Source organism: Geotrypetes seraphini, chromosome 10 (assembly GCF_902459505.1).
Source record: "Geotrypetes seraphini chromosome 10, aGeoSer1.1, whole genome shotgun sequence".
NCBI lineage: Eukaryota > Metazoa > Chordata > Amphibia > Gymnophiona > Dermophiidae > Geotrypetes > Geotrypetes seraphini.
In genome coordinates, this window is record NC_047093.1 from 141,491,443 (window position 1) to 141,635,621 (window position 144,179).

General features: G+C 45.6%; 4 protein-coding genes across 5 annotated transcripts; 1 reads left to right on the plus strand and 3 right to left on the minus strand.

Annotated features, from left to right (window-relative positions):
- Positions 1-598: 598 nt before the first annotated feature.
- On the minus strand, positions 599-29,321 carry LOC117368129 (brain-specific angiogenesis inhibitor 1-associated protein 2-like). Its single transcript, XM_033961484.1, is given in 15 exon segments — positions 599-2,044; positions 2,900-2,940; positions 4,424-4,598; positions 4,958-4,998; positions 5,000-5,030; positions 6,672-6,873; positions 8,236-8,473; positions 8,643-8,858; positions 9,368-9,520; positions 11,732-11,869; positions 12,660-12,731; positions 14,845-14,906; positions 26,209-26,295; positions 26,379-26,454; positions 29,108-29,321. Coding segments are annotated over 15 exon segments (1,653 nt in total). The 5' UTR covers positions 29,156-29,321; the 3' UTR covers positions 599-1,971.
- Positions 29,322-56,697: 27,376 nt separating this feature from the next.
- LOC117368674 (toll-like receptor 13) lies at positions 56,698-71,022 on the plus strand. The gene is made up of 3 exons (XM_033962399.1): positions 56,698-56,791; positions 61,395-64,209; positions 70,230-71,022. Exons 1-3 carry the CDS (start codon positions 56,698-56,700, stop codon positions 70,393-70,395), a joined length of 3,075 nt encoding a protein of 1,024 aa, XP_033818290.1. The 3' UTR covers positions 70,396-71,022.
- Positions 71,023-83,520: 12,498 nt separating this feature from the next.
- Positions 83,521-110,410, minus strand: CYTH2 (cytohesin 2). Of its 2 annotated transcripts, XR_004540884.1 has the most exons (13): positions 110,136-110,410; positions 99,694-99,841; positions 99,356-99,422; positions 99,022-99,140; positions 98,413-98,493; positions 97,980-98,092; positions 97,708-97,856; positions 90,436-90,548; positions 89,408-89,486; positions 87,558-87,629; positions 87,254-87,408; positions 84,055-85,893; positions 83,521-84,021 (listed from the first exon to the last, which is right to left on the minus strand). XR_004540884.1 is itself a non-coding variant. In XM_033961065.1 (12 exons), the coding sequence occupies exons 1-12, from the start codon at positions 110,152-110,154 to the stop codon at positions 85,788-85,790; spliced, it is 1,218 nt and encodes a 405-aa protein (XP_033816956.1). In that variant the 5' UTR covers positions 110,155-110,410; the 3' UTR covers positions 83,521-85,787. The 2 variants fall into 2 exon arrangements, 1 of the variants encoding a protein (XP_033816956.1); XM_033961065.1 differs by having other exon boundaries at positions 83,521-85,893; positions 89,408-89,484; positions 90,437-90,548.
- Positions 110,411-126,784: 16,374 nt separating this feature from the next.
- Positions 126,785-136,490, minus strand: KCNJ14 (potassium inwardly rectifying channel subfamily J member 14). Its single transcript, XM_033961361.1, has 3 exons — positions 136,146-136,490; positions 133,204-134,064; positions 126,785-127,962 (listed from the first exon to the last, which is right to left on the minus strand). The coding sequence occupies exons 2-3, from the start codon at positions 133,939-133,941 to the stop codon at positions 127,414-127,416; spliced, it is 1,287 nt and encodes a 428-aa protein (XP_033817252.1). The 5' UTR covers positions 133,942-134,064; positions 136,146-136,490; the 3' UTR covers positions 126,785-127,413.
- Between the last annotated feature and the right edge of the window lie 7,689 nt (positions 136,491-144,179).

Genomic DNA, 144,179 nt, shown 5'->3' on the forward strand with positions numbered 1-144,179 from the left:
AGGTGTCTAGCTGTACACCCAAAGTGTCTCACATGGCCCTGGGAGAGGCATTGACGGCTCAGGGTTATAGAATTCCAGGGTTACACGACCAACTCGGGCACCAGGATTTACAGTAAGGTATAGCAGGGGCAAATCTTTGTGTCCAAAACTGAGCAAAGGAATCCTCTTTAACATAGAAACATGATGGTAGATAAAGACCAAATGGCTCAGCCAGTCTGTCCATCCACAGCATCCACTATCTCCTCCTCTCCCTATAGGCTAAGGCTCTTAACATTTGCATCTCCTCTTCCTATAGGCTAAGGCTCTTAACACCTGCATTGTGAGGTCATAGAGCATTATTGTTATAAACTAAGTCTCTACACTTGCATTGTGATGTCATAGAGCTTTATGGTTATAGAAAAATGGCCCATCTACCGTAGTTTGCCCATCCACAGTAACCATTATCTCTTTCTCTCTCCGAGAGATCCCGCGTGCTTATCCCAGGTCTTTTTGAATTCAGACACAGTCTCTGTCTTCACCACCTCTTTCGGGAGACTGTTCCATGCATCCACCACCCTTTTTGTAAAAAAAAGTATTTCCTCAGATTACTCCGGAGCCTATCACCTCTTAACTTCATCCTATGCCCTCTCATTCCAGAGCTTCCTTTCAAATGAAAGAGCCTCGACTCATGCGCATTTACATCATGTAGGTATTTAAACATCTCTATCATATCTCCCCTCTCCCGTTTTTCCTTTAAGTGCTATTTTACGCAAAATGCTCAGTCTTTTATAGAATAAGGCTTAGTGCAGATTTTTAGAATCTACACCTAAGCGTCAAATTGTGCACGCCAGTTTCTAGAATTAGAGGTCACTTTCCATCTGTCAGCTCTGTGAGCTGGTGTTGAAGGAAGGGGCTTTCAGGCTGATGTTCGGAACCCAACGCCGGTGCTAGAGGCCATTAGTGCCAGATTAGTTAATTAACCATTCCCTCCTAATGCTCAGAAATAGTGCCCATACAAAACATCTGCCCTACTGCAGGAAACCTAACACCAGCTTGGCGTTGGAGGCATTCGTCTGACCTTCGGCAAGTGGAATCAGGCACTCTCTGATTTGCCCTGTGTGCTTGTAGCCAGAGACAGGATTGGCACTGCTCCCTGCCCTTGCAGCAATCCCCATCCTCCTGTAATCCCCGCAACACCAGTTCGCTCCCGCCCCCAGCTCTGTCACCACCTGGGCATGCATGCAAAAGCTTTGCTAACTGTGCAGCTCTCGTGCGCAAGAGCCAGATAGGTTCTAAAAAATAACTTCCCAGTTTTCAGCACTAAAAGCATGCATATGATTTAGTTGTATTTTCCAGGAAAATGAGTTGATTTTTAGTAATGCTATTTCATTTTTATTGATTAGATTGATGGATGAATTTTGCGATTTATTCGGGGCGGCTTTGGGTTGGGCTTTTCTCTTTAGGAGTTCTTTTCTCTAATTCTTTTAATGTATTTTAATTGTCAACCACTTCATCTGCAGTAAAGTAAGATAATGCGAAATAAACAGAACCTGTAACTTGCATGCTGTCAGTGCTGAATATTAAGTTAGTTTTGAGCGCTATTCCCGCGGTGTTCTCCTGCGCTGTACAGAACAGCGCAGGAGTTCTGAGCACTGGCCTGTTGGTCAGGAAATGTTAGGAAAACATGCTAAGAACTGGCAGGGGGAGGGGGGTAAGAAGCACATGCCAGGTAGTGGATCAGAAATGCGAGCGGCAAAGCGCTTCCAGATGCTGGAAACAACGCAGCTCACTGCGTCCCGACTGGTAAAAAGATATGTTAATTGGTATAAACGTTCTGCGTCTCCAGATGATCCAAAAGGTAACCGGATCTTTTCCTGCTCCGCTGAGGTGCCAGAGAGTAAAGAGAGGATTAAGGCACGGAGGAAGGCTTCCCTGGATCTCACTCCGGTGCAGGGTCCTCCAGGAGAGGGGGTGGAGTTCAGGGGATGGCGGTCACTGGATCACAGGAGCGGAGCGATCGTTGGTGACGGTCCGTTTCAGCCTGACGTGAGCAAAAGGGTTGTTTCTGGGGAAAAGACAAAAGACAGGAAATCAGACAGGGTTTGGTGATGTTATGAGTTCAACAGCCATTCCCCTATCTGCTGAGGTCCAGTTACTGCACCTGTCCTTCCCCACTCGCACGCAGTGCCAAAGCCAGGAGTGGGACACCTATCCCGGCACGTGCCGTGACTCATAGTGAGATGCCACTCCTGGCACGTGATGTAGCTCAGAGCGAGATGCCAATCCCCAGCACGTGCCGTAACTCATAGTGAGATGCCACCCCGGCACGTGATGTAGCTCAGAGCGAGATGCCAATCCTGGCACGTGCTGTGACTCATTGTGAGATGCCACCCCGGCACGTGATGTCGCTCAGAGCGAGATGCCAATCCTGGCACATGCTGACTCATAGTGAGATGCCACACCCAGCACGTGATGTGGCTCAGAGCGAGATGACAATCCCGGCACGTGCCATGGCTCATAAATGCCACTAATGGCACATGCCGTGGCTCAAAGCGAGATGCCAATCCTGGCAAGTGGCCATGGCTCAATGAGATGCCACTCCTGGCATGTGCTGTAGCTCAGAGCAAGATGCCAATCCCGGCACATGCCATGGCTCCAGAGCAAGGTACCTATCGTGGCACCAGCTGTGACTGAGAGTGACATGCCTATCCTGGCCCATTCCAACCCTGGGCGTGAGACGGATGTTTCAGTGCAGCCCGGCTGGGCTTGTGGGTGGTACTAGGACAGTGACTCCTTTGCATCTCACCCTTTGGCACGTTCAGCTCACCCCCTCTCCAGTGCCCCCCCCCCCCCCAATACCTTTTCTTAATGAATGTGGCCATTAGAATTAAAGCGGAGGAGTTGGAGAGGTCCCTCTCACCTGGAAGGCGACGATGCCGGACTCCCAAACTCATTCACTAACTGGGAAGAGAGAAAAGGAATAACATCTAGAAAACTTGGCAGTGTGTTTCATAATGATTAGGGTCACCGTATAGGCCCCAGAAAAAGGAGGACGGATTGAGACATTCGGGTTTTACGTCCATTGCTTTCATCGGAAATAAAAGCCAGATGTCTCTTATCTATTCACCTTCCTGCCATTGCTGGAAGTAAAACCCGGATGCCTTGATCCGTCCTCCTTTTTCTGGATTTCACGTTTTACAGACACACACACATATGCTATCCATGGACCCAATGCTCCTCATAGCCTCAGTTACAAGCAAATAGGCAAAGGATCTCCAACTCTCAGGGATGCAAACCAATCTCCCAGTGGCATAGTAAGGGTGAGTAGTACCCCGCCCCCCCCCCCCCTGCTGTACACGCGCCCCATTCCCTTTCCCCATACCTTCTTAACTTCTCCTGCATGAGCAGCACGCCCATGTCAGTGTCGGCTCGCCTTTTGCCGTCACTTCCTGGGTGCGGGTCCCAGAAGTGACGTCAGAGAGAGCAAGATGCCAATCCCGGTACATGTTGTGGTTCAGATCAAGATGCCAATCCCGGCACATGCCATGGCTCCAGAGCAAGGTACCTATCGTGGCACCAGCTGTGACTGAGAGTGACATGCCTATCCTGGCCCATTCCGACCCTGGGCGTGAGACGGCTGTTTCAGTGCAGCCCGGCTGGGCTTGTGGGTGGTACTAGCACAGTGACTCATGCTGACGTGGGCAGAAACCTTGCACCAGGGAAGTAGAAAAAGTAAGGTACTGGGGAAGGCAAGGGGCGCGCGCAGGGGCAGAGAGGAGGAGGGGGGTGCCCTTAGGAAGACCGTGCCTGTAGCGGACTGACCCTCCCCCCCCGCCCGGACCCCCTTACTGCGCCACTGCAACCGCCCCACCTCCAAGACAAGAGAAAGGAACATTTTCTGTCAAAAAGTAAAAATTAACCCTGCAGAGTCAAACCAAAGAAAAGGTCTAAAGAAAACAGACGATAACTCAAGTGTTATATTCTCCCCAAGACCCTCCTCGGTCTAAATAAACCCCGTAACAAGCGTACCCCCATCCACACCCAGTGGCCCTCATTACACTTCCCCTCCTCTCCCTCTGCACCCACTCCCAAACCCAACACTAGTGTTTCTTGAACAGATCCTGGAGAATCCTCTTTCCCATTGCCGTGTTTAGGATAGCCACCCCACCCCCCCTTAAATTTAAGGAATTTGCATATACTGTGACTCCAGAGGATATCAATTATCTTGTGACTATTCAGTGCAAAATCCTAAAAGTCTGACCTCAGGGTCTGCCTGAACGCACTCACAGACTAGCACAGCACATGCACACATCACCCCCCCACCCCCCCCCCACAATAAACACCAACTGACGTCTTCCCCTGTGGGGTCCCCCCTCAGGTACACCTTGCATTCGCAGTGCCTGCTGTACATCCTGGACTATTGCGTCCCAGGAAGACTGCTCACCTGCGACAGGTCAGGATTGATCATGCTGAAAGGTCGTTGGCGGAAGGTACTGGTACGTGGCGAGGATGTATATCGTGCGCTGTCGTTGCAAGCTGCGTCGGATCCCACCGGGATCACTCCCACGTTCACTAGATTCCCTGTACTGCTGCTGTTCAGTTTGCTGAGCTGGAAAAAACTGATGGAAAAATTTTGATTTGAGGGAGGGTGACAGTGCAATCCAGACCCTCCTCTAAGGTTGCCAGCTCCAGATTCACCTGACAGTTTTAAATGCACTGGGGGAAATCAGAACTACAAGTCCCAGCAAGCAATGGGGGTAAACCCATAGTAACATAGTAAATGACGGCAGATAAAGTCCCAACCATACATGCTCCATAAATTAATTATTTAGTTTAAATGGTCCTTTTCCTTAGATATTTCGGGGCCAGAACTGGGTCAACCACATCAGGCGAATCTGGAGCCAGTTGGCAGCCCAACCCTCTCTTGGGGGGGGGGGGGGGGTCCATGTCTGGCAGTCCCTCGATTTTGGCTGCTTACCCTGTGTTGTGCTTGTCCGGGGGCTGGGCTGGTGGGGGGGGGGCGGGTGTAGGAAAACGGGAACCATCCTTTGCTGGAAATACAAGAAGCAGAGAAATGTCTAATCGCCCTGGAGTTCCCATTAAGAGCAAGCGTGTACGCTGGAATGTGGAGTAGACGCCTGGTTTATAGAACAGTTGCAGTTATGTTAAGTGATTGGCGCCCCCTTCCCTCACTTTCATGTCATCGTATAATTTTGTAATTATAAACAATTCGCAGTCCTTCCCCCCCCAATATTTTCAGAATGTAAGCCGCCTAGATCAGTGTTCTTCAACCACAAGTCCATGGACCAGTGACGGTCCACAGAAATTTCCTGCCGGTCCACAGGACCAGCATGTGCATCAGGCCCAAAACAGTGTTCTTCAACTGCCGGTCCACAGTGCGATCGATGCAGCGTTATCTTCGAGCCAGCTCCCTCTTCCTAACTGATTCAGTGCACAAAGCCACGGGCAGTCTGCACCTGAACCAGAAGCCTTCTCTCTGACGTTGCAACGTCAGAGGGAAAGCTTCCAGATGAGGCACGGGACGTGCAAGGTGCAATTAGTACTATTATGGGGGCGGGGTCTGGGCCACTACTTAGCCCAGTGTTCTTCAACCGCCGGTCCACGGACCGATGCCGGTCCACGGACCGATGCCGGTCCACAGAATAATTATTTTATTTCTGCCAGTCCATAGGTGTAAAAAGGTTGAAAAACACTGGCCTAGATGGTTCTGCCCTAATGTCTAACATCTGGCTCACCAATGTGGCTTTGCGCTGGTATTCTGTAATGACGAAGAGCGACTTTATTTCATTATAGTACTGACATTAAGAGCGTCCCCTAGAGGTGCTAATTTATGGAATTGTTTCCTTAAGTTCTCTTTTAGTCTACAAAATCCTGAGTGGAGTAGAACAGGTACAAGTGGATTGATTTTTTTTTCCCCCTGCATCAAAAATTACAAAGACTAGGGGATACTCGATGAAGTTACAGGGGAAATACTTTTAAAACCAATAGGAGGAAACATATTTTCACTGAAGGAATAGTTTTCCGGAACGCGTTGCTAGAGGATGTGGTAAGAGCAGTTAATTGAGCTGGTTTTTTTAAAAAAAAAAAAAAAGTTTGGACAAGTTCCTGGAGGAAAAATCCATACTCTGCTATTGAGATAAACATGGGGGAAGCAACTGCTTGCCCTGGATCGGCAGCATGGAATATTGCTACTCTTTGGGGATTCTGCATGGAATGTTGCTACTCTTTGGGGATTCCATATGGAATGCTGCTAATCTTTGGGGTTCTGGAATCTTGCTACTCTTTGAGGATCCCACATGGAATGTTGCTACTATTTGGGATTCTGGAATGTTGCTACTATTTGGGTTTCTGCCGGGTACTTCTGACCTGGATTGGCCACTGTGGAAACAGGATACTGGGCCAAGATGGACCATAGGTCTGATCCTGTATGGATGTTCTTATGTTTATGTTATGTTAGTAGTGTAATGGCACTGACTGGCACACAAGAAATGGAGGTTTGGGCGTAGGGCTCCTGTATGTACTCCTGGAGTCCAGACACTCTGCGCTGGCTTTTTCCAGACTATACTTACAGTGCTGTTTTCCATGTTATACCTCCCTGAAAGCCCATGGACCGAGGAGCGCTTCCTGCCGAAGAGACCCACCCGAATTAACAGGATGCTGCGCTCACTCACGTGCCAGTCCTTTCGTTCTCGCCATAGTGCCAGCCATCCCGAGCTTGGGGTACCAGAAGGAGAATGGTGTCGCCTTCCTGGAAGTCCAGCAGGGTGGGGTTGCTACAGGCGGTGTGCGAGAAGAGGGCCTGGACCCTGCGGCGCTCAATCCGGGGGGGCAGCACGGACAAGGGGCTGATTCGTGGCAAGGTCTTGTTCTCTACTACAGGGGAGGAGAGAGCAGTTTAGCAAAATCATTTCCAAAGAGCTACACTTCAAAACACAGAAGAGACCCCCCTTATCGTTCCCTCTGTAATCCTCCCACCTGAGCACTGTTGCACAGTGGCTAAAACTACAGCCTCAATACTCTGAGGTTGTGGGTTCAAACCTACACTGTTCCTTGTGACCCTGGACATGTCACTTAATCCCCCCATTGCCCCAGGTACATTACATAGATTGTGAGCCTGCCAAGATATACAGGTAAAATGCTTGAGTACCTGAATAAATTCATGTAAACCATTCTGAGCTCCTCTGGGAGAACAGTATAGAAAACTGAATGAATAAATAAATAAAACCAACCAACTTCCTAAATTCTAAGTATTCTTTTGTCATTGTAGCTGGAAAGAGCGTTATCTTATTTCGTTAAGTGCCAATTTGCAGAAATGAAAGTCTATGTTTTGACATTGTTTCAGATCCACATCATTCTCTTCTTGGTTGGGCTCAGAACTTTTCGGCACCCCCTCGTATTGGTGCTTAGAAGGTAGGGGAATTACAGGCTTTCTCTCCCATTTCCTACTGATCTTATGAAGGATCATTTTCAAAGTGCTTTAGCCATGTTAACTAGTCATCTAAAAATTGTCTTCTCTATAAGGTTGCCAGCTGGCTCCAGATTTGCCCAGCAGGGTTGATCCAGTTCTGGATTTACCCCATTGCATGAAGGGACTTGTAGTTCTGATTTTCCCACTTCATTAGAAAAGCAAGACTACAAGTCCCAGCATGCACTGGGGTAAACCCAGCCACTCTGGATCCATTTGGTAGCCTTACTTTAAAACCTACTGCACAGACTGCTATATCCCAAGGAAGATGGTTTGAAAATTGCACCCCACCCCCCCACCGGAAACTGGAAGAAGACATCCAGGATATGTAACACCATGCTCCCAACAACAGACTACCTGCCATTGGTTTTACAATCTTCCTTGAATAAGACTCCACAATTTGGGCTCAGAATCTCTTCCCTTCCCCTCCTTCCTCCTCTCTTGCACCTACTACACTTGCTGATATCAGCATTCCCAGTTCCCCTGTAGCTGCAATCCAACTTCATAGCAAAATATCTATGATCATATGGCCCTAAGCATTGGGCAAGGCTCTTTTACACAGCTCTCGGGATCACACTTCAAACAAAGGGCAGGTCTCCTTTACGCAGTGCTCGGAATCACACCTCAAACACAGGGCAGGCCTCTTTTACGCAGCACTCGGGATCACTTTTCAAACAGGACAGGTCTCCTCTCAGGATGGTGAAAATAGCAGAGCATTGAACGTGGGTCACAGATGGTCCAGACCCATACACTGAGAGCAGATACTGTACCTAGGGTTGCCAGCCGTGTCTCGGAGGCAGGCTTGCGAGGGATGGGCAGAGTTGAAGCGTACATATCAGTGACCTTTGTGGTGGGGAGTGCGAGGGACGCCGAGAGTGCTGGCTTTGGGGAGCACTGGATGGCTAGCGGAGATGGCTCACTGGCACCTGAAGTCCCCATATCTTGTGAGCCCCGAGGCTGGTGGGAGCCCCCATTGGAGAGCGGGCCAAGCTCTGAAATATTCACAGTCTGGGGAGAGTGAAAGCAGAGCAAGAAAAAAGAAAAATTACAATAGGGGGGTCTGACCCCCCCAACCCAACCCAAACAAGATCCGCAAATCATCACACAGAATCTGGTCTCCATGCCGCGTCCCTGTTCCTAGCAGCCCCCCCACATCGCCAATCGCTGGGAAACTTACATGGTTGAGAGCGAGGCCTCCTCCTCCCAGAAGTGGGGCGAGCTCCGGGGGGACCTCCAAGGCTTTGGTGCTGGGTATGGGGTCTGAAATGATCGTCCCAGCAGAGCTGCTGTTTGCCGTCTGTTTCACCAGATTTAGGGCCCGCTCTGGCAACTTGGTGGGCTGTGTGCAGGACTGCTCCCACGCGGGGAGTTTGACACTCAGTAGTTCCTTCACCTGGTTGAAGAACGGGAGATGCAGTTAGCCAGGAGCCTGGAAGCAGATGGTGAGTTCAGCGCCAGAGTTGGCCCCGCTGCCACTTGATAAAACAAGCATCAACCTCGAGCGGCAGTATTGTGAGGAGGAGGCACTTTGGCACATTAGATTTGGAGCAGCCTGGGATGTAAAATAGACCCACATCCAAGCTCCATCCTTCTCTGACAAGAAGGCAGTGATTGAATGTGGGCCTGTGTTGAAATGCCCTATGCCACATGTTCCCTGTGGTGCAGTTTCAGCCTGGCAGTGGCAGGCCCAGAATGGAGAACTTAAGAAGGAAGAGATACAAGACACAGTATGGGGGGGAGGAGAGGGGGAGATGCTGGTCATCTTGTGAGGTAGGGAGGGGAGATGCTGAGCATGGGAGGGGATGAAGTAGGGATAGGAAGGGGAGATCTGGATGGCAGGGGTGGGAAATAGGACCTTAATAACCCTGGCACAGAGGTAGAAGTCTCCTTTTGTGGTCTTACCTTGGCGTGGTAACTGCTGAAGTGTTTAGAGATGGCGCACTGCCGGTCCACAAGGAAGGAGTAGCGACGGCGTTCCTCCGTCAGTGCGGCCTTGTACCCGTCCGCCACAAACTGGTCCAGTTCGCACTGCATTGTGCTCATCGTCTCCACGTACTGGGGAAAGAGCAGAAGAGGATCAAAGTTGAGGAAAGCGATAGTCGCTGCCTGACTGGTTCTGCCATCACTTGCCACCATTCAGTTTTAGGTCCACAGGCTAACCCTTCCCCTTCCTTACCAGCGAGCAATATCCCAGCCCAACGTTTTTAACTCTTCTGTTTCTAATTTTGCCTCTCCTCTTGGTATTCCCACCCCTCCCCCTTTAAATTTTCTTTTTCCTTCTCCCTACGTCACTTTCTCAGATTAAACTTCCAAGCCTAGCCACCCCAACAAAACCACAAATATTACAGGGAATGAATTTTAAACTCCTTATGTACTTAAACTTCTTCACCACAGAAACTTCTCTCATGCTTTAAGTATTTCACTTTGAGATGGGTTTTTTTGGTCCCTGCAAGGCATAATCCTCCTGGATTCTGGCAGTAGGGCTGCTCATGGCTCCTGTAGTCCCAACCTCACCCAGCAGGAAGCACTGTAGGAATGATGCAGGAAGCAGAACACTGTGTAGAACAGTGGTCTCAAACTCGTGGCCCGGGGGCCACACGCGGCCCGCCAGGTACTATTTTGAGGCCCTCGGTATGTTTATCATAATCCCAAAAGTAAAATAAAACAGTTTCTTGATCAAATGTCTCTTTAGCTATAAATGACAATATTATTATTAAGACTTAGCAAAAAGGAAAGAGTTTTACCTCATGCAAAATTGTCATTTCTTTAACAAGACATTAATTATTTTTTGAGGCCCTCCAAGAACCTACAAATCCAAAATGTGGCCCTACAAAGGGACTGAGTTTGAGACCTCTGGTGTAGAAGATCCCAGTCTCTGCCAGCAGGAGGTGAGGTAGGACTAGTGCATTTCCAGCCTCTCCCGGCTGGAGACAACGTAGGTCATTCACTAAAAGCGTATTTTTAAAAAAATAATGTGGAAAGAATCAATGCAAAACATTTGGAATGCTACTTGATTTTGTTTTTTTCCTGAGGTCTTCGGCCGCGGATCTGAGCCTTGGTGTTTCCTGGCAGGAAGCAAGGTCATATTACTTCTTCCTACAGGAGCAAATTCCAGCAGGCTGAGGAAGAATTTCATTGTTCTTTGACTGTGAATGGCAGGGCAGGAAATTCTCTCTCCGTGTGTACCAGGATGAAGTTTCCAAGGATAAGGAGTTGCTGGCGAGGGCTTGGACAGAGCCTCTATCCTGGCCTTGTAAATACAGGCTCTGTTTTCTTTTCACTCACTGAGCTATTCTTCTTACAGCTCCAGGGAACCCAAAGTGTCACACTAATGTATGGAAAGATGGTATATGGGATCAAAAAGGAATCATCCACAGGAAAAGTACAATCCCATAGACTGAAGCATAGAATGTTCATACAGGGTGGTTGAGGATCTCAGAAACCAGCTTGGACATAAGTTCATGAAGCTCAAGGCCACGACTTACAAGTTCCGAGATTCAATCATTAATCCTCCAAACCTCCCCCTCCTTCTATGGTTATAAATTAATTCTTTTATTATTTCTTTCTTTAAAATGCTTCCAACAGTGGCTCCCTTCTTCTTATATTCTGTATAAATCATTATCCACCCAGCAAAGAAGCAAAATAACTTTTCTTAAATAGATGCAAAATAATCCAAAGCCCAAAGGGACCCGTTCTGCCCTATCCATAGGCTTTCTCAAGGGTTCAATAAATGACGCTGTATCTATTTTTTAGCTGTGTCTTTCCCGATTAAGGCTGGGTGCTCAACAGCTACCAAGCCTTAATTGGGAAAGACGCTTGCGAAAGCCTCAAGTTCGTGGCTGCTCACGCCGAAGATAAAAAAGTACGGGGAAGGGGCGCGCATGCAGGTGGTAGGGGGCAGGGAAGATGGTGGGAGAGGGGTGCCACCACCTCAGGCACAGCTCACCCCTGCAACGCCACTGCCTATTATATTTAGTGTGCCTTGTTAGCCACTAAGACAGGAATTAACTGGTTGGTGGCCATACCCAGCTGGTTAACTTGCACATGATAATCGGCCAGGTGGTGCCTAACCTGAGAAGCTAAATTATAGAATTGCCTTCTAAGAGCTGAACACCCTCTAGTAAATACCATGTTGACATGAGGGAAATAAAGTGTTATAACAGCAACGTTCCTGGATGGGGGAGCCCAATCTCTCTCCCTTCCCCACCCTCCGAGCCCTTCTGTGTTTCCTCAGGTTGCACGCTTAGGACTTGGGGAGTCTCTTACCTGCACCTCCTTGTCGCCATATTTCTGGGGATTCTTGCTGCTCTGCATCTTTTTCCGCAACTTCCTCAGCTCAGATTGACACTTCTCGACAGACTCATGTCTCGAGCGATGCTCCGTCTGGTATTTCTTCAGCGTTGCCTTTGGGAGGAGGTTGGGAGATATCAAAAAGGAGGAGTGGTACATCCAGATCAAGCAAAGCTAAAAAGATGGAGATTCCTCTCCCTCTCCCCCGTCACTAGCTTTGGTCACATTGGATCGGGGGCCCTTAACTCATTCTAGTAGGGGCAAAACTGCCGGTGCTTTACCCTGGCAAGGGAGGAATGAGAGAAAGGATCTTGCCAGTGTGATGACAACAGATATCCTTCTGATACCATTGTTGACTTGATTCTGATTTATAAAATAACCTCTGCAGAAACCAGGGAAGGCAGGGTTCAAATCCCATCGCAGCTCTTTCTAATCCTGTGTAAGTCGCTCAACCCTCCACTAGCTGGTGTCCATGAATGTACATCACTTCTGTAGCTTCTGGGCCTGCAGGCAATCATAAAGGAAATGGGATAAGTCACCTGGTCTCCGGAGACCCAAAGGTGTTCAATTTTAATATGCTAAGCTTAGGAATTTTACAAGGAATGTCGGGACACAGTTAATTTTTCAAGAGATTTGGGGATTTGGATTTAGCATAGGCCTATCTAGTCATTCAAGGCAAGTTGCATTCAGGTACCAGAGAGCAGTGGAGAGTTGCCCGAGATCCTAAGGAGCCACTCTGGGATCTGAACCCTGGTTCTCAGTCCACTAATAAATGGCTACTCCACTCCAACAGAAGAAGAACTCCCAAGCCAGCCAGGAGTGAAGCCTAGAACTTCTCATCTGTAGTCGGATGCATTAAACATTGTGCCACTGGCCCTAGAAAGAACGAGACTTCATTACTTACTGTCAGATATTTTATATCCAGTTCCAGTTTGTGCTCCAGCTGGGCCAAGAGCTCCGAGTGGAAGAGCTTCAGCTGTTAAACCAACAAAGAAAAGCAAAGACACATGAACCTTTTCATTGGGCCATAGATCTCTTCCTCTTCAGCTCCCCTGCTACAGCCATTCTTAAGCTGCCTCATCCTCTCCAGCACTCTCTATCCTCAGGGTCTTTTCCCCTCCAGCTATCAACAGGCCAGATACTGTCATCTTTTCTGAGCCCATATTGTCACCAGCTCTTCCTTCGTTCATATCATTCTCAACACCACCATTGTCATCATCCTTATTCTCCCAAAAGCTTGCCCAATATCATAACAAAAATCCCAATCAATAGCAGTATGATTAATCTCCCACTGATGTCCTCACTAAGAAAATCATATCCAGTGCCTCAATCACAGGCATCAATACTGTGTCCAGCATTTTATTCAACATCATCACCACCACCGTCGATCAACACGATAATCACCTCCAGTGCCATCCTTCTGTCATCAACTGTTCCACCACTAGAAATATCTGTAGTGTTCCAATGTGATGGAGTGACTGGAGTAAGCCTGAGGTTTTGTTTTTGTTTTTTTACTGCACTCTCTCATTGGGTCACATTAAGGGAGGTAAAGCTAGTCTACCTAGCCAGGAGACAGAGAGTAATTTAAAATCCTTAGAATGAGAACAAAATTGAGAGGCCCAGAACAGGGAGGAAGGGTTCTCCAGGGATTTCCTATGAAGGCCTGCAATATTGGAAGAAGGGCATGGAAGGAAACTGTCCCTCCACATACATGTGTTTAAGAGTATAAAAGACTGCCAAGGTAGGGACAGTCTTTTTCATGGGGGGTCCTGATCACTTATATCCAGGCTAAAGATAGGCCTGGGACTGTGTAAGGCCTGCATACCTGTAATTTGTCATTTATTCATTTATATCCCGCTTTATACAAAGTGGGTCACAAATACATATACAGTATAAAAATACAAAAACACTAATACAGACATTACAGGCCTAAGAACAGTAAACAAATCAATGGCCAGCGCTCATATATGCACAAAAAACCTTAGACCCCATACTTCATCTTGCAAAATACATATCGTTTCAATAATCACTTAAAATTGCACAGATTATCCATTCTCGAGGGCCAAGACAGGAAAACATACTAGTCCTAGACACCTTCAAATTCAGGCACCTGACCAATAGTATATACAGATCAGTACGCTTTACAGAGCGCAATTTCTGTAGTGGAACCTAGGGCAGAATACTAGCCATCAGACTTCTTGGCGCTAAACCATGCATGCAGAGGTAGACCATCAGTAACAGTTTATAGCATATCCGGTACTCTAGTTTCAACCAATAGAGCTTCACATAGTATTCTGTTACATGCTCAAATGGTTTGAGCAAAGCCAAATGCCAACCCAGAAGACTGTTCACTGATCCACAAGAGATTTTAACTGGAGCAATAAAGCATTTTGTCTGACAGTTTCTGTAGAGGCTCAGTGGTGCCACCGTGCCCAACATTACCACACCCAACCATGCAAAACACCAATATCGTCGTCATTTCCAGCACTCAACCGCCATTATCACCATCAAGAATACCTCCACGATTTCTATCATCTCCAACAAGCAACCACCATCACCTTCACCATCATCATCATCTTGCAAAACACCAACATCGTCATTTCCAGCACTCAACCGCCATTACCACCATCAAGAATACCTCCATGATTTCCATCATCTCCAGCATGCAACCACCATCACCTTCACCATCAACATCATCTCTAGCACCTCAACTACCAATGCTGCCTCCACCTTCACCAACAGCACCACTATCAACATTATCTCCACTGTCCAGCCATCATCATAAGCAAAATCCCAATTGTTATTTTTGTTTTCTCTAACACCCAGCTGTCGTCTCCATGTATGTCTTCTCCAATAACCCAACCATTATCACCATTGAAAGGGGACAAAAAAAAAATTGAACTGAGGAAACCGGAAGAGTAAATCTCTAAGGAAACATCATAACAGTAAGGAATAAAGATATAACTTCTCTTCGCTATTCCATTTTCTCAACCAGCCAAACATTGTTACTCTCCAGCCACTCATCACTAGCTTTGTTCCAACTCAGCATTTCTGACCATTACCACCCTATGGGATCCTCAGACACTCACCACCTCTTCCAGTTGCACCTGGACCTGCCGGTGGACCTCGGCCATCTGGAATAGAGTATCACCTGCAATGAGACAGGAGAGGGAGGCAGCAGGACAGGAAGGGGAGGGAAACGGGGCAAAGAGGAGAGATGACTATAAAAGACAATGGAATGGAAAGAAAGAAAGCTTGAAAGCAGAGACTACAGATGGGAGAAATTTAGAAGGGGAGAATCAGAGATCTTAATGAAATCAATTTACAGTGCCTTGCAAACATCTTCACACTCCTGTACATTTCTCGTATTCTGATACCTGAAAAATGTAGGAGGTTGGTTCACTTGAGCTGCACAATGTACTCTACACTTTCAACCTGAAAGAACAATTATATTCTCCAAATGTAATTAATAATCAGAAATCAAAAGGTTTTGATCGCATACACTCACTGTTACAGCAAACCCACATTAGCCTGTTTCCGGTAATTGCTTTAACGAGATCTATAATCAATTAAAGAGAGGCCACCTGTGTCCAATGACACACAGTTGAGCTGATTTAAATACTCCGGGAGGAAGAATAGAGCTGTTTCTGTTGTACGATGTGAATTTGAAGGAAAAGTCTAAACATGCGGAACACCAAGCTGCTGAAAAAACTCTGGGATAACGTTACTCAACAATATTGATTGAGGGAAGGCTAGAAGACATTTCATTATGTTTGAAAATTCCTTGGGGCAGTGTCAGATCCAGCTCTCCCAAAATGAAGGAATTGGTGAGGCCTAAGATTACTGTAAAAGAGCAACTGAGGTCTTCAGTTGAGAGTGGGTAAAATATTGACTGTTCAATGGTTTCAAGATTACCCTATAGGAGCGGTTCTTGGTCAGGTTTTCAGAATATCCACCATGAATGTGTATGACATAACTTGCCCTGGATCGGTAGCATAGAATGTTGATATTCTTATGGGATTCCACATGGAATGTTCCTACTCTTTGGGATTCCAGAATCTTGCTGTTCTTTAGAGATTCTGCTTGGGGTTCTGAAATCTTGCTACTCTTTGGGGGTTCCACATGGAATGCTGCTACTCTTTGAGATTCTGGAATGTTGCTACGTTTTTGCCAGGTAGTAGTGACTTGGATTGGCCACCGTGAGGACGGGCTACTGAGCTAGCTGGACCATTGGTCTGACCCTTTAAGGCTATTCTTATGTTCTTATTCAGCGGAGAGGTTCATGCAAATTTATCTTCTGAATAGAAGGAAGCCAGTCCTGAAGCACAACCATGTGATCTATATCACATGCATTTGGGGGAAAAGTTCTATGCTCGGATGAAAGCATACTGGGATTGCTTGATCTCAGTGCTAAATGGTTTGTGTGGGGTGAAGTAACCATGGCACATCACCCAGCTAGAACCATCCTTTGTGAAAGTGGGGGCAGAGAGGCTCGTGAAGACTGAAGGAGAAGTGGGTAGTGAAAAGGACAGACAGATCCTAGAGCAGTGGTTCTTAACCTGGGTTCGACCGAACCCCAGGGGTTCGGTGAGTCAGTCTCGCGGGTTTGGCGGAGGTCAAAACACACCTCCGACTCATATAGCGCTTCGGTCACGTTCAATCATCTATCAGTTATTCAGTGATTTTGATCAAGACTGATCGTGTACTCAGTTTCTTGATCTATCAATCTGTAACTAACGCCTTATATACATCAATCAATTCCTGATCAAAATTTGTGATTTAACTGATAGATGATTGAACGTGACCGAAGCGCTTATGATTCATGATGATACGCTCCGCTTGTCCATAATTGGCTGCAGGTGATCACGCGACATCGCTTGGCCTATCTGTGCTGCAGGGGATTTGATGCGCACAGTAGTCGAATTGTAACTGTTGTGATGGTACGTCGTGTGATACCTATCTTAATATTTTAATCCCTTACTAACTATGTCGAGCAAAATACGAAAGTGGTCGGACGAATATGTACAATATGGATTCACATGTATAACGGAACGTGATGGGAGTCAGCGTCCTAATTGCATGATTTGCAATGCCAAGTTGAGTAATTCTAGTCTAGCTCTGGCAAAACTAAGGGAATAAAGAAGGGTTCGGTGAACACGCATATGAAACTGGTGGGGTTCAGTACCTCCAACAAGGTTAAGAACCACTGTCCTAGAGGGAAACCTGTGCCAGTCTGCCAGAGACCTGGGGAGAAGATCCACCTTTCACTGGGAAAAACAACAGTGGAGTGGGTCGGCACGGAGGACATGAATGTCCCTGAGTGGGCCGGTCAGTTGCTGTAGAAGATATTTATTTCCACCAAGCGCTGAGCCTGGGGATATAAAGACTTATGCAGTCAAGACCCCAGAATCCCAATTCTGCAAACACACACACCATATGACCCCTGATAAATGGATGCACCCTTACAACTCACTTTAGCAAACATATATTCCAATTCTGATGTCGCTTTAGTAACGGCAACACAAAGTCCCTCCGTTGCAACACAAAACCCTGCTGGAAGCACACTCGAGCAAATCTAATAATGGCCAGGATTTACACAGCAACAACCCGACCTGATGTAAAGGCAGCACTGTCAATATTACCGCAGGCACTAGAACCTCAATACGCCACCTATAGGAGAAAGCAGAACTAGCTAGACTGATAGATCCCTAGAACTCTGCACTGTGGTTACACACTCATGCGCATCACATACAGAATAGGGGACCATGAATTAGAGACAGAAAAACACAAACTGAGCTGTAATCTCCAAGATGTCAGAGTCTGTCTGCAGAGAAAGACACAGAAATGCATTTCCTCCTGTACTCAGCAAAATCCAAAGAGAGTAAAGACACATTTCCCAAAGAGAAGAGAGAAAAACAGAGAATAAGAGACCACAAATTAGGAATGAGCAGACACAAACTGATCTGGAATCACTGAGATGTCAGAGTCTGTCTATAGTACAAGAGCAGAGAAAGAAAAACGCATTTCCTCCTGAACAGAGTAAAATCCAGAGAGAGAAGAGAGAAAGACAGAGAATAAGAAACCACAAATTAGGAATGAGCAGACAAAATGAGCTGGAAACCCTGAGATTCCACAGACTGTCTGTAGTGCAAGATCAGAAAAAGAGAAGGAGAAATGCCTTTCCTCCTGAACGGAGCAAAATCCAAAGAAAATGAGAGAAAATCAAAGGAGCATGAAAAACTGTTTTTCATCTTGTTGAAAGAAGAGAAACAGCAGCCAGAGCCACCGATTCTGTGATGTCCTGTCACCGGGCCAGAAATGAGACCATCTGAACTGGCACCGGAACCCGGGATCTACCCCTTTTCCTACACCGTGTCATTTTATTGATACAGTGCTTTTGTTATTACTGTATATATTTTTTTCTCAGATTTTTTTCTATTACAGTCTCATTTTGGCAACACACTCACTCAGATCATCAGGCCAGGAAAGTTCCATGAATCGGAATGTATGGGGGGGAGGGGGAGGTGAGAGGACAAGGCAAAAATAAAGAGGGAAGAGAAGGGGAGAAGGCAATTTTGGCCTCCGCATCTCAAAAAAAGATATAGCAGAATTAGAAAAAGATACAGAGAAGGACAAAAATGATAAAAGGGATGGGATGACTTCCCTATGAGGAAAAGTTAAAGCTGCTAGGGCTCTTCAGCTTGGAGAAGAGACGGCTTAGGGGTGACAAGGTCATGCATCTCGGCAGAGGAAATCCATGCAGAACATACTCCTTGAATAGAGAAACGCTAGCTAGGACCTCAGAGGAACGGGACTTGGGGGTAATCATCAGTGCAGACATGAAGGCTGCCAAACAAGTAGAGAAGGCCTCATCCAAGGCAAGGCAAATGATGGGATGTATCAATAGAAGCTTCGTCAGCCGTAAACCTGAAGTCATAATACCACTTTACAGAACCATGGTGAGACCTCATCTGGAGTACTGTGTGCAATTCTGGAGGCCACATTACCGGAAAGATGTGCTTCGAGCTGAGTCAGTCCAGAGGATGGCCACTAGGATGATCTCGGGGCTCAAGGGTCTCTCATACGAAGAAAGACTGGGCAAACTGCAGCTCTATATCCTTGAGGAGCGCAGGGAAAGGGGTGACATGACTGAGACATTTAAGTACGTCACGGGTCATGTCGAGGTGGAAAACGATATATTCTTTCCCAAGGGACCCTCGGTCACAAGGGGGCACCCGCTCAAACTCAGAGGAGGAAAATTTAGTGGTGACACCAGGAAGTATTTCTTCACAGAAAGGGTGGTAGATCACTGGAACAGACTTCCTGTGCAGGTGATCAAGGCCACCAGCGTGCTCGACTTTAAGAATAAATGGGATATCCACGTGGGATCCCTACGAGGGTCGAGTTAAGGAACTAGGTCATTAGCATTCAGACTCAATGGGGTGGGTCAATAGAGTGGGCAGACTTGATGGGATGTGGCCCTTTTCTGCCGTCATCTTTCTATGTTTCTATGTTTCTATACGACAGAGGTCTATAAAATTCTCAAAAATCCGCGTAATAAAATGCGGCCGTTGTGAGAGTGAATTTAAAAAAGCGAGGCATTCCCCCAAAATCTCGCATGCAAATAATGTTGACGGACAGTGGGAGATATTCGCCGGACAGCGGGGGAGATTTGCTCAATTTGCATGCGTCAAGTCACTGACTGGCACTTGCGCAGAATATACAAGAAAAGAAGCGTGGATGTGTGCATGTTACTGGAAAGCAACGCAATGCAATCAACACGGGCATTATTTGAGCACTGGACAAGTGGGAGGGGAGAAACTACTTCGATTTTTATCAATCGCACATAAAACATGCCCTGCCGTTCTCTAAAAAAAAACTAATAATTCAGGTAAATCTTGTAATAGGTTTTATGTAAAATTTATTAATCATGAACCACAGCCAGAAACACACAGGATAAGGGTATCGTACACGCACTGAAGAAGAAAAGTTGTCCTTTAACAAGCGCGCATGAAACATGCCTGTCTTCCCCCTAAACTCAAAAGAAGAGAGATTTTACTACCCTCTAATTCAGTGGTCTCAAACTCAAGGCCCGCCAGGTCCTATTTTGAGGCCCTCGGTATATTTATCATAATCACAAAAGTAAAATAAAACCGTTTTGATCATATGTCTCTTTACCTATAAATTACAATATTATTATTAAGACTTAGCCAAAAGGAAAGATTTATAAACTACTAGCTGATGCCCCGGCGTTGCACGGGTATTTAATTATAGCAATAACACTGTAAATGGATTCAAATAAAGATACTTTATAGTGGTGAATGAAATTATTTTTTTACAGCTTAATAAAAAGTACAATATTCAAATTATAATGTGAAATATTTGACAAAATGAATACAATACAACTAACGCAAAACGTGATTATAAACAACATTTTTAGTTTCACCTCCAGGAGCAAGAACATATAAATTGTTGGGTGAACCCACCCTTGAGCAAGCAACATAGAGTTGTGGGCCGAGAGACCCCCAGAACATATCACCCCAGGTAGTGAGGGATCTGCATACCAAGTTTCGTTCAAATCGGTCAAGCCGTTTTTGAATTACTGTGAGAATGGCAGCTTTTTACATTTTTTCCATTGACATGAATGGGTGAAATCTGATTTTCTGTTTGTAGCTCCGCCCACGTGTGCAGGTGGGCCGCGAGACCCCCAGAACATATCACCCCAGGTAGTGAGGGATCTGCATACCAAGTTTCGTTCAAATCGGTCAAGCCGTTTTTGAATTACTGTGAGAATGGCAGCTTTTTACATTTTTTCCATTGACATGAATGGGTGAAATCTGATTTTCTGTTTGTAGCTCCGCCCACGTGTGCAGGTGGGCCGCGAGACCCCCAGAACATATCACCCCAGGTAGTGAGGGATCTGCATACCAAGTTTCGTTCAAATCGGGCAAGCCGTTTTTGAATTACTGTGAGAATGGCAGCTTTTTACATTTTTTCCATTGACATGAATGGGTGAAATCTGATTTTCTGTTTGTAGCTCCGCCCACGTGTGCAGGTGGGCCGTGAGACCCCCAGAACATATCACCCCAGGTAGTGAGGGATCTGCATACCAAGTTTCGTTCAAATCGGTCAAGCCGTTTTTGAATTACTGTGAGAATGGCAGCTTTTTACATTTTTTCCATTGACATGAATGGGTGAAATCTGATTTTATGTTTGTAGCTCCGCCCACGTGTGCAGGTGGGCCGCGAGACCCCCAGAACATATCACCCCAGGTAGTGAGGGATCTGCATACCAAGTTTCGTTCAAATCGGTCAAGCCGTTTTTTAATAACTGTGAGAATGGCAGCTTTTTACATTTTTTCCATTGACATGAATGGGTGAAATCTGATTTTCTGTTTGTAGCTCCGCCCACGTGTGCAGGTGGGCCGCGAGACCCCCAGAACATATCATCTCAGGTAGTGAGGGATCTGCATACCAAGTTTCGTTCAAATCGGTCAAGCCGTTTTTGCGTGATCGCGGCACATACACACACACATACATACATACATACATACCTCCGATTTTATATATATAGAAACATAAAGAGTTTTAACTCGTGCAAAATTGTCATATCTTTAATAAGAAGAAATTAAGTATTCTTTCTGCGGCCCTCCAAGTACCTACAAATCCAAAATGTGGCCCTGCAAAGGGTTTGAGTTTGAGACCACTGCTCTAATTATAAAATATATAGATACAGTACACATTTTTTTTTCTATAGCCACAGTCAAAACACATGTGCTGGCACTGTAACGGCACCCACGGACCAGTCGCTGCATTTTGTCGCCAAAAGCTGGCGCCGCTCTTCAAAAATGTGTCAGCAATTTTTAAGAATCCACCGGAGGGCTAATTTCAATGTTAAATAACACATTTGCATGCCATTGTCGGAGACTGCTTGACACCTCGCTAAAGACAGAGATAACCCGTTTTGATAAGCCGCCACTAAAATACGTGCAGGCAAAACTGTCGGAAAACAGTTTAGTGACCGCGTTAAAGTTTTGAGAATCTTGCCCAGAGTGGAAAGGGTAGATGTGAATCGCTTGTTCATTCCTTCCAAAAATACTAGGACTAGGGGACATGCAATTAACCTACTAAACAAACCAGAGAAAATATTTCTTCGCACAACGTATAATGAAACTTTGGAATTCATTGCCAGAGAATGTGGTAAAATCAGTTAGCTTAGCAGGGTTTCAAAAAAGGATTGGATATTTTCCTAAAAGAGAACTCCGTAAGCCATTATTAAGCCGGAGTTGGGAAAATCCACTGCTAAATCTGTTGTACTGGTTTGGGATCTTGCCAGGTACTTGTGACCTGAGTTGGCCACTGTTGAAAACAGGATACTGGGCTGGATGGACATTAGGTCTGTCCTAGTAAGTCAAATCCTGTGTTCTTATGAGGAGGAGCTCTGGAAGAGGCAGAGATAAGAGGGAAGAGAATGAGGCAAAGGGGGAGGAGGTGCTGTGGCTTTCAGCCCAGAGACAGGAAGCTCTGAGTGATGGTGAGCAGGAGACTATGTGAGAGGAATACAGAGAGGCCGGAGCAGGACAGGGAAAGGAGGTGGTCTCTATGGCAGCACCCAGGTTCAAATCACTGGTCCCTGGGATGCAGCCTCCTTGTTTCCACCCTACCCCCAGACACCACTGAATTCAGAATAGAGCATATCTGCTTCCTCAGTTTTCTAGTTCCTGCGGACCAGCAATTCTGGACGACAATGGTGGTGGAGGGGAGGGGAATGTAAGGAAATCAGCTCACATTTCCTTTGGGGAATGGATGGGAAGGGAGGGCAGGCACCCTGCTGCTGTTGAAATCTCAGGGGCATATTTTGTTTTCTCTTCTAGCTAGATCATCCATGAGAACTCCTAGGACATGGGTTCAAACTCTCCTCCTTCTGTTAACAGCCCTGGGCCTGAGTTCTAATCCCTGACTCTTTCACTGGCTCTGCCGCGGACTCTCTATGTGTGGAACCCTGGAGTAAAAGTGAAGTTACTTCTATGTAACGGGGGATCTCTGTGGACAGCAGGATCAGTCAGCCACACACTGAGCCTGCTGTCCACAGAGAGCCCCATTACAGGTAAGTAACTTCAGTTTCTAATCTTTGGCTCTGTCGCTGACTCTGTATGCATGAAACCCTGGAGTGAATCACCTTTATCTCAATTCTAATTCCTGGATCTGTGGGGGAGGGGGGGGGTTTGAGTCATTTTAATTCCCTGTCCCTAAACTCTAATCCTCAGCTCTGTTGCTGAGTGTGGGTAATTTCCCTAGTCTGCCCCTGACTTTCTCTGTGTGACTCCCAAACGCTCTCCATGCTGGATAATAACACTGTCTTCTCTTCAAACCCTCTCATAAGAATTGCCATACTGCGACAGACCAAAAGGTCCTCAAGTCCAGTATCCTGTTTCCAACAGTGGCCAACCCAGGTCCCAATGCCAGGCAGAAGCCCAGAGTAAAAACATTCCAGAGCTGAGATTGTGATGTCATAATGCCTCATTCCACCATTGCCTAAGAGCCAACCTCATAAATTATGTCACGATGGCTTGATTGCTCACCATAAGAATTGCCATACTGGGACAGACCAAAGGTCCATCCAGCCCAGTATCCTGATCAACAGTGGCCAACCCACGTCCCAAGTACCAGGCCGAAACCCAAAGAGTAGCAACATTCCAGAGCTGAGATTGTGATGTCATAATGCCTCATTCCACCAATGCCTAAGAGCCAACCTCATCATACTTGTCTCACATATGAACATAAGAGCTGCTAAACTGGGACAGACTAAAGGTCCATGAAGCCCAGTATCCTGTTTCCAACAGTGGCCAAGCCAGGTCCCAAGTACCTAGCTAGATCACACAGACTGGGAATCACGACTGCGCTCATCACCAGAAAATCTGACTAGAATGTGAACCACACAAGTTAATGATTGGTGATGTGTTCATACCAAGTGAGATTAAATCAACTGGATAATTTTTTTCAAACACTATAAACTAAAAACACAAAAGATATGGAAGGAAAACCTCAGAACCAGGGATTTACCTACCAGTGAGCGAACCCAGCAAAATGCCCAGGGCTACCTGCAGCTGAACCCTCCCTTCCTCATGCCGAGGTCCGGCACCTCCACCCATGCTCAGCTACTGACCCCCGTCCGTTAAAAGCTGCCTCTCTGGCTGGTGAGGCCTTTCCTCTGCTGCATCCTGTGCGCTGATGCAATTTCCTATGGGCGGGACATGGCAGAAGAAAGGTTCCGTCGGCTGGAGAGGCGACCTTTAGCGGTCTAATGATGCTGCTGTTGTGGAGGACCCGGTGGGTGGGGTGGGAGTGCCGAATCTAGCGGGAGGGCACCTCTCAGTCCTTCCACCCAGTCCCAGCTACGCCACTGCTCAGAACCAAGTGCTAAAACTTTAAAATTCTCACAGGTGGCATCTCATAGGCATAAAAACCTTCCATTTAACGAAGTAACAGAGTAAATGACGGCAGATCATAATAACTTTATTTTTATATACCGCCAAAGGTCCTTCCAGCCTGATTCATTATCAGAGCAATGCTGAACCAACAATCCAGTACATTATTACATTTTACTTGCTAAGTTCCACTATAAGGTGTCTTCCCCTCCCCCACTGTGATATACATTATATTACATTACTGACTTCTATTCTGCCCGTACCTTGCAGTTCTGGGCGGATTACAAAAGAGACATCTGGACATTTCCAGGAGAATTACAAGAAGATTGGTGAATTACAGTTGAGGGAATTACACGGAGGGGACTCCAGGGTTAGAGTTAGGACATCTGGATAAATTTTTTGAATAGTTGGGTTTTGATTTCTTTACGAAAAGATTTGAAGTCGTTTGTTGTTATCAGCAGGTTGGAGATGGTATGGTCCAGTTAAAAGACCCGTATTCAGACAGTACAATAAATCCAGCCTTGCCATTTTCAGGGCTCAGCCTGGCCCTACTTCCCAGCTACCAGGGCTGCCATGAAAATCTACTCTAGCTCACCCTGATCTGTCTTGCCATATTCGGGGCCCAGATGTAGATGTCTGCCTGGCATTGGCTGCGGTCTGCCCCGTATACGGCAAGAAAGATTGGGACAGGCTGAAGTAAATTTTGACAGCAATTCTTGGCGCTTAAGTTTCAAATCCAAGCATTTTTTAATTTTTTTTTTTATATCATTTTTTATTAAAGAGTCAACAAGAGAAACAAGCAAGGTAAAAATAGCCAAACAAAGGCATCCAGAGAAGTAGTCTTTCTCCACAAGCATTTTAATTTATCTTCAAACTTTGTCAATACATTTCTCAGGAGCAGTTAATTGCAAACGGTCTTTCCGACGGTGACCAACATTTTGGCTAGAAAAGCTGCTTCAGTGCATCCAGGAACAATAGATTTGTCTCGGTAGTCACGATCAAGCTTTTCAGCTCCAACGGATTGTGAACGTGCTGCCAGGCCCTGCACCCCAGAAGTGGCCGCGCATCAGCCTACGTCACTCTTATTTGGAAGTAAAGCACTGTATAATCATAACATAAAACCCACTTCTATACCGCAAATACCACTTAGTTCTATGCGGTTCATGAAAGATTTAAAAAAAAAAAAAAAAAAAATACAGATGAATACAGCAACAAGTATCTAACTTCCAAAAGATTCTATAAAGAATTGCGTTTTTAAAGCACGTCAAAACTGTTGGTAGGAGTTTGAAGATGTAAATACATAATTCAGGTCCTTAGCCCGTAAATAAAGCTGCTTGAAAAGACAACAGATGCTCCTGGAATTTTTTTAATTTACATCCCTTTGCAAAAGGGAAAGAGAATAGCGCAGGAGATTTCCTAGAATGTTTGGAGTTGGTGATGATAAAAGATTCCATAAGCTATTCTGGAATAAGAACTGTCAATGCCTTAAAACAAATACAGCCAAACTTAAACTTCATCCCCAAAATGTGGTCCTTATATATAACAAAAGACAGATAAAAGAAAGCAGAACTGCACCCTCACCTCCCTCTCTCTTCATCCTAAAGAGGGACTTGGATACCTTAAGGGGGCCGTATTACCCAATGAAAGAAGGCCTGATCTCCGAGCTAGGGTTTTCAAATCCTGACCCTCCAACCTCCAAGTGCCCTAAAAACATTTCTTTTCCAGAGTTGGAAGAGTGTTGGGGAGTTGGAGGAACTCAGGGTCTGTGAGCAAACAGTATGGGACTTGATATACTGCCTTTTCTGTGGTTGCAATCCAAATCTTTTATGTATGTTAGACAGGTACTTATTTTGTACCTAGGCCAAAGGAGTGTTACGTGACTTGGCCAGAGTCACAAGGAGTGGCTTAGGATTGAACCTGCAACCTCAGGGTGCTGAGGCCACTGGGCCACACCTCCAGAGGGGTTCGTAAGTGTCACGCCCAAGCCTCCATGTTAATCAAGCCATGTTGGGTATCAGTAACCTACCCAGCTCCTTGGACCCCTGGCTATCGCTGGCCAGTTCTCCAAGCTTCACCAAGGCGTCAAAGTAACCTTTTGCTGCTACGGTGACCCCTGTAAGAGAGACCAGGCATCAGCATAACCCAGGAACCCGCCAGGGTAAGAGAAAGCTTGGAAGCAGGAGGAGTTTACATTACCTGACAGGGCTTTCTGGTAGTGCTTCCCCATGGTGACGAAGCTTTTCAGACTGGGGTTGAACTGGTCCAGGATGACCTAGAAGAGAGAAGGAAGAGAGCGGGTTGCTGAGAAGGAGGTGGCACCACGCTCTATCCATGATCCAAGGCGCACAAGAGATAATCTGTCTTCCACATAGGGAGCTATCCCTCACCCCAGCATCCACTTAATCCTGCCCGAGCATATGATTAAATTGAGAGGGAGAACATGTAAAGTTCTGTTGGGTCCCCAAGGTTTGAATGCTCTCTCACTCCTAGTCACCTGTGCTCCCCTATGTCGATTGGGGATGAACATAAGAATTGCCATCCTGTTTCCAATAGTGGCCCCAAGCACCAGGCAGAAACCCAAAGAGTAGCACTATTCCAGAGCTGGGAGTGTGATGTCATAAAGCCTCATTCCACCAATGCCTAAGAGCCATTCTCATCAGTGATGTCACAATGGCTCGATTGTCTTAGACTTGGCTCACATAAGAACATAAGAATTGCCATACTGGGACAGACCGAAGGTCCAGGTCCGAAGTACCTAGCTAGATCCCAAGGAGTACAACAGTGGTTTACTTACTTTGTGCCTGGGGCAAGTGACTTGCCCAGAGTGACAAGGAGCAGCAGGGGGAAATGGAGCTGGTTTCCCACGTTCTCAGGCTGCTGCATTTAACCACTAAGGCTACTCCTGCTCCAGAGAGGGATGTATCATGGTGTCCATCTCTGGACATACAGAGGCACCTACAGATAAACCTATGTGTTTATGTAACACACATCCCACTCTAACTATATAAGATCACGGTGGATGCGTAGAAACCTCTCCCCAACCACTCAGTGGCTTTTTGGCCTATGCTCCTTTGCATTTATTAAGGGGCCCTGTCCCAGAGTGCTTTGTAAGAGTCCCCCAAGCTCCTTATTGCAGAGATAGACAGGAGTAGGTTGTCCTTCATGGGAATGAGGTGGAAAAGCACTGTACAGGATTGTAAGGGATGAGAGCTTCATGGAAGGTGTCTGTACTTTCTTGGTGGAAATCATTCTTTTTCCGGTTGGTATTAAAAGCACTGAGAGCTCAGGGTTAACACAGTGTCACAAATGAAGCAGTCACTGTCTCTCTTCCTGGGCCGTGCATTCCATTCAGAAATAACATGTAGGGTCAGATACAACCTTGAAGTCCAACCCCTCCCCCCCCCCATTTCTGTCTTTGGGGAAAATGTCCAGTTTAAAAATAAAACCCAGAAACAAATGTTCCGAAGAACATTTCCCAGGTTCTGGTGCCTGTCCAGAATCTCCTTTTTCTGGCCTGGTAAAAGGACAATATATAAGAGCATAAGAGTTGCCATACTGGGACAGACCAAAGGCCAGTATCCTGTTTCCAACAGTGGCCAAGATCCCAAAGAGTAAAACAGATTTTATGCAGGAAAAAGCATCCGGAGTCCATCTTAATAACGGCTTATGGACTTTTCTTTTAGGCAGATAAAGATCCGAATGGTCCGTCCAGTAGCCAACCCTTTTTTTTAAACCCTGCTAAGCTAACTGCTTTCACCACATTCTCTGGCAACGAATTTCAGAGTTTAATTACACGCTGAATGAAGAAATATTTTTTCCAGTTTGTTTGTTTTCATTTTAAATCTACTACTTAGTAGCTTCATCGCATGATTCCTAGTCCTAGTATTTTTGGAAAGAGTAAACAAGAGATTCCTGTCTACTTGTTCCATTTCACTCAGTTTTTTTTTATAGACCTCTATCACAGAGGAGTGGCCTGGTGGTAGATCTGCTGCCTGGCTGTGGGATCAATTCCAGCCCTGCACCTTGTGACCCTGGGCATTGCCCCAGATACAAAATAAGTACCTGTATTATATGTAAATGCTTTGAATGTGTAACCACAAAAAGACAGTAAATAAGTCCCATCCACTTTCCCTCCCCTGAGCTGTCTCTTCTCCACTTTAGCCTTTTCTCATAGGGAAGTCATCCCATCCCTTTTATAATTTTTGTGGCCCTTCTCTGTGCCTTTTCTAATCCCATAGCTGTATCTTTTTTTGCAATACGGGCAACAAGAATTGTACACCATGGAGCGATACAAGGGCATTCTGTGGCTGTAGCTGCTAGTTCTTTATTTGGGAAGTTTTTTGGTTTTGGTTTTGGTTTTTCTCTTCTCTTTGGGAACTACGTCTCTGATCTCTTTGGATTTTTGCTCAGTACAGGAGCAAATGCATTTCTGCTTCTCTTTCTCTGCAAACAGGTTCTGACATCTCAGGGTTTCCAGCTCAGTTTGTGTCTGCAGCATTTCTGTTTCTAATTTGTGGTCCTTTTATTCGGAATCTGTTCTCTCTTTGGATTTTGTTCAGTACAAGAGGAAATGCATTTCCCCTTCCCTTTCTCCCACTGCAAGGCAGACTTGACATTTCACCGTTTCTAGCCCAGTGGGTTTTTTTTTTTTTGGGGGGGGGGGGAGGGGTGTTACTGTTACAGGTTTTTGTGTTACTTTCACTGGTGCCTTTCTCTCTTTCCCTGTTTTATTGGGGGTGGGGAAAAGGATATTAGTCTTACAAAAGGCAGATAAATAAAGGGGAAAGCAAGACCTGGGGAGAAGCAGATACAGGGTGAAGGCCAGAGGAGAATGGAAAGAGAAAAAAGAACAAGGAGGAGGAGAGGGGAGGGAGACAGGAAGAGAGAAGGGGGGAGGAGAGGAGGTTTGGGGATGCCTTACTTACCCGGTACACATTCTCGGTCAGCCGGTTCACCTCCTCTGATCTGGTCATCTTGGCCCCTCCAGTCTTTGCAGGGGACCCTGAGGGTAAGCAGAAGGCAGCCAGGGTTGGGGGTGGGGACGTGCAGGGAAGAAAAGAGGGGAGACCCCCCGGGCTCGTCTCTGAGGCTGGGCACAGGACCAGTGTCAAAAGGAAAGTGCAGGGAGCGAGAGGGGAGGGAGGAGGGGGTTTGCAGACAGGCAAACAAAAGTTTTTTTTTTTTTAATTGCATTTTTTTTTTTTTTTTTCTGTCTTTGGCCTGGGTGTGATAACTTCCATCCAATCGCAGCAGCCTCGCCTCCTCCCCTCTCCCAAAAGGATCTGCATGGAAAGGAGGGGCCTAAGGGAAAAGGACCATTTCCAGACTAGAAGAGATGGCTGCGCTGCACAGGGCAGGGCGCATCCTCCTCTCTCCTGGAAAGACAAGGGGAGTAGGCACATCTGGGGCTCTTTCACATCTGGTGGAAAGTGTGCCCACAAATCCCAGTCCTCAAGGTAAGCCTCAGGATGGGATTTATTATTCCAATTCTTTAAAAAAGTGCCGGAAAGCTTACAAAATACTAAGGGTCATCATGCACTGGGCATCTTCCCTGTAGACACCAAGTCTAAATGACCTTCTGAAGGTCACACAACATGGGTGAGGGCACAGTGATGGAGAAAGGGACACTTGAAAAAGGATCAGAGAGAAAGCGACCCAGGCAAATCAGAGGCAGGCAGCATAGAAGCACCATTATTTTACAGCAAAACCGCTGCTCCTTGTGACCTTGAGCAATTCACTTAACCCTCCAGTGCCTCAGGTACAAAATTAAATTGTGAGCCTGTCAAGGACAGGGAAATATCCAGTGTACCTGAATGTAACTCACCTTGAGCGACTATTGGAAAAGATGTGAGATAAATCCAAATTATTGGGCCGCAGGACTGCACAGTTCCTTTTGTTGCTGGCAGCCAGGGAAATGGATCCGTCCCAGCTACAGGACAGTTCTCAGGACCACACGCTGGAGTGCCGCAGGCGTGTGCATGGAAGATTAGTAGTTAGCCTGAGGCTATGGCAGAGAGAGGGAGGGCACCAAAACCCACTGAGGTGGACAAGTGGGCAGGAACCTTCTGTCCCATGTCTTCAACTGTGACCCAGGCCTGGTGCTGCTCCCATTGCATGTCTGGAGCTCTAGTTCTCATTTTCTTGTAAACGTATGGACTAGGAGCAACATTGGGCCTTATTTAAGTAGTGATCCATGAAAGGATAAAAGTGAACAGCACCAGGAACCAATCTACCAAATGCACCTCACTCCTGCCCTGCAGCACCCTCTGCTTTTCCAGTACTGAGACTCTCAAACACAGCTCTCCCAGTGCACCTCATTCCTGCCCTGAAGCACCCTCTGCTATACCAGTACCGAGACCCTCACACACAGCTCTGCCAATGCACCTCATTCCTGCCCTAAAGCATCCTTTGGTATTCCAGTACTGAGACCCTCACATACAGCTCTGCCAATGCACCTCACTCCTGCCCTGCATCACCTCTGCTATTCCAGTACTGAGACTCCCACACACAGCTCTGCCGATGCACCTCACTCCTGCCCTGCAGCACCCCCTGCTCTTCCAATACTGAGACCCTGACACACAGCTCTGTCAATGCATCTCACTCCTGCCTTGAAGCACTCTTTGGTATTCCAATACTGAGACCCTCACACACAGCTCTGTCAATGCACCTCATTCCTACCCTGCAGCACTCTCTGCTATTCAAGTACTGAGACCCTCACACACAGCTCTGTCAATGCATCTCACTCCTGCCCTGCACCACCTCTGCTATTCCAGTATTGAGACCCCCACACATAGCTCTGCCAATGCACCTCACTCCTGCCCTGCAGCACCCCCTGCTCTTCCAGTACTGAGACCCTGACACACAGCTCTGCCAATGCACCTCACTCCTGCCCTAAAGCACCATTTGGTATTCCAATACTGAGACCCTCACACACAGCTCTGTCAATTCACCTCATTCCTACCCTGCAGCACGCTCTGCTATTCAAGTACTGAGACCCTCACACACAGCTCTGCCAATGCACCTCACTCCTGCCCTGCAGCACCCCCTGCTCTTCCAGTACTGAGACCCTGACACACAACTCTTCCAATGCACCTCACTCCTGCCCTAAAGCACCCTTTGGTATTCCATTACTGAGACCCTCACACACAGCTCTGTCAATGCACCTCACTCCTGCCCTGCAGCACCCCCTGCTCTTCCAGTACTGAGACCCTGACACACAACTCTGCCAATGCACATCACTCCTGCCCTGCAGCACCCCTTGGTATTCCTTTCCTCTGATCTCATCTGGGGGGGGGGGGGGGGGTGACAGGTAGCTCCATGTGACCTGGAGCAGGCTGAACCATTCATGGGTTCATGCTCTCAAATGCAGAAAGATATCGATTAGGGTTTCTTCTGCAAAACATCAGAAAAATGCTTAGAAATAAACGCTCTGGTCTTTATTGTAGATGAGCAATGTTGCTGGGTACTATTGTATGAAAAACTATATAAACCTGTGATTTGTAGTTTCTGATGTTCTGTCACCACCTGCTGGATTCTTGCTGTGCATGCACCCCTCTCCTCTCAGTTCCACACAGTACTTTGGGTTCAGAGAGGACCGATATTTCGGGCCGGTGTAGGGAGTTACAGTGGGTGATCTGAGTTCCAAGCAAAATTGGCCGAGGAGAGGCCATTTGGTTTTATTTTATGAGCTTGCTGATGAATGTTATAAGTTAAATTACTCATGTTGTGTGTTTATAATGTGTTATTGAGTAAATTGTATTGTTTTATTTTATGAGTGTGATGTTGTAACCTGCATAGATATTGGATATGCAGGATATAAATGTGTAAAAAAATATAGAAATAGGGTTCTAGCAGTCAGGGTAAGAAAGCCGCTGAGACCAGTGAGGTCTAATCCCAGGCTCTGTTATTTATTTATTTATTTAAAAACTTGTACCATGCCTTACCCAATAGGAAGAGGAAATGCAAATGTTAAGCATCTTAGCCAATAGGAGATAGTGGAATGCTCAGAGTCTGGATGGACAGATTGGATGGGCCGTTTGGCCTTTATCTGCCATCAAGTTTCTATGTTTTACTCTTCATAATTAGCACAAATCTTTCATTTTAAAAAGCCTCTACAAACAGAGTCGTCTTCAACACCTTTTTTAAATTTCTGACTATCAGAAATTACTCTAAGGACAAGTGATCCTGTCGGGTTGTTCCACCAAGATTTTAAATCAGGCCCGCCCAGATCGACCCATCCCCACCCCCATTATACCCCAGCTCCACCTCCCACTGCTTGATTGTTGGGCAGGAAGGCATCCGCGCATGTGCGGATGTGACGTGATTTCTTTTCAAAACCTGGACAAAATACCAGGTTTTCAAAAAACATCCGGCCCTCCGGACATGTCCGGGGAAATCTGGATGTTTGGAAAACCTAACCAAGACACCCCTGCCACCAAAATTACATAAGAACATAAGAACATAAGCAGTGCCTCCGCCGGGTCAGACCATAGGTCCATCCTGCCCAGCAGTCCGCTCCCGCGGCGGCCCAAACAGGTCACGACCTGTCTGAATCACCAGAAGGGGCTCCCTTGCCACCTTGGTTTCTCATTGAAGTCCTATCTTCCCATCGAAGTCCTAACCCTCCGGTCTTGCACATGCACGACCTGATTGGGTTTCTATACTTATTACCTGGTTAGCTTTCTATACTTGTGTTACATCCCAGCACCTCTCTCAGTATCCCACGATCCCTTTATCCCTCAGGAATCCGTCCAATCCCTGTTTGAATCCCTGTACCGTACTCTGCCTGATCACTTCCTCCGGTAGCGCATTCCAAGTGTCCACGACCCTTTGGGTGAAAAAAAACTTCCTTGCGTTTGTTTTGAACCTATCTCCCTTCAGTTTCTCCGAATGCCCCCCTCAGAAGAACTTATTCTAACATAATGTACTGCAGTTAATTCCTCACTCACTCGTCACAGTGTCCCCCCTCTGATCTCAGATGATGATTTGGTTAGTGTATTTTCAGCGCCTGGCTCAAATACCAGGGGACACTTTAATGTACAGCTTTAAAAACCAACACAAGGCCTTTATAATCAATCCTGTATTTCACTGGCAGCCAGTGAAGCTGTCACAACAAGGGTGTCACCTGATCAAACTTGCTTCGGCCACCAATTAACCGTGTGTTAGTGACTGAGACAAAATTTTCTGCTTTAGCTCACCTTGTTCTCCTGTGTCTCTGGATTTAATTCCAGCATCTCTAGAGCAGAGCAAAATACCAGAAGTGCAGAGAGTCGCTGAGTAAAGCCAGAACTAGTTCAGTCCATCTTGAACAAACTGGGCTTATTTTGCCACTACGTAAGCTGTCTGTTAAGATGCTTTAATGTGTATTGTACAGACATTGTAAGTAGCATAATTAGATTGGTCTACCCCACTGCAAGCTGAGATTTGTAGTAGAGAAAGACACAGGGATAACTCAATTTCCCCATCCCTGTCCCATTCCTTAACCGCACAAGCCTCAAACACTTAAGATTTTAAAGTGTTTGAGGCTTGTGCAAATGAGGACGGAGTTTGCAGGAATGAGGCAGGGACAGGTAAAGAACCCACTGGGATGGGAAAATAAGTTCCCGTGGGGACGGGGAAAAATTTGTCCCCATGTCATTCAATAATTTGTAGGTCTGATTTCCCCATTGCATTCCATAAGCAAAGGAAAACTACAAGTCCCAACATGCAATGGGGTAAACCCAGGACTGGATCAACACTATAGGGTGGACCTGGACAATGTTATAAAGTATCCTCATTCTGTTAGGCTTCAATTTGGGCATGCACGTGATAGAATACTAGCCCTTAGACATGGGATTTTTACAGTTAGAGCTGGATTCATTGAGGGGCAGCCAAATTTGAGCGTCAAGAAAATCGGCGCTCAGTGCTAGTCTATGAGGAGCATTCTGGAATGAGCCCTCTCTCTAGTATAGTATAGTGTTCTTCATTGCAAGGCTCGGGGTGCCAGTGGCAGCCCCTCAGCATTATTTTTGCTCTTTTTTCTGGTACTCCCTCTCTCTCTCTATTTAAGTTCATAACAGAAAGGGGGAAGTGGGTGATAAGAAGAGCCACATGCTTGAAGGACAAGGCTCCCCCCCCCCCTTCCATAACCTGCCCAGTTGAAGGGTTCATAAGAACATAAGAAATGCCTTCACCGAATCAGACCTTTGCTCCATCCAGTCCGGTGACCCGCACACGCGGAGGCCAATCTAGGTGTTCCCTAATGAAGATCTTGTTTTCCCGTATTCCTCAATGTGATTTGCAAGGAGGTATTCATCCAACTTGCATTTGAATCCCATAATGGAGGTTTCCATCATTACCTCCTCCGGGAGAGCATTCCAAGGGTCCACCACTCGCTGTGTAAAACAGAACTTTCTGACATTTGTCCTGGGCCTGTCGCCCCCTCAATTTCAGTCTATGACCTCTCGTCCTAGTCACATTTGACAACGTCAAAAATGATGCTTCTTGCTCTATTTTGTCAAAACCTTTTAGTATTTTAAAAGTCTCTATCATATCCCCTCTCAGTCCTTCTCTTCTCAAGGGTGAACAAGCTTAGTTTTCCGAGGCGTTCTTTGTAGCTCAAATTCTCGATACCTTTTACTAGCTTTGTGGCTCACCTCTGCACCCTCTCCAGCAGGGTTATATCCTTCTTTAGGTAAGGAGACCAGTGTTGGACACAGTACTCCAGGTGTGGTCATACCATTGCTCTGTAAAGCCGCATTATGACGTCCGCCAATCTACTCGTAATACCCTTCTTTATCATGCCTAACATCCTGTTCGCTTTCTTTGCCGCCGCTGCGCATTGCGTCGATGGCTTCAGGGTCCTGTCTATCAGTACCCCCAGGTCCCTTTTTTGTTCGCCCTTGCCCAGTGTCACACCTAACATTTTATAATCATGTTCCTTGTTTTTCGTACCCAGATGCATCATTTTGCATTTGTCTATATTAAACTTCATCTGCCACTTTTCCGCCCATTTCTCTAGCTGGTTCGGATCTCTCTGGAGTTCTTCAATGTCCTTTTGTGATCCAACTGATCGACATAGTTTCGTGTCATCTGCGAACTTGATTATATTGCTCGTCGTTTCCTCCTCTAGGTCATTTATGAATATGTTGAATAATATTGGTCCGAGAACCGAGCCCTGGGGCACACCGCTTGTCACCTTTTCCCAGTCCGAGAACTTCCCATTTATGCCTACCCTCTGCAATCTGTTCTCCAGCCAATTTCCTATCCATCCTAGTATATCCCCTTCAATCCCATGGCTTTGTAGTTTCTTCAGAAGCCTAGCGTGTGGAACCTTAATTTGTAGGTCTGATTTTCCCATTGCATTCCAAAGTATATTATATCCACCGGGTCACCGCTATCGATTTGTTTGTTCACCTTTTCAAAAAATTGAAGTAAATTCGTCAGACATGACTTCTCCTTCCTGAAGCCGTGTTGACTAGCTCTCATCAAGTCGTGATTCTCCAGGTGTTGCACTATGCTATCCTTGATTAATGCTTCCACCATCTTCCCAGGAACCGACGTAAGACTCACAGGTCTATAGTTGCCCAGTTCTCCTCTTGATCCTTTTTTGAAGATTGGAATGACATTTGCTATCTTCCAGCCATCTGGTATTTCTCCGGTTTTAATTGACAAGTTAGCTAGGGTTTGTAAAAGCTCTCCGATTTCTAACTTAAGTTCCTTTAGCACTCTCAGGTGAATTCCATCCGGTCCAGGGGACTTGTCACTTCTTAGTCTATCGATCTGATAGTATATCATGTCCAAGTCCACATCCACTGTGATGAGGCTATCCTCAATTTCTCCCTTTGATACTTTCCCTGGTTCGGGCATTGATGCAATGTCCTCCTCGGTAAAGACAGATGCGAAGAATGAATTTAGCCTATCTGCAATCCGTTTGTCATCCTTGATGCACCCTTTTATTCCTTGGTCATCGAGAGGGCCCACTGCCTCCTTTGCTGGTTTTTTCCCTTTTAGTATAAACTTTTTTTATTCACCAACATGAAAGATATACACAGAGTAGAGAGAACACAATTATTTTCTCAGTACAATGCCACAATACAGAGTAACATGGTAACACCCAACTAGAAATCTCAGATATCAGCGAGAGTCCAGGCCTGTACTCTTATAGCCTGGAGCCCTCCAAATCCCTACTAGTCACAACCCCCCAACCGCTCCATCCCAACCCCCCCCCACCCCCAAAACCCCACCCTCAACCCACTGGCAAAACAGGAGCAACTGGCTTCCGCAAGCGATTGACCACCTGGCTCTTTATCACAGGGGGCAGAGTATCCAAATAAGAAGCCCAGACAGACAGAAAAAGCTTGCTCCGAGATCCAGAGAACCGAGCGGACAGGGACTCCCAGACCATTAAAAGATGCAATTTATTGCGCCAATACCAGATGGTGGGCGGGGAGTCCTGAAGCCAATGAGTAAGAATACATTTCATTCCCACAATATATCCCTTACGAATGAGCTGGCTATCCCCTGCAGAAAGGCCGCCTAAATAGCCCTCCGCCAAAAAAATAGTCCCTTCCACCGATGAGGGGAGCCGATAACCTACCAAAGATTCCAAATAACAGCGGACCTCCATCCAAAAGGCAGAAATTGAAGTACACAGCCACACCCCATGTGCCAAAGAATTATCAACCCGGTGACATTTCAGACAAAGAGCCGTAGGGGCACATCCGAAATAAAAGGCCCGCTGCTGAGAGACATATCCCCGATGTAAAACCCGAAAGTGACATTCCCGGAGCTCGGCGCTCTGCACCACCCGAGGTATCCGGCGCACCAGAGGAGCCAAGGACGCCACCCGCGGGCGACATCCCAGGTCCCGGGCCCAAGATGCCAAAAGCCGCTTATAATCCCGCCGAGGCTGCAGAGCCACCAATCTGCGATGATATTGAGAGATAGAGAGCCAATCCCACTGAGCATCAAAGAAAAAGTCGCGTACAGTGATAGCAAAAGACTGGGTCAATGAGTCCCTGGGCAAGGAGGCTGCATAATGGGAGAGCTGCATATAAGCAAACCGATCCGCCGCCCCCAAAGACCAGGACGCCTGGAGAGTCAAAAAGGGAACAACGCTACCATCCATCTGTAGAAACTGCTCCAAAGTTCGGAGTCCCTTCCTCGCCCACCGTTTGAAAACAACATTGTCCTGACCCGGACTGAAGGCCGCATTGCCCACTATGGGCAGCAGAACAGAACTAAAAGGCGAGTGACCCCACATCCGCGAAACACATCTCCAAGCCCGACGAAGCGGCTCCACCAAGCAGCTACGGGCCCCCGGCCCCAATCGCACCTTCCCGTCCCACTGTAACAGATAAGGCAGAGCCCACGGAAAAAAATAATCAACCTCCAACTCCCGATCAGTATGCTGAGAGCCAAGAAAAAGCCAATCCCGGACATGCCGAAGCAAGCATGCCAAATTATATAAACGAATCGAGGGAAGACCCAATCCTCCCTGTGCCCAGGACCCCTGAAGGAAAGAACGATGCATTTTACCTTTCTTACCCCCCCAGCAAAATGAAATCACCAGTCTCTGAAGACCCAAGATATCTTTTTCCAAAAGAAAGAATGGAAGCGTTTGCAGGACAAATAACCATTTCGGGAAGATAATCATGCGAAAAAGATGAACACGGCCCATCAAGGAAAGCGGGAGATTCAACCAGCGCCGTAAAAGCCCCTTAGTTCCCTGCAACAAATGATCAACATTCAAACGGTAAAGCGCGGAGACATCCATAGACAACAAAATACCAAGGTATCGAAAAGAGGATCCCGCCCAGCGTAACGGAAAGTCCGGCCCCCATTCCACCCGCAAAGATTCCGGAGACGCCATAGCCTCCGACTTCTGCTTATTTAAACGGAAACCAGAAAAATCCCCATATTCACGAAAACATTCCAAAAGAGCAGGGAGGGAGGCCCGAGGATCCGTCAAATAAACCAAGAGGTCATCGGCAAAAGCCGCCAGTTTAAAATGATGAGCCCCCACGACCATTCCCATAATGTCCGGGTTACCCTGCACATCCCGAATGAGAGGATCCAGAGTCAGGACAAACAACAAAGGGGAAAGGGGGCATCCCTGGCGAGTACCCCTACAAATTGGAAAAGGATCCGAAAGGGTATCATTGGCCCACACACGGGCCACCGGGTTTTCATAAAGAGTCCGCACCGCCTGAATGAACCAGGGGCCGAGACCGTACACTCGCAGGACCTCAAACATAAAGCCCCAATCTACCTGGTCAAAGGCCTTCTCGGCGTCAAAGCTGATCATCAAAGAAGGCACCTGATCCTGTGCAGTCCGCTCCAAAGCCGCCAATATACGGCGGACATTTTTAGCAATCGCACGGCCCTTCACAAAACCCACTTGCTGATCAGAAATAAGACTCGGGAGTACCAAGGCAAGACGGGTGGCCAAAACTTTAGCAAAAAGCTTAGCCTCAAAATTCAATAAGGAGATCGGTCTGTACGACTCGGGTCTTGTCGAATCCTTCCCAGGTTTCAACAGAACAATAATCTGTGCCACATTCAAGTGGCGAGGGAGCTCCCCCAGGCCGACCGCCTCGTTAAACACCGAAGCCAACAAAGGCGCCACCTCAGCTCGCAATATCTTATAAAACTCGCTACGCAGCCCATCCGGGCCAGGAGACTTACCCAAAGCGCTAGCCTGGATCTCCCGCTCAATCTCCCCTGCAGTAACCTCCGCCTCCAACTGCTCCCGAGAGGAAGCTGAAAGAGTCGGGAGATCCCGACCAGCCAAATATACCTCCCCATCTAGCAGAGGGTCAGAGGGAGCAGCATACAAGTTCTCAAAGAAATCCCGCAACTCCCTGTTGATGTCTCCATCAGTATGCACTATCTCCGAGGTCCGCGTCTGCAGAGAAGCAATACGCGAACTACCCCGCTGCTGCCGAACTAGCTTTGCAAGAAACGTACTACTCTTATTCGCAAAGCGATAAAGATGATACCTATAATGCTCCATAGACCGACGAGCGTGTTGGTGTAACAGAGAGTTAAGCGAACACTGAGCCTCCAGCAATCTAGCCCTATCCGGGAGTGCCCGAGTGGTGCCGTAGCGTCGACGGAGAGAAGAAACCAGTCTCTCCAGCCGAAGCAGCTCTCGCATGCGCGCTTTCCTCTGAAAACTAGCATAGGAAATAATCTCACCCCGAAGGACCGCCTTTGCCGTCTCCCAAGCCAACGAAGGAGTACCAAAATGAGCTGCATTGGTATCCTGAAAAGAGCGCCACCGGGCTACCAGATGTTCGTGAAATTTACTATCACGATAAAGGTGGCAAGGAAAGCGCCAACCCCGAGGGGTCCCCGGCGTCCGAGATAGCTGCCATACCAACGCCACCCAAGCATGGTCCGATACCTCAATGGGCCCCAGCGTAGACTCTAGGATCTCTGCAAACACAGAGCGGGAACAGAGAATATAGTCTATACGAGATAAGGAAGCATGGGCCCGAGAAACGTGAGTGAAATCCTTCTCCAAGGGATGCAAGACCCTCCAGGCGTCCACCAAGTCAAGAGAAGCACAAAGAATCTCAATTCCAGTAGCAGATTTCCGAGATTCCCTCCCCACCCCCGACGATCTATCCCAAAGAGGATCCGCCACCTCATTGAAATCCCCCCCCACCAACAGAGGAACATCTCCATAGACCGACAAAAGATCTGCTAAATGATGAAAAAAACCCACGCCCGGGCTATTGGGAGCATAAAGGTTGCAGAGAATGTAAGGTTTAGAGTTCAAACTAACCGAGGCTATCACATACCTACCCTCCGGGTCCCTAAGGACAGTCAGTACCTCCAAATGAAGATGTTTACCCACCAAAATAGCCACTCCAGCCCTCTTACCCAACGCCGGGGAATCCAGGACATCCCCCACCCACCAGGTTCGCAATTTGGCATGCTCCGCAGCTGTCAAATGCGTCTCCTGCAAAAAGGCCACGTCCGCCCGGCTCCTCCGCAGCTGTCGAAGCACCTTCTGTCGCTTTATTGGGGAATGAATGCCCCCCACATTCCAAGATAATAACTTAAGGGACATAAAAATGAAACAAAAATACCCAACAAGGAATCAAAAAATTCAAAAGCCTAGGAAGAGGCGTCCCAGCAAGCCCCCCTCCTAAGGCCACAGTCCTGCGGAAGCCAGTGCCTGCGGTCACCATGTAACAAGAACAACAACCCTCCCCACCCCACCCTCCCCTCCCCCCCAACACCAACCCACCCCCACCCACCACCCACCCCAACCCAACCCCCAAACCCAACCAGACCAATCCTACCCCACTAAACTCCTCCCATCCCATCCACCCCAACCCTTCTGGTCCCCACAGGAACCCAATCACTACAGACGCCCCCTCCACAGAAACCCCCCCCAAAATAGCGAAGAGAACTGGACAAACCCCCAAGAGCAACCTTGCAGAATTAGAACCCATCTCCCAATCTCAAGACAGCCTCATATAATGCCTCAGTGTCCCAGGAAGGGCCCCCGACCCAAAGGAACCTAATCCCAGCCCTATCCACCCCCTAATATCCCTTGAGAATGAAAACCAAGAACCCCAAAACTCATACTCAACAGGAACCCCAAAACCCCCACTCAAACTCTCCTCCCCCCCTCCGCACCCATCGCATCAGACACGCCGCCAACCACTCGTCCCATGCACGCCCCTCACCCCAATCAACAAGCTCAACAACACCCGCTCCAAAACAGGAATCCAGGCCACCGTCCTCCCAACACAGCCTGGGCCGCGCAGGGGTAGAGAGAGGCCCCGGCCACCCGTAATAAACAAGAAAGCCCCACACATCCAAGGGCCTGAAGACCGCTGAAAGTCAAAAGCACAGAAGCTGAGCAGCGCCCCAGTCAAAGACCGAAGTCCAACCAAGGTCCCAGCCAAATCCAAGAAGGAGTCCCAAGTTATAGTCGAGCCAGGTGAATGAGGAGCTCCGAAGAGAGAAATCCAGCAATAGTCCAGGGACACCGTGGCATCTGGAAGCACAAAATCCGAGCGACGCCACCATCAAAGGCATAGCCGCACAGGGCCATCCAAGGACCTGACAAAGATCCAAGAAGAAGACTAGAGTTGCACCAATTCCAGAAGAAAGAGCGTCTCTGAAGACCGGCAGCCATCAAGCCGGACCAGCAGTAGAGGAGATCACACCAGCGGCACTAGTAGAAGGCAGGTCCACATTCCACGCATCCAACATGCTCTGCGCCTCCGCTACGGTAGAACAAAACTGAGTAGTGCCATTGTGATGGACCCTCAACCTCGCCGGGTAGAGGAGGGCGAAGCGAACATGGCGAGCCGCCAGCGTAGAGCACACCGGAGCAAATGCCCGCCGTTGCTGAGCCACTTTCGTAGAATAGTCCTGAAAACAGAGCACCCTGCCGTTTTGATAGGTGAGAACGCGCTCGCCCCGAGCCGCCTGAAGAATAGACTGTTTGTGAGCATAGTTCAAGATCTTTGCTATTACCACCCGTGGCCGGGCCTGATGAGCTGAACTGAGACCCAGGCGATGCGCCCTCTCGATACGAAGCGGGCCGAGATCCGCAGGAAAGGTAACAGAGGCAGCTAACCAAGCTTCCAGCGTGCCTCTCAAGTCCCGCTCCGCCACAGCCTCTGGAAATCCGATAAAACGCAAATTGGACCGGCGTGATCTATTTTCCAGGTCCTCAATACGATCCTCGAGAGCAGAAATAAGGCGCTGCTGGGTTGTCTGGACATCCTCCACGTGCTGCAGGCTATCCTCCACATCGCTCACCCGCTGTCGGAACGCCGCCGTCTCCTGGCCCATAGCATCCAGCGACGCCTGGACCACCGCCAGCTTGTGATCCAACGGCAGGAGCTTTTGTTCCAACACGAGCTCCATCGCCGCCGTAACTCCGGCCGTGATTTCAGCTATCCAAGCCGGACCCCCCGTAACTGCGCCAGGACTCGGCGGCGCCGCCATCTTGAGTTCCCCTTGCTTGCCGCGGTCCTTTTCTCTACGGGCCGACTTCAGCGACATACCACCGCAGAAGCGGCCCGAGACTCACTCACAGAGTCCGGAGGGGGGGAGATATCGGAGGGTCCGGTCCAAAGGCTCAAGAGCCGTAGAATGCCCAAAAGGGGAGGGGAAGCTGCGTAGGGCCGCGGGAGAGAGAGACACAAACTAACGTCCGCCTCGCTGCACAACTTCACGGATCCAAGACTGCTCAATGGATAGGTGATTAAAGTCTGTGATCCTAGCTCTCAGTGACCAAGCACGATCTCTCTCAGCAGTACAGAGAAATCCTTACCAGCGAGTCCAACCCCAGTGCAGCACCCCTCTCCACGTGGCTCCTGGTATTTTCGTTTCAGTAAAGCTGGATGTGTTCGTGGAGCTTGTTATTGCCAGAGTTCTAACAGCTGCATAAGCTGGACTGGATTATTGGGCTCATGCTGGTGTGCAGTGACTTATTTTAATTTTTTAATGCTTTCAGCATCAGCCTTGCATTGTGCTGCAGCACTTAACGTAAGTCATTTGGTTTCATTCAGTCGTTCCCCTCGGTTCAGGGACGGACATGCTGCCTTACAGCCAGTCGCAGACAGGATTCCCTAGCTGTTCCAGGGCACGGCAGCGCCGCCATCTTGACCTCCCCCTGCTTACCGCGGTCCGTTGCTTTGCGGGCCGATTTCGGCTACACGCCCCGACGAAATCGGCCCGAAACTCGCCCACCGCGTCCGGAGGAGGGGAGGTATCGGAGGGTCCGGGCCGGCGCCTCAACATCCGAAGAGTGCCCGAAGGGGGAGGGGAATCTGCGGAGGGCCGCGGGAGAGACACAGACTAGCGTCTGTCCCGCAGCATGGCGTCACGTGATTTTCCTTCCCTTTTATGTATCTAAAAAAAAAAGGCTTGAAGTTTTTGGCTTCTTGCGCTATCTTTTCCTCATAGGCCTTTTTGGCGTCTCTTACCACCTTGTGACACTTCTTCTGGTCGACCTTGTGACTGTTCCAGGCCTCCGTTGTTCGTTCGCGTTTCCATTTTTTGGACTAGGCCCAACGAATGTTATGTCAGCAAGCTGTCGTGCTGGTGCTGTTGCAGAGGAGGGTAAGAAGGAAGGGAACACCTTGGAGGGAGGATGGGGAAATGCTGAAGAAAGACATGACTGTGCCTCCCCCTCCCCCTAAATTGTGCCACTCTGGGCAGATGCTTAGTCCACCTGGTGGTCAACTGAAAAGTGGGAGATTGAAAGCTGGTGGGTGGATGGTGACAAGAGGGAGACTGAGGGTTAAAACTTAGTTATGAATGGCAAAGCGAGAAACAGATGGCGAAAAGAAGACATGGAAAGGAGAGACTGATGGAAGAGAAGGAGACAAGAAGAGAAAGAAGACTGATGAAAGAATGTAGGAAAAGTCTGACAAAAAAAAAGTGTAAAAGAAACTGGAACTGAAAGGGTTATAAAAATAAAATGCCAAGACAGCGAAATAAGAAAGATAAATTCTCTTGAATGTGTCAGCTGTGGGAAATGTACCTCTTTTCTATTTTTGTATTTTAAAGAGCAGAGAAGGAAATACCGTACACTTTGGTTTCTGCTTTCTGGGGTGTTTGATTACTTTTGTGTTCTATATGTGTTGCAGAGGTGACTAATGCTACTGATGTGTAGGAATCTGTCATTTACCTGAGGCCTGGTGTAATATTTATGGGGCTGCCTCTCCTAGATAGTCTTGTAGCAGTTTGAGTTCTGATAAGGCTGTTAAGGCATGGGAAGTTTGCTTTGTAGGTTCTGAGTGTCTTTTGCAGGGTCTTGCATTATGTTGCAAAGTATCTGGCCGTGGAAGAAGCGTGTTCCTGAGGTTGTATCACAATCGGAATATTTTTTGTAAGAGGAATTGTTGGGTAGGAGTATGCCTTTCATTCATATGGGTTCCTAAAGAATTTTCTGTGCACAGATCACTCGATATGCACATGAAAAGATTTTTATAAGGTGCACATTGAGAATGTGTTGACTCCCCCCCCCCCAAAAAAAAAAACAACCCAAAACCCAAAAACAATGAGAAAAGGCACAAAGGTCTAGAAACATCTGCAAACCAACCATTTTTTTGGCTGTGCATATGCCAATTCCTGGGGAATACGGAGGATGTGTTACAAAGGTGGAGGTTTTTATTGAGATCCTGTCCAATCCTGTAGAGGAGTGTTTCTCAACTCGGGACCTAGAGTACCCCCTTGCCAGTCATGAATATGCATAAAAGAAATTTGCATGTAATGGAGGAAGTGAATGCAAATCAAGTTTATGCGTAATCATTGTGGATATCCTGAAATCCTGGACTTAGTTGAGAAACCCCTGCTGTAGAGAATCCATTCTAGACCTCACTGTCCCATTAAAAAAATTGTTGATTAAAACTATTAATTATAAGGGCAGTTTTATTGGGAAGGGTTAGACAGAGAAGGCCCTGGTTACAAAATCAAAACTTATTGGAATATGTTTTTTAAATAAGATGACAGCAAACACAAGTCCCAAAAAGCACGGTTAGCAAGATCTTACATAATCGCTTGAACTTTCACCCTTAAAAGCTGCAATCGGTGCAGAAGTTACAACCTTCAGACAATGCAACGCGACAATGACCAGGGGTTCCTCAAATGGCCCCCGAGATCACCGGACATTACTGCTTGTGACTTTTTCCTTTGGGGGTACGTACCTCCGCTACCTGCAACTATGTATGATCTGCAGGAATGCATCATTGAAGCTAAAAATGCAATCCCGCCGGATAGGCTTCGGAGAATCTGATCCAAGCTCGATTATCACATCGATGTTTGCGGAGTAACAAGTGGGGCGCACATCGAGTGTATGTAATCAACAGATACCATATCAAACTTTATGAGTTGATGAAACTGTAGCCTCAAAGGTGAAAGAATATTCCAATAAATTTTGGTTTTGTAACCATTTAAAATCAAGGAATGTTTTTGTGGGCACTCTGTAGAACTAATTTAAATGCAGGTGAGGAGTAGCCTTGATGTGCCAAAATGTTGCATTGACTTGCCCTCCCCTCCCCCCCCACACACATATTTCTGTCTATAGATGCCACTGGGCAGCTCCTTCTCAGACACACTTCCAAGTGGAGTCCCTCGAGGCTCTCCACTTTCCCCGTGCTATTTAATCTTTACCTAGACTCTTTGGGAAATAGGTTAGCCTCTCTTAACATCAAATTTTATAGTTATGCGGATAACATAACTATTGTCATCCCAATTTCTTCTTTATCATTGCACTCGTATGATATTCAGCATTATACATGGTCTATTTTTGCCTATAGTCAGTCCCTCTAACATGGAATTCTCTTTGGTCTATTGTTTCAAGGAATTCTCAGAAGTACAAACTTTCATCTCCTTCAGTGAAAGGGATAAAACCTGGTGGTAATATCTCTTGCTCCTTTTCGTATAGGTTTACAATGATTTGGAATGAAATTCCCAGTAATATTAGAACTCGTTTCTCTCTCCAGGTTTTTCGTAAATCGATGAAAACAAGGCTATTTCAACAGTTTGTGGGAAATGGTACTAAGGAGTGTTAATTTGTCTTTTGCTTAGTAATTCATGTTAGTTAAACTGATTTCCCTGTTTGTTGAAGTCTTCTGTAAACCGCATTGAGCCCCTACTTCAGGAGATGATACGGCATATAAATCTAAGGCTTAGATTACATTTGAAACTTTACAATCACCAACAATGATAATCCAGATATTAGAAAGAATCATGGACGAGAGAATTCAAACTGAAACTTAACACAGAAAAATTAAAATTTTCCTGGCCTCACCACTAGAAAAATATGAGGAGGATACATTATATTGGGAGTGTGTGGTGCAGTGGTTAGAGCTAGCGAAGTTACTTACCTGTAATGGGAGTTCTCCGTGGACAGCAGGATAAGTCAGCCACACTTTTGGTGATGTCATCTACATCCCCAATTTGGACTTGCTCTCCCAGAGCTCAGGTGAGGCTTTTGGGAGCCTCATCTGAGCATGTGCAGGTAGCCCTATATATACCTGTGCTGACCCTCACTAATCCAGTTTAGTTCATCCGCCCTTCCCAACGGTCGGATCACAAAAACGCTCTCCAAAAAAAAAAAAAAAAAAGAAAAACCAGAAGAAGAAAGAACAAGAAGAAGAATGCCTGAGACTGAAAAAAAACACAGCAAAACCGGGTTTTAAGAAGTGCCCGAAATGCAAGAGGAAAATGAACTCCACGGACCCCCACGAGGTGTGTGTCCGATGCCTGGGCGAAACTCACCTCATGACTGCCTGCCCCCTGTGCCTGAAAATGTCTCCGAGGGCCCGCAGAAACCGATTGCAGACACTGAGGAACCCGGGGGAAGACCAAAGAAAAAAAGAAACAGCAACTGCCAGAGCACCAGCACACCCAACGCTGGCACGAGCCTCCCCGGGGCCCCAAAATGCAGCCGCGACAAGCCCAGCTTACCTTTTGCCGCGGGAGGAACAGAGAGCTACAACCTTAGCACCCTGAGGTTATAGGTTCAAATCCCTCATTGCTCCTTGTGACCCTGGGCAAGTTTCTCAATCCCCTCATTGCCCCAGGTACACTAGATAGAGTTTGAGCCCACCAGGACAGATAGAGAAATATTTATCCCATTATCCCTGTTATTAAGTTTGAATGGGTCTAGTTATCCCAATTTCCTTGTTATTAAAGGGATTGAAACACAACTTCTTTTTTAAATGGGTTGTATTTGTTACAAGACATTGTATGGTCTAATACCAAGCTATCTTGTGGACCACTTTAATTTTGCAGAAAGAAAACCAACTTTGTGCAAACTTCATTTATTTTTTATTTCCAACAGTAAAGGGATGAATTTATTAAGTGCTTTTTAAATAGAACTTTTGCTTATCAGGCCGGGTTCTGGGGCAAGAAGAGCAATTTGATAACAAGTTCTAGTTCGTACCATATTTCTAGAAGGATGTTGAAAACTCACTTATTTGATAAATTTTATAAATAAGTTTATAATTCCTTGTGCATTTGTTAACTGCATAGATCTGAGAAGTGTTGCGGTATATAAACGGCCAGTTATGCTGATTGTGGGCCTGCCAGGCTCTAGCCCTGGCTCTTTCCCTCTTGCAACAGAGCCTGGAAGGGCGGGGAGAAAACAGGTTCCTCTTTGCTCTTAGAGGAAATGCGCTGACTTTTATTCTGAGCATGGCACTCCCTCCCTGCGATTTGAGGAACCTAGAAGAGCCTAAAAGCCTGGCAGAGCAGGGCAAGGCAGGGGTGTAGAGCTCCACTGGCCGAAGGTAAGAGGGCAGCTCATGTGAGAGCATCACGCGTGGACCACAAATCATTTTATTTTGCCAACCATTTTGAAAATTAATCTCCTTGCAATTTTAGCATTGTTTTTAGTTATTGTTAACCGAGTCGAGCTTCCTCTGGTTGATGACCCGGTATATAAAGCTACGTTTTAGTTTAGTTTAGAGCTGGCAGGCGAGGAAAGGGTTAATCATGCAGGATGCCTTCTGCACAGTTCGGAAAAACAAGACCTGTCATTTTATGCATTAAGATGCATTAACCACCTTTTCTGAAGGGATTTGCCCAAGGTGCTGTATAACAGTTGTCACATATGCACGCCAAAGTTGCACATGGTGTTGCATATGCACTTATGTACTGTCCTGCAGTGCTCATAGATTCTATAGGCACTGGAGTGTTTATAGATGCAAGAGGTGCTTGAGTGTACGGTTAGTGAAGCACCGGAATGTGTGACGCGGGAATGTGCAGGCCAGGGGCGTCCAACCTCAGACCTCGCCAGGTGGGGTTTTCAGGATTTCCCAAATGAATATGCATGGGGTCTATTTGCATACAATGGAAGCAATGCGTGCAAATAGATCTCATGCAAATTCATTGGGGAAATCCTGAAAACCTGACTGGATTGCGGCCCTCGAGGACTGGTATAAACAGTGTGGGCACTGGAGTACATATTGATAGTAGAAAGTATAAATACTATAGGTACTGGAGGATGTATTGATACTGGGGGTTATACAGTAGAATGTACAGATAGTGTGTATTGCTATTGGATATAGATACTATAGGTACCGGAGAGTGTGTTAGAGTTTATTTTGATACTATAGGTACAGGATTATAGTGTGGGTAGTGGAATGTGTGTTGTTAGTGGAATATATAAATACTATAGGTACTGGATCATATAGATAGTGTGGGGATTAAAATATATATTGATTACAGAATGCATAGCTGCTTTAGATAGAGTATATATTGATGATAGAATATATAGATGTTATAGGTACAGGAATGTGTATTGTTAGTGGAAATTATAGATATTACAGGTACATGAGTGTATAAGAACATCAGAATAGCCCTACTGGGTCAAACTAGTGGTCCATCTAGCCTAGCATCCTTCCAACGGTGGCCAGTTAGGGTCACAAGTACCTGGCAGAAATCCAAATAGTAGCTAATTTCATGCTACCGATCCAGAGCAAGCAGTGGCTTCACCCATGTCTGTCTCAATAGCAGACTATGGACTTTTCCTCCAGGAACTTGTCCAAACCTTTTTTAAGACTAGCTACATTAACTGCTGTTACCACATCCTTTGGCAATGCGTTCCAGGGATTAACTATTCTCTGAGTGAAAAAATATTTCTTCCTATTGGTTTTAAAAGTATTCCTATGTAACTTCAATGCAATGCGGACACTGGACTGTGTATTAATAGAGAGATGTATATATGTTATAGGTGCCTGAGAATATAGAGCACTGTAGTGTGTATTGATATTGGAATGTATAGGTGCAATAGGTATAAGAGTGTGCAGATTATATGGGCACTGGCATGTGTATTTACAATAGAATGTATAGATGTTATATGTAGAGAAGTGTATGCTGATAACAGAATGTATAGATGCTATACTTAAAGAAGTGTTTATTGATAGTGGAATTTATAGATGCTACAGATAGAGGAGTATATAGATAGTATGGGCATTGGTGTGTGTATTGATAATAGGTATAGATGCTATAGGTACCTGTATGTATTGATAATGCATAGCTGCTTTAGGTGACTCATGTGGAGCACACTTCAAACGAACCTGACACGGGACATGTTTCAGCAAATTTGCCAAAACACGGCCTGTGTCAGGTTCCTTTGAAGTGTTTTCCACATGAGTTACCTATCAAAGGTTTTTGCTAGCTTGGTTACCTTGGCCATCTCTGCTCATTTTTGGCTTATTGACTTTGTGTGGAGTTTGTCCTTCTTTGCTCTTCTTCTTCGTTAGCTGCTATAGGTACCTGAGCATACAGATAGTGTAGGTATTTGGTAATGGAATGCATAGGTACTACAGGGACAGGAGCATATACATAGCACAGCATAACATAGTCGAACTATTGTGCAGGCATACGCTATCAGGAAGAGAGTGCATCCTCTTTGCGAACAGTGGACAGACTTTATAAAGAGAGCAAACTCAGCAGCTTTGGTCCTGTGACGACAGAATGGCCAAATGACAACCAACACGTTTCAAGTTTTATTAAAATTTGATTCAATCGCTTATCATAAGTTACTAAGCGAGTTACAAAAAATTAAAACGGGTGTCATAAATTAAAAACTCATAAACATACATACAGGACATGACGATAAACAGACTAACTTGAACCAAAAAGGAAGGGGGCTAGATAGTACATTCTTTATAGGAAAGAAGACATTTATGAAAAAATGAAATGGAAGGGTTCGAAACGAGAGCCTGGAGAATGGAACAGAAGGAGCTTTATTGTACTGATGACCAATTAGAAACTGAAGGTGTCCTTGAATAAGAAGCTTTTCAGATTGCTTTAAACCTGTCTAGGTTTTGTTCCTCTCTTATGTGTATCAGAAACGATACAAACTCAGAGCGAAACTTCTGGCTGTCCAGCCATGATACGCAGACCTCAACAGCCTCTTCCTCAGCAAAACATCTGTTCAGCAAATTTCCCTTTCCTTCTGCTCCTCCAATTCTCCCAGTCTTCCAATCTCATCTCTGCTCTTTCCTTTAACGTACCTGGAAAAGTCTCATCATCGCTCTTTTCCTCATTATTGATCTTCTCGTGCATCCGTGCTTTGGCTACCCCCCGCTTCTTTCCTCATCGCTGTCAGGTTACCAGAGATTCCTCCCTGTGCTCTGCTTTCTGCAAATAAGGTTCAACATGGATAAGTGCAAGGTGATGCATGTCGGTAACAAAAATCATATGCACGAATACAGGATGTCCGGTGCTGTTCTCGAAGAGAGCCCCCAGGAAAGAGACTTGGGAGTACTTGTAGGCAAGTCAATGAAGCCATCCGCGCAATTTGCGGCATCGGCAAAAAGGACAAACAGAATGCTAGGAATGATTAAGAAGGGGATCACAAACAGATCGGAGACGGTTATCATGCCGCTGTACCGGGCCATGGTGCGTCCCCACCTGGAATACTGCGTCCAACACAGATCGCTGTACATGAAAAAGGACATAGTACTACTCGAAAGGGTCCAGAAAAGAGCGACAAAAATGGTTAAGGGACCAGAGGAGTTGCCGTACAATGAGAGCCTAGAGAAACTGGGCCTCTTCTTCCTTGAAAAGAGGAGACTGAGAGGGGACATGATCAAAACATTCAAGATGATGAAAGGAATAGACTTAGTAGATTAAGACTAGTTGTTCACCCTCTCCAAGATGGAGAGAACGAGAGGGCACTCTCTAAAGTTAAAAGGGGATAGATTCCCAGAGAGTGGTAGAAATCTGGAACGCTCTTCCGGAGGCTGTTATAGGGGAAAGCACCCTCCAGGGATTCAAGACAAGGTTAGACAAGTTCCTGCTGAACCAGAATGTATGCAGGTAAGGCTAGACTAAAATAGGGCACTGGTCTTTGACTGAAGGGCCGCCGCGTGAGCGGACTGCTGGGCACGATGGACCACTGGTCTGACCCAGCAGCGGCAATATTTATATTCTTATCTTTCACCACATTGTCGGAGGAATCAGATTGGTTTCCTTTTCCCATTCATGCACATAGATTTGCTGTTCTGTTTTCTTTTAACTTCACCTACTGTTCTTCCACTTCACCCACCTCCTCCCACTCCGACAACTTATGTTCCTCTTTTACCAAAGACTAATCTAATCTTTGATTTTATATACTGATTCATCCCTACAAAAGGGCTAGACTTGATTAACAAAATATTAATGAAACTAGTCTTTAAGCCCGTTACATTAATGGGTGCTAGAATAGATGTGTGTGTCTGTCTTTCTCTCTCTCTCCTTGGCCGCTTTCTGTCTGTTTGTCTTTGTTTCTTTCTGTCTCTCTCTTTCCTCGGCTGTCCACCACCACCTCTTGCCTGCTCCCCCTGTCCAGCAGTAGTCCTTCTCCCTTTCTTTTATCTCCCCTTTGTCCAGCAGCACCCCTTTCCTGCTCCCCCTGTCCAGCAGCAGCCCTTCTCCCTTTGTTTTACCTCCCCCCTGTCTAGTAGTACCTCTTCCCTGCTCCCCCTGTCCAGCAGCATCCCGTTTGGCCCATCAGCACAAACCTCATGTCCATCTCTCCCTCTCTTACTTCCTCTGTCCATATCTCTCCCTCCCCCTTCTGTCCCCTCCCTGAATCTCTCTCCCTCTCCCCATCTTGCCTCCTCCACATCCATTTCTCCCTTCCCCCCGCTTACCTCACTCTGTAACGCACCCCTATCGGCATCTACTCCTCCCCCTCCTCCCTCCCGCCTGCTCATCCGCCCGCCGTGTTTAACTTCAAAGAAAAGCGCTGCACCGCGCTGTTGCTGGCCTCGGCGTCTCCTGTCCACTGCGGCCCGCCCTAGCGAAAACAGAAAGTTGTCAGAGGGCGGGCCGCAGTGGAGAGAAGAAAGTGAGGCCAGCGGCAGCACGGCGCAGTGCTTTTCTAAGAAGCTAAAAGTGGCGGGTAGGTGAGCATGCGAGAGGGAGGAGGGTGAGAAGTAGATGCCGGCAGGGGCGTCTGTGCCCCCTCTTGTTCCGATGCAACAGTTTCTCTGGCGGTGAGTGAGGCGGGAGGGGGAAGTCGCTGGCGTGTTCCCTGCCTCCGTGTTCGAAAATAGAATTCGGCACGGAGGGACACATCATGCAGTTAGGGAACACGCTGTCCTAAGTGCGCTTAAGGTTTTATTATAGAGGATATACAAGAAATTAGAGCAGAAACTGTAACTTTTATGCCCAAAAATTTTTTATCTTTTATGGTCGATTATATGGGGAAGAGTCATTAGTAAATTTCTGAAATAAGTATGTCTTAAATGCTTTACGAAAAATGGGTAAATGAGAGCGAACTCTAACTATAGAAGGAAGGTCATTCCAAATTTTTATGAATAAAAATGAAAATAATTGACAGAAATTGGCCAAAGTTGTTATTCTCTTAACAGTGGGAAAGCCAAGTTTAAGGGCTTTTACTAAGCTGCGGTAGCGTTTTTAGCGCGTGCTGCAGATTAGTGCGTGCTAACCCGCCGCGTTACACGAAAAAACTAACCACTGGTCTGACCCAGCAGCGGCAATATTTATATTCTTATCTTACATATATTTGAACATACTAATTCATGTAGGAAAAGGCCTCAGAGTTAGGGAGTACTACGCTTATAGACTCATCGACATTCTTTGCCAGCGTAGATGTAGTCAGTATACATACTCCATCCTTCAATCACTGGACAAAAAGAATTAGAAGTACAACATGAATAGTAAAAATACATTAAGCAGGTTTTTGGCCAGTGATTGAAGGATGGAGTATGTATACTGACTACATCTACGTTGGCAAAGAATGTCGATGAGTCTATAAGCATAGTACTCCCTAATCCTGAGGCCTTTTCCTGCATGAATTAGTATGTTCAAATATATGACTAAATAGCAGGTCCAATAAGAATGGTTAACAGTTTATTGAATATTGACCTTTTCATATGAGTGGATTACTGACATCTGTTGTATATTAGTTATCTATACCAGTCAGTTAAAGATTTCTTAAATTTTGGCCCCATAGATAGACAACCTTGTGTCTACCAGTGCCTTAGGCCATAGCCGGGGCTCTGATTCACTAACAGGGGCATCGTTCAGTCCCCCAGAAAGAACTCCTCCTCCACCACATATCACTGTTGGTCTGGATCCCAAGAATGGTTCTAGTTCTCAACCTGAGGTATTATCGGAACAACTGATATCTTCCTCATTAGTTTATGGGGAGATGCCTAAAGCCATATCCTTTCAGGAGGAGGCTTTAGTTGTACGAGAAACCTGGGATGAGCCACAGGAAGTTTCCCTTAAAGATATATGGTTGATTAATTCTAGAGTGGAGGGGTTATTAATGTCAGCGGTGACTCAAAATGTAAAATTTTCAAAGGAAGTAGTAAATAAGTTGGAAAATGTTGATTCATAAGAAATGCCTTCCCCGGATCAGACCTAGGTCCATCTAGTCCGGCGTTCCGCACACGCGGAGGCCCAGTTAGGTACTCCTTTATGGAGACCCGGATTTCCCGTATCCCCCAATATGATTAGCAAGAAGGTATGCATCCAACTTGCGTTTGAAACCCAGAACAGTAGTCTCCATCACAACCTCCTCCGGGAGAGCATTCCAAGTGCCCACCACTCGTTGTACGAAACAGAACTTTCCGACGTTAGTCCTGAACCAAATTTGAAGATTATGGAAAAACATATTATAACAACAGAGCCTCATGTAACTACATTGCAAGCAGTATCTTCATCAGCTGTTAAAGATTCTCATATTACCCATATGAAATTTGAGAAGATGGAAAACATTCTAAGAGCAAAAAACCTGCGTCTGGTCAATTTCCCCAAAACCCATTTATTGACCCCCCAAAAAAATTTTGATTCGGAAATACTTTAAGGGAGTTTTGGGGTTAGCCGACGCAGAGACATTGCCCTTAATAAATCTATATTATATTCCACAGAAAAAGAAAAGTCCTGTAGAATTAGGTGTAGACCAGTTGGAGCAGATAGAATTTGATCTAACTGGTTTCCTGGAAGATTCACAGGATACAATCCAAACTAGGTCTACCTTATTGATGACCTGTGCAAGAGAGATAGATAAATCCTTAATCATGAAAGCTTATTTTCAGAATAAGCTTACTAAGTTGTGTGGAGATAATGTGTTGATTTTTCCAGATGTGGCCCAAGCTACACAATTAAGAAGAAAAGCATTTTTAGCTCTGAAATCAAGGGTATTGGCTTTGGGAGCCTCATTTTATTTAAAATTTCCATGTAAATGCCTTGTGAAATTTAAAGAATGTGAATATATATATTAGGGCTGTATTCAGTTGGAACAGTTTTTACAACTTTATGAAACTAGTAAGGTCCTCACTTGAACTTAATTATAATTTGGAGTTTAAACCTAATATGCACCATAAATAGTTGATCTTTGATCTTGATTATATTTGACTGTATTGATTAGTATCAGGATATATTCTCCCGTTATGTGGACTAGAGGAGATTGTGATTCTATATATAAGTAGATTTTTATATTTTTGTAAATGTTCCTTTCTTATTATTATTTGTATAAACGATAATGATTAAATTGATAAATAAAAATAAAAAAATAATTTAAAAAAAGGCTGAAATTCCATTAAACTTCTGTCAACACCACTGTCCTGTTTCCATGCAAAAAGTCTAGTCAAATACAATTCTAGGCAGTACAGTTTTCAAGCCTTCAGAGTCACCTTTAATAGTAAGAGATGTGGGTAACTGGTGGACTGTCCAGGTGAGCGACAGGGCACCTCCCTAGAAATGTTATCGCACTTGGAGAAGTGGGACGGCTTCCAAGGAAACGTCTAGCGGCTGTAAATCCAGGAAAGACGAAGGTGTTGATCAACGGAAGGGTGAGGGGATGGATGTGTATCAGGGTCTCTACTCTCCAATCCCTACCTATAAACACTGATTTTGTTGCAGGAGGCATATAAATCTGGTTCAGAGTTCTCCGTGGACAAGCAGTATAAGTCAGCCCCTCTTTTGGTGATGTCATCTACGTTCCCAATTCAGAATTGCTCTCCCAGAGCTCAGGTGAGGCTTTAGGAGCCTCATCTGAGCATGTGCAGGTAGCCCTATATATACCTGTGCTGTCCCTCACTAATCCAGTTTAGTTCATCCGCCCTTCCCAAACGGACGGATCACAGCTCTCCGTTCAAAAAAAAACAAAACCAAGAACAAAAAACCCAGAAAGAAAAGAAGAAGAATGGCAGAAAAAAAAACCCAAAAAAAATGAAAAGCCTGCAGGAAAACCGGATTTCAAGAAGTGCCCGGACTGCAAACGAAAAATGAGCTCCTTGGACCCCCATGAGGTGTGTGCCCATTGCCTAGGAGAAGCACACCTCATGGCAGCCTGCCCTCAGTGCCTAAAAATATCTCAGAGGGCTAGAAGAAATCGGCTCCAAAAGCTGCACACCATGGGGGAAGACCAGCGAAGGAAGAAAAAAACAAAAAACAACAACAACAAAAAAAATGCAGTCAAAAAGCAGCCCCTGCTTACCTGCTGCCTCAGGAAGCCCAGCAAAAACAGAGTAGACTGCTCCTGAAACTTTCCAACTACAGGATAGCTCCCCGACGGCTGCTCCATGGCCTAGGGTAGAGCATAGAAGTACAGGCAGTGGCAAAAACGGCCGAGGGTCTCCTATCCCCTCCGCTGGCCATCCCAGCTACACCAACTCGGGACTGCTCCGATTTCAAATCGAAGCCATGCTGCAATCGAAGCCATGCTGCCTGCAGCCCCGAGATTCAAACTGCCTCGATCTCATCCCAGGATGATATCAGTGCACTGGGCCCTGCCCCCTTAAAGGCACAGACACAGCAAAAGGCAAGCCTAGATACAGACAGTGCCTTTGCAAGCATGGAAAAGAACTCTGCACACCTAAAGGGACAGGACAATGTGCCTCACAGGAGCCAACACACCAGAACTTGCAAGGAGGGAACATGAAGGAGACAGAACATCTTCCTCCCCCTCCTCTTCATCATCAGCAGCAGCAGCCTCACCAAGACGGTGGAGGCGCAGAAGGTCGAAAGATCGTGGGACCAGGAGCAGGGGCAGACCCCATCAGCCGGCTGACCACCCACGTGAATCGGTCGCAGATCCCAACATCCAGCCACGCCAACTGACCACTCCTACCGCTCATGGACAATTGTTCGACTTTTTCAACAGATTCATCGCACAGCAACTCTCCGGGCAAAGGGCGCAGAGCAAAAGCTCAGCACCGAATGCAGAGCAGACACTGCAACCACCGGCAACATGGAGGCAGGGAGCAGAGATAGCCGCATCACACTCTCCAGCCACAGACGGCTATGCTTCCAAACGCAGTGGGCGCTACCAGCAAAGCTATGCTTCAACACTGGGCAGCCCACACACATCAACAACCCAAGACACCCCAGACACAGAGCCCGCGTCTGGGACAACACAGTCTGACATGCCGGCGGAGGACCTCACTTATCCAAAGTTCCTCCAGAAGGTAGCTTCCAAGCTGGCACTCACCCCAGTACAGGAGCTAGATGCGACAGAAGAAGACTGCTGAAATACCTAAAGGTGCAAAAGGCCATAGCCGCACTACCAGCTCACAGAATGCTACTAGATTGCCAGGACCAGATCTGGAAAACCCCACGGTCAGGCCTGGCCGTGTCCAGGAGGCTAGACCAAAAAATACCAGATCAGCGAGGTATTGGGTTTTGACAAACCACAGCTCCCTCACCAGTCCACCATAGTAGAAAGTGCCCTTAAGAAAGCTAAGAGCAACCGCCTGCAGGCCAACGACCCTCCGGGCAAAGAACACAGGACCCTGGACGCTACCGCCAAAAAAGGTCCACCATGGCTCCATACTGAATGCCAAAATTGACTCTCACCTGTTCCACCTTACCCTGTACAATGATGCCCTCCGGAGGAAAATAGAGGAAACCCCGAGGGAAAAGCCTGCATAGTCCCCATATTACAGGATATGGAGGAATGCGGAAAACACATGATAAAAGCGACTTTTGATGCATTTGAAACATCTGCCCGCACGGCCGGAGTGGCCATAGCATCCAGACACCTGGCATGGCTGCAGGCATTGGGCCTATGCGAGGACACCCATGAGCGTATCGTTGATGCACCCTGCTCAGGGGAGAACTTATTCGGAGACAAAATCACGGAAACAGTGGACACAATGAAAGCCAATTGCACAACTCTCCAAACCCTCTCCTCGGATGGCTTTGTAAAAAACCCCGGCATCAAGGCGGCTTAGCACCAACCACTATCGCCGACAAAATAACACCGTAAGGTGCTTCGACAACCAGACAAGAGGGCCGTCCCACAGACAGAAAGCACAACCCTGCAGCGCCCCTTACCAGCAAAGGCAGCGCCAGAGGGAGGGAAAACAGCAGAAGCCAGCTACTTCCACTACCGCTTTTGACTCATCAACAAGGCCCTCCACCCCTGTTGGGGGCCGCCTCTCCGCTTTCAACAAAGCCTGGGAGAAGATAACAACAGAAAAATGGGTGCTACAAATCATAAAAAAGGAATACCGCATCAGATTCCACACATACCCGCCAGCAACCCACCAAAGAACTCATCCTCAGAGAAATCAAAGCTCTCCTTCAAGCAAGAGCAATAGAACCAGTACCCAAGTCACAGCACAACCAAAGGTTCTACTCCCACTATTTTCTCATCCCCAAAAAGACAGGCGGGTTCAGACCCATCCTAGACCTTCGAGGCCTAAACAAGTATGTAACCAAGGAGAAATTTCGTATGCACTCCTTAGGAACAATCCTACCACTAATTCAAAAGGACGATTGGCTGGCTTCACTGGACCTCCAAGATGCGTATTCACACATCCCTATGCACTCCTCCCAAAGAATGTTTCTGCGGTTCAGGACCCAAACCCAGTACTTCCAATACAGGGTCCTGCCCCTTTGGACTCTCCTCTGCACCGAGAGTCTTCACAAAATGTGTCATGGTAGCAGCGGCACACCTCCGCAAGAGCGCCATATGCGTGTTCCCTTACCTGGACGACTGGCTGCTGGTGGGTCCATCAGCCTGGAAAACGACAACAGCAGTCAATACAACGATGTCACTCCTGCAATCCCAGGGGTAAACACCAAAAAATCCATGCTACAACCAGCATAATCAATAGAATTCATTGGGGCAAGGATCTGCACGCCCCTGAATGCAGCTTTTCTGCCCCACTCAAGGGAACAAGCAATACAAAAACTGGTTCAGCAAATATCAGAGACACACACATTCACAGCAAGCACAATACTACGCCTCCTGGGCCATCAAGCAGCCTCCATGCATGTTGTTCCACACGCCAAACTCCACATGCGACCCCTTCAGTGGTTCCTCAGAAAGAATTGGAGCCAACACACACAGCCTCTGTCTCAGAGTCTCAATAGATCAGAAAGTTCGCAACAACCTCAAGTGGTGGACACAACAACAGAATTTGTACATGGGCAAGCTTTTCCAGCAGCCACAATACCAACTGACACTCATCACAGATGCCTCAAAACAGGGGTGGGGAGCCCACCTCCCCCATCTGAGAACCCCTGGTCACCTTCCGAGGCCAAACAACACATCAACCCGCTAGAACTCAGGGCAATTGGGAATGCCCTACAAGCCTTTGCTCCCTGGATCTCCAACAAGACCTTACTGATCCAGACAGACAATCAGGTGGCAATGCTCTTTATCAACAAGCAGGGAGGCACGGGCTCACTCACCCTCTGCAGGGAAGCCCAAAAAATCTGGACATTTGCTTTATCAACCAATACTCTCATCCATGCCACCTACCTCCCGAGCCTGAACAACGCCCTGGTGGACAGCCTCAGCAGAAAGCTAGACCCCCACGAATGGTCCCTCCATCCGGAGGTAGCCCAGGATCTCTTCCACAAATGGGGCCTCCCAACAAGGGACCTCCTCGCTGCAGAGGACAACAAGAAGTGCCCTCAATTCTGCTCCAAAAGACCAGCACAATACAGTCAAACCAGGGACGCTTTCTCCATACATTGGGGGGAACGCCTGCTCTATGCTTTTCCCCCCCCATACCACTCATCCACAGAGTGCTACAGAAGATCAGGCAGGAGGCAGCCACAGTGATCATTGCGCCCTACTGGCCGAGGTTCCCCTGCCTATACCAGATGTCAGCACAGCCGCCAATCAGCCTACCGCTGCGACCGGACCTCATCACCCAGGACCAGGGACAAACTCTGCATCCCAGATTGAAAGCACTAACACTGACAGCATGGATGTTGAAAAGCTAATCCTGGACCTTTCCACATGTCAACTGGGGTGACCGAGGTACTGCGAGCAGCCAGACGCTCGGCAACTAGGAAATCATACAGGCTCAAGTGGAAAAGATTCCACATATGATGTGTCTTGAAAGGAGAAGATCCACTCACCTGCCAGGTCTCAGTAGTATTCCAATACTTACTTGACTTATCCACAGCAGGCCTGAAAACATCCTCCATAAGAGTCCACTTGAGCGCTATATCAGCGTTCAGCAACCGCATGGAGGACAGGACCCTAGCCACACACCCACTAGTGTCCAAATTCATGAAAGGGCTTATAAACCTGCACCCCCCGCCCACTGCCAGCGTGAGATCTGGGCATCATCCTCCGCAGGGTAACAGCGCACCCCTTCGAGCCATTGGAGGATGCGCCAATCAAATTCATCACCTGGAAAGTAGTCTTGCTCATTACCATCACATCAGCAAGGCGTATCAGCGAGCTACAGGCCCTGGTGACATACCCACCAGACACACAGATCCTTCATGATCACGCAGTGCTGAGAACTCATCCAAAGTTCCTATCTAAGGTAGTCTCATCTTTCCATGTAAACCAATTGATAGTGCTCCCCTCCTTCTGCCCGGGACCACATACCAATAGCACAGAACAACTCCTACACACCTTGGACTGCACCCGTGCACTTCGCCTATACATTCAACGAACGCAACCCTGGCGAAAGGCAGTACAACTATTCATCTCCTTTGACCCCAACAAGCCAGGAACACCAGTGGGGAAACGCACTATATCCAACTGGATTTCAAACTGCACTGCCTCCCGTTTCGAGCAGGAGGGAGTGTCCCTCGAGGGAAAGACCACCGCACACCAACTAAGAGCCATGGCCGCAACATTGGCAAACCTCAGCAACACGCCACTTCAGGACATTTGCAGAGCAGCCACATGGTCTACCCCACACACCCTCACCAGACACTATTGCCTGGATTGCCCGAAAACAGACCTCCAATGACTTTGGTCTCAACATACTACGAATGGTGACCAAAACAGACACAACAAATACCTGGATTAGATGAACAGGACTATCTGATCTGTCTGAATCAGACAGAAGAGATTGTTAGACAGCTTATATTCTGCTATGTTGGCACAATTTGCACAATAAAAAAAAAAAAGTTGGTGATATATATTTGTTATAATCGCTATCTGTTATTGAGATACATACTCTACCATGTTGGTAGATTAAAAAAAAAAAAAAAAAAGAAAGGGAGTGTTGGTCCAATTCTAAGGACCAACATAAAGTTCCTATTGTTTACAACGCATAACCTCTGACTGGTCTCAGTACCTGGGGCTTTGTCTCTGTCCCTCACCTGACATTTATACAGCCTCACCCTACCGCAGCGAGGTAGCGGGGACGCAGAGAGGACTATCCCCGACGGAGACCCCGTCCTCTTACATCCTCCGCACCCCGCAGCTGGAGAGTCACCAAAAGTGGGGCTGACTTATACTGCTTGTCCAATGAGAAAGCAAAGTTACTTACCTGTAACGGGAGTTCTCTGTGGACAGCAGGATAAGTCAGCCACACTGACCCTCCCTCCTCCCCTATGGGTGACACTGCAATAAGACTCAAGCTAGGGAAATCACTGGATTAGTGAGGGACAGCACAGGTATGTATAGGGCTACCTGCACATGCTCAGATGAGGCTCCTAAAGCCTCACCTGAGCATTGGGAGAGCAATTCCGAATTGGGAACGTAGATGACATCACCAAAAGTGTGGCTGACTTATCTTGCTGTCCACGGAGAACTCCCGTTACAGGTAAGTAACTTTGCTTTCTCCTCCCACCCCCCTCCCCGACACCTTCTAGAAAACAAGGCAAATGTATTTTTAAATTAGATCAGTCTGTCACCTTTCCCTGGGCTCTGGGTCTCATCTTCTACTCCAGGTGTGGCATGTAAAGAAAAAAGATTCCTGTTTCGTTCTCTGTCTGGAAGTTTTTATTCTAAGATCTCTCGTACTTGACAGAACTGTGTTTGAGTGTCTATTCTTCCTCTCGTTGCAGTCACCTACCACAAGGATAAGGCTCAGTGGATGTTAGAAGTCTCACTTCCAGTCATCCATGGAGTGAATCGGGACCTGGTGCTTTTACAACAACAAAAAAAAAAGGCAGAGGGTGGCATGAAGGGTTCTCACACATGGTGCCACCGTCTTACCTCCTGGAGTTTCCTGTTGGCCCTGTGGGTCCCACTCCTGGACTGCTATGGGTATTCTAAGTGTCTCCTTGCAGATAAAAACCCAAATTATGCTGACTGTGTGGGAAATGAGATTGCCAACTTGACAACGGCCATTCAGAACCTTCCAAACAGGACTCAGTGGCTGAATGCATCCCAGAATATGGTAATCATTCTAGAGGCTGGGACCTTCGCCCACCTCCCAGGCTTGCAGGAGCTAAGGCTCAGTAGGAACCGGATTGAGAATCTAGAAGATGGGACGTTCAGAGGCCTGGGCAACCTCAGTTTTTTGGACCTTAGCTTCAACCAACTCTCCTATCTGGCCCCATCAGCCCTTATAGAGCTCCAGGTCCTGCATGTCCTGGATGTCAGCGGCAACAACCTTGCCCATCTCCAGGTGTGGCCTTGGAGGTCATTTCTGTGGCTGTGGAAAGTGGGCCTGTCCCTCAATGCCCTTACAGATTTTGGAGTGGTGGCCCGGGCCTTTCAGGGCTTGCCCTCGCTCCGTGATCTGGATCTAAGCACCAACAGGATCTCCCATTTGTGCTCCAAGGAAAATCCAGTTTCCCTACCAGCCCTTCAGCATTTAAACCTGCGAGGTAATGTCCTGTCTGTGCTGGACTTGACTTACTGCTCCCTACCTGGCCTGCAGTCTTTAAACCTCACTAGGAATGACATGTCAGAAGTGAACGTCAGCTCTTTCCTGAGCACACCCAGCCTGATGGAGGTGATCTTTGATGAAAATACATTGAACATCTCCCAGCTCCTAGGTAGTCCTCTTTCCAATCTTACTGCCCTCCACTGGTCCAGCATGAGGCCTGCCCTGCATCAGGATTCCTTCATGGTCTGCCAGGTTTTTCAAACTATGCCAAGACTGACATTGCTGGACATCAAACACTCCAAGCTTTCAGGCCCTCACTTGGAAGTCATTGGCAACTGCACCAACTTGACTACCCTTTACCTCTCCACCAGCCCCATAGTAAGGCTGAAACAGAAGGAGCTCCAGCCCTTCAGATCCCTGAAAACCCTCTTCTTGAACAAATGTAAATTGAAAGAACTTCGCAACAGCACATGGGCCACCCTAGTTTTCTTACGCACCTTGATTCTTGAACGAAATCAGCTTGCCAGACTGGAGGATCGCCTCTTCCAGCCCTTGAAAAACCTACACTATCTCGATCTCTCAAAGAACTACCTGACCTTCCTTAATCATTTGGCCTTCTACGGCCAGCAGAATCTACGCTACCTGAGATTCAAGGGATGTAAGATTACCACCCTGACCAGGGATACCTTCCATTATATTAGGCGACTTGAACTTTTAGATGTAGAGGACAACAGCTTATCCTTCATAAAGGCCTACACTTTTTCCAAACTGAAGTGCCTGAAGACACTCCTGCTATCTGGTAACAGAATCTTGACCATCCAGAAGAATGGCTTCCAGGGCCTCTCCTCCCTCTATCACCTCACTCTTTCCAGAAACAGCATCTATAAGTTATCCCAAGATACCTTCCAACCTTTGAAATCTCTCTTCTCACTGGACTTGAGCAAAAACCAGTTGATGACTTATAACAAGTTTCAGTCTCCCAACCCTTTCCTCCACCTCAAGTTCCTGAGGGAACTAGATCTGAGCTCTCAGATGCAGACAGATCCACGGAATGCCCCCAGCAGATTGTTTGAGGGTTTGAAGAAACTCAAGAAACTTCATTTGAATAATAATCCCAGCATTTTCTTCCACAATCTCTCCTTTGATCCCCTCACCACGCTCTCGGAACTGGACATCTCCAACATCTACACCAAGAGAGAAGGTTCCCTGCATTTTGGGCCGGAGATGTTTAAGGGCCTTGGTCAGCTCAGATGTCTCAATCTAGACAACAGTGAGGTGAAAGATCCCCCAGAAGACACTTTTGTCCATCTAACCTCCTTGGAGACCCTGTCTCTGAGATACAATGGGCTCAGAAATATCAGTAAGAACTTGATGAAAAACCTATTTTCTCTGAATTACTTTGATATCTACTTGAATCCTCTTCTCTGCTCCTGTGAGAACTACTGGTTCCAGAACTGGTCCATCTTTAATCAGCAGGTTCAAATCCCCTTACTAGGTACCTACAACTGTTTTGGTCCTGGGGTGACAGATATCAACTTCACGGAGCTGGACATGACTTTCTGTGTCTTTGATATTGGTTTACCCCTCTTTATCAGCACATTCCTGCTCACCACATTGACCTTGGTCACATCACTGTTGGCCTCCAAACTGAGGTGGACACTGAGGTTTGGTTACTATATGCTGCGTGCCTGGTGGTGGGGGAAACCTCAGCGAGAGAACAAGGTCTACCAGTATGACGCCTTCGTGTCCTGCTGCTCAGAGGATGAGAACTGGGTAGTGGAGAAACTCCTACCACATCTGGAAAAGCAAAGCCCACGTAGGTACAAGCTCTGCTTCAGCCACAGGGATTTTATACCGGGCCACATCTACATTGACAATGTTCAGAACGCCATCGCCAACAGCCGCAAGACCCTGTGCATTGTCAGTAATAGGTATCTAATGAGCGAATGGTGCCAGATGGAGGTGGAGCTGGCCAGTTCCAGAATCTTCTACCAGCAGGATGATGTCCTCATTGTGGTGTTCCTAGAAGAAATCCCCAACTATAGGTGAGTTCAGTCTGAGGGGAAGGACGTGATAGTGACCTGTCAACCCCTATCTTATTTTTTCTTTTCATCAAGCCTATGGGGTTTCTTTACTGGAGGATCAGCAAAGGGGGAAGGGGAGGCTGTGGAGTACAGATTTATGATTTTTTTTTTTTGGGGGGGGGGCGGGAGATATTTTGTTTTATTTTAGTTTTAAGATGGGAGGCATGTCTTTCTTAGGGTTACCAGATGTCCGGGAAAAACTTGGACATGTCCTATTTTTAGAGGACTGTCCAGGTGCCTAGAAGGATTTCCAACACTCAGCAGTTTTCTGGGTTTTGGAAGGCCCTGAGCTCAGTGCCGTATCTGGAGGGCCTCTGCCTGTGCGTGGATGTCGATGTTCTCGCATTTGCAAAGGCTTTTCAGATGCGGCCTGGAGTTCAGGGAGGGAGACACGAGGTTCATGTGGAGCAGGGCTGCCCAATTCCAGTCCTCGAAATTACTGGCAGGCCAGGTTTTCAGGCTATCCACAATGAATATGCATGAGAGAGATTTGCCTGCACTGCCTTCTTGGTATGCAAATCTCTCTCATGCATGTTCATTGTGGATATCCTGAAAACCTGGCTTGCCAGTAGATCTCGAGGACTGAAATTGGGCAGCCCTGGTGTGGAGGATGGAGTTGGGGGCAAAGCGGTGTGGGGCCACATCTCCTTTTTTTTTTAAAGAGGAAATCTGGTATCCCTAGTCTTTTATGGGGCTGTCCTGTTGCAGAGTGGAGTTCTTTTCAGGTTTTAATTCTTTTATATTTGTTAACTGTAAACTCCTGTGTTTGCCGTGGCACTTTGGTGGCATATTAAGACTAATAGAAACATGACGGCAGATAAAGGCCAAATGGCCCATCCAGTCTGCCCATCCACAGTAACCATTATCTCTTTCTCTCTCTGAGAGATCCCACTTGCCTATCCCAGGCCCTCTTGAATTCAGACACAGCCTCTGTGTCCACCACCTCTTCCGAGAGACTGTTCCACGCATCTACCACCCTTTCCCTAAAAAAGCATTTCCTCAGATTACTCCGGAACCTATCACCTCTTAGCTTCATCCTATGCCCTCTCATTGCAGAGTTTCCTTTCAAATGAAAGAGACTCGACCCATGCACATTTATATTACGTAGGTATAATAATAATAATAATAACAGCTTATATACCGCAATACCATGAAGTTCTATGAGGTTTACAAAGATTAAGCAAAGGTACAAATTGATTGACTTTAAGAGGGGAGGAAGAAAGAGGGTTAATAGGACAGGAAATAGGACAGGTATTTAAACGTCTCTATCATAACTCCCCTCTCCCGCCTTTCCTCCAAAGTATACAGATTGAGATCTTTAAGTCTGTCCCCATACACCTTATCACGAAGACCACACACCATTTTAGTAGCCTTCCTCTGGACCGACTCCATCCTTTTTATATCTTTTTGGAGGTTCAGAATTGTACACAATATTCTAAATGAAGTCTCACAGAGGCATCAATATCTCCTTTTTCCTACTGGCCATACCTCCCCCTATGCAACCTAGCAGCCTTCTAGAATTTTGTTTCTGCAAATTGGCACTTAACAAAATAAGATAACGCTCTTTTCAGCTACAGTGGCAAAATAATGCTCAGAATTTAGGAAACTGAGAACTTTTCAGCACCCCCTCCTGTGGATGTCTCGAGGCATTGACATCTCCTACCCTGAAGTCTCCCTTCATGCTCTCTTTATACCTTGCTATCTCAGATGCATGCCTGTCTTCATCTGTCCAGGACATAGTCGCATTTGGGCATCTCCAGGTAGAAGAAAAAAACAAACCAGATTTGCGGTGGCGATAACACAACAACAGCCCTGCTCCCTACGTCCCATCACAGTCACTTAGGAGTAGAAGCGGTGAAAAGACTTTTTAAAAGCCACAAATGGAACTCTCCCCTTGGATAGAATTAGAGACAGCAGTTTACCTAGGGAAGTCCATTCTTTTGCAATGAACTCAACAGCGTTTTAAATCTGAAATGACAGGGGGGGGGAGGTGTGTGTGTGGGGGGGGCAGCAGTCAGTTTTATTCCTGGATATTAAATGCTGGGCCATGTCCTGGCTTTGAGTGCCTGGTTTTATATGCTCGACTAAAACTTATGCAGTTAAGTGCAATAATCAGGATCAAACCACATAAGACGAACCACATAAAGACAGGACTGTGTTTTATGTGGTTAAATTCTCAATATTGGCACTTAACCACAGCTCTTGCTTGTGGACTGCTCACAAAATGGACAGCTAAGTCTGTAGTCGTCAGCAATTATATTCAGCCGCACTGAGGGCCTGATTCTGTAAAGAACGCCTAACTTGTAAGTGCCACTCTGAGTGATTATCAATCAACCGCTAGGCGTCCTTTATACAAGGGCAAATCAAAAATTAAAGGCAATTGTTAAATTACACTATAACGGGAATAGAGCTAGCGAAAAGTGTAGTTACTTACCTGTAACGTAGGTTCTCCGTGGACAGCAGGATAGAGCTAGCGAAATGCAATATATGTACTCTTATATTGCCTGTTGGCTAGTTCATCCACGCACAGTGCAGCGCTCGGCCTTTAGTTGTGTGGCAGCCACGCGGTCAGAAACATGGACGCTTCATTGTAAGATTGATCATCGAAGAACAACATGCAGAAGGGCGCTTTCTTTGGGCAGAGGGAGTAAAACTTATGGAAATTCACAGTTGGATATTGACTCAGTGCAGACATAGCACCATGAATCAATGAAAGGTTTATGAGTGGGTAAAAAGGTTTAAAGCGGGAAGAAAAGGTGTAACCGGCGATGGTCGTTCTGGTCGCACAAACATCTGTCCATGTTACAAATTACCTGAGTTTCCTTCAAAGCCCTCCTCAACCCATTCTAAACTGGGTGTACTGATAGATAGGACCCTGAAACCGTCAGCACAATGTGCGGCGGCGGCAAAGAAAGCAAATAGAATGTTGGGCATGATAAAGAAGGGAATCACGAGTAGATTGGAGAGGGTCATAATGCCACTTTATAGAGCAATGGTCAGATCCCACTTGGAATACTGCGTCCAACATTGGTCTCCCAACCTAAAGAAGGATATGAAACTGCTGGAGAGGGTACAGAGACGAGCAACGAAGCTAGTAAAAGGTATGGAGAAACTGGAATACGAGGATCAACTTAAGAGACTGGGATTGTTCTCCCTTGAGAAAAGGAGACTGCGAGGGGATATGATCGACACCTTCAAAATACTGAAAGGAATCGACAAAATAGAGCAGAAAAAATTATTTACATTGTCCAATTTGACACGGACAAGAGGACACGGAATGAAGCTAAGGGGGAACAAGTTCAGGACAAATATCAGGAAGTTCTGCTTCACGCAGAGAGTGGTGGACACCTGGAATGCTCTCCCAGAGGAGGTTATTGCGGAATCGACCGTCCTAGGATGTAAAAGCAAACTAGATGCACAGCTCCTTACGAGAGGCAGAGAGGGATATGGGTGACTAAAAATTACGCCAGGTGTACATCTGGCAGGGCCTCCGCATGTGAGGATCGCCGGACTTGATGGACCGAAAGTCTGATCCGGAGATGGCGCTTCTTATGGGTCTATTACTATATACCTGACATAGACCGTACAAGTCTTCCTGGTACTGGCTATAATTCATTTTGTTCTATTCATTTTTCTAATTTGAAATCCTTTGTGTTCATCACACCTGGCTATGGAAACAAGGTGGGAGGGATTCCATTCTATTCTATTTGTTACACTTTTATGCCACGTTCGAACCTAAAAAAAACCCCAAGTCTCAAAGTGGTTTACAACTTAATTAAGAAACACGACCCTCTGATGGTAATCTCATGGTACTACCACCAGGGATCTGCCTTTCATATAAAGAACAATTCTATGTATTATTAAATGCTACTGTATATGCTAAGGACCTGGCCTGTCTGTTAAATGAATATCTGACAATATTAGTATATTAATTTTCTCTAATTAGAAAATGAATGGTAAAAATTAAGGAACTAAGGCTGATATTGGACAGACTATCCTGCAAACAACGGGATGATTGGATAGACTGGAGTGAGTTTGGATGGCAACTTCAGCATTTGGAACCTAGGACAATACCAGGTGGACCTTAGTCTATGACCCAGAAATATCAAAGAAGAGACAAGTTAATTTAATCATGTATTTTTAATGAGTATAACTAATGGGCAGACTGGATGGACTGTTCAGATCTTTATCTGCCATCATTTACTATGTTACTATATGCAACAAAATAAGCTTGTGAGTGCATATGAATAAAGATGTCAGGTGCAAACAGGCTTTCCTGGATATATGTGAAAGCGTGAGCTGTGCTTTCCTTAGGAATAAAATGGACCCTACATCAGATATCATTAGTAAGTGGGCCCCTAAATGTGTACGGGTGGAGAGGAAAGATGTGACAGACATTCAAAGCTATAAGGAACACACAAGAGACTAAAATGTTTCAGAGGAAAGAGTGGCCAAGAAGTTCCCAAATACTTCTCTGTGGAAAGGGTGATGGGTGCATGGTGCACCCTGCTAGATGAAAAAGCCACAGAAGAACTTAAGAAAAGCTGAGCTAAGCACAGAAGAGCTGTAGCTGCAAAGAAGTGAGAGGAAAGCCAGAGATGAACTGGGGCCTATCACATTACACTAAATTAGGGTTACTAGACAGGCTTTAGGGTTGGTAGCTGCTGTCTTTAGTTCTGTATCTTCTTTGACACCTCCTTTTTCATTGCCAGAGAATGTGGTGAAATCAGTTAGCTTAGCAGGGTTTTAAAAAAAAAGGCTTGGATAATTTCCTAAAAGAGAAATTCTTGGGCCATTATTGAGATGGCTTGGGGAAATCCTCTGCTTATTCCTTTTTACTCCTTGGGATCTAACTAGGTACTTGGTTGGGACCTGGGTTGGCCGCTGTTGGAAACAGGATACTGGGCTTGATGGATCTTCGGTCTATCCCAGTACGGCAGCTCTTATGTGAGCAAGTATTGAGACATCACTGATGAGGTTGGCCTTTAGGCATTGGTGGAATGAGGCATTATGACATCACAATCTCAGCTCTGGAATAAGAACATAAGAATTGCCGCTGCTGGGTCAGACCGTCGTGCCCAGCAGTCCGCTCACGCGACGGCCCTTAGGTCAAAAACCAGTGCCCTAACTGAGACTCGCCTTACCTGCATACGTTATGGTTCAGCAGGAACTTGTCTACAAAGAACGCCTCGTAAAACTAGGATTGTTCACCCTCGAGAAGAGAAGGCTGCGACGGGATATGATAGAGACTTTCAAAATACTAAAAGGTTTTGACATAATAGAACAAGAAGCATCAATATTGACGTTGTCAAATGAGACTCGGACGAGAGGCCATAGACTGAAATGGAGGGGCGACAAGCCCAGAAAGTTCTGTTTTACACAGCGAGGGGTGGACGCTTGGAATGCTCTCCCGGAGGAGGTGGTGACGGAAACCTCCATCGTGGGATTCAAGTGCAAGTTGGACGCACACCTGCTTGCAAATCACATTGAGGGATAGGGGAAAACAGGGTCTTCATCAGGGAACACCTAGGACGTAAACAGGGAACACCTGGATTGGCCTCCGCGTGGGCGGGTCACCGGACTGGATGGACCAACGGTCTGATTCGGTGGAGGCATTTCTTATGTCTAGCTTTGTCTTGTTTTCCCCCTATAACAGCCTACTCTTTGAGTTTCTGCCTGGTATTTGAGATCTGGGTTACTAGGCTTGATGAACCTTCGGTCTGTCCCAGTATGTTCTCCGTCACACTTCATTAACTTTTTATCAAGAAGCTCTGGCTACTGCACGTGGATAACTTTATAATTGATTTATTTATATATTTTTAGGTATTCAGTCATTTGTCCCTACCTGACCCAGTGGGTTCACAATTTATCTAATGTAATAAAAGTTTTGCTTGCTTTTATTTCTCCTTGGATCTTTCTGCACGCCTCCCTACCCCTTACTGAGATTTCTGACTGCATCGTTTTGCCCCCTCTTTTCTCAGGCTCTCTGCGTACCACCGGCTGAGGAAACTCATGCGAAAGAACACGTACCTGAGCTGGCCTGAGGAACCTGCCGGGCAACCTCTTTTCTGGGAGAAGCTCAAGAACCTCCTGGACATGGCACAGAGTAAGGAAGACATCGCACAGCTGTGCATCACCAGAGCCTGATGTCATCTCAAAGGGCAGTGGGTGAAGCTTCCCCTGCTGTTCCCCATGCTCCATCCATCTCATGTCTTGCATTACCTCTTTCTGAACTGTATCTGCCCCTTGGAGTGCGGCAGCTGGGAAACATTTGGGGTTTTCAGCCATTTTCTCAGTACATGAACAAACACAAAATGCAGTACTGTTTTCTTCATTGTTGCTTATGTTTAACGACATGGGATTTGACACTGAGAGTTCCCATGGCGTTCCAAGTGACAGCCCATACCCAGTGACGCTTACATAGGGTTACCATAGGGCTCCAGGGAAGGGAGGACAGATTGAGACATCCGGGTTTTTTTAACCGTTGAAAGCAACGGAAGCAAAACATAACATAAAAAGTTTATTTCTATAACGCAACACCATTAAATTCTAAGCCATTTGCAAAATAAAATAAAAACTGTAAGTTCTCAGTCTTACATAACAGAGATAAAGAAAGTTTTACTCTAGGAATGTTGTCTAAAGTTAGACGTTAGAAAGCTAAGCATCAGGCACAAATTCTGTAAGGGCGTGTGGATGTCCAGTCTGTTCTAGAACGTATGTATGATCCTGCCTTGTCCATGCACCCCTTGCAGTTGCACCCCATAGAAATGGTGACGGGACTAACAACGGCGCGCCGACAACTGAGAGCAGACAACTGAGCGCAAGGTTGACGGCGTGCCAAAGAAAAGCACTATTTTAAAGAGCTCCGACGGGGGTGTGTGTGGGGGAGGAACCCCCCCCTTTACTTAACAGAGTAAAGCTGGCGTTGTGGGGGGTCCCCCACATTATACTTAAAACTGAACTTTTTCCCTAAAAAACAGGCAAAAAGTTCGGTTTCAAGGATAATGAGGGGGGTTACAACCCCCCAAACCCCCCACAACGCTAGCGCGATGTCTGTTAAGTAAAATAGGGGGGGTTCCCCACCAACACCCCCCCGTCGGAACCCTTTAAAATAGTGCTTTTCTTCGGCGCGCCGTCAACCTTGCGCTCAGTTGTCGGCGTGCCGTTGTCTCGCGCGATTTTGTCTATGAACCCATAGAAATTAGGGTCATAAGTCAGTTACATGCGTAAGCAAAAAAACTGCTATTAACAAGCACTACTTGGCAGCAATTCATATTTATAGCCAATTAAATTAAGTGTGCAGGCCCTTCATAGAATTAGGAGGTGCAAATCCTGCCCAACATACAGTTAAGTGCTCTTGACACTAGAGAATGACATCGGGACACATTTTTTCCTGTCCCCCGAAGGAGCTCAATTTTCCCATCCCGTCCCCATGAGTTTTGTCGCTGTCCCATTCCCTTAACTGCACAAGCCTCGAACCGTTTTGATTTTAAAGTGCTTGAGGCTTGTGCAGATGAGGACAGAGACAGGAAAAGCACTCACTGGGATGGGAAAATGAGTTCCCGTGGGGATGGGGGAAAAATTTGTCCCGGTGTCATTCCCTACTTGACACGCACCCTAGATCGGTGTTACTCAACTCGGTGCTGGAGTACCCCTTTGCCATTCAGGTTTTCAGAATATCTACAATGAATATGCACGAAAGACATTTGCATCTAATTGGGTGTGTATGTAAATCAAGCTAATGCATATTCATTGTGAATATCCTGAAAACTTGATTGGCAAGGGAGGTACTCCAGAACCAAGTTGAGAAACACTGCCCTAGCCCAGGGTAACTCAATTCTGGTCCTCAACGTCCACAGGCAGGCCTGGTTTTCAGGATATCCATGAGAGAGATTTGCAAGCACTTCCTCCAAGGTATGCAAATCTCTCTCATGCATGGTCATTGTAGATATTCTGAAAATCTGGCAAGTGGACCTAAAGGACCTGAGTAGTTCTGCCCTAGACCAGTATTTCCCAAGTCAGTCCTAGAGTACCCCCCTTGCCAGTCAGGTTTTCAGGATATCCACAATGAATATACGTAAGAAAGATTTGCATACCAAGGAGGCACTGAATGCAATCTGATGGAGACATAAGAACATAAAAATAGCCTTATTGAGTCAGACCAATGGGTCCATCAAGCCCAGTAGCCCTATCTCACGGTGGCCAATCCAGGTCCTTAATACCTGGCCAAAACCCAAGGAATAATTCAAGCTCTGGAATGAAGGGGAAAAGGTAGAGACCCAAGAGTAACCTAAGGAAATATTTCATAACACAATGGCCTCTCAGTGGAGGTGATATGAGGACTGAATTCAAGGAAACATGGTAGAAGCAAAGATGATGTCTGAGGGAGAGGAAGGATGGAGAAATTAGGTTCTTACATGCTAATTTTCTTTCTGTTAGCTTGTAGACTGGTATAGGTATAGGCTTTACGATTGGGTTATATGCCTCATTATTACCAGCAGGTGGACACTGAGCACAAACTTGTAAATCAGGCTAGAATCCACCCAGCAACTCAGTCTGCCGCATAGCCAAGCAGAACCTAGGAAACACTTCAATTGAAAACAGTATAACACACTCCGAACAGTGGAAAAAAACAACAAATACTTATAAACTACTGTTGGAACATGTGTAGAACTTAATCCTAGTATAGAAAACATCCACACAGTTCACCAGCTAAGCCAGCTGAGCCATAGCCGCTGTTCTTACTTCTCCCCGGCCCTAGAAAAAGTCTAGAATCTGCAGAAAAAAAACAAAATATGCACGTGAGCAAAACAAAAACCCGCAATCACCACACAAAGACAGACAGGGTGGGGGACTATACCAGTCTCCAAGCTAAAAGAAAGAAAATTAGCAGGTAAGAACCTAATTTCTCCTTCTGTGTCACTTGGTAGAATGGGAATGGGATGTACCAAAGCAGTACCCATTAAGGGTGGAACCCCTGAAGGGCCGACACCAAAACACGTTCACTGAATACCACGTCCCGACGTGCTTGAACATCCACATGGTAGTGTCATACAAATGAATGCAGAGAAGACCAAACTGCAGCCTTGTAAATATCCACTGGAGGCACCAGAGAAGATTCAGCCCAAGAAGCTGCCTGACCCCTAGTGGAATGATCCTTAAGAAATTCTGGAACAGGCTTCTTCTTCAGAAGATAAGCAGAAGCAATAATCTCCTTGATCCAGCGCGCAATAGTAGCATTGGAAGCGCCATCCCCCTTACGAGGACCCGTGAGAAAGACAAAGAGATGATCTGAGTTCCTGATCTCCTGGGTCCTCTGCACATAAGAGCGAAGGACCTGACTGACATCCAACTTGCGCAGCTGTCTCTGCTCGGAAGAGCCCTCCTGGCTACCCAACACCGGGAGGACCACTGCCTGATTGACATGAAAAGGAAAAACTACCTTTGGCAGAATGGAAGGAACAGGCCTCAAGACAACCCGCTCCCTAGAAAACTTCCAAAATGGGAACCCTACAAGAGAAAGCCTGCAGCTCAGAATAACATCTAGCTGAAGTAATAGCCACCAAGAAAACCACTTTAAGAGTAAGGTCCTTCAAAGAGCAGTCACCCAATGGTTCAAAAGGAGGGCGCACTAGAACTGACAGAATCAGATTCAGATCCCAAGATGGAACAGAGGGGCATACGGGAGGCTTGAGCACTTGGCCGCCCGCAAGAAGCAAATTCAAATCAGGAATGGCTGTCAAACGCTGACCTTTCACTAACCCACAAAAGGCTGACAAGGCCGCAAGCTGAACCCGGAGAGAAAAAGCCAGTCCCTTATCCAGGCCATCCTGCAAGAACTTTAAGATGTTAGGCAGGGAAGCGCAAAAAGAGACCACTCCATGCACATCACACCACTCCTCAAATAAACGCCAAAACCTCACATAAGCCCGAGAGGTGAAAAGCCTCCAGGACCCCAAGAGAGTTGAGATCACTTTATCTGAATACCCCTTCTTACCTAGGTGACCCCTTTCAAGAGCTAAGACGTAAGACAAGAGGGACCCGGATCGAACATTGGAATGGGACCCAGAAGCAGAGGAAGAGGATCCACCACCAGATGCCTCACCAGATCCACGTACCACGGTTATCGAGGCCAATCCGGAGCCACCAGAACCAGTTTTTAAACTAGGAAGAAAGGGAAAGCCAACAGTCGACCAAGAGTCAATGGTTCGGGAAATGGTATACCCAGAGGATACCATGCAGGAAGATAGCGGAAAGACTCACCGGATCATAGGCAAGACAGAAATCCTGACGGATCGAAAGGGACACAAGAGGGAAGGAAATGCAAGAAAGTAACAGGCCGCAAATTCAACTGTATGTATACGAACGCAAGGAACCTAAGGAATAAGATGGGGTAATTGGAAGCTATAGCACAAAAAGATAACCTTGACATCATCGGCATCACGGAAACGTCTGGGACATTGTGCTACCAGGTTACAAGCTATACTGCATAGACAGAGTAGGTCAAAAACCCTAACCCTATACATCAAAGAGGGAATTGAGTCTACCGGAGAGAACACGCCAGAAATGAAAAATAAGGTAGAGTCTCTATGGGCCAAAATTCCGAAAATAAATGGAATGGAAACGAAGATCGGCATCTACTACTGACCCCCAGGGCAGTCCGAAGAAACTGATGGAGAAATGACGGATGAGATTAAATGCAACTGCAAGGGAGGCAATGCAGTTATCATAGGCGACTTCAATTATCAGGGGATAGATGGGAACCTAGGCACCTCCGGCTCCAGTAGGGAGACCAAGTTCCTGGATGCTGTAGGCGATTGCTTCCTGGAACAACTCGTCAAGGAAAATATGAGAGGAAATGCAATTCTGGACTTAATTCTAAATGGACTATGAGGACTGGCACAAAGCGTAGAAGTAGAAGGGACACTGGGAAGCAGTGATCACAATATGATCCGCTTCAACCTGGACACAGGGGCAAAACATCGATCCAGAACAACGACCATGGCACTGAATTTCCGAAAAGGAAATTATGAAGCGATGAGATTCATGGTTGGGAAAAAGATTAAGAAGAGGATAAGCACTGTAAAATCGCTAGAGCAAGCATGGTCCCTTTTTAAGGACACAGTCACCAAAGCGCAAAATCTATATATACCGCGTATCAACAAGAGATCCAAGAGGAAAAAGAACAATGAACCGGCGTGGCTCACTGTAGCAGTAAAGGATGTGATCAGTGACAAGAAGACTTCGTTTAAGGAATGGAAAAGGTCAAAAACAGACGAAAACTGGAAAAAGCACAAACATCAAAGCAGGTGCCATAAGGCGGTAAGAGGGGCCAAAAGAGATTACAACGAAAAAATAGCCAAGAAGACAAGAAACTTCAAGCCGTTTTTTTTATATATTAAGGGGAAATGACCCGCGAAGGAAGTGGTGGGGTCGTTGGGGATGACCATGGAATAAAGAGAGTGCTACAGGAGGACAAAGCCATCGCCGACAAACTGAACATATTTTTTGCGTCTGTATTTACCGAAGAGGATATGCACAACATACCGGAAGCCGACAGGCTATACGCAGGAAACGAAGATAGGAAACTTACAGGGTTGACAGTCATCTGGTAGAGGTATGCAGGCAGATAGGCTTAAAATCAATAAATCCCCAGGACCGGATGGCATCCATCCGAGGGTAATCAAGGAACTGAAAGGGGCTATAGCTGAACTGCTCCAACTAATAGCCAATCTGTTGATCAAAACGGGAATGATTCTGGAAGATGGGAAAGTGGTGAATGTTATGCCGATCTTCAAGAAAGGTTCGAGAGGAGAACTGGGAAACTACAGATGGGTGAATCTGACCTAGGTACCGGGAAAGATGGTAGAGGCTCTGATAAAGGACCGCATCACTGATCACTTAGATGGACAATCTGATGAGGACCAGCCAGCACTTCAGCAAACAAAGATCTTGCTTGATGAACTTGCTGCACTTCTTCGAGGGAGTAAACAGGTAGATAGACAAGGGTGACCCGGTCGACATTGTATATCTGGATTTTCAGAAGGCGTTCGACATAGTCCCGCATGAATGACTACTTCAAAAAATTGCAAGCCATGGAATGGAGGGTGAAATACTCACGTGGATTAAAAACTGGTCGGCGGATAGGAAACAGAGAGTGGGGGGTAAATGAACAATACTCGGACTGGGTTCAGTGCTTGTACCCGTGCTCTTCAACCTATTTATAAACGACCTGGAAATTGGTACGACGAGCGAGGTGATTAAATTTGCAGACGATACAAAGTTATTCAGAGTAGTGAGAACACAGGATTGCTGAAAGAAACGTGACGGTTGGATGAGGAAATACAATAAAAAGGCAGTTTAAAAAAAATAATAATTTATATTTTATTGGGAAAAAGAACAGAGAAATACAAGTACTGCACAAAAAATCCCCAGTTGTAACATATCTCTTTGATACAATGCTTTCGTGGCATTCGCGTCTGGAGCACAATGAGCACTTTTTCCCTTGTGAAGTGCTCATTGCTCCATACACGACCTAGCTAGAAATAAAGTACCAGTTAGATGAAAAATACAGTAAAAAACAGTAAATAGACAGGGAAGCAACCCTGCAGACCAGCACTACCTCAAGATTTTTTTTTTACAGAACAGACTCCACAGGCTCTCAAAGCAATATGCCTTCCTTGATTTAGGGGGCAAGGCTTACTGCTGAAGCTCCTCTAAAAAAATGTGGGGAGGTGGAGGAAGTGAGGTGAGGGACCCCACTCAAGACCCGCTGGGTTTGACACCCGCGAGGTTGGACGGACCCCCAAACAGGGCCCACCCAAGCTCTGTCCGGCCAAAAATGGGGACTAGCAGACTCATGGGTAATAATAATAATAATAACTTTATTCTTCTATACCGCCACAATCTTGCGACTTCTAGGCAGTTTACAATCAAGAGTGCTGGACATTCAGCGAAATACAATAAGTAGATATTCAGAGGAAATACAGAGATCAGAGACCTCAGGAGACAATAGTATAGAAATACAATTTGCTGAGCGAAAATGTAATATGTACATTTTAGTAGGTAATGTCCGACAGGACCTGTTGGGGATAAATAGCAACGTAAAGTTACGATAAGATGAAGATAACAGATTATATTTATAACAGTGCTGTAAGTTCAGGTGGAATAGGGAGGGGGGAGGGAGAGGGGGAGCGGGTCATTTGTTTAGGTAATTCTGGAACAGGTATGTTTTTAGGCGTTTTCTGAATTCCCCGTATGTAGTGGGCGAAAGCAGTTGGTCTAGGTCTTTGCCCCATAGGACTGTTTGGTGAGAGAGAAGGTGTTCGTGGTGTTTTTTCATTTTGCAGCCTCTAACTGGAGGGGAAATGAGTTTTGGGTGTGTGTTTCTCTTGAGTTTGTTATTAGAAAATGCGAAAAGGTCCGTTATGTACTTGGGGGTCAGCAGAGGCAGGCAAATTTAAACCTTACTCGGGCTTCCGTTGGTAGTCAGTGCAGCTGCCGATAGTAGGGTGTCACGTGGTCGAATTTCTTCAGCCCGGGTACACCTGCTGGAGACTGAAGTAGACGGATAGGAATAGGGGGAAGGTATCCTTTATGTACTATTCTACAGTTTGTTTCAGTCTCCACCTGCTGGTCATGATGAGGTATATAACCCACTCGTAAAGATTAACCTCTACTGGTCTGGAGAGTGCTAAAGAAATATAAACTATAACAGTATAAAACCGCTAAACAGAGCCCCCTTTGTTCACACCAAACTACATATGGCTTTCATTGCATCTGAAACTTTCCCAATCTATGATGTTTCATAGCAGTTAACTTAGTCATGCAATATACATAATCCAATTTACATATAACTTGCTCCTTGGAAGGAGTATTCTCCTGACGCCATACTTCAGCCAATGCCAAGCGCACTGCAGTCACCAAAGAAGCAATGAGGGAAGAAAACTTAGATGGCACTCCCTGTGGAGTCATATTCAAGAGCGCACAACCCACCTCTTTAACAATTAATACCCACATATATCTGACATAAGGGAGAATACCATATCCCAAAAAGGACATACTTTAGGGCACGACCACCATATAAGAGCAAACGTCCCTTGTGCTTCACAATTTCACCAACAAAGATCAGATATGTTGGAATTAATCCTGTGGAGCCTCTCAGGTGTGTAATACCACCGATATAAAACTTTATAACCATTTTCCACCATATTGGTAGCAATTGAGACCCTAAGTAAAGCATGCAATATGGACTTCCATTGCTGCAGGGTAAGCTGGCGCTGCAACAAGGTTTCCCAATATGGAAAGTAGTGCCCCGGTGGTTGGTCGTGTTGCACTAATAAAAAATAGAGTCTGGAAATGCACCCCCTCCCGCTAAAGGCTTCCCAAGCTTTCTCCCAAGCAGTGTTATCTATAAGAAGGTCCGGCAGTGCCTTCCTACGCAGAAAGTCCACCATCTGATTATATTGAAAGACCTCTGACACCGTAAGGCCATACTCCTCCATAAGTAGGAGGCCCGAAGCAATTTACCATCGACCAGTAAAAAGGCAGTTTTAAAGGGAAATAAGCCCTTTAGACAGGCACACCTCAGGATTTTGCCTTTTTATTTTTTATAGAACAGACTCCACGGCTCTCAAAGCTGGAGGGCTGACCAACCAGGGGGCCAGGCCGCCGGCTGAGGCACCTCTACAAAATATGGGGAGGTGGAGCAAAGTGGGGGGGGGAGGGACCCAGCACGAGACCCGCCAGGTTTAACACCCCCAAGGTTAGACGGATCCCCAAACAGGACCTGTCCAAGCTCTATCCGGCACAAAAGAGGAACCCAGAAGTCCAAAAAAATTTTTCAACAGTACTAAGAAGGGAGCCAATCTAGTCTTACCCACCTGGTATGGAGACTGAGACAGACTGAGTTGCTTGGCAGATTCTAGCCTGATATACAAATTTATTTGAATGGATCGATTCCTTAAGTGCTGGTAAATTCCCATCAGAGGATGGAAACATAATCATTACTCCAATAATTAAAAATACTAAAGAATCTATATTAATGCCATCTAACTATAGACCAATAGCATCGATCCCCTTCTTTGTAAAAATCATGGAAAGTTTGGTCCACATTCAATTGATTAAACATCTCTAGAACAATACTCATTACGTCATACCTCACAATCAGGATTTAGATCCCTTTATAGTAAGGTTAGAGGGATAGGATTAGAGGTAATTTGTAAAATTAGTCAGAGACCACTGTTCAGGCAGTGGGCCTGATGGGTCGCTGCGAGAGCAGACCGCTGGGCGAGATGGACCTCTGGTCTGCCTCAGCGGAGGCAACTTCTTATGTTCTTAGTACTGAAACGGTAATAGCTGCATTATTGGACCATCTAAAAAGTTTACTAAGCAAGGGTAGTAATGCACTGGTGCTCCAATTTGATCTCAGTAGTGCCTTCGATCTTGTAGACCACTAATCTGTTGATTTGCTTGGATGCATTAGGTATCCAAGGAAATGTATATTCATGGTTTAAAGGATTTTTAGAAACTAGACTATACTAAGTCAGGTTTAAGACTCAGCTCTCCTCGATTTGGAGAAACCCATGTCTCCTCTTTCACCTACATTGTTTAATGTTTACCTTTCATCGTTAGGATCGTGTTTGAGTAGTTTGGATATTGTAATGTTTAGCTACACCGACGACATCACTATCGTAATACCCTTTAACTCAATTCTATCTCAGATCACTACTAAAATTGAAACCATAATGAAACAGATGTCTATTTGGATGCAGCAATTTAAACTTAAACTCAATCCTGACAAAACTAAATTTTTCGTGGCGTCTATTAGTAAAACTCTTCCTGAATCCTCCATTAGTATAAATTCAACTACATATACAATTCATTCAACGATTAAAATATTAGGAGTTGTTTTAGATCAGCATCTCACCATGAAGACTCCATGAAGATGCAGTAGTACGTAAGTTATTTCACCTTATGGAGTTACAAACAATTAAATCCTATTTTGAATTTGCTGCTTGTACAATCACTATTACTGAGTCTTCTTGATTACTGCAACATGGTCTATTTGACAATCCTATATAATAAAAAGCTAGCCGCGCATGCACACTCCTATCGGTGTGCTTCCGTGATCAGTAGGTCTGTGGCCGCAGGAGTGCGCATGCGCGAATCCCCCAGCACTTACCTACACTCGCCGGAAGGACTGGACCCCAGCGCTGGATATCTTGCTCTCCTGTCGGCTCCTCTCACGAGCCGCACCAGCGTCGGAGAAGGCTTCCGATGCTGGCGGGGATCGAGAGGAGCCGCGGAGACACCTCAAGGGGCGAGAAGGGAAGCGCAGAAAAAAAAATCCAGCTGCTACTTTCTTCGCGGATGTCGCTTCCCCCCTCCCGGTGCACCCCTCCCCGGCGCACTCGAACCCCCGTTGACCCTCCCATCCAACCCTCCCACCGCTGAGTCCGGCAATGAGAGGTTCCCTCAACAGGAAGTGTCAGGTTCAATTCAAATGCTACCGGCAGGTTAGGAGGGGCGGAGCAGGCTCGCACACCCGGCGGGGACAGGGCAGGAACGAGACTCCCTGCAGGAGCCGGCCTAATGGCTGGAGTTCACCGCTGAGTCCGGTGAGGAGTGCTTCCCTCAACAGGAACCGTCGGGTCCAATTCAAATACTCCCGGCAGGTCGGGAGGGGGCGGAGCAGGCTCGCACGCCCGGCAGGGACAGGGCAGGAACTAGACTCCCTGCAGGAGCCAGCCCGATGGCTGGAGATTGCTGGACTGGACAGGGGGAGCAGGTAAGGGGGTGCTGCAGTACAGGAGGAGCAGGGAAAAAGTGTTGCTGGACAGGGGGGAGGTAACAGGAAGGGAGGCCTACTGCTGAACTTGGGGAGCATGGAAGAGGTGCTGTTAGACGGGGGAGAAGATAACAGGAAGGGAGACCTACTGCTGGATAGGGAAAGCAGGGAAGAGTTGCTGCTAAACAAGGGGGGGAGAGAGGTAAAAGGAAGGGAGAAGACTTACTGCTGGACAGGGGGAGAATGAATGGGTGCTGCTGGACAGGGGGAGACTTAAAAAGAAGGAAGAAGGGCTCCTCCTGCACAGGGGGAACAGGGAAGGGGTGCTGCTGGTCAGGGGGGAGGTAAAAGGAATGGAGAAGGGCTACTGCTGGACAGCGGGAGCAGGCAAGGGGTGGTGGTGGACAGCCAAGGAAAGAGACAGAAAGTGGCCAAGGAGAGAAAAAGAAAGACAGACAGACACACACATATTCTAGCACCCGTTAATGTAACGGGCTTAAAGACTAGTCACTAATAAAGCATTAGGGAGACTGATTCTAATACAGAACACAGCGGTCAGGCTGATCTACAGCCTGAAGAAATATGACTATGTCACATTCTATTACAGTGAATTACATTGGCTTCCTATGGAAGCTCGGGTGCTGTTTAAGCTGGGTTGTTTTTACTACAAAGTACTGTATGGATCAGCTTCCTCCTTATTTGGTCAATAGATTATCCTAAGCTTCATATAAACACAGCAGAAAAACTCATCCTTTGTTTAATTTTTCTTCTGTCCAAGGCTGTAGAAGTAGAAAATTTCTTGATCATACACTAGTGTACCAAGCAGCCTCTCACGACAAAGAATTTCGAGCATTATTGCTCACAGCTTATTCTTATAAAGATAGATGATTGAAAACACCTACAAGGGAGCATTCCCCGATTTGTGATTTTCTGAGTACAGATAAAGACCAAACGGCCTCTCCAGTCTGTCCATCAAACTATTAATCTCTACTATTCTGTATCGCTTGGTAGACTGGTATAGATAGTCATTACGAATGGGTTATATGCCTCATTACTACCAGCAGGTGGAGACTGAGCACAAACATTACATTACATTGTGCTTGTTAACTGCATAACCACAAGTTCATCGTGGTTTACAAATGACTATTAACGATAAGCATAGTACAAATGAATTAATTAATCAGATACTTGGAAAATAGATAAGTCTTCAGGGATGTTCTAAAACAGTGGTTCCCAACCCTGTCCTGGGGGACCACCAGGCCAGTCGTGTTTTCAGGATAACCCTAATGAATATGCATGAGAGCGATCTGCATATAATGGCAGTGCCAGGCATGCAAATCTGCTCCATGCATATTCATTAGGGCTATCCTGAAAACCCGACTGGCCTAGTGGTCCGCCAGGACAGGGTTGGGAACCACTGTTTTAGAACATCCCTGAAGACTTATCTATTTTCCAAGTATCTGATTAATTAATTCATTTGTACTATGCTTATCGTTAATAGCTTGGGCTCCCTCTTGCCCCTATGCTGTGTGTGGGGGGGGTGATGTATCGCAGCAGGAGAGATGCTTAATCTCCCCTATCACGATGCCATCACTCCTCTACCTGAACTGCTGTGACCCGTGGCAGGAGAGATAGGGCATCTCTCCTGCCGCGGGTCACAGCAGTTTGGGTAGAGGAGTGATGGCATCGCGGTAGGGTAGATGAGGCATCTCTCCTGCCGCGATCATTGCTGTAGGGGGTAGGCAGATTGCTGGGGCCGCTGAGCTGATCGTAGCAGCCACGATCAGCTCAGCGGCTCCTTTTTCGGCACTTACACCTGTTTTGACTTTGTCTAAGTCAAAACTTATAAGTGCCGACTAGGCAACCTGCCTAAGGTTTTGGTTATACCTGCTGCACGCCTAGGTGTAGGTCAGCCTACCTCCCGCTCACCGCCCGCCCTTTCCCCTCCTCTAAACACGCCTCTTTTCTCTCTGTGCGTTTAGTGGCAGGGGAATGGCCTAAGCTGGTTTTAGATACGTCTAAAACCAGCTTTGATTAAGGGTTCTTGGACGATTAGGCTTTTTGATCGTCCAAGTAGTCATTTAGGCCACTTTTTAGACTTTTTTTTTTTATTATGAACCCCTTAGTGTTTATATCCTTTACCCAGTAGTTTAGTTGGTCTTTATCTGTGTCATTTTCCCCATTTCTATGCACAGAGGATCTCTGCAGGAGAGGAAGGAATTGTAGAGACTGGTAGTTGGTGTAGATGGACAGACTGCATGGTCTGTATTTTGCCAGTTTTCTTTGTTCTATTACAAAATAAAGATAGCCATGAGACCAGACTCCCTGAAAGTGGTAAAGATCAAGAGGTTGACTTGATGATTTTTAGAAAGAACACATTTGTTCCACAGCTCATCATTGAGTACTGCAAATTCTCTTCTCATTTATGAAAAAGGCTCCTGTGTGAGGTCTGTAATTCAGCAAATGAAGAGTCTGCTCTTTGCTTCTACATCAGTTCATATTTATTAAAGTAGGTATATGTTAGTTTTAAATAATGACAAAAAATAAACAATAATTATAATGCAATCTAATGACACAGGTTGTCACCATGTGTCCTAGACAAAGGAACAACACTTCCCTCCTTTGGCACTGGTGTTTGTCCTCAACTGAAATTCCCAGTTCTTGGGAGCAGGTCAAGCTGAAGAGGGGGAATGAAAAGGATTTAGTACAGAAGGCTCCTTCCCTCGCCAAACTCTGGAATATTACAAAAGGGAATCCTGCCCTCTTTTGCTCAGACTACACAGATACTACTATAGAAAACTTTGACAAGCAGCAGACTTCCCACCGCCCTCAGCCCTATACAAACATTTGATTTTGTGCATCCGAGCCCCGTTTCTCATTATTGTACATACAGCATAAAAACCTATGCCATGCAGTTGTATTGCTATTGTCCAGTGTTGACACTTTTGTATTAACTTGTGGTTATAGCTAGCCTCTTAGCAAACCTGGGGTAAATAGGTTGTCCCACACCCCAGAACCTGTTTCATCCTTTCCTACATTTCATGAGTGCTTCCTTCTTAAAGACATGGCAGCAGCTGTTATTCAGACACTTTTCCAAGTAGGAACATCTCTGACCTTCAAAAGCCCTGCTGTCTATTTCTGGATAATACCCTTGACTATTCTGGCAGCCCATCTTGGGGATGAGAAGGATCTAGTGACGATACTCAATCTGCTAACCACATAACTACCCAGATAAGACAGAAAAAATGCTTTCCTAACTTTATCTGATTATTGGTACCCAGCCCAGTGGTGCCTGCCAGCCACGCCCTACCCAGAATCACTGTTTATAAAACTCCTGCCTGCTCTTATCCCTAAGATTACTGGTAGTAGAGCAGCATTTGCATATACCATTGCTAGTTTGATGCCACTGGTACACATGCCCTATGTCACTGGTCACAGCCAGTGTTGCACTCATTTCTATCCTAAAAAATGCTCCTCTTTATGGGGCAAATAGGGAAAGAAATATGTTGAGAGGTGTAAAGAAGAAGACAGGAGAATTCTTTTCTATGTTTCAGCCTGAATCTCCAGTTCTTACCAACTCCCTCTATGGACTAAGTCACTTTTTCTTCCTCTGTGTCAGTTGATCCTGTTGTAATTTTCAGTGTATTATAAATAAAAGCTTATGTAGGTGTGGGAGGGGTTGTTTCTAGCTGGGTATCACAGGACACATGGTCTCTCTTATATCTCTGACTTGTGAGTAAAAGCCCTCACATGAGCTAAGAGCACCTCATCAGGGTGGCTGTAGTTCTGATGCACACCCTAAAACAGCTTGAGGGGCAGTTTAGTATTTCTCTCAGCTTCTGCTACATGTTTTGTTGTGCAAGATACCGACAGGGCGCACCCTGCCTCCTGCTGCCTGAAGCAATTAGACTTCCGTACTTGCTGCATTAATAAAAGCTTGGTAGTGTCAAGAGTTGGGTTTCCGCTGCACTAGTGGGGAGAAAGGGTGGACCTGCGAAAGAGATGGGACCATTTCCCCCGTCATTTTGACTTTGTACAAGAGCGCCTGCGTGGAGAGAGGGGGATATGGAAACAAAGCCACCTGTTAATTTCTCTGCTCCTGTCTCCCTTTGGTAACTTCCTGCTAACCTGACAATGCCTTTCCTCTCTCTCAAAGCGTGGTAGTCACAGTACAGTGTCTGTGTTAAGCTTCTCTCTCTACCTTTCAGTCAGGTAGCAGAGAGGAGCTCCACTGGCCCTCTCTGAGCTGAGCCCCGAGATAAACTAGCAAGCAGTCTGAGTCGGAGGGGGGGGAGGGGGTTGACTTGGCTGTCACCAATAAACCACCCTTCAGGTAAAGGGCTTTTTGCCTTAAGGTGCAGTTACAAAGAAACTAAAATACAAAGAAACTAAAATACAAAAAGTGATTTGTTGAAATAAAACCCCAAAACACATTGAACAGATATTGAAAATTGAATGCAGAAACAGAAGTTGTTGGAAAGGGAAGGGCAGCATTGTCCGGTACAATGAACAAGCGTGAAGAGCTTGGTATCAGTCATGCACAGGGATGTGACAGTTAAGGCCTAGGCTTCACTTAGAGCCACACAGCAGTAGTGATGTGATCTCTCCCTCCACAGGCCAGTGGTCTTCTCGGGGAAGGTAAGAGTACAAAATTAAAGGTGCAGGTTAATACCCCTACTTTCCCCACAGGGGTTCTTCCAAGTTGTTCTGTCCTGGCTTCCTGCAGTTGTCTCCAGTCCTGCCATCAGGTTCACACCTGCTCTTGTGTCTCCTGCTGTTCCAGCTTCTTTTTCACTGATATTCTCTTCTTCCGAGCAGCTAGCATCTCATAGAAGGGGTCCACGCTCACAGCAGCCCTGCAGAATAGCAAACAGACAGAGTTAACCTGGACTAGAGGATCCCGATTCTTCTTGCCCCTGTGGCTAGTGAGTTAAGGATTTGTTTTAGCAGTAGGATGTGTGTGCTTCCCAAACTAGGCCTGGTTTTAAGATAACTGCAATGCATCTGGATTCTAACAAAGCCAGTATACGCACATGCACTGTGGTATCATGAAAATCCTAGTGGTGCCAGCTGTCTCTTCTCTGGGCTGGAAGCAAGCTTAAAAAACTTCTCTAACCTCGGCCATTTTTTCCATACTGTGTATCAAATTATTGTTGTTTTTCAGTAGAATACTCTGGTTTGTGAACAGTTGTGAAGGACCAAGGCCAGAGCGCACTGTTCTTTTTGAGATTAGTTTCCAAGTTTGTTCAAAAGTGTATGCTATCCAGACAAAATTTTTTAATGGGTAGGATATAGAGAGAAGGGGAAAAAGAGCCGAGGTAGATAGAGAAGTCTTTATTGGTGGTAAAACCGACGTTTGAGCCATCATGCTGTGGCTTCCTTCAGGGTATGCTGGGAGGGCTGCAGTTTGTCTTTATATATAGTAGGTCCACTGACACTGATTTGAGAACAGGGAGGTCCGTTGGTCATGAATTTGAATTTTGGTGGGAAAGTCTGTGATTCCTGTTCTCAATCAGGTCAGCCAACCCCATCGACCACAAGAGGGCATACGCTTAAAATCAGGGGCGGGAAATTTCATAACAACACCAGGAAGTATTTCTTCACTGAACGAGTGGTTGACCATTGGAATGGGCTCCCAGTGCCAGTGATCGAGGCCAGCCAGCGTGCAAGATTTCAAGAAAAAGTGTGATGCCCAAGTCAGATCTCTGCGAGGGTAGTGAAAAGTGATGCCATCAGAGTGTGACCCCTAGGTGGCTGGTTAGGAGGAGGGTTAATAGAGTGGGCAGACTTGATGGGCTATAGCCCTTCTCTGCCGTCATTTTCTATGTTTCTATGTTATATATAAAGACAAACTGCAGAACTCACTGCATACCCTAAAGAAGGCTACAGCATGATCGCTGAAACGTTGGTTCTACTTACCTGGACAACGCCAGCTGCAGAAGACTAAGAGAACAGATAAGTCTTTACTTTTTCGTCAGATTTCCTGGAGGTGAGGAGAGTGGGTAGCATTTTGTATGGGTTTTGGGTTGGGATGGATGGGCTGGAAAGCTGACTGGTATAGCTATGGTATATATCTAACATACAAGAAGTCTATTTGCTATGGCTCTTGGTGAGGAAGAGGAGGAGATCAAACATTACCAAACGAGAGAAGTAGAATGCACAGTAACAAATCAAAATGCTTCAACACCCCACCACCATCACATCAGCCCTCCTTACTTGATTGACTTTATCCACTCATCTTTTTCCTCTTGCGTGGGCGCCGAGATACGATACACGTTGTGGTTTCCTTCTACCACGCGTCCATCTGCCTCCGTCTTACAAGCTTTGATCAGCTGTCCCTTATTATTGGGGATGTATAGCTCAAAGCAGTTCTGAAAGATAGAAGCAAGCCTAATCTTTATTTACATACATCTGAAGATGGTAGGAAGAAGAGGAGAGGAGGACCCTAACTGAGCTCCCTCCCTCCCCACCACCACTAAGAAATTAGAAACGAAGAGGGAAGGTAGGCGAGAATCCTTACAGGTTTCCGGGGATCCTCTACTTCCCGAATACTGAGGTTCTCCAAGGGGATGATTCCTCTAGGCTCTTTGTCCTACAGAGAGATTGACAAAGGAGAAACAGGTTAACATTAAAAGAAGAGGATCTGAGCCTGGCAAATGGGACTACAGACACACACACAAACCCACACACTCATCTGGGGCCTCATAGCTGCTGCCTAAGGCACAGCCCTTCCGTGCTGCTCACTATTTTATAAACTCCTTATCATATTTCCACCATACTTAGATAACTATTTAATTCATCAATACGTACACTTCGCTCTCTACAGCAAAACCTCTTAGTGATTCCATCGATTAGGCAAATTGTGTACTCAAATATTAGAGATCGTTCTTTTCCAGTCACCGGCCCCCAACTCTGGAATGCCCTTCCAAATTACATTTGAACAAAGCACAATCTTGGGAACGTTTTAAAACATTACTAAAAACCTTCCTATTTATAGATGCATTTAACCAATGATTCGTAAAATGAGCTAAAGAGTTTTACAAAGACTAGTGTGAAACAAGGAGCACAAAATCAGCTTTTAACCCTTCATCTTTTGACTTTCTTGCCTTTACTATTGATATTGTAGCTCTACCTTTATCTATATTATCTTATCTATTAATTTTATATGTAAACCGCATAGATGTTCATCCATTCCGGTATATCAAGTGTTTAAATAAACTTGGAAACTTCCCTTCAACCGTCTATTCTTCAAGCTGAAAAACCTCAACATATTTAGCCTTTCCTTTATCATTTTGGTCACACTTCTCTGTACCTTTTCTAATTCCGTTATATGTTTGAGATGTACACAATTACTCAAGGGGCAGTGACACCATGAAGCGATACTCAAGGGGCAGTATGATATTCTCCGCTTTATTCTCCAGTCCTTCCCAAATAACTCCCGTTTGCTTTCTTGGCCTCTAGCACGTACTGAGCTGAGAATTCACAACAGTAACACCTACATCCTTTTCCTGGGGGGACATCCAGAATTGTTTGGCATTTCCACTCACCCAGTCATGCCAGGTCCTCCTGCAATTTCTCAGACTGTGTGCATTTTAAAAACTTTCAATAATTTTGTGCCATCTGCAAACTTGATCATTTCACTTATTTCCTTTTCTAGATCATTTATAAATATGTTAAGATCCCTGAGCACCAAATTTTATAAGAGAAATTACATTCCTGGATAAATTTAAAAGTAACTTGAAGGCCTTTCTTTTTAAAGATGCATTTGGTGTATAATAGTCCTTCTAAGGACGGTAATGGAAATCTGTTCCTTGCCATATTTTAATCATGTTAGCTTATCTTACATTATTCTAGACTATTTTTTTTGGTCCCCTTCCTTTTGTTAGTCCTTTTCCTCCTCTTTATACAAATTGTATTTCTGCCCTTCTCCATCCTGTATTGATAAGTTAATGTTTGTCAGTGCGTTTGATTGTTTGTAGCATTATTTGTAATTTGTTTTGTATGTAATTTGTATGTTCTTTTCATACTTTGTTTTTATATTATGTAAAACCGCTTTGAATTTTAATAAGGGTATATCAAATTTTTAAATAAACCTGATATTCACCTTTCTCCACAAAGAGAGACCATTTAATGTCACTGTTTCTTATCTTTAAATCGGTTCCTAATTTAGACAAAGACCCGACACCTAACCTAAGACATTTTAAATTCCAGAGCGTGTCTCATGAGGGACCTTTATCAAAACACCTTCTGAAAATCCAAACACGTTTATATCAACCCAGAAAGCTAACTCACACCTTCAAAAAATTCTAATAGATTATTTCTGCATAAATCCAGCCTCACTCATAAACCTCCCCCTTGCCAGAAACTCACTGTTGTGTATTCAAAATAATAAAGGCAGTTGTCAGTCAGGATGAACCAGCGTCTTTTCCAGGTCTTCACACGTCCACCTGCCGGGGAAAGAGAAAAAACAAACAAACAACGGGAGTAAGGGAGGCAGATGGAGGAGCATGAGTCCCTTCCTCACCAGGACACAGCAGAGGGCCAGGTCACGTGCACCTCTGGAGAGGGGAAAGCTGTTTCAGTGTGGAGAGAGAGGAGGAGGAGGAAATTTGGATGGACAGCAACAAACCCAAGAAAAGTCAACATCTGGATGGCTCATGACAAATCTTACAATTGTATATATATATATATATATATATATATATATATATATATATATTTTTTTTTTTTTTTTTTTAAATCTGTACCCCTTCCATTGCACAACTACCTCCGACTGCTGGGCAGCTCAGTGGTCCAGCAGAGGAATCGGCTAGCCTTTTGGAAATTTGATGGCGCATAAACAAAGTACTGGGGAAAGCGTGAGGGTGAAGGACAAGGCGCTACCTACCTCCTTGGGGAGTTTATTTTGAGCAGACGGGAGAGCGGGTGTCGTCAGCAGTGAAGCACGGGGTTTGGGGGTGGGGAGAGAGGAGCAGGGCAGAGTCAGAGACAGAGGAATAAGGGAAGAGGGGAGACAGGGGACAGAGAGAGAAAGAGAAGGAAACCGAGTTATATTAAAGTAAGCTGGAAAAACACAAGACACACAAAATACGTAGCAGGGTAGAGGAGGTAGTGGCTGTACCTCTCACGAGTCCCCTCTCTCATACAGTATGTTCCGCAATCCCCCCACCCCTCTTTTTAAAATGACCCTAAACATCTCCTAACTGTACCCAGCCCCTAACATCAGCCCACACATTGGTGCATCTAATACCTTTCCTGTGCCAGGTGGGCAAGGGATGCGGACGGCTCTTTGTCAAAGCAGGGAAAATTTGGGGATCCCTTTCCCACCCTCTTCAATTAGATGCACTCAGAAACGTGCTGTGGCTGAAAGTTTTGACAGGGGGTAGCTGTGGTGCTTACCTAGTTTCAGCAGCCAGCCCTCACGGTCAGGATTGAAGAAGGTGTGGGTCAGGTCGTTGCCGTCATCCTCGGGGATCTTGAAGGGCTCGTTCCGGATGCTGTCATAAAGATTCTAGGAGCAAAGCAGGTACTGGTGAGGGCAGCCAAGCCTTCTCACCTACCTACTGCGCGCAGCTGGTTCACTATGCTGTTACCTCCCTCTCACCCTCTCTCTGCCAATACGCAACTTTCCTTTTCTACATGCATGCGCCTCCGTCAAAATCTCCAACACAAGACAGAGCTAAACACTAGCACATTTCTATCTAATTAAGTACAACTCTGGCTTCTCCAGACTTGAAGATAGTAACTACAACTCAGTCGCATAGTGAGGGGGGGGGGGGAGGGCAGACTGTCCTGGGCATCGTCTTCATGTAGGGCGTCAGCACCTGCAGCTCTCCTTCTCTCCATGTACCTATTTAATTATTCGCCGGTGCAAACATAACTTCACTTCACATAACTTTAAGATCTATTTCTCAATATAATCATTCCATCTTTAAAAATAATTGGTACACGTCGTACCTCAATCTTTTCTGTGACAGCCCCTATGATTTGGAACACTCTTCCTTTACACTTAAAAATGGAAAAAAACTTACAAAAAAATTTAAAAGCAATTTAAAGTGCTTTCTTTTTAAAGATGCTTTTAACTGATCAACTGTGTTTTAGTAATTAATTTAATCTTGTTTCTTACATTTATTTTCCCAATTCCCTTTTGTGTTTACCTTAAATGTTTCTCACATTTTCTATACCGATTGTATTTCTCCCCCTCTTCCTATTCGTGTCCAGGGGCTTTTCGGTCCTTTTTACCCAGTACGTATTTGTTGTCAGTCATGTAGTTTTTATTATAATTCAATTAATAATAGATGTGTCATTACAGTAATGTAAGTTTTATTTGTTAAATTTTTGTCTAAATGTTAATTTTAAATTTTGTACAACGCTTTGTAGTTTCGAAAAAGCGTTCAATCAAAAATCTGAATAAACATAAACATAACGTCAGAAGAATGTCGAGGCTGGCGCAAGCAGTAAATTTAGTTATTTTAAAAATGTATATACCGCATGCAACTATGCAGTTTCCATATCACATACATAAAATCTTTCTCTATAATTATCACATACAACAGACATGTCTAAACAATGGAGAAATTAGGTTCTTACCTGCTAATTTACTTTCTTTTAGCTTCTCCAGACCAGTAGAGGTTAACCTTACGAATGGGTATATATCTAATCATGACCAGCAGGTGGAGACTGAAAACAAAACTTTGGGACAGTATATCCTAGCCCCTCCTCTCTATTTCCCTCAGTCTGCCGAATAGCCAAGCAGAACCAAGAACTGGAAAACAACAGAGAGAAAAAACAATACTCCGAAAGGAGTAACAAATAACATACCCAAAATGCTGTTGGAAAATGCAGAGGAGAAATTCCCGAAGGAAGAATGTCCCCACAGCTCGCCAGCTAAGCCAGCCGAGCCACAGCCGCTGTTCTTCAATTCTCCCCGGCCCTAGAAAAATACTAGAACCCGCAGCAAAAACCAAAAACTGCCCGCGCAACAGCCCCAACAACAACAACAACAGACAGGGTGGGGACCTCTACTGGTCTGGAGAAGCTAAAAGAAAGTAAATTAGCAGGTAAGAACCTAATTTCTCCTTCTTTAGCACTCTCCAGACCAGTAGAGGTTAACCTTACGAATGGGACGTACCAAAGCAGTCCCTCTCACGGGCGGGACCCCCGAAGGGCCGATACCAATACACGCTCACCGAACACCGCGTCCCGACGCGCCTGCACATCAACCCGATAATGACGAACAAAGGAATGCAAGGAAGACCAAACCGCAGCCTTACAAATATCCACTGGAGGCACGAGCGACGACTCAGCCCAAGAAGCCGCCTGACCCCGAGTGGAATGAGCCTTGAGAAACTCCGGAACAGGCTGCTGTTTCAGAAGATAAGCGGAAGCAATCGTCTCCTTGATCCAGCGCGCAATAGTAGCCTTAGAAGCGCCAGCTCCCCGACGAGGACCCGCCAGGAGGACAAAGAGATGATCGGACTTCCGGAATTCCTGGGTCCGCTGCACATAAGAGCGAAGGACCCGACCGACATCCAACTTGCGCAGCTGCCGTTGCTCAGAAGAGCCCTCCCGACCACCCAAGACCGGGAGAACCACCGATTGATTGACATGAAAAGGAGAAACAACCTTCGGCAGAAAGGAAGGAACAGGCCGCAAGACGACCCGCTCCCTAGAAAACTCCAAGAAGGGAGCCCTACAAGAGAAACCCTGCAGCTCAGAAACACGCCTAGCAGAAGTAATGGCCACCAAAAAGACCGCCTTCAAAGTAAGGTCCTTCAAAGAACAGACGTCCAAGGGCTCGAAAGGCGGACGCACCAAAACAGAGAGAACCAGATTAAGATCCCAAGAGGGAACCGAGGGCCGTAGGGGAGGCCTAAGCAACTTGGCCGCCCGCAAAAACCGAATCACATCAGGAAGAGCCGATAAACGCTGACCTGACACCAACCCTCGAAAAGCCGACAGGGCCGCAAGATGAACCCGGAGAGAAGACCAAGCCAGGCCTCTATCCAGGCCATCCTGCAAGAACTCCAGAATGTTAGGCAGAGAAGCGCGAAAAGAGGTCACTCCCCGCGCCCGACACCAATCCTCAAAGAGACGCCAAACCCGCACATAAGCCCGAGAGGTAGAAAGCCTCCGGGACCCCAACAGTGTAGAGATCACCTTGTCTGAATATCCCTTCTTGCTAAGGCGACCCCTTTCAAGAGCCACGCCATAAGACAGAAGGGAGACGGGTCGAACATGGGAATGGGACCCTGCATCAGAAGGTCGTCCGAGAGAGGCAGAGGAAGAGGATCCGCTACCAGGTGCCTCACCAGATCCGCATACCACGGACGGCGAGGCCAATCCGGCGCCACCAGCACCACCAAACCCGGATGGTGAACAATGCGAAGAAGCACTCTGCCCACCAGCGGCCAAGGAGGGAACACATACAACAGCCCCTCCGTTGGCCACTGCTGGACCAGAGCATCCAGACCCTCGGCCAGACCGTCCCTGCGACGACTGAAGAAGCGGGGCACTTTGGCGTTGCCACCCGTGGCCATCAGGTCCATCAGGGGCTGCCCCCAAGCCTGCACTATCAACTGAAACGCCTCGGCGCCGAGACACCACTCTCCTGGATCTAGGAAGTGACGACTGAGGAAGTCTGCCTGAACATTTTCTACTCCGGCTATATGAGAGGCCGAGAGGTCCAGCAGATGGGATTCCGCCCAAACCATGAGCAGAGCCGCCTCCTGCGCCACCTGAGTGCTCTTGGTGCCCCCCTGACGATTGACATAAGCCACCGCCGTGGCATTGTCCGACAGCACTCTGACCGACTTGCCCATCAACAGGGAGTGGAAAGCCAACAGCGCCAGACGGACCGCTCTGGTCTCCAACACGTTGATCGACCAGGCGGCCTCCTCCGCGGACCAGGTGCCCTGAGCCGAGTGACCCAAACACTGAGCCCCCCAACCCAAGAGACTCGCATCCGTCAGGAGCACCGTCCACTGCGGGAGATCCAGACCCACCCCCTGAACAAGGTGAGGGGTCTGGAGCCACCAACGCAGACTGCAGCGCGCCAAGCCTCGCAGGGGAACCGGAACATCCATCCCGTGCCTCTGGGGAGACCACCTCCGGAGCAGAGCATACTGGAGAGGACGCATGTGGGCCCGCGCCCACCTCACCACGTCCAGGGACGCCGCCATCGACCCCAAGACCTGGAGGAAATCTCGCGCCCGAGGACACCGGGACGCCAAAAGCAGGCGAATCTGAGATTGCAATTTGCTCACCCGGCCCTCTGGGAGGAAGACCTTCCCCAAGGAGGTGTCGAACAGCACCCCTAGGTACTCCAGACGCTGAGCCGGGACCAACCGACTCTTGGAAAGGTTGACCACCCAGCCCAGCGACCGGAGAAACTCCACCACCCGAGCAGTAACCCGGGAGCTTTCCTGCAACGACTTTGCCCGAATTAACCAGTCGTCCAGGTAGGGGTGTACCAGGATGCCCTCCGACCGCAAGGCTGCCGCGACGACCACCATCACCTTGGTGAACGTCCGAGGAGCCGTGGCCAGCCCAAAGGGAAGCGCACAGAACTGAAAGTGCCGACCCAAGATCGCAAAGCGCAGGAAACGCTGATGAGAGGCCCGAATGGGAACATGCAAGTAGGCCTCCGTCAGATCGAGAGAAGTGAGAAACTCCCCCGGCTGAACCGCCAGAATGACCGACCGCAGAGTTTCCATACGGAAAGAGGGAATCTTGAGAGCCCTGTTGACCCCTTTTAAATCGAGGATGGGCCGAAAGGTCCCCTCCTTTTTGGGCACCACAAAGTAAATGGAGTACCTGCCCGTGCCCCACTCCGGAGGGGGCACCGGAACAACTGCCCTGAGATCTAGCAAGCGCTGAAGGGTCTGGCGAAAAGCCTGCGTCTTCCCCGGAGTCTGACACGGAGAAGCGAGGAAAAAATCCGGCAGAGAGCGGGCGAACTCCAGGGCATAACCGTCCCGCACCACCTCCAGGACCCACCGATCGGACGTGATCTCGGCCCATTTGGGGAAAAATTCGCGCAGCTGAGCCCCCACCGGAACCAAAGGGGGCACCGGCAAGGCGTCATTGTGCAGGACGGGAAGCGGGGGAACCGGCGGAGGGATTCCCTGCCCCCCGACGGGCCCCCCGAAAGGGCTGCATGCGCTGGAAGAACCGACCCCGGGAAAATCCCGGAGACTGGAAAGAAGCAGCCCCACGCCCAGGGCGATACTTGCGAAAATCCCGCAAACGCCCCCTGGCCGCACCCCCCCGAGACGCCGGGCGGGCACGGTCCTCCGGCAGACGGGGAACTTTCGAGTCCGACAGAGTCTGAATCAACTTATCCAAGTCCTCTCCAAACAAAAACGACCCCCGAAAGGGAAATTTAGTAAGCTTAGCTTTGGACGCAGCATCCGCCGCCCAAGCGCGCAGCCACAACACACGCCTTGCGGCCACGCCAAAAGCCATAGACTTAGCCGATATCCGCAGCAAGTCATATAGAGCATATGAGAGGAATGAGGCCGCCATCTCAATCTTCGCAACCTCCTGATCCACCAGAGACCAGTCGTCAGACTCTCGATCCAAGACCCGCTCCGCCCACCGAAAAACGGCGCGAGCGAACAGTCCCCCACAAATAGCCGCCTGGACCCCAAAGGCAGAGACCTGAAAATTTTGCTTAAGGATGCTCTCCAATTTGCGCTCCTCAGGGTCCCGCAAGGCAGAACCGCCCTCAACAGGCACGGTATGCCGCTTGGAAATTGCCGAGACCACCGCATCCACGACTGGCGAAGCTAACGTAGCCCGATCCCCTTCAGGAATGGGATACAGGCGAGCCATGCTGCGCGCCAGCCGAAACGGCGTCTCCGGCGTTTTCCACTGCTCCAGAATAATATCCCGAATATCCTGATGCATAGGAAAAGAGCGGGAAACGGAACGGATCCCCCGTAACAGGGGGTCCCCCACACGCGGAGTCTCCGGCGGCGCGTCCTCAAAACGCAAAACCGAAGAAACCTGTTGAATAAGGTCAGGCAGCTCATCTTTCTGAAAAAGGCGCACCACGGACGCCTCGTCACTGGAGAACGGGAAATCCGACAACCCGCCGCCAGCTTCCGTCCCCTCCAGAGAGTCCTGGAACTCCTCAGAAGGGTCCAGGTCCTCCTCCAGACCGACCCGTTCCTCCGACCACAAATTCTCGTCCCACGACACCCGCGGACGCTTGGACAAGGGAGGCGGCGGAGGGGACGTCACGCCAGACGAAAGAGGCAAAGCCGCAGGGAGCGCGGAGGAAAACCCACCCCCCGAAACCCCCTGGGCGCAACCGGGACCCCCAGCCGCCTGAAAATAGGCTCTGCATAAAGAAAAGAAAAATTCAGGAGAAAAAACCCCCCGAGGGTCCCAAGGGACTCCCTGCCACAGCAGGGGACCCAGCAGAACCTTGCCCCTGCATAGTCAAAACAGGGGGAAGGTCACCTGAGGTGGAAGACAAAATGGAGGGGCCAGACAGAGAAGATGGCGGTTTTCCCGCCAAAAAAGCTCCCTCCATAGCCTGAAGCGGCTGAGAGACCTGAATAGTCTCAGCCGCTAAAGCAGGCAAGCCGGCATCAGCTGTCAAAAAATCAGCTGAGAGGGAATCCTTCGGGGAATCCCTCCGTGGGCGGTTGTGGAAGACCGGGCTTCCCCACTGCTCCAAGCCGACTCGCGAGGCACCATCGGCGGGGAGCTCTGGGCGCCTGCAGCCGCTGCCGACGGAGCTCCACCACCTCACCGACCCAAACCGCCGAGTTCAGGCCGGCCGCGAGTGCCTCGCGGCTGGACTAAAATTGTGTCCTACTCCCCCGGAGAAGGGCACAATTGCTCCATACGCGACCTAGCTATAAAAAAGTGCTGGTTACATGAAAAAATACAGTAAAATACAGTTTTCTTAAAGGGAAACAACCCTTCAGACCAGCACTACCTCAGGATTTTTTTTTTTTTTTTTACAGAACAGACTCCACAGGCTCTCGAAGCAATATGCCTTGCTTGACTTAGGGGGCAAGGCTTACTGCTGAGGCTCCTCTAAAAAAATGTGGGGAGGTGGAGGAAGTGGGGGGAGGGACCCCGCTCGTGACCCGCCGGGTTTGACACCCCCGAGGTCGGACGAACCCCCAAACAGAGTCCGTCCAAGCTCCGTCCGGCTAAAAACAGGGACAATAAACCCCCTAAACAAATTCCAACAGCCCTACCAAGGGAGATGGGTACAGATCACTCAACACCTGCTGGAGACTGAAAGAAGACTGAGGGAAATAGAGAGGAGGGGCTAGGATATACTGTCCCAAAGTTTTGTTTTCAGTCTCCACCTGCTGGTCATGATTAGATATATACCCATTCGTAAGGTTAACCTCTACTGGTCTGGAGAGTGCTAAAGAAATCATTAATCATCCCTGTTATATAAACAGGGATAGAGCGCAAATTCAATCAATTCAGAAATACAAGCAAGCTTTAACTCATACATTGCTGTCAAAAAAATTCTAAAAGGGGACAAACATTTCAAGAGGTATGCAGGAGGCTTGGGGCACTCAAGTGAGGGGAGGGGGCACATGGCACACTGATGACAGGCGCCACCGCCTCAGGTACCAACCTCCCTCGCTACAACTTTGCCAGCAGAGAAAGAGATCCTGGCCATCCACACTTACTCGCAGCAGCTCTTCTGGTAGGTCCCCTCCGTCATTGATACCGCGGTTCATGGAGATAAAGCGCTCCACCCCGGGCTTATCTCGCACATTGGGGTTGTGCAGGCTGGTGTTCAACATGATGACGGCAAAGGACAGGACATAGCAGGTGTCTGACAGAGGGATAAAAGGGTGTACATGTTAGGGCATTGCACACACGTGCTTGCCCGACTGCGAGTGGACCCTGCGGCCCTCAGGTACTGAGTTCTTTCATTCAAAAGGCAGAGAAGATATACCTGTAGACTGAAACACCCCTGGGTTACACAGGCAGTATCTCTGCGCAAAAGCCTCCATCATCCGGTCAATTTTTTGGGCCTCACCAGGCAGGCGGAAACTCCACAAGAACTGCCTGTGGAAAAAAAAGAGCAGAATGCTTGAGGGAGAACGCAGAGCAAAGGAAGCAAACTCTCTTCATAAAAAGCAAATTATCCCCTCTTCTACATGTGAGGCAACTACAAGCCATCCTTTTACTACAAAGAGAATTCTTTTAAACATGTGCTGAAGAGACAGGATGGCTTTATACAGGAAATAAGAACAAGAAGTGGTTATAATAATCACTCCTGGGCCCTCTGTGGTGCGACACATTACCCAATTGCTTCCTCCCTCCCTCCCTTTCAAGTATGTTGACGGCAGTAGAGAAACATCCCCTGTAACCCTCCCTCTACTCACCGCAGGGCTTGCACCAAGTTCAGGTCTGTGAATTCGTGCAGGTCCACAAAGGCATGCAGGACAGCAATGTTAAAGTCTTCCCTGTAAGAGAACACAGGATCCATTTGCAAAGGGTCAGAGGAGGAAAAGCAGCACAAGAGTATCAAGATTCCAGGAGGCTGCAGCCGAAATCTGATGTGTGTATGTAGAGGCAGCGGTAGCCGCTGTCCTGCTTCTGACAGAGAGCATTGCGCTGGAGGGGCAGAGAGAGAAGCAGGTGTACCCGGTGTTTCCCTTCTATGGTCTTTGCTGTCTGCTTCTCAATAACATCTTCCCATCTGCTTCCCAATAAAAAGATGCAGCCTGCATCCGCCCAATCCTTTGTTCTGACTTGTCTCTCTGCCCCCACTCCTTTACGGAGAACAGGCACCATAGAATTAAAACTGCTTATCAATATCAGCTTTACCATCTTTATATCGTACAGTGGGTGGAAAACGATCAAGGAGGAATGATGAAAACAGGACTGCCACTTAACTTGCTGGACCGCCACTACTATGGATTTGGGAGATCGGGTCAAGAATTAGTTAGGTGCGAGAACTCCTCCTCTGATTCAAATTCGCTTCTCCTCACCTCTCTCCCAGGTAATCCCCGATGGCTGTCTTGTTCAGTCCTTCACCTTTGTAGAGAAAGCGAGCAATCTCCTCCGGTGTGTATCTCACCAGTTCATTCTCCACCAAGTATAGGATCCCCTGCCAGAAAAAGAACAAACCGATGCAGGTCAGAAATGGAGAAGGGATGGTGCCCATTCAGCACTGTTTTTAGAAGACTCCAGAGAGAGTGGGAGGCTCATTCTCCCACTGCACTACCAAGATGCCACTGAAGGGGAGTGAAGGATATGCTTTGCTCCACTGGCTACTGGGGTACTGGCATGAATATATCACATGGATGTGTGATTTAGCCCTACCTTCTTCGGATCCATGTTGAATTTTTTCCTCCCCATGCCAATCTTCCGGTTTCTCTGCAAAGTTTTGCTATGGGTAGGAGAATAAAAGAAAAAGTTTAAAAAAACAAAGAGAGAAGTTAGATCTTACCTGATAATTTTCTTTCCTTTGTAGCCTCACCAACCTCCAACTCTGAAGCTTCCCAGATTCCTTTCTAATCTCCTGCCACAATGGAAGCGTACATGAGACCACAGAAGAAAGAGATCTGCATGTTAAGCCTTCCTGCCTATTCCTCCACTTGCTCCACCACAACACAGTTTGTGTTACTGGCTTGTGTTCTGCACCCCTCCCCCTATCTCACCTGCCCTCGTTAGCTTCCAGCCCTTCCACTTCGCTCATGGCATCGCTCAGCTCATCCCGGAGCCTCTGGATCTCCACCAGCAGCTCCTGCTTCCTGCGCCGAATGTTCTCCAGTTCAATGCGCTCCTCTGGGGTGAGGTCTGCGGGGACTGGAAAACAAGGAGTAGACAAGAGTTACAAATCCTCAGCCAGGATTTATAATGATGACACATAGTAAGCAAGGATCCTTTGTCTCTTTGGGCAGAAAAGCGGCCACATCAGTCTGGATGTGCAAGCTTAACAAGCAGCAGCTACGTTATAGACCATTGTTTTTCAATGCAACGTCCAGCCATTCTGGCTTTTTTCAGCTATGCTCTGCCTTTCTACCCAAGCTCGTAACAGAAAGGGGGACGTGGATGGGAGGAAGGGCCATATGCTTGAAGGACAAGGCATTTCTCAATGGCCAAAGAAAATGTATTTGGAAATACCTGCTCCTTGAGGATACACCCACTAAGTTTGAAGGCGGGCTGGTTAGCAATGTTGTGGCCCTCACATGGGAGGATATTTAATGACCCTTCTTCAGCTCGTTTGGATCCAAGTGGCCCTGATTTAAAAATTAGTTGGCGACTGCCAGGTGTGACAAGATGGTGGCAGTGTGAGAATCGCTACGGAGCAATGAGAAGATCTGATGATCACAGGCACCTTCCACTGAAACGTTTTACCTTGCTTTGCTTTTCTGATGCCGCATTCAAAGCAGAAGGGAGTGATAAGGACCGTACCTTCGCCAGCCCTTTCTTCAACATCCATCCAGCAAACCGTCGACCGCTTCTTTGCAGCTCTACCGATGGGTACTCAAGCTACCGGAGGAAGTGACCCAGCTTTGGGTGAAGGTGGTGGAGACCTCTTCCCCTTTCGGGGTTCAAAATATCTTTATCCCCTCTGGTTCAATCTAACCCCGTGTGTCCAGCCTCTGCTGGGGCTCAGTTGCAGGAGAGCTATGATCCCAGAAGGGAATCAATGGTGTTTCCTGGCGAGGGTGCTGAGCCAGCAATGGCAGGGCAGCTGAAGAAACCAACAGAGAGAGAAGGAATTAACCCCGCTCCCACGGAGGCTCCTTAGGAGACATTTGGTTACTCCTACAATGGCTGGAGACTGCAATGGCCAAAACTACTGAGGATGTAACAGATATTAACTCTAAGATTGACACTCTTACTAAAACTGTCGACTCAGTAAAAATGGATTTCTTAAACCAAACCAAACAGATGCAGGATGATATACAGCAGCTGCAACTGTTTAAAATAGCAACAATCAAAGATAATTCCTTGATACATAGAAAATAAGAACAAACTGAAAATCATAATAGGAGATTAAATCTTCGCATTTTGAATTTCCCAATTTCACCTGGAACTCCGCCTATAGATTTTTTCAAAAGATATCTAATTGAGAATTTGGAAATTTCCCCTGACAATATTCCTCCTTTAAACAAGATTTATTACCTACCTCAAAGAGAAACGGAGAAAAATAATGGACGAGAGAAACAGATTGATTTTGGTAATGTTACTGCTTTTTTGAACAAACTTTGAATTCAGACACTGAAAGAGCTACGCTTCTAACATCTTTTGTTTTTGAGCAAGATCTAAATATGATTTTAAGATTATTCTTTTAAGAATTCTCAAAAACTATTTGGAGAGCAACGGATTTGGATTTATCCAGATGTTTCAAAAGTTACTCAAGAGCGAAGGAAAGATTTCCTTTCCCTATGTCAAGAAACTCTTAAATTGGGGCTACGTTTCTATTAGCTTATCCCTGTAAATGTCTGGTGAGGTATTTGGGAATTAAGTACATATTTTTTTCTCCAGACCACTTGAAGGAATTCCTAAACGTCAAAAAGATCCATTAAGAACTGATTAAGAATGGATTACAATTAGATGGTAGCTGTGCCACACTAAGCTTTTTCCTTTGAATTTATTTTTAAATTAATGTCTCCAATATTATTTGATTATCACACCCCCTATATTGTGGTCTAAGGAGGGGATAACTTTGTATTTGCATAAGTTTTGTATAATTGGTAAAAATTGTTTCTTTCTCTGTATTGCATGGAACAAGATTATTCTTGTGAATTGAAGTGAAGATTCAATAAAGAAATAAAGTTTAAAAAAAAAAAATAAATTAGTTGGCGACATTATCTAGCGGAGGCAATTTGCCAAAGCTCCCCCCTTAGCAGATTCAAATTTGTTAGTTCCAGCTTCTAGACACCCTGCTGGTGTGGAGTGAGTTCAGATTGTAAGGCAGCAATGTGGCTGCATTCCCCTACTATCTACAGAGAACTCCCACTACAGGTAAGCAACTTTACTTTCTCCACAGACAAGTGGGGCCGCTAGTTGGCGATTCTCTAGCTGTGGATCAACACAGGTGTTTCAGCTGTTGTCGATAGTTGACCCACAAAAGGGTGGAGATGATGAGAAGTTAGCAGGCAAAGAGACTTGCAAAGCACCATTTGGCCATAAGTAATATTTGCCAAGTTGGAGACCAGACAGTAATGCTCAGTAAACGTGTGAAGGGATAACCACACAGCAGCAGTGATGCAGTGGGATTATAAGAACATAAGAATTGCTGCTGTGGGTCAGACCAGTGGTCCATCGTGCCCAGCAGTCCACTCACGCGGCGGCCCTTAGGTCAAAGACCAGTGCCCTGAGACTAGCTTTACCTGCGTATGTTCTGGTTCAGCAGGAACTTGTCTTACTTTGTCTTGAATCCCTGGAGGGTGTTTTCCCCTATAACAGCCTCCATAAGAGCATTCCAGTTTTCTACCACTCTCTGGGTGAAGAACTTCCTTACGTTTGTCCGGAATCTATCCCCTTTTAACTTTAGAGAGTGCCCTCTCATTCTCTCTACCTTGGAGAGGGTGAACAACCTGTCTTTATCTACTAAGTCTAGTCCCTTCGTTATCTTGAATATTTCGATCATGTCCTCTCTCAGATAAAAATGGCTTGCTAGGAGGCTGGTGAGTCAGGGCTGCTGACGTTGAAGGTGACAACAAGTTACAACCCCCTACGACAACCTCTGTCACTCAGAGGTAGAAAAGCAAGCTTGCTTTCAGAGTATGGAGGGCCTTCTTCTGCTTGTGAAGAGTGTGGTTTTGGGAAGAAGGCCAGGAGGACAATCAGCTGATTCAGGTGGATGGTGGAGATGACCTTCGGAAGAAGTTTTAGGTAGATGCAAAGCAACACCTTCCTGTAAAGAAACTGCGTATTTAATCTGGTTACAAATTTATTTTGACACCTCATGCTATACTCAGGCCATACATAATACTAAGGGCTCCTTTTACTAAAGTGCGCTAGCGGTTTTAGCACGTGCTACATTGCCCCACGTGCTAACGCCTCCATAGAGCTAGCGTTAGTATTTTTTAAGTAGCACGGAGGTTAGCGCGCGCTAAAAATGCTAGCGCACCTTAGTAAAAGGAGCCCTAAGTTACCTTCAGCAAATGATTTAGCTCAGCATTTTGATTTAAAGATTAAAAATTTAAGAAATAATTGCTTGATAAATGATACTTATGAATACCAAATACTTAATATGCAAGGAAATGCAATACAAGTGGATATGATTTGGAGCTTCTTTCAAGATCCAGAATGGAGTAATTATAACAAATTATATAATAAGTATGTTAAATCATATTGTATTCTGGATTCTTGTCCACTGGAAGTTACGAAAGCAGCTCCTTTAGATTTTAAATTAAATTTGCTGAACAACTTGACTGACAATTTAAAAAATGGAAAATCGCAAAGAATCTCTAGCATTAATAACTAATTATAGACCAGTAGCATCCATTCCATTTTTTGTAAAAATTATGGAAGGGTTGGTCCATTTTCAATTAATGTTTAAGTTTAAGTTTATTAGGATTTTATATACCGCCTATCAAGGTTTTCTAAGCGGTTTTACAATCAGGTACTCAAGCATTTTCCCTATCTGTCCCGGTGGGCTCACAATCTATCTAACGTACCTGGGACTATGGAGGATTAAGTGACTTGCCCAGGGTCACAAGGAGCAGCGCAGGGTTTGAACCCACAACCCCAGGGTGCTAAGGCTGTAGCTTCAACCACCGCGCCTTTAACATGAATCTCAATCTGGTTTTAGACCTTTGTTTAGCACTGAGACAGTAATTGCAGCTATTTTGGACAATTTACTTTTTTTGTTCAGTAAGGGCCTTAATGCCTTGATCATGCAATTTGATACGAGCTCTGCATTTTATTTAGCAGACCACAGGAAATTGTTACAATGTTTGGATACTATTGGCATCAGAGGAGAGGCGTTAGATTGGTTTCGAGGTTTTCTTAATGTCTCGTATCTATCAAGTTCGTTTTAATTATGATCATTCCAACACTTGGAGTAATCCATCAGGTGTTCCGCAAGGCTCACCGTTATCTCCACTGCTCTTTAATGTCTATATGTCATTGTTAGGTGCACAATTGTACCAGTTGGGGATAAAATTATTTAGTTACGCAGATGATTTTACAATCATTATTCCATTTACTACCTCCCTTTCTGAAATTATTCCTAAAGCAACAGAAGTATTGGTTTTGATGGAGCAATGGATGATTGAGTTCAAACTGAAGCTTAATTCGGAAAAAACGAAATTCTTTGTTGCTTCTCCTCATCCGTTTGATACGAAAACAACATCATTGTGTATCAATAAATTGAACTATCCCATTCAATCTATTATTAAGGTTCTAGATATTATACTGGATCAGGGTTTGACAATGAAGGATCAAGTGGACTCTGGTCAGAAAGGGTTTCTTCACTCTTTGGAAGCTCCGGTCTATTAGGGCATATTTTGATGCTTCCTCATGTAGAGTTTTGGTGCAATCTCTCATATTGAGCCAACTTGACTACTGCAATATTGCCTATTCAGCAATTTCTCAGAAAGCAGTTTCTCAGAAAAACATGCAACGACTGCAAATAGTACAAAATGCAGCAGTCAGGTTGATTTTTGGGCTGAAGAAATATGATCATGTAACATCTTCTTATCGAGTGCTGCACTAGCTGCCAATGGAGGCGCGTGTGACAGCTTTGAGACTCATCTACTCATTGAAAAAACATGACCACATCACTGAAGCCTTCATCAACTCACATTGGCTTCCAATCCAAGAAAGAATCCAATTCAAATTCTACTGCATATTATTTAAAACCCTACACGGAGACAGCCCATCATACCTGAACAATCGCCTCATCCAAGCACCCACTACCAGACACAGAAAAACGCACTCCCCATTCATACCCCCCCCAATCAAGGAAGTAAAAAGAACAAAACTACACGACGGCCTCCTAGCCACTCAAGCCGCAAGGCTGGACAACCAGATCTCCAACCTTCTGATGACCACCCCAGACTATAGGACGTTCAGAAAAGAAATAAAAACCACACTTTTCAAGAAATTCCTGAAGCAGCAATAACACCACGACCTCTTAGTAACTCTAAAACTGACATTTGATCTACCCATTACTGCACTAATAATAACAAAAGAATCTCCACTCTGACCACCTATTAACTCTCTTACAAACCACCTCACCCTCAACAACCCGCTAAATGTTTATAAGATCTACAACTTACCTCTCTAGCTAATCATTGTAACTCTGTTTTTTTAAATTAACCTTTTGTAATCCGCCTTGAACCGCAAGGTAATGGCGGAATAGAAATCCCTAATGTAATGTAATGTAATGTAATGTTTTGTTTGGTTTAGCTCCTAAAAATTTAACTGAGCTTTTCTCTTTTGCAACCAATAAACATAAGAGAAGCTCACATTTGCACTTTGTTTCCCCACCTGTTAGAGGATGTAAACTTAAAAAAACATCACCAACATCTTTTCTCATATTAGGTAGCAACATGGGGCAAGGATTTAGAACAACTGCTTCTGCTTACTGATATTTACGGGGGATTTAGAAAACATCTAAAAACATATTTGTTCTCGAAATATTTAGGTAGCCGATTTGTAGGAATTTTATTATGCATTACTCAGATTTTTAGGATATTAGCTCTTTTTACTTATTATATTCTTTTTTAACTATTGTAAACCGCATCGAACTTTACAGTTTTGCGGTATATAAATTATTATTATTAGCCAAGGTAAGTCATTACAGCCTGCAGTTTGCTGATGCGTCTAGCCAACATGATGGCTTAACAGAAACACTGTTTTCTAAGTGAGATGCTTGAGAAGATGAGGCCGTGAGGCTCAAAAAAATGACTGCATGAGAGAGGCGAGGATAAGTTCACAAGCTGGTAGCAATTAGTGCAGTGAAGAGCAGACCTACATTAATCCACTCATGAAACATGTAATAAAGAAATGGACTAAAAAAGATTTGCTTAATTTCCTAAAAGAGAAGTCCATAGGCCATTATTGAGATAGATTTGGGGAAATCCACTGCTTATTCCTAGAATAAGCAACATAAAATCTGTTTTACTCCTTGGGATCTAGTTAGGTACTTGGGACCTGGGTTGGCCACTGTTGGAAACAGGATGCTGGGCTTGATGGTCCTTCGGTCTGACCCAGTATGGCAATTCTTATGTTCTTAGAGGGCCCTGCTGTCAACTAAGTCACAGTAAGCAGCGATGGCAGCCAAGTGGAGGCGGACAGGTTTGAAAACTCGACTCAAAGTCCCAGGAGATGTCAATGTCCAGGGAAGGGATAAGAGAATGGATCAAGATCCCCAGAGTCTGCTTATTTGTTGAAGCGGGTCTATTTGAAACCATAGGAGGAATGTGTAGAGGGCTTGCAAGCTGACAGGATGATAGCTTGATTTAGAGCTAGTGTGAATTGGCTTACATAGCTCCATTCAAGCGCCACACAGTAGGGAGAGGGTATGCAGGCTGATGAAAAAAAGTCGTGCTGTTGGGAAGGGTTGGCGAGGAGGGCAGGCTGATCTGCTTACATGGATAGAAGGAGCAGGCCAGAGCTATCTGGGCTATCTACGTGCTACAAGGATGAGCTGGGTCTTGTCCTGTCGAGGAATGCCTTTCATGATCAGAGTGAAGGCATATTGGAAGCTGTTGTGCCAAGGAAAAGTGAAGGCCTCAAAATGAATACCTGCATGCATCTAGCCAGATGGAACAGAAGCAGTAGCATTTTGCATTGTCTGCTGTAGCAAAAATTTGATGTTGGTAGATCCAGGTGTACGAGACCTCCAAGTCAAGAGACTATTTGTGCAGGTCATTTCCAGCCAAGGTTTGTGAGCTGATTCTGCTCTCTGGGGAGATAGGAGGCTTGTATCGTGACTGAAATGGCTACTGTCATAAGAACATAAGAATAGCCTTAATGGATCAGACCAGTGATCATCTAGCCCAATATCCCGTCTTCATGGAGGCCAATCCAGGTCACAAGTACCTGGAAAAACCCAACTAGTAGCAGTATTCCATGCTACCGATCCTGGGCAAAATGTGTGTCTCAACAGCAGTTTATGGACTTTTCCTCCAGGAACTTGTCCAAACCATTTTTAAAACCAGCTACATTACCTACTCTTACCACATCCTCTGGCAACACATTCTAGAATTTAACTATTCTTTAAGTGACAAAATATTTCCTCCTATTTAAAAGTATTACTAAACTAAACTAAACCTTAGGTTTGTATACCACACCATTTCCGCAAGCGCAGAGCTCGGCACGGTTTACAGAGGTTGCGAGGAAAGGAACTACAAAGAAGGGATATAGGAGAGGGACTGAGAAGATAGAGAGGGACAGGGTGCTAGAGAACGGGAGGAGATTAGATTTTTGAAAAGAGCCAAGTTTTCAAGTGTTTGCGGAAGGATTGGAAGGAGCTAGAATTTCTGAGCGGGGATGAGAGGTTGTTCCAGAGTTCTGTGGTTCTAAAAGGGAGGGATGTTCCAAGTTTTCCTGCGTGGGATATACCTTTTATAGATGGGAAAGAGTTTCAATTTTTGGGAGGATCTAGTAGAGAGCGGGTTTGAGGAATTCCAAAGGAGTGGGATAACGGGAGGAAAGACGCCATGTAGAATCTTGAAGGCTGTGCAGGCACATTTATAGGGGACTCTGGAGTATACTGGGAGCCAGTGAAGCTTGGAGAGGAGTGGGGAGACGTGGTCGAACTTTCCTTTTGCGAAAATAAGCTTGGCCTCGGCGTTCTGAATTAGCTGGTCTATGGAGGTTTTTCTTAGTTAGGCTTATATAGATGGAGTTGCAGTAGTCCAGTCTAGATACAGAGTGCTTCCCTGCAGAATCCCGCTTGCTGACACGGCTATCTGGTTGTCAGTTTGGGGGTGAATGTTCAAAGGATGAGTAAAATTGCCCTTATCTCCAAGAGAATGATATGGAGGTGAGCTTCATGGGCCAACCAGGGGCTTTGTGTTTTGAGGTCAAGGAAGTGAACTTCCCAGCCCGAAGCGGAAGTGTCAATCATTAGGATGAGTTGGGGAGGTACTCAAAAAGTGGTTAGAGTCCAAGCACCATCACAGAAGTGTTCATTTGATGTTGAGTGGTTGAGAGCTCTGTGTCCAATGAGTTTGAGGTGCCTCTGGAGTCTGGTGCTGGAAATGGAAGATGGTCTCAGCTGAAGCTGTATAGACTCCCTGGAGATGCAGAGATCGAGGCTGCCCTGTCTCAGGGAAGAAAGGCCTGTGCCAATCTGATGTAAAGCACAGCCCCAAAGAAGGGGTAAAGACTTTTGGACCTCCAAGTTGGATTTGGAGTTGGTGAGGAAGCCAAGCCGCTGCAGGAGTTCTGTGGTAGCGTGGACAGTATACAGAACTTTGGCTTTGGTTGAGGCAGTGATGAGCCAGTTATTGAAATAAGAATAAATGAAAGGACCTCGTTTCTGTAGATGAGCGACCACTGCTGCAAAGCACTTGGTAAACAGCCTGAAGGCAATGAAGGAACTGTGTAATGGAAACGGCACTGGAGGAAACTGAAACAACGGAATGGCCAGTGCTATGGGCGGATGGGAAAGTGAACGTACACATCCCTCAGATCTAATAAAGCCAACCAGGCATCTGTGGGGTTGAGAATCAGATCGTGACAAAGAGTTCATTCTGAACTTCTCTCTCTTAATGAAGCTGTTGAGGTCAGAGATTTTCAGACTTCTTGAAAAATGGAGTAAAATTCCTGTCCCTGTTGCTCTGGTGGAACCTCTTCAACCACTTTGTTCCAAAGAAGGGAGTCCAGTTCTGCCTGAAGGAGGTCATAAGGGATGTATGGTGGCCCCTGCGGGGGATGCTTGGATGGGTGTTGAGAGAGGAGTCCAGTTCTGCCTGAAGGAGGACAAGGAGGTGATAAGGTAGGGGTGTCAAAGTCCCTCCTTGAGGGCCGCAATCCAGTTGGGTTTTCAGAATTTCCCCAATGAATATGCATGAGCTCTATTAGCATACAATGAAAGCAGTGCATGTAAATAGATCTCATGCATATTCACTGGGCAAATCCTGAAAACCTGACTGGATTGCAGCCCTCGAGGAGGGACTTTGACACCCCTGTGATAAGGGATATATGGTGGCCCCTGCGGGGGATGCTTGGTTGGGTGTCGAGAGAAGTTTGGTTTGTATTTCCTGGTCATGATGAAGACAACCCACTGGTATCAACAGCCGCAACCCCAGGTCTCTGTATATATGGTACAACCCCAATTACTTCTATAGGTGGCATAATTCCCTCTACCCTCCAGTCTTTCAGTTTCCCCCATCTCTTCTATAGATGGTATAATCCTGCCCTAAAGATTTTGTACAGATGGTACAGCTCCAATCATTTCTAAAGGCAGTATAATCCCTTTTACCCCTAGCCTTGTTTAAAAGCAGATTGAAAACCCACCTTTTTTGATCTAGCCTTCAGCCCATAACCCTACTCCCCACTGCCCTCCAAACCAGCCAACGTCCATGACATCCTTTTTGTCTGCCTCTTGGAAACTTGGGACTGTCACTATCGTGACTCTCCACACCGCTGTGTACATCTGGTAGCGCTACAGAAATAATAGTACTGTAGTTAGTAGTAGTTTTTGTACACATGGTGCAGACCCCTCCCCCTGTCTCTTTTATAGCTGGTATAATCCTGCCCCTAAGCTTTTGAACAGATGGAACAGCCCCAATCACTTCTAAAGGTAGTATAATCCCATCAACCCCCAATCTTTCTGAAGATGGTACAGCTCCCCCCCCCCCTCTGTTCTATATGTGGTACAATCCTGCCTCAATCACTTTTACAGGCGTTATAAGTCCCTCTTCCCCTCAGTTTTTGCAGATAGTACAGCCCCTCTTTCCCCCAGTCACTCCTATAGATGGTACAATCCTTGTCCCCCCAGGTCTTTGTACTGATGGTTTAAACTTTAGCCCCTCTTTCACTCCCCCTGTATAGATGGCAGAACACACTCCCCAGCCCCTATTAGAGATAGTACGATCCCCCCTCCCTCAGCTCTTTGTGCGATGGTTCAACCCCACCCCCTCTCATTGACAGAAGCTTCTTACCCCCACCCCCTCCCCCTTACCATACATGGTATCTTCCATGGCCGCGAGCCCGGGGTGCGGTTCCAGAATCTTTCGCCGCCACGCAGCGCGACGCTTTATAACCAAACGACGCCCGCACGAGCCGTTCGGAAGCCCCCTTAGCCTCCGTTTAGCAATCACCGCACGCGGGAGGAGTAAATGGGGGCGGGCCGGCGCGAGCCCGGCTCTCGCGGCGGCGTCACGGCCCGCGTGCGCACCCTCCTAAGCTCTAGACGGAGAGCGGGACTCCAGCCAATCGGGGCTGGGTGGGGGGGGGGGCGAGGTCCCTGTCTGTTTTCGCTATCCCGCAGCCAATCAGAGACGAAGACGGCGGGCGGGAGACCTAGTTGAGAGAATGGAAAACGGGGAGACAATGGGGCAGAGAAGAACCAATCACGGATAAGCACAGAAAATGGTAGCCAATGAGGGAGAAGAAGAGGCGGGTCGGAGAGAGGGAACGGGTAATAAGTTAGCTGAGAGGAGGGGGAGGGGGTTATTGCTTCTTTGGCGGGCGTGTGGGAGGGTAGGTGGTATCTAGAGGGGAATAGTTGTCTAAGCTTTAGGCCTTTAGAGCAGTTTCTCAACGGGGTCCTGTGGTACCCCCCTTGCCAGTTTTCAGAATCTCCATAATGTATATGCATGAAAGAAATTTGCATATAATGAAGGCACTTTAGACAAATCTATGCATCTTAATTTGTGGATCACTCATGTTAAAAGGTTTCTATAAGAGGCTAAGAGCTAATTATGCTGTTTATCGGAAGTAGACCCACTCCCACCCCTTATGCTGCCCAACACATAATAGTCCACCTTCCCCTTCCCAATTCCAACCGATGTTAACTCCCTGTTTCAGCACTGTCTTGAACTGAAAGGTATGATGGGATATAAATAAAGCTATTATTATTATTGATAAGCCAGAAGAATGAGATGGCTTTAGATCCACTGTCTAACCTTAACAGGGCTACGCTTGTTTAAAGCAGGTTTAATTAATGGGGCATACAATAACTATTCAAAGAAATTTTGCCTCTCAATAACCTGATGCTTTTCAGTAGAGTGCACAGACTTGGGTCTCCAGAAGTTTTTAGTTCTAGCAATGAAAACCACCACTTAGAATAAGATACCATTATATTAGAAGTCCCAAAAGTGACTATGGGTAATAGAAATACAAAACCCTCTCCACACTACCAACGAAAAAGAAAGGATTATAAGAATTTAAAATGGGTCACATGTAAACACAACATTACCCTCAGAGGAGGAATACTTGCCAATAGAATACATTTATTTATTTAATTCATTTTTATCCCGTTCTCCCCGAGCTCAGAACAGATTACTGGTTAACATACATATACAGTTAATGTATTACAATTTGCTGTAGTTACAGTACAAGTTTTTGCAATACAGGTTTTTATCCTAATGACACACATACTGGGGATTTAATACCAACATACAGATTACTATTTGCCATAGTTACAGTGGAAGATTTTCAATACAAGTTTTTATCCTAACATGACATATACTGAGGATCTAGTACCAATATACATTTAGAACTAAAGAATAGCCTTGCTGGGTCAGATCAAAGGTCCATCTAGCCCAGTATCTCATCTTCACAGAGACCAATCCAATCACAAGTACCTGGCAAAGAAACAAATAGTAGCAACATTCCAGAACCCCAAAGAGTAACATGGTTCTGGAATCCCACATAATAGCAACATTCCACGGGGAATCCCCAAAGAGTAGCAACATTCCATGCTACCGACCCAAGGCAAGCAGTGGTTTCCTCCATGTCTGTCTCGATAGCAGACTATGGACTTTTCCTCTAGTAACTTGTCCTAACCTTGGTAACCATCAGCCGTAGGCTGGGGAGTTAGGTGAAGAGATAAATATGTTAATTTAATTTTAATTTAATTCTTATATACCGCTAATAACCGTGAGGTTTCTAAGCAGTTTACAAAAATGATGCATTAAAAAGATACAATAGATAAAAATAAATAAGATAGGTACTTGGAAATTTCCCTAACTGTCCCAAAGGCTCACAATCTAACTAAAGTACCTGAAGAAACAATTAATGAAAAGTAAAGATAAAAATATAAAGAGAGAGGTAGAGATAGAGATAAATATGAATATTCCAACAAGTAATGTATAAATAACTTTTACATCTTACAACTGAAAATATTCTAACATCAGCAAAATATCAGGATACAATTACGAAGAGGGAATTTTTAGCAGACAGGGAATGTGGATACCTAGTGTGAGGAAGAAATTCAGGGTAAGGTATGGAAGTTATGTTCGTGAGAGAGTGTCTGGCTAGGACAAGAATTTCTTAAACAAAGTGGTCTTTAGTTTTTTCCGGAAGATGCTGTAGGTCAACCTAGCGGTATCGATGAGATAGCCTAGCCATGATTGCTGTCTACCAGCTTGAAAGTTCTGTCTAGGAAGGTTCAATATCTGCAGCCAACGATTTTCGGGTATGCAAACAGGTTGTTGTTTCTGGTAGATCTAATGGGGGAATAGAATTCCAAATGAGGTAGGAGATAATTAGGGGCCATTCCCCAGATTAATTTATAGCAAAAACAGGAGAACTTGAATAGAATTCTTTCTTCGATTGGTAACCAGGGTAGCCGTTTGTAAAAGGGACTAACGTGATCACTTTTCTTTAGTCCGAATATTAAGCGGACGGCCGTGTTTTGAATTATTCGCAGTTTTCTTACGATTTTTTTAGGTATCCCCAAGTAGATGATGTTACAATAGTCCAGGGTTAATGCACGATTAGTCTGTAATAAGACCTTGATTTTCAGTGATCTGATACTAGATACTAGGTTGGTAGTTCCAAGTTTATTTAAAATTTATTATACCGCCCACTCGAGCCTTCTAGGCGGTGTACAAAAATGCCATAAAAATATGCCAATTAAAATACAATATAATAAAAACAAACCTAGGGAAAAGACAATTTTAAGAACAAAGATGAACGGGAACGAAAGGGAAGAAGGGATTGGAACTACAATTAATAGAAAGAAAGAGAACACTTAAGGAAAAGAACAAGAGGAAGGGGAACTGTAAGTAGAAATCTTTCTTAAATCTAAGTCGTCCTTAAAAGGACAGTTTAAGTTTCAAAGGCGTCAAGAAAAAGAAATGTCTTTAGCTTCACCTTAAAATTGATAAGTGTTGTATTTTCATGCAAGTACCGGTAGTTAGGGATACTGTTCCAGAGAAAAGCGGCGTTAACGGAAAAAATTGTAGTCCTCATTGTACTAATATGTTTCAAAGAGGGAACAGTGAGAAGATTATGAGCAGAAGATCGTAGGGTCCTAGTTTGATTATAGAGGATAAGTAAATTATTAATGAATTCTGGCTGGCTATTTTCTTTAGTTTTAAAGGGTAGTAATAGTATAGCATTCATAACAGAAACATGGATTCCTGATAACTCCCCAGTCTTAGTTAACCTCTGCCCATAAGGATACAAAGTGATTCATTGCCCTAGAAAGACTGAGAGGCAGGGGTCTACTCATATATAAATCATTTCTTTTCTTAACATTATTATAGTTAGCAATAATGAGCAGGGTTTAGAATATTTGATCTCCAGTATGAAGAGTCCAGAAGGGGAAAAAGATTTAGGAATGCTATTAATGACCTCCTGGTAATTGGAACAAAGTAGAGGATAGACTATTCAATCTGATTTCTCATTATTCCACAACAGACAGAAGACCAAAGTGCTTTGATTTGGGGACTCTAACTCGCTACCAAGTACAGATTTGGTACTGTCCACCAGTGAGATCCTCAAAACTGGGAAAACCTTCAAAAATACTAGGCATTACCCTTGACTGCCACATTTTTTGCATAAGAACATAAGCAATGCCTCCGCTGGGTCAGACCTGAGGTCCATCATGCCCAGCAGTCCGCTCACACAGCGGCCCAAAAGGTCCAGGACCTGTGCAGTAATCCTCTATTTATACCCCTCTATCCCCTTTTCCAGCAGGAAATTGTCCAATCCTTTCTTAAACCCCTGTACTGTACTCTGCATCTGTATTTACCGAAGAGGATATACACAACATACCGGAAGCCGACAGGCTATACACAGGAAACAAAGATGGGAAACTGACAGGGTTGACAGTCAGTCTAGAAGAGGTATGCAGGCAGATTGATAGGCTTAAAAATGATAAATCCCCGGGACTGGATGGCATCCATCCGAGGGTAATCAAGGAACTGAAAGGGGCCATAGCTGAACTGCTTCAACTAACAGCCAATCTGTCAATCAAATCAGGAAGGATTCCGGAAGCCTGGAAAGTGGTGAATGTTATGCCGATCTTCAAGAAAGGTTCGAGGGGAGATCTAGGAAACTAGAGACCGGTGAGTCTGACCTCGGTACTGGGAAAGATGGTAGAGGTGCTGATAAAGTACCGCATCATTGATCACCTTGACAGACACAATCTGATGAGGACCAGCCAGCACAGCTTCAGCAATGGAAGATCTTGCTTGACGAACTTGCTGCACTTCTTCGAGGGAGTAAAGAGGCAGATAGACAAGGGTGACTGGGTCGACATTGTATATCTGGATTTTCAGAAGGCGTTCGACAAGGTCCCACATGAACGACTACTTCGAAAAATTGCGAGCCATGGAATCGAGGGTGAAATACTCATGTTGATTAAAAACTAGCTGGCAGATAGGAAACAGAGAGTGGGGATAAATGGACAATACTCGGACTGGAAAAGCGTCACAAGTGGAATACTGCAGGGTTCGATGCTTGGACCCGTGCTCTTCAACATATTTATAAATGACCTGGAAATTGGTATGACGAGTGAAGTGAATAAATTTTCAGACGATACAAAGTTATTCAAAGTAGTGAAGACACAGGAGGATTGCAAACACCTGCAATGTAAGAACATAAGAACATAAGCAGTGCCTCCGCCGGGTCAGACCATAGGTCCATCCTGTGATATAAACACGCTTGAGAAATGGGCTGCGACATGGCAAATGAGGTTTAACGTGGATAAGTGTAAGGTGATGCATGTCGGTAACAAAAATCTTATACACGAATACAGGATGTCCGGTGCAGTACTTGGAGAGACCCCTCGGGAAAGAGACTTTGGAGTACTGGTCGACAAGTCAATGAAGCTGTCCGCGCAATGTGCAGCGGCGGCAAAAAGGGCAAATAATGCTAGGTATGATTAAGAAGAGGATCACGAACAGATTTGAGAAGGTTATCATGCCGCTGCACCGGGCCATGGTATGCCCTCACCTGAAATACTGCATCCAGCACTGGTCGCCGTATATGAAGAAGGACAAAGTACTACTCGAAAGGGTCCAGAGAAGAGCGACTAAAATGGTTAAGGTGCTGGAGGAGTTGCCGTATAGTGAGCGATTAGAGAAACTGGGCCTCTTCTCCCTTGAAAAGAGGAGACTGAGAGGGGATATGATTGAAACATTCAAGATAATGAAGGGAAAAGACTTAGTGGATAAAGACAGGTTGTTCACCCTCTCCAAGCTAGAGAGAACGAGAGGGCACTCTCTAAAGTTAAAAGGGGATAGATTCCATACAAACGTAAGGAAGTGGTAGAAAACTGGAACGCTCTTCTGGAGGCTGTTTTAGGGGAAAACACCCTCCAGGGATTCAATTCAAGGGCATGGGTCTTTGACCTAAGGGCCGCCGTGTGAATGGACTGGTGGGCACGAAGGAACACTGGTTTGACCCAGCAGCAGCAATTCTTATGTTCTTAACTAACCTTTGAAGATCAGATCAACTCCCTGATGAAAAAATTATTTTTCAGACTAAGGCAACTAAGAATAATACGATCACTTTTAAGCCAGGCTAATTTTAGAATTGTAGCACAGGCTCTGTTGTTCCCATAACCTAGACCAGGGGTAGGCAATTCCAGTCCTCGAGAGCCGGAGCCAGGTCAGGTTTTCAGGATTTCCACAATAAATATGCATGAGATAGATTTGCATCTCAAGGAGGCAGTGCATGCAAATCCATCTCATACATATTCATTGTGGATATCCTGAAAACCTGACCTGGCTCCGGCTCTCAAGGACCGGAATTGCTTGCCCCTGACCGAGGCCATTGTAATTCCTTGTACTACGGCATCACTGAAAAGGATTGCAACTACTCCAGAATACCATGGCCAAATTAATTTTCAGAGTAGGCAAATTCGAGAGGGCTAGCCCACTGTTGGGAGACTTGCACTGGCTATCAATGAATAAAGGATTCTTTTCAAGATCGTCTGCATGATCTATAAAGCGATGTATGGTAAAAAATAAATTTGTCGGACTAGTATCGGACATCAAAATTATTAATTCCTTCTATAACACAAGAAAGATGCAGTGTCTTAAGCTGTCCTTTCCCTCCCCTCATCAGGTTCCATGAAAAAACTATTCAAGACCACCTTCAAATCTCAGAGTCTCAGATTCTGGAATAGACTATCCCTATACTTACGTCAGGTCCCCTCCTATTACAGTTTCAGGAGAATGTCAAAAACTTATCTTTTCTCCTTATAATGACTGATCGCTATCCAATATGCTCTCTAGAATTTAATAATGTAATAATAACTGATCCCAAATCTTATTGTAAGCCGCAATGATTCCTTGTTGAAAATTGTTGGATATAAGAAACTATATGGTATGATATGATATGGTATCCTGAAAACCTTACTGGAAAGGGAGTACTCTAGGACCGAGTTGAGAAACACTGCTTTAGAGCTACCAAGAATGGGTAGCATGGTGATCCAAGATGACCGCAGGCTTGTTTAGCTGAGCAACATGTCTTGGCAGTTTGTTAGTTTCTGCTAAAGAACTTTCATGGTAGAGAGAAAGTTTCTTTTTTCCATACCTGACATGCTTAAGAGACGTGGCCGGAGCACCGCTGCTGCCTGACGATGCACCGGAGCAGTCCCCATGGGCACAATAGAAGACCTATGGCAGATGCAAAATGTTCCAGTCATATTGGTGAGCAGCCCGCAGGAAGCACCACGATTGGGCGGGACCGCTGTAGTCTTCCATGGGCCAGATACAACCCTTAGCCCCAACGTTTGAGCTCCACCCCCGCAGCCCCAGACAACGAGCTCTCCAAGGAGTGAGGAAACCCTGGAGATAGGGTCATTTCCGTCCCCTGAGGCAAGTCTACTAGTGTCGGAAAGCTCAGAAGGAGGGGCACTCCATCGGGAGAGCCCAGCCAAGGAACCGGAAGCGGTTCCATCTGCGAGTGTGGGAAATTTCCAGCCAGAAGAGAGGAAAGAGGTTCTTCATATGGTGAAAAGTAAAATGTGTCTCTTTAGCTATAAATTACAATATTATGATTAAGACTTAGCCAAAAGGAGAGATTTATAAACTATAAAGAGTTTTACCTCATGCAAAATTGTCATTTCTTTAATAAGACATTAACTATTTTTTCTGAGGCCCTCCAAGTACCAACAAATCCAAAATGTGGCCCCGCAAAGGGTTGGAGTTGGAGACCACTGCTCTAGAGGCACTTTGGGATTTGGTGGCTAACTTTGGTAAAGCCATAAATCTCCACTTTCAGTATATAGAAGGGAAACCGATTGAACATACAAGGGAACTGAAAGAAGTAAAAACGGAATTGACTGATTCTAAATCCAGTATCCAGAAAGTTGAACAGAATTTAACTTCCTTCAAACAGATCCAAGAGACGAGATAATTAAAGACAGCGTTAATCTTAGGAGGAAAGTTGAAATGTTGGAGAATACAGCACAAAGTAATAACCTAAGATTAATGAATTTCCCTCGAGTCACTTTGGTGACTCCAAGGGAAATGATTAAAAGATTTTTTCAGGAAATCTTGGGAATCTCAGATAAACCTTTACCTCCATTTTCTCAAGTGTATTATTTGCCTTCTGGTAATCAAGATCAACAGCAAAGGTCTAGTAATCAAGAAGCAATGGATGTCTCAGCGTTACTTGAGACATCAGACAAAGAAACTGCAACCCCAGCAACATTCTAAACTAAACTAAACTAAACCTTAAGTTTATATACCGCATCATCTCCACGGATGTGGAGCTCGGCACGGTTTACAAGAACTTAAAATATAGGAAGAGAAGGAAAAAAGGTTTACAAGAACTTATATATAGAAGAGAAGAGTATCTGTAGTAGAGAATGACACGGTGACAAAATTCATCACCGTCCCCGCGGGACGGGAAACCATCTTCATGTCATTCTTTAAGGAGAGAGGGAAGAATCAGAGTATGAATGGCCACAACCACTGACCCGCAAGCTTTGCTTTGAAGAATGCTGGTGTAGAAGGATTGAGGTTGAAATAGACACTAGAAAATGACACGGGATTATTTCCCGCGGTTATCCGCAGGGGTGGGGACGGTGATGAATTTTGTCACCGTGTCATTCTCTAATCTGTAGCTCTTCAACCAGAATAGGCATGGATTTTGAGCCTAAGAATAAGCAGAAAGAATTTCTTGGATATAGGATACAGATGTTTCCCGATATATCATGTGAGAAGCAGAAGCGTAGGTGTGAATTTCTCTTACTTAAGCCAGGAGTGTTAGCTTTGGGGGCCACTTTTTACTTGTGACATCCATGCAAGTGCATTGTCTATCACCAGATGAACAAGTATGTATTTTTTGAACCGTTTCAATTAACTACCTTCTTGTCTGTTTCCCGGTTGGATAAAGAAAAATCTTAAGCTGATTAGATAGTTACCGTATACATTTTGCTCTGTTTCAAGCAGTGACTCTTCAGGCTATTTTCTTATTTTTTCGCTAATTGTTTAAATCTGGGATCCAATTTGGGGACTTGAGTAAAATTAAGCCTGTGTGATTTGTATTTCTTATTATTTAATTGTTAACAGCCAATTTTATTGGATTGTGCTAGAATGTTCTAGGCTTAATTTCTTTCTGTACAAGTTAAATGCTTGATAATTGAAAATTGTTCTTAGACTTTACATTCCACCGGAACGTGCAGCCCGGATGGGGATTACTGCGTCGCATTCTTGCCCGAAATGCAATCAGGCTCACGCATCTTTGAGTCACATGTTTTGGGCCTGCCCCGCAATCCAACAGTTTTGGAGACATCTTGGCCTATATACCACATCGCTTTGGGGAAGGCGATGGCTTCCGCAACCGAGGGCGTTATTTGGATTTTATAATATAGCCTCGCCCAAACCCAGGGGAATGTCAGCATTTATCTCCAGATCCCTTTAGATGGGGAAAAAAGCCATCCTCACCAACTGGCTCTCCCGTGATCCCCCGTCATATGCACAATGGAGATCCCTAATGATAGTGCACGCAACACTGGAGAGACGCAAGGTGGGAGACTTGACTCTTGGCCCGGGTCGCAGATTTTGTCAGGTGTGGGAGCACTTCTGGCAGGACCTCACACCGCGTGCTCGCAGTAGACTTTTGAATCTTTAAGATTTTATTCCCACTCTCAGCTGTTGGACAGGCCATGGATTCTTGGGGAGGGGAGGGGAGGGGGGAGATGGGAGGGGAACTGATTATATTGTTGAAAATGTTATTTCCTGACTGGTACTACTGTTTGTATTTGCTTTTTACTGCTGGAATAATAAAAATCATTTAAACATAAATGCTTGATAATTATGTTAAAACTTATAAATTAAAAAAAAAGAAAAAAAGAATGGGTAGTATGAGCTCAGTGCCCCTTCCCAGAGATCTGACAGAGTCTTGGGTTCAGATACATCACTGGCAATTCAGTTGTTATTTGTTATTTTATATACAGTACCTGCTATCATTGGAGGTTGTCTAAGTGGTTTATATTCAGGGCCTCAAGCATTTGTCCCTATCTGTCCCCGTGGGCTCACTATCTAACGTGCCTGGAGCGATGGAGGATTAAGGGTCTCATAATCAAAACTTTAACATGTCTAAAATCCCACCCAAGTTGGCACTTGGACGACCTAAAAGACAGGTCGTCCAAGTGCCGATAAACTGACTTGCTGGACGTGTTGAGGGACTTTTTATGCCTCTGAATGCTGCTGTGCACCCAGAGCTGAAAGGGACAGGATGTTGGCTGACCTAGACTTAGTCATCCTGCAGGGATAATCGAATGTTTTACTAGACATACTGGGTAGAAACTTAAACGTTGTGAGGTTGATGTAAAAACAGGTATAAATGCCAAAAAAGGTATCCAAAGTGACCAGATAACCACTGCAGTCAAAGTAAAGACCCACATACACTCCCCCATCCCCCCTCACATCCCCACAAAGATCAGAATAAAAAAGTACATACCTATCTTCAGAACATCAGCACCTGGTATAGAAAAGCCTAGTAGAGCTGCACACAGGTGTCTTGAATACCCCGAGGCTGGGCTAGTGAACCATAGAGAGGAAGACCCAGGCACATAAGCCATTCTAACCACTACATTTATGGTGGAATATGTGCGCCCAGCCCACCAAAAAAACCCCAAACCCTACTGTACTGCCAAATAGGTACCATCTGCAGCCATAAGGGCTATATGGGTTGTAGACAGGTGGGTATAGTGTGTTTTGGGGGGGCTCACCATAACCTATAAGGGAGTTCTGGTGAGATGTTTATCTGGCACCCTTTTCGTCAAGTTCACAGCAGTGCCCTGTAAGGTGCCCCACTGCTCTCTTGCCACGTCTGGGTGGCCAATCCATTACAAGATTGGCCCCTCCCATGCCCAAATGGTCTTGTTCTGGGCGTATGGGACTTGGATGAAATTTTGGTCGAAAACACGGTATAAAAACAGACATCCTGGCAGTCTGGACGAATAATAGCCTGGATGTTCAGATAGACGATTTTCGGGAAAAAAAAAATATTCTAGATGTATTTTTCAAAAATGAGCATTTTCCCACTGCCAACTCTGGGCGTCTAGCATCATCCACCCAAATCGGACTTAGATATATGGCTTGGATTATGCCCCTCCACATAACTTACCCAGGGTTCAATTTGAGCATCTTGTTAAATTAACACCATTTTTAATACACATATGACTCATATGGTGAGACTATATGCAAGATATTTGGAAACACTATGGAGGCTCTATGACAGTGTCTCAAACCATGTGCCACAGCAGAGTGGTATGCTCTGAAGAAATTCCGGGTGTGCCATGAGAGATTCCAGAATTTTACTTTATTTATAAAAATTCCCTTCATAAGTATGCACTAGAATAGATGACATGTACATCGTGTACGCAATAATCTGTCAATGCTATGAGCGTCTGTGTGTGTAAGGATACAACCGCCTAGACAAACATCAGTCTTTGACGCGATTGGTCCTTGAAAACTAACAGCGAGTAATTTTAGTTTTATTTTTTATGCGATAGTTATCCTAACTTGAGCAACAAAAACAATCAAGTTTTTGTTACCGTTTAGATCTTCTTATCTTTGTGAACTTGGATTTTCAGTTCTGACAGAAATTTTTTTAAAAAAGAGAATGACTGCAGATGGTGGATGATGAAATGCATGTTTGCTTGTTGACTATCGAGCTGTGTTTTGAGTTAATCTGCACTCAAGAAAAAAAAAAAGCACGGAGCATTGTTTATTTCTGTTTCAAGTTCTTAGTTCTGCTTGGCTATTCGGCAGACTGATAGGAATAGGGGAAAGTACCTCTTATGTACTATTCCACAGTTTTGTTTCAGTCTCCACCTGCTGGTCATGATGAGATATATACCCACTTGTAAGATTTCCTATACCGGTCTGGAGAAGCTAAAAGAAAGTAAATTAGCAGGTAAGAACCTAATTTCTCCTTTGCTTGACTATCGAGCTGTATTTTGAGTTAATTTGCACTCAAGAAAAAAAAAAAGCACATTGATTAGCGATTCTATCAACTTTAGTTTCAAAGTTGTTACAATTACCCATACATAGCTTAATGAACTTTAATTAAATAACTCTCAAATTTAATTTTTTGTTGGTTTTGCAATTTTATAATTTCAATTATAATGTACCGTAAAAAACATTTGCTCCGTTTAGTGTGCCGGAGCTTAAAAAGTTTGAGAGACACTGCTCTGTCAGATCATGCCATCTCTGAGGGCAGCTTAGTTAGCATAAAAACAAATCGAGTTACCAATGGTGTTCCTCAAGGTTCGGTTCTTGGACCTGCTCTTTTTAACATTTTTGTAAGCAATATTGCTGAAGGGCTGTCGGGCAAGATTTGTCTCTTTGCAGATGATACCAAAATCTGCAATAGAGTTGACAACCTAATGATGTGAATAACATGAGGAAGAACCTAGCGAAGCTTTAAGAATGGTCTGAAATTTGGCAGCTAAGATTTAATTCTAAGAAATGCAGAGCTGCTTATAATATTGGGGGAAGGGTTCCTTTATTAGGTTAACAGCGGAGTGTAGTGTGTGGTGAGGTGCACTGGCAGAGCTGTTTGTGTATTGGAAGGGGGATGAAGTTATTTTATTTATTTAGGTATTTATATACCACCTGTCAGGGTTCTCTAAGTGGTTTACAATCAAACATTTTTCCCTGTCTGTCCCAGTTGGCTCACAATCTATGTAATGTACCTGGGGCAATGGGGGGGGGGGAATAAAGTGGCTTTCCCAGGGTCACAAGGAGCAGCGCGGTGTTTGAACCCACCACCTCAGGGTGCTAAGGCTGTAGCTCTAACCACTAGTCCTCTCCTTCCTCAAAGTTTATACTGGGCTAGAAGGGGTGCTTTTAAGGTGACATAGTTCCTCTTCAGTGGTTCTGTCATTGGTTTGTCCTTTCTTCCGTTTGTTGCCGAGGGGATTTGATTTATGTACAATGTGTACCCTGGATGGAAGAGAGTGAAACCATTCACCTGTCAGCACCCACTTGGCATGAGAAATGCCAGGAGTGAGCATGATGTTGAGGATTTGTCAGGAAACACTTCGCCTTTGGGAATTTGGTGTCTTGTGTACTCCCCTTTCACCCTTGATCTGCCTATTTATAGACCCTCCTCACCATGATAACACCTTGGGAGCTCTTGCCGACCACTCATGTTTTTGATTGGCGCTGGCAGATGAGGCCACTTTCCAATTGATCTCAAGGGCCATAGTGGGTGCTGGATGGTGGCCAGGTGTCGTGCTCCCTAAGTGTCTGTTGAAATGTTTTCACACCCCAGGGACTGTGTTGCGATGACCTGGGTGCCCTTCTGAACACTCAGTCTAAATTATCCCTTGGCCTCTTCCCACTCTTGATGCTCTAGTATCCTTCCATGGTTGTAATCTTAACATACCCTACTTGGACCTCCAGACTTTATCCCTTCACCCATCATCATTCCTGTTACATGGTGGATATAGGCCTGTGTTGGATTGTTTTCTCAGAAGTTGACTGTCATGCACCATCATTTTTTTTCTCACCTGGTTTGCCAGAGTGGCTTGCGTTCATAGGCCTCCTTGCCTTAAGGGTTCTTGGCTTGACTTTGAGTCTCACAGGGCTCTGAACTACCCATATTCTTAGGGTCCTCACTGGGACTCCTACGGTTAATTCCTCACTCTTTGCTGTTTTTTACCCTAATTGTGAAGGCCTTTATACTAGTTTAGGGGAGTCAATTGCAGTTCCATACTATGCTGAAAACGTTTAGAGAATTGGTTAGGTTTAAAGAATGCCACAGACTCCAGTTTTGTCTCAGTTCACATCTCATCTCCTCCATGTGCTTTGCAGATTAATAAAATGTTGTTTTCTAGGTTTGTTGGTGTCTACTCCCTGTAGGCAAGTGATCTAACAGTGCTTCGTTGTATAACTTTTACCCTCTCAGTGTCACTTTTGGCTGGACAAACACATATTCAGCGCCCGGAAAGTTTCCCCATTTTATCCTGCCTGCACTTAATCTACCTCTTTCCCTCATGTGGTTCAGAGGACAGTGAATATTGTGTAGAATAGATACAAGGATGAGATTTGTTTTTAAAATCTTCCCGTTCCTACCCCTCTCCATAAAAAAAGATTTATAACAGCTGGAAAGGCAAAATTTCCAACGTTCCTTGCCACCTCATCTGCAGTACGCCTGTGTCCATTTTTGTTTCTACCTCTTCTTTCACTGTCCGTCTCTTCCCGGCTGTGGCTGCTGCTGGTTCACAGTATAGCATTTCTCAGAGAAATGCAGAACCTGTGGCCATATAAGGTCTACACAACCCACCCAGCTACCTATATGCTCTCTTAGAGGTCTTCCTCTGTATGGAATCTTCTACCTCCCTAAATTGCATTGGTGTCTGTCATCGATGGTTCTGTTCTGCCACTGTTGAGCTCTTAGATCCTCTGTTGACCGTCTGGTCCAGGTGTTCTTCCCCCCCCCCCCCCTTCAGCTCTTCGTGAGGATCAAGTTTCTGACTTTCCTTCTCAGTCTCTGTCTCTTTATTGCATTTTATGGTGGAGAAATGATGCATCCACACTCCTTGATCCTTCAGCTTCCTGTCACACCCTCATTGCCTTGAGGTGGTTGTTCTATGGAAAATGTTCCCTTTAGGTATCATATTAAAATTTCTCTGTATGTGGATTTCAGTGCCCGGCTCTGTCACTGACTCTCCGTGTGAGTCTGGAATGAGTCATTTTATCTCCCTGTTCCCAGTTGTGTTGGTAACACTTATTATCTTAATTTAAGGGATTAAATAAGGTATCTGAATAAATCCAGCTCCTGATATCCAAGGAGGGGGGGGATCATTCTTTAGTTTCTATTTCAACCTCAGTCCTTTCACACCAGCATTCTTCAGGGTAAGGCTTGAGGGTCAGTGGCTGTTGCCCATTCGTACTCTGACTCTTCCCTTTCTCCTTAAAGAATGACACAGCCTGTGGTTAATCGCAGGGATAGGGATGCAGACAAATTCTGTCCCCATGTCATTCTGTATGGGAGGGCTCAGTGTCAACTACCAATTGTCTGGCTCCCCTTTACACAGGATGTAACATTACAGTACTACTAATCATTTCTATAGTGCTACTAGACATACGTAACGCTGTACATCAAAACACAGAAGAGACAGTCCCTGCTCAAAAGAGCTTACATTTTAGTCAAGACAGGCAAACTGGACAAAAAGGCGCACCCTATATATAACACCAGATGTCACTACACACACTATACCCAAAACTACATTCACGCATCCTCTGTTACCCTAGCGAGACTCATTTTACTATGGTTAAGTCTATCAAATCACCTATAGACTTTCCATAGAGGAAAGTAGAAACGCACCATTGTGTCACTCTGCCAGTGTGCATTTTTCAACGTGTTTTTTTTGTTTTCATTGTGGCTGACAACATTTTTTTCTTTAATAATTGACAATTTTTGTGTTTTTTTTAACATTTAAATTCAGCCGATTTTTAATTAGATTTTTATTAATTTTATATGTCCACCACTCAACGCACAGATTTCTTTTACTTTTGGTGGCAATTACTCGTACCTTTGTTTTCGTCCAAACCAACTTGCCTTCCTTTTAGTGAGGAAGCAGTTACTTACATGTAGCAGGTGTTATCCGAGGGTAGCAGGCGGATATTCTCACATGTGGGTGACACCACCCACGGAGCCCGAACGTGTACTACTGTCACTCCAAAAATCTCGATAAGTAATAATAGCAGTAGTGTGTAACCTCATGATCATGTCACTCCCTTTCTGATTAAATCTCATTGGCTCCCTATCAATCATCGTATTACTTATAAAATCTTATTACTAACATTCAAAACTCTTGATACTAATGAGCCTCAATTCATAAATAAAGTACTTATTCCATTTAGTACCTCACGTTCTCTTTGATCAACCAATCATAAACTCTTAACGATTCCCTCCTTAAAAATTTTTGGAACCCGCCGACAAGATATGTTCTCTGTATCAGCGCCGCAACTCTGGAATTCATTACCTTTACAGTTAAGAGATGAAAATAACTTAAACGATTTTAAAAAATAATTTAAAATGCTTCTTATTTAAGGATGCTTTCAACTTATAAATTATTTTTGAGCTCTTCCTCTTTCCCTTTCTTCTTTTTTTCCACGCTTTTTCCCTAATTCTTCCTTTTTTATGTTTATATCTTTCTCATCATTGTATAAATTTATTAGCCCATCATATATACTTATTATGTAAATCCTCCTTTTTAAAAAAAAAAATTGTATTCATTGTATAAATTGCTAGTTTTATAATATCTTATATGTTATTTCTTATTTTAATACTATGTTTAATTATATGTTACTTTTATATATTGTAATTCGCTTAGAAACAATTTTAATTAAGCAATTAATCAAATATAAATAAAACTTGAAATTTGGGATAGGGGAGTCTAACAGTGTCCTGCCAGAGATAACCAGAATATAATACATATCCTTTTAACTCAACCAACAAAGAGTTAATGAAAGGGAGATAAGAGGAGATGGTAGGGGGGGGGGGAGAAAAGGTGAGCTACTTGTTAGATCAGGGCATCCTAACTGTATTTCCTTATGACCCTGGGGAAGGTCACTCTATCTCTCTGTGCTTCAGCTCTAATCCCCTGCTTTGTCCCCCTGCTCTGACCTTGGGGTGAATCAGGTTTTTCTTCATTCCTGGCCCCTCCTCTGATTCACTCATGACCTTTCCTCATCTCTTGATAACTGTTTAATTGAGAGTCTGATACCTATGTTTGCCATTGAGTCAGTTAGACTGGGGAGAGGGTCGGGGCAAGATGCATTTCTACAAACCTTTGAGGGTCAAGAAAAAGATTAAAAGCTAGGGGAGGGACTGAATGTCATGACTTTATATCCACAGAGTGACTTCCAAAATAATCATCTTTAATTTCTTTTTAAATCATTCAAACCTAGCAGATCATTTTCTGGAATACAGTTCAAGTTTCAGCTTCAACAAGAAAAAAAGACTTCAAAATCTAATTGGCGCATAATAAGCCAGTGCCAGAAGGAAGGTATTACCCTATAAGAAGCACTTCTCTATGTTGCAAGGCTGCTGGCCCCCAAATCTTCAGGCTGCAACTGATGCTGTATGCTTGGCTGCTGATGAGACCTTGCCAAGCTCACCCAAGCAAGGAAAGGAAATGGGGACTTGTATACTGCCTTTTTGTGGCTTTGGCATTTCAAAGCTGACATTCAAAGCGGTGGGTACTGGAAGATTAAGTGACTTGCCCAGGGTCACAAGGAGTAGCACCAGGATTTGATCTCACAACCTCCGGGTACATAGGTAGCAGCTTTACCAGTGAGCCACATCTTTCATTGGCGAGCCTGGGGAGAGAGAAAGAGAACTCCTCTGTGGACTTAATTTATTCCATGTATTAAAATGAAGGTATGGAATATGAGAATAGAAGAGAAAAAAATGCTAGATGAGTAGTTAAGTTTTCTAAGTCTCCAGAGGTAGGGATTGGGGTCAGGGCAAAGTCCATACCTAAACTGAAAGTCCAATGGCCAGCTGACAATGTGGTGCTTCTGTCATGTCAAGAGTGTCACCTTTAAAGGGTTGACAAGCCTTGCTGGAGAGGTGCCTGTCACCAGGACCAGTGGCTCTTTGCCTTTCTCCATTTGGCAACAGTCAACGGCCATTTCATTTTCATAACAGAAGGAACTGTGGGCTTCCAGGGTGCACTTATGTGCTACGAGCTCCTTGGCACTACAGGTGGGCATGCTGGGCACCTCATAGGTCCGATGAAAATGACGGTAGTCCACCTCATAGTGGTCGAACTTCTCAAAGAGCATGGGCTCGAAGCGGTGGCCCCAGAGGATCTCGCAGGGCAGGTAGGAGCTCCGGCATTGAGTGGTCATGGCTGTGGCCTCCACCATCCCCTCCAAGATCACCACCAGCTCGAAGCCCGCAGTCTCCAGCTCAGCCCGGCCGATTTCGTACAAGGGGCTTTCCTCGTCAATCTCATGGACGATGGTGATGGGGGACACTAAAAATATCCGGTCTGTTCCACAGTCAAAGCCTACGTTAATGTCTGTGTGATCCAAGGGAATATACTCCCCCTCCGGGGTGACCCGTGGCTGAAAGAGAAGGAAAATATAAAAAAGGAATCAATAAACTTAGCCTTTGGCTTCAGCTTGTAAAATCTGATAATGATGTCTCAAGATTGAAGATACTCATTAACTTGACACGTTGGGGGTCCTTTTACAAAAGCGTGCTAATGGATTTAGCACACTCTAAATTCTAAGATGCCCATTTTATTCCTAGGAGGGGCCTTAGCATTTAGCATGTGCCCATCAAGAATGACACAGAAATTAGCATCAAGCAATTGAAAGAAGCCATGGAAAACAGGGAAGCATGGTGAGGACTGGCCTGCAGAGTATCCAAGGGTGGGTAGCTTTCATTCACCGATACTAGTGTGCTGTGCGGGCATATTCAGCAGTATAGGGAAAGAGTGCACGTTTTTTCTGAAAAAAGTCACACTGGTTTGAAACAGTCCACGCATTTAATGACATTGTCCCCCAAATAAAAAGATCAAAGAACAAGAGGGCATTCGGAAAAGTTGGAAGGAGACAGATTCAAAACGAATGCTAGGAAGTTTTTCTTTACCCAGCGTGTGGCGGACACCTGGAATGCGCTTCCAGAGGACGTAATAGGACAGAGGACGGTACTGGAGTTCAAGAAAGGATTGGACAATTTCCTGCTGGTAAAAGGAATAGAGGGGTATAGATAGGGGGCTACTGCACAGGTCCTGGACCTGTTGGGCCGCCGCATGAGCGGACTGCTGGGCACGATGGACCTCGGGTCTGACCCAGTGGAGGCATTGCTTATGTTCTTATGTTAGGGCTTCTTTTTATTTGAGGGGGTACTCAGTACTGACACCTTTTCCATTGCTTGATTGAAATGACCCATGGTCCTCAACTATTAATAAAAAGAAATCAGATTCTGCACACCCAGAGCTACCTCATGGATTCTGTGGCTGGTTGCAGGGGACCTGGCTACAGCGGGGTGGGCCCCTCAGTGATCACCCCATCCCTAAAGAATGGCCTGGTATTTTGAGTACCAGCACCTTTTTTGCTAGAAAAAAAATACGCCAATGAAGACTAACCAGAAACAGAAGGAAAATGCTGCAAACAACACAGGAAAGAAAATGAAAATTTTGTGGCTGCCCTTCCTTAGCTGTTAGAATATTTAAGAACAAAAGATGTTGCGTGATGGGCCACACCCATGGTCCACCAAGCCCAGAATCCTGTGTCTTGATAGCGGTCAATGCAGAATACAAGTTTTCTTCAGGATCCCTGCATGCAAATGACTTATGTCCCTTATTCCATACACTTTGCACCTAAATTCTACGGCACACAACTCCTACGGTGGGGTGTGGATGTGGGAAGGGTAGGGTTACCAGATTTTCTGATGAAGAAACCCGGACACATGGCCCCGCACCATTCTGCCCCAGCCCTGCCCTGTTACTCTCCTGGCCCCACCCCTCTCCAAAGCCTTGTCTTTCTTCTCCGACCTCCGGGCCATGTGATATCATCCGCGCATGCTCAGAGTCCCTCCAGGTGCAGCCGGAGGTCGGGGCTTTCCAAAACCCGGACAAACTACCGGTTTTTGGGAAAGTCCATCCGGGCACCCAGACAGTCCTCTAAAAAGAGTTCATGTCTGGGTTTTCCTGGATGTCTGGTAATCCTAGGTTAGGGCTTGAGCGGGTCAGGAACATGCCTTGTAATTAGGCTCAAAATTATAAAATACTGTTATTTATGCACCTCATTGCTGGTACTCGGGCCCAAATTCTATAAGAGTTGCCTAAAGTTAAGTGCCTAGATCAGTAGGCACCTACAATTTAAGCACCTAAGTGAATTAGTAAATTGGCCCAAAAAGCTTCAGTTATGAGCTTTAATAAACTCAGAGTTGTAAAAAGAATTCTTCGTTGCTAGGTGCCTAAGTTGATAGATGCAGTTCTTTAAAGGGTAATAATAATAATCTCTTATAAAAAAAATGCTAAGCGCGCATGCGCTCTCTCACCGCCGTGTTGCCTGATCTGTAGTTCCGTGGCCGGCAGAGTGCGCATGCGGGCTTGCCGGCTCCAGCCAGACAAAGTTCATTTTTTAGTTCAAAGCCTCCACTGCGGCTCCTCTATTGAACCTCACCAGAGTCGGAGAAGAGGGACTAAAAAATGAACTTCGTCTGGCCAGGCATCTGGGATCTGCAATGCGATGGTGCGGGCGCACGGAAGGCAGACATTGTGTGAGCAGGGCAGGATGACCGACTCCTGAAATAGGCAGCTGCACACTGGCCACTTCAACGCTTCCTCCTTGGCTGCTCAACGAAAAGCGACAAAATAATGAACAAGCAAACAGACCCACGCGGAGGGAGGATAGACCTGTGAGGATGGTGGACCAGGTGTGAGTGTGTGGAGGGTCCATCAGGGTAAAGGGCTGGGGACGGGCAGCCTGCCAAAGATTCAGTGCAGTGGCCACGGAGGGGGTTGGGTTTGAATTGGTGCAGGCTCTGGTGTTGAGGTGTTTTGGCAGAGCAGGGAAGAGGGACAGGGGGAGCAGGGAAGAGGTGCTACTGGGCCGGGGGAGCAATGAAGAGGGACAGGGGGAGCAGGGAAGGAGTGCTGCTGGACAGGAAAGTGGAGTGGGGAGGAAAATGCTGCTGGTGAGAAAAGGGGGAAAAGGGGACTCGGGCTGAAAGGGAACAAATGGGAGAAGGGGGCTGGGGGTAAAAATGGGTTTGGAGATGGGGCTGAAAATAGGGGACATGTGAGGGAAGGAGGCTTTACTAGCACCCGTTAATGTAATGGGCTAAAACACTAGTAATAATAATAATAACAGTTTATATACCGCAGTACCGTGAAGTTCTATGTGGTTTACAAAAGAATAAAGGAAGGTACAAATTGATTGAACTTAAAAGAGGTGAAAGCAAGTGATTGATAGGTCAAGAGAACCGTTATTGAGGAGAAAGAGATGTATGGGTCAGCTGTCTAGGTACTTCAGGAACAGATGTGTTTTTAGGCGCTTCCTGAATTCCTCATAAGTAGTGGGCGAAAGCATTTGTTCTAGATCTTTACCCCCTAATGCTGCCTGATGTGAGAGAAGGTGTTCATGGTGTTTTTTCAGTTTACATCCTCTAACTGGGGGGGGGAAACGAAGTTCGAATATGAGCTTCTCTTATGTTAGTTGGCTGAGAAAGAGAAAAGGTCGGTTATGTATTTAGGGCCTAGTCCGTATAGTACTTTAAAGCAGAGGCAGGCGAACTTAAACTTTACGCGTGCGTCCATCGGTAGCCAGTGCAGCTGCCGGTAGTAAGGGGTCACGCGATCAAATTTCTGTAGCCCGAAGATTAGTCTGACCGCTGCATTTTGCATTCATTGTAAACGTCGCCGATTCTTTTGGGAGATTGCTAAATAGACGCCTGTTACCAAGGAGGGGTTGATTGGAGGTGTTCTCTAAATTTAGGCTCCTCTAGTTGAGGTAAACCCTACATTGGAGGGGCCTGAGATGTACGTGCCTACGGTGCCTACCTGGACTTCTGATTCTGTAACTGGCTTCTTTTTTTTTTTAAATTCTTTATTCATTTTTTCATCAATCAACAAGTTTACAATTTTATACAATATATTATACACAATCACTTGTATATTCTTAACCATAAATCTTACAAAATTATAGAATATCCCACCCCCATCCCCTCCCAATTCCATAAATCAATCATTACCATATTGTATCTTTTTCATTATATATTCATTCCTTCTTGTAAAGATGTCTAATCATTTGAATATGTCATTAATGGCCCCCATATCTTTTTAAAATTATTATAGTTCCCATTCTGTAATGCAAGAGCTTTCTCCATTCTATATATATAACACACTGTATTCCACCAAAACGTAAAATTCAAACTTGTATAATCTTTCCAGTTCCTAGTTATGTGCTGAATGGCAACTGCTGTTAATATTAATAATAATTTATTATTGGACACTGAAATTTGACTTTTATATCTCATTGAAGTGCCAAATAAAATTGTATCATAGGACAGGGCAACATGATTTTCTAATAACAAATTAATTTGGGGCCAAATTGACTTCCAGAATGCATTTATGCAAGGACAGAAAAAAATTAAATGATCTAAAGTCCCTGTTTCTTGATTACAATGCCAACATCTATTAGACCTAGAATTATCTACTTTCTGTAAACGAACTGGGGTCCAAAACACTCTATGCAACAAAAACAACCATGTTTGTCTCATAGATGCCGACATTGTCGATTTTATTCTCCAAGACCAAATTCGTGGCCATTGAGATGCCGAAATTTGGTGCTTAATCTCAATGCTCCAAATATCCCTCAACCCAGTTTTCTTTTTTTTATTCAAATATTCACTTAGTAATTTATACCACTCTGTAACTGGCTTCTAACGCACGATTGGCAAATACCTAGGCACTACTGCATGAGGCGCTGTTTACAGAATCTGGCCCTTAACCTCTAGCATTTACCCCCAGCGTTTGAACTGGCGTAGAGTGACAATGCGGGCCTAGGATAATATTCTGTAAAGGCAGTTCTGTGCGGAATGACTGTGTTAGAATTTCCACTTAACCCCCAAGCGTTTGGCGCCCAACTTTGGCCGGCCTGTCTTGAATTTACCACTAAGTTCATTAGTGTATCTTAAACTATTGATAATAGGGTGGTTAGTGGAAGTAAAACTGATTTTAGAAACGTGATGGCAGATAAAGATCAAATGGCCTATCCAGTCTGTCCCCCTCCGCAGCATCTCCTCCTTTCCCTAAGAGATTTTAACATGTACTATTCAACTTAGCACGCTTTACTTCATTGGTTAAGGTTTGTAAGCTAGAAAAATGTTAATAAAATCTTTTTTAAAAATCAATTTAGCAGGCTCTAAAAATTACCTGTTAAAATAACTATCTCCCCTTTTTACTAAACCGTGATAGCGGTTATTAGCGCAGGAAGCCACGCTGAATGCTCCTAGTTGCTCCCAACGCTTATAAAGTTCCTATGAGCGTCAGGAGCAGCACGGAGTATTCAGCGCAGCTCCCTGCACTAATAACCACTATCGCGGTTTAGTAAAAGGGAGGGGGATGTGAAATTAATTGGGGAAAAACCCTGAAAATTGGGAAAAATTTATGAACTCCCCCCCCCAAAAAAAACCCCCCAAAACCAAACTACATTTTTCTTCTATGAATCCTAGCCACCAGGCCATGATTTCCTGAGCTCTTAGGGGTAATAAAAAAAAAGGCACTAGAAAGTCTTGCTGGAAGAACACAGGAGTGGTCATAGGTTTTGTGAGGGCTGAGGAATAATTGTTACCTGTAGCAGTTGTGCTCGAACGTGTGCCTCTACCAGGTGGCTCTTCCTCAGATTTCCCACTCGCCACATGAGACAGAGCTTTCCATCGCGCATGGTAATCACAGCATTCTCACTGAAGACCAGTGTCTCATTGCGCTTCTTAGGCTTGGCGATCTTGACCATGATGGCACCGATGATGAAGGCATCGATGATACAGCCGATGATGCACTGGAGCACCACGGTGAGCACAGCCAGCGGGCATTCCTCTGTCACGCTCCGGAAGCCATAGCCAATGGAGGTCTGCGTCTCTAGTGAAAAGAGGAAGGCTGCCATGAAACTGGTGATCTGGAAGAAGCAGGGGGAGGGGAGGGCATCATCTGAAGTGCCCTCTGGGGCAGGAGCTAGATCTCCGTGCAAGGAAGCAATCAGCCAGAAAACAAAACCAAAGACCAGCCAGGAAACCACAAAGGAGAGGAAGAAGAGGAGAAACATCCACCGCCAACGGATGTCCACACAGGTGGTGAAGAGGTCAGTCAAGTATCGCTGACTCTTCTCACTCAGATTTACATAATGGACGTTGCAGTGGCCATCCTTCTGGACAAAGCGGTTGCGCCTGCGGCCAGGCTTGATGTGAGCTTTGCCGTTGTGGTAGGCGGGTGGCCATGGCCCCAGCCTCAGCTTAGGTTCTTCCTCTTCCTTCAAGGAGTTGGGGATCTCGGTGACACTGCCGAGACGACAGATGGTGCGTGCCACATCCATTGAAAAGATGGTGGGATTGTCAAGTGTCGTATTGAGGTGGAAGGAGGCCAGACGATTTCAGGCTGAGAGTCCTGCTGGTAGATTATAAGCTACAGGGTGCCATGGGACTTGGCTCTTAGGATCCTAAAGGAGAGAGAGGTCACTAAAGTATGTCTGAACACAAACATAACAATTACACCTCTCTATAATACTCTTGTAACCTCATGATGGATCTATCCTTGCACCTACCATGGCATTCCTCGTTAGAGTTTCACTCCTTTGTTTGCATACTCCCTCTTCCCCCATCTCTGACTCCATTTCTTCTTTCCCTTTTCTGTTTCCCTCATGCTTGTTCATAAGAGCTGCTTATGTTTCCATATTAAGTAGATGTGAAGATTAGTGTCAGTCTAGGATTTTACTATGTCATCTCTAATCTGGGATCGGGGCACACTGGACACTGCTGACCCATCAGATGGAATGTTTGGATTGCCTCTCATTTTTATTAGACCCTAAGGCTTGAGGGTATTGGATTTGAAAGAGCCACCGTTGCTAACAGACCTGCTAGTTTGGGAATCGTTTCAGCCAGCTGACTGGTTGAGGAGGGCAATAGGTTTTGCTGAGGGAATTGGATAGCGGGAACTGGAGCCATAATTTCAATAGGATTCCCTTTCCTTGCTCCCCAGAGTCTCTTGTGCTTTTTTTGACAGGCAGGGGAGTAGTTACAATGAAGACTCATTCCAGGAAGACCGCAGAGCATTCATTTCAGCTCAGTAATAAAATCCCAGGTAAGGGGATGGAACAGAAGCAGTTTGTATTGGGCTGTGACAAGTCATGAGATAACTCACTTCTGTAGACCAGAAGTGACCCTTGTATACAGCACATTTCTTTATAGCATCTTTTGGTTCAGTGTAGGGTGGGAGGTGGTTGGTAATGGAGTTTGACCTCCTTTTGGGGGTCATCAGACACTCCAGCCTGACACAGCAGGTAAGGACCTGTGTGGAGAGGGTGGCTGAGGGTTTTGAGAGGTTGCAGTTATGTGGTTGAGGGTGAAAAGAGAGGAAGTCTGAAGACCTCCATTGTAACCTGGAAATGCAGGATTGAAATGCTTCATGTCCTGACCCCAGTATGGAAAGGAGGTTATGGTCGGTAAATCCATCTGCAGGTTCTTAAAGGACCATGCTACAGTTTTGTAAAAGGGGAGGTGTAGTATTACAAGCATGGCTAATATAGCATGGCAACCATGGTATTATATATACAAGCATAGTATGGCAAATATAGCATGGCAAACTGTTATATATAAGCATAGCATTATATATACAAGTATAGTATGGCAAATATAGCATGGCAAACAGTGTTATATATAAGCATAGCATGGCAAACATACTGGTAGTATATATACAAGCATAGTATGGCAAATATAGCATGGCAAACAGTGTTATATATAAGCATAGCATGGCAAACATACTGGTAGTATATATACAAGCATAGTATGGCAAATATAGCATGGCAAACAGTGTTATATATAAGCATAGCATGGCAAACATACTGATAATATTATATATACTGATAATATTATATATACTGATAATATTATATATATTTGCTATAGTATAGCAAATAGAGCATGGCAAGCAGTGTTATATATAAGCATAGCATGGCAAACATACTGGTAGTATTATATATACAAGCATAGTATAGCAAATATAGCATGGCAAGCAGTGTTATAAATAAGCATAGCATGGCAACCATAGTATTATATATAGAAGCATAGTATGGCAAATATAAAATCACATATAAGCATAGCATTATATATGCAAATATAGCATGGCAAACAGTGTTATATATAAGCATAGCATGGAAAACATAGTATATATACAAGCAAAGTATGGAAAATATAGCATGGCAAACAGTTATACAGTACATAAATATGATAGATACATAAGTGTGGCTATTATAGTATGATATGTCAGTATGATATGTTTCATGGTAGAACCTAGCACGGTAGACATGGGATGGCAAATATTGTGTAGTGGGCATAGCATGAGAATTTGTAGCACGGTAGACAGTGTGGCAAGTATAGTATGAAAGATACTGTACTATACATTGTAGTGTGAGTGAGAAAAGGTGGCAAAGCATTGTTTTTTTTGAATCCCCACAAACCAAACTTCTGTTGGGCCATGCACACCTCCCCTGGATCAGGGCTACCAACCACGCCTTTATCTTACCTGAGTGTGTTTGGTTTTGCATCTGTCCCCTTTCTCTTATTTTTGTCTTTTTCTTATCTCTGGGGTTGGGGCTGTTTTCTCCTAATTCTTGCCCAGGGTCAGCTTCTTCTCTTTCAGCCCTTCTCTCAGATTCCTTTTGGGCATTGCTGCCTCTTGTCCTTTCTTAGCAATTTCTAGTGCATTGGATCTCGACTTTTAAAAATGTGGCTAACTGAGCGATGCTCTATTGCGTTTCTGTGAATACTTTCAGTCTGTAGCTAATAATAGAGTTTTAAGATTGTGTCTCTCTGTCTCTGGTGCTGCTTTCCATGTGAGATGGGCAGAGAATAAGCCTCCAAGCCCTCCTTTGACTCGAGGTGGCTCCGAATCCCTTTCACCCAATAAGAGCACAGACATCTTCCCCCACCCCCACCCCCTTTCCTTGCTGGAGCGGACTACCAGATCCTCTGACCTGGGTACCAGGCCAGCTGTGCCCTGTGCTGATTGGCTGCACTGAGTGGCGGGATCCCTGGTGATTGGTTGGCACTGGCAGACAGGATTCAGGCATTAAGGCCATTCAGGACACCAAGTCTGGGAAATTACGTCTTGCACTTTATCAATCCAGTCCTGTCCAAACAGAACAATGCTTTTTCCTTTACCCTTCACTACCTCCTCTAAAAGATTTTGATCTTGTTGTGTCTCCAAACCCTTTACTTTCTCCATTATTGTTCTCTCTCCTATAAACATTGTAGTTCTACCCTTCTTTTTCCGTCATGTTTCTGTTTGTAAATCATCCATTATTCGTTAGGTCAGAAACCCGAGGCACAGCTATACGATGGGAGGGATGTTATTGAATGAGAGTACCCAAGAAAGGGACTTGGGGGTAATGGTGGACATGACAATGAAGCCGACGGCACAGTGCGCAGCGGCCGCCAAGAGAGCGAATAAAATGCTGGGGATAATCAAGAAGGGTATTACAACAAGAACGAAAGAAGTTATCCTGCCGCTGTACCGGGCAATGGTGCGTCCGCATCTTGAGTACTGCGTCCAGTATTGGTCACCATACCTTAAGAAGGATATGGTGTTACTCGAGAGAGTTCAGAGGAGAGCGACATGACTGATTAAGGGGATGGAAAGCCTTTCATACGCTGAGAGATTGGAGAAACTGGGTCTCTTTTCCCTGGAGAAGAGAAGACTTAGAGGGGATATGATAGAGACTTACAAGATCATGAAGGGCATAGAGAGAGTAGAGAGGGACAGATTCTTCAAACTCTCAGAACATAAAAAAACAAGAGGGCATTCGGAAAAGTTGAAAGGGGACAGATTCAAAACGAATGCTAGGAAGTTCTTCTTTACCCAACGTGTGGTGGACACCTGGAATGCGCTTCCAGAGGACGTTATAGGGCAGCGAACGGTACTGGGGTTTAAGAAAGGATTGGACAATTTCCTGCTGAAAAGGGGATAGAGGGGTATAGATAAAAGATTACTGCACAGGTCCTGGACCTGATGGGCCGCCGCGTGAGCGGACTGCTGGGCGCGATGGACCTCAGGTCTGACCCAGCGGAGGCATTTCTTATGTTCTTATGTTCTTAGGTCTGTTTTAACTTTAATTGGTTGCCATTTCTATGTACTTTGTTTAAAAATTCTTTTTATAAGCGTTTTTATCAGATTTTAAATAAACTTGAAACTTAATTAGTGAGAATATTCTGTATAGAGAGGAAGGCCACCAGAACCAAAGATTTGCCCTTTCCAGACTTGGCCATTGGAGATTATATCATTTTATATCCTGTCCTCCCTAACGAGCTCAGAACGGGTTACAAAGTTAACATATATAATGTGTAGACAGACAGATTGCGGTAGTCTTAGGTCGTCTTGGTTTGACATATACAGAAGGCAATCTGATCATTTTAAGTTAACAGATAATTGTTCTCTTCAGCTCACTTATTTATGGGAAAGTTCAGAAGCCCATTAAGGGGTCTGATATTGTGGTGGTGGGGGGGGGGGGACGACGACACAGTTGGTTCCAACAGCTAGGTATGAAGTGAGAGTAGGAACGATGTCTTGAAGTTGGAGAGCGTGCCCAGGTGATATTTGCTGACGTGTTTCCTTCTGGGAGCGGAGTGCTTGGCACTAATTTTTGGGTGTGCTACTAACCTGCTAGTATATTAGTTGGATGTACAGTAATTGTAGCTCAAAATCAATCCGTTCTAAACCTCGGTAAATGTTGTGGTGTTGGCTCAGTTTATTTATAGCAACTTAAAAGCTAACTCTGGACAATGTTAATTCAATTATCACATGCAATTTTTGATATCTACACCCCACAGATAAAAATAATTCCTTGTGTGTCTTGAAGTAAAATGTTTAGGGGCCCTTTTATTAAAGCTTAGCATGTGCTAACAGACAAAGTAGCCTACGGGTCATCCCCTACTACCCGCTCCGTCCACTGTGTTCTGCGGATAACAGATTTGCTTATTGTCCTTCAGGCTTTCTGCTTTTCGTTACGTCGGTCCAAAACTTTGGAACAATCTCCCCTTTCAAATTAGGAACCGGCATACTCTTCAAAAATCCAAGAAGATGCTCAAAACTCACATCTTTTCACAGTCATTTGCTATTTGATTTAACCCCCCCCAAAAAAAAAAAGAAAAAAGAAAACAACCACCACACAAATTTTCTATGTCTAGGCTTTAGGAAGGGAGGGGGGTGAGCAGCCTGGCGTTAGGACTGGAAAAACGTTACAAATCTTCTGCGTATCAACCACAGTCCTAGATGACTCATAACATTAAGTTAAAACCTAAGGTAGCAATTCAGCAAACCAACGCCAAGATGTAGGCTTCGATTTCATACCGGCTTAAGGGCACGCCTAAGCTGATAAGAACGTAAGAATAGCCTTACTGGGTCAGACCAGTGGCCTATCATCTTTCCAACAGTGGCCACATCAGGTCACTAGTAGTTGACAGAAACCCAAATAGTGGCAACATTCCATGCTACCCATCCCAAGGCAAGCAGTGACTTCTCCTATGTCTGTCTCAATAACAGACTATGGACTTTTCCTCCAAGAACTTGTCCAAACCATTTTAGAATATAAGAACAGCCATACTGGGTTCATCTAGCCTAGTATCCTGCTTCCAATTGTGGCCAATCCAAGTCACAAGTACCTGGCAAAAACCCAAACAATAACAGCATTCCATGCCACCGATCCAGGGCAAGCAGTGGCTTCTCCCATGCCTGTCTCAACAGCAGTTTATGGACTTTTCTTTCAGGAATATGTCCAAATCATTTTTAAAACCAGCTACGTTAACCGCTCTACAACCATTCTAGAACACTAGCAGAAACCTGTCAAAAGTTAGGAGCCCCCATTTACAACAGGCCAAGAGCTGGTCTAATTGGGTGTTCCTACGTATACTCTACAACATAGGAAACTGAAGCTAAGTGATTTAGGCACACACTGCGCGATATTCAATGCTATTTAACCAGTTAAGAACGACGGTTCCTTGCTGCTTAGATAGCATTTAAGCCTGCTAAGTGCTGATATTCATTGGGAGATACTACTATTACTACTATTTGTGACTTATATAACAGTGTACATTTTGACATTTAATAGATGGTCCCTCCTCAGAAGGAGTTACAAGTTACAATCTAACTTGGACAGACAGACATGACATAGAGGGTTAAGGATGCAGAACCCAAGGTGAGAGGAGTTAGGGGTTGAAAGCAGAGTTGAGGAGGTGGGCTTTCAACTGGGCCTTGAACACTGCTGGCTGTCTCCTCTGAATATTACCACTTTGCAGCTAAAACTTAGCTATATCATCCAATAGTTGCCAATTTGAAGGGCCGGCCGGCCAAATAGCTGGTCTTATCTTTGCCTGCTAGAGCTTAACTGGCCAACATTTAAAATCAACTTACCTGGCTAAGTTTCAGCTGGGCAAAAATAGGCCAAATATTCACTGCCAGTCACAGGACATCCCTTAACACAGAGGTAGAAACATAGAAGATGACGGCAGAAAAGGGCTACAACCCATCAAGTCTGCCCACTCTGCTTACCCACCCCCTGTCTATGCCCTAATGGCCCAATTTCCTTATCTTGACCCTTGTAGGGATCCCACATGGGTATCCCATTTATTCTTAAAGTCTGGCACGCTGTCTGCCTCGATCACCTGCACTGGAAGCTTGTTCCAATGATCAACCACTCTCTCTGTGAAGAAATACTTTCTGGTGTCGCCATGAAATTTTCCACCCCTGAGTTTGAGCGGGTGCCCTCTTGTGGCCGAGGGTCCCTTGAGAAAGAAAATATCATCTTCTACTTCGACACGTCCCGTGAGGTACTTAAATGTTTCGATCATGTCTCCCCTCTCCCTACGTTCCTCGATAGTGTAGAGCTGCAATTTGTTCAGTCTCTCTTCGTACGAGAGACCCTTGAACCCCGAGATCATCCTGGTGGCCGTCCGCTGAACCGATTCAATTCTGCGCACATCTTTACTGTAATGTGGCCTCCAGAATTGCACACAGTACTCCAGATGAGGTCTCACCATGGCCCTGTACAACGGCATTATGACTTCAGGCTTTCGGCTGACGAAACTTCTATTGATACAACCCAATATCTGCCTTGCCTTAGATGAAGCCTTCTCCACTTGATTGGCAGTTTTCATGGTAGGGAACTCCGGTCCTCGAGAGCCGTATTCCAGTCGGATTTTCAGGATTTCCCCAATGAATATGAATTGAAAGCAGTGCAAGGATTTCCCCAATGAATATGAATTGAAAGCAGTGCATGCAAATAGATCTCATGCATGTTCATTGGCGAAATCCTAAAAACCCGACTGGAATACGGCTCTCGAGGACCGGAATTCCCTACCCCTGCACCTTAACACATGCAAACATCTATTTACAGGAAGACACTCACTGACACAAAGAGAGACTGCCTTTAAGAGACCTGAAGATCAAACTACATAGTTTATTTATTAGCATACAGCAAGAAGAAGCCTAGGCAAAATTTTGAGATAACATAGTAAATGACAGCAGTTAAAGATCTGAACGGTCCATCCAATCTGCCTATTAGTTATACCCATTAAAAATACATGATTAAATTAACTTGTCTCTTCTTTGATATTTCTGGGTCATAGACTATAAAGTCCACCTGGTTTTTTCTTAAGTTACATCTTAATACACAATATATGGTACAAGCAGAAGCGGAAAACATAGGCAGTTAAAAGCAAAACGAGCATTATATTCATTTATTCTTTATTCATTCAATTTTCTATACCGTTCTTCCAAGGGAGCTCAGAACGGTTTACATGAATTTATTCAGGTACTTGAGCATTTTTCCCTTATAGTCACCCTTATTTTCCCTTATAGTCACCCTTAAACAAGCAGAAAGACATTTTTCCCTCACCCAGCATCCTGCTAGAATCCCTGTATGTCCCTGGCTCTGCGGATCAGGCCTTGCTGGACTGTAAATTGCTTAATTGCAAGTAGAGGGTGGTAACGTGGCCCATCTCACCTGCTCGGTGGAGATGTATGCACACGAGAATTAAACACCCCAAATCAATTCTCCCGCCTTGTTCCCTGGCTTCCATCTGACCCTCTCATGCACAGATTGTGCTCTGTAGGTCTGAGAGTGAGGAGATTTAGTGGGTGGTTGTTTTAGAAGAGTTAAACATAGCCTTTGGATGTGTAAATAGCAGGGTTACAGGTGGAAGGAGCGATCCTTCCTTGCAACTCTTTACTCGTGGCATTAAAGTGTGAGGTTTGGCAGACCTGAAAAGTACACATGAATTTGTTATTATGCCAAACCCTTAGTTTGGAATGAGGCTTCAGAAGACAGGAGGGGTACAATTTTAGGGTGTGTTAGTAGCTACTTATAGGTGATGTCATCTGACAACTCCCCTTGCAGGGAAATTCCCTCCAATAGCTTAATAGATTTTTTAAAAAGATCCCTCTGAGCATGTGTGCATTAGCTGTTCCTCTGGGTGAGCCCGGGCAACCCTACTGCCTGCCTCAGTCTTTCCTATCCACCTTCCCAAGCAGATGGATCTTCCTGCACTCCTTAACTTTTTATTTCGCTCTTCTTTCTTGTGTTATATTCCCACAAGCAATGGACCTCCAAGGTGGTGTTGTGGCTTAGGTATGCTTTGGCCACTACCTTATATCTAAAGCTATCCCTTGAGTCTACACTCAAGTTTAATACAAAGAAACCATCCCAGATGTGTTCAGCCCCTCTGCTCCATGCCAGCAGCTGAACACGACAGAGGCTTCATCCATTAAGGTACAGGTTTGGAAAAGAGCCGTAAAGACCGGGCTTCCCAACTCTGTCTTGGTGACTCTCCCTTCTTCTCTCCCCCAACCCCACCTACTGGATGGCCTTGAACAAATTCAATCCCAAGTAGTAGGTGGGCTTGCATTTGGTCTCTAATGTAAGCAGATCTCATTTCTCTTCATTTTTGGATTTACTGTTCTCTGCAACCACAAAGCCCAAAGTGGATTACAGTGCTAAAACATATAACATATTTCAAAAACAAAACCAGTCTCCCCAAATCGACCTTCCCAATGCCGACTGGCACGCATATTCTCTAATGGCATAGGCACAGCCTAGTGCTATTGTAGAATTAATGCCCGGAATATGGGACTGGGGATGCTTAAAATGGTGCCCCAAAATATGAAATTACTTCTAAAGCAAATCAAATAACTTCAGGACATACCGTTCCATATTATAAAAACCACCAATATTCATTTACATAAAATCCATTCCATGGGGGATATTTGAGATCCTGGCTCAACAGGATAGGCAAATAACCCAGATGAAGTGATGCCCTCCAGATCCAGCTCACAAACAGTAAATGCTCTATGTACTTGTCCATCAAGCCATTTCCCAGGTAAGACAGATGGACACCTATTAAATATTTCATATAGTTAACATCATACACAGTACATTACAAGTATTCTACTAGCCAGGGTATTCTCAGCATCTTGGTGTCCACTGATCTCTGGCCCTCCGCCAACCAGAAATTGGGAAGCAGGTGGTGTCTTACATTGCATAAGTGTAGGGTTACCATATGGCTCCAGAAAAAGGAGGACAGATTGAGACATCTGGATTTTACTTCCATTGCTTTCAGTGGAAGTAAAACCCTGATGTCTCCGTCCATCCTCCTTTTTCTGGAACCATATGGGTAACCCTACATAAGTGCAGCACCTTTCCTGATTTTGGGCTGACCGGGGAAGGAAGGATGCTTTGAGATGGCAATGCTCTTAAGCAGCTAAGAACTGCTTCCTGCGAGACAGTGGATGTCATGCTAAGCTCTCTGTGTCAGGGACCAGGGTGCATTTAACTGAAAAGCACTCTGTACATCAGGAATGCTCTCTTTCTGCTGACTAAAAGTATTGGAAATGGTTATAAAGCTTATAAAGTATTGCATTTTTGTTTTCCAAACAGGACCTCCGCACACCTTGCAGTTGTAGCTCCCTGCTGAGAGGGACGTGCAGTAAGTATCCTTTCACAGCTGCAATTCAGCCCTCACTTTATCTAATGAGATCATAATGTCAGAGTTGCTGGACAACACAAGGCACCCTGAGTTTCAGTCTGTGATGTCATTGGCAGACAGATTTATTTCTTTTCTTTCACTGAGCGAGATCAGATATCAAGTTTCCAGAAGTTAAAATGAGATTTTGGAAGCTTGGGAAACTGTAGTCCTGCTCCCTTCTATCTCCCTCCATCCTCGGGGGGGTATCGAGCAGATTTTCAAGCATTTTTTTTCCCCACCAGGCACTATCCCCTTGCCACTGTTTAAAGAGGGAGTTCAGTAGTTGCTTTGTAAGTGAGCTCCACACGTTCTGTATAAAACTATTACTGGGTTTCTTAGAAATTAGATATTTACTGCCTTCCTCCTAGGGTTGGAGGAGCAGCAGCAGCTCAGGGCTCCTGTCAGACCAGGCCTGCGCCTTTGGACCTCTTCCAGAAGTGAACACATATCCCAGATGAATCGTCTCATGAAATTTCCAGGCCTGCTTTGATAAGACGCTGTTCATTTTACACCCTATAAATTCCAGAAAGAAGCCCTCGACGCT

What these genes read in the sequence shown, in the direction of transcription:
- LOC117368674 (XM_033962399.1), top strand. Translation starts at nt 56,698, where the DNA reads ATGCTACTAGATTGCCAGGACCAGATCTGGAAAACCCCACGGTCAGGC. An exon ending in AAAAATACCAGATCAGCGAG is followed by an intron (nt 56,792 to 61,394) that starts GTATTGGGTTTT and finishes CTCTCGTTGCAG; the next exon opens with TCACCTACCACAAGGATAAG. An exon ending in GAAGAAATCCCCAACTATAG is followed by an intron (nt 64,210 to 70,229) that starts GTGAGTTCAGTC and finishes CTCTTTTCTCAG; the next exon opens with GCTCTCTGCGTACCACCGGC.
- CYTH2 (XM_033961065.1), bottom strand. An exon ending in AACTTGGTGCAAGCCCTGCG is followed by an intron (nt 98,093 to 98,412) that starts GTGAGTAGAGGG and finishes TTTTTTCCACAG; the next exon opens with GCAGTTCTTGTGGAGTTTCC. An exon ending in TACCAGAAGAGCTGCTGCGA is followed by an intron (nt 90,549 to 97,707) that starts GTAAGTGTGGAT and finishes CTTTGCTCCTAG; the next exon opens with AATCTTTATGACAGCATCCG.
- KCNJ14 (XM_033961361.1), bottom strand. Translation starts at nt 133,941, where the DNA reads ATGGATGTGGCACGCACCATCTGTCGTCTCGGCAGTGTCACCGAGATC. An exon ending in TTCGAGCACAACTGCTACAG is followed by an intron (nt 127,963 to 133,203) that starts GTAACAATTATT and finishes CTTCTCTTTCAG; the next exon opens with CCACGGGTCACCCCGGAGGG.